Source organism: Emys orbicularis, chromosome 7, assembly GCF_028017835.1.
Source record: "Emys orbicularis isolate rEmyOrb1 chromosome 7, rEmyOrb1.hap1, whole genome shotgun sequence".
NCBI classification, from domain to species: Eukaryota; Metazoa; Chordata; order Testudines; family Emydidae; genus Emys; species Emys orbicularis.
The window spans coordinates 97580043-97711443 of NC_088689.1; the positions used below are offsets into that span (position 1 = coordinate 97580043).

A 131401-nucleotide genomic window follows, 5' to 3' on the forward strand; every position below is an offset into this window, starting at 1 on the left:
AGTGGGTGGGTGAGTGTGTGTGTGTGTGTGTGTGTGTGTGTGTGTGTGTGTGTGTCCTGCCCTCCCTTCCCCTCCCCATGGCTTGAAAACAATAGGGTTTTGACTTTGATATACTCTTTAGCTGTGAAGTCTAGTCCCACAAGAGGGGAGGGGGGTTCCTGAGGACACTGTGTGAAGGAGGATCCCTTCAGTGCTTAGAGCGTGCTTCAGTATAAAATTTGGGTTGTCCTCAGTCTTCAGAATTTCTGTAAGATTGGGTGGGAGGAGGGGGCATAATTTCAGAAATTACTCCTTTCCCAGGCAAATAGTTATATGTGTTGGGGGGAGGAAAGGGGGCAGCTACTTCTGTAGGGTGTAGGGAGTGCATTCATGGCAGAAGTGAATGTGGCTGGCTTGTATTTTTTGGGCGGGGGTGGGGGATTTATTTTCCCATTATGAAATTTAGCATTGATCTTTACTTTTGTTTCATTCTCATCAGTTTGTCTCCCGCCCTGCGATTCTTCCCCCATCCTTCTTTCCCAGTGAGGACAGGATACCCTCTTAGGAAGTGAATTGTAAATACTCTTGGTTCTGGTCCTATAGCCTTGGATTTGGCTAGGGAGCTAATTATGTCCAGTCCCCCTGTTCCTTTCCTTCCCCGCTTGAAGATTATCTTCTACTCTCTGTGATTTGCTGTTTGAAATACAAACATTTTAATTTGTTTTAAAAATTGAATTTTTTTATTCTCTGCCTACCATTGCAAGCTGCCCTGTCTCCAATGCCCATTGTCACATCCCAGCCCAGACTAAACCCCTCCATCCAGACCAGGACATGGTGAGACATGGCTCTGCCAGCACCAGAGAACACAGGTAACAGGTCGCTGGGATCTCCCAGCCCTGTGCCACTTCCCAATGCAAGAACTAGTGAGAAGCAGAGTTCTACTGTCTCCAACTGCGGTGCCGCATGTGTGTATCTGAACGTGTGACTGTGTGACGACCGTTTTTATAACAAAGCAACTGGTATTTTAAATGATGCTTCAGGCCACTAGAAAATACTCTTGGGACAGGGGTAAAGGGGAGAAAGCAGGAGCCTGCAGTAGCTGTGTGCTGGCAAGGGTGTTCGATGCTTTGGTATTTTTAAAAAGTTCCTTCTTGGGGTGTGCTTTCCAAGCGGTGGGGCACAGGCAGCCTCCAGTGTGCAGATCCTCCACAGCTTCATTGAGTTTGGGGGACATGGAGTAACTGGCACTGGAGCCAGGAAAGCTTAAATCACTTCAGGAGGCACTGTCATCGTTAACAGAATAACTTTTGAAGCTATAGTCCTTTTTAAATAAAACCTGTTTTTCTGGGGATGACTAGAACTGCCACATCCTTGTCCGTAAGACCAAGAGATCTTAGCGACTTCAGTAGATGTCTTTTTCTGCACATTTTTGTTAAAAAAAAGAGAAAAAAAAGAAAAATTAAATGGTAAACAAGGAAATGCAGCCTGTTTTAGATCTGTTAGTGTTTCATGATTGTACGTCTTAGTTGCTGTAGATGGAAAGCTTGAGAGAACATGAAGGCTGTAAATGTTTTTACAAACTGTAAAACGTTTTGAAGTGGCCAGTAAAAGGGTTTTACCATTGAACATGTAACTGTGTGGTTGTTTACATCTGTAACTTTCCTTCAGATTCTGGCAAATGTAGGCAATAGCTTCCATTTTTAGAATAAATAACCATTGGCTTGACTTAACATCCTTATGTTGCTGCACTGACTTCGTAGGTGTCTCTATACTTCGGCTCTTCTTCCCCTCTCCAATAAAAAGAAAACTCAAAAGACCAGACTAATTTTGCTCTTTTCATAAGGCTCCTTTATTCAGATCCCCTGCATTCACCCTGCCTGCTCTATGCTGTATAATGGAAGTCTTAGTGCCCATGCAGCTCGCTGTGGGCCCTAGCATGGAGCAGCCTAGCACTTGGTGGTGATGCCCAGTGTCAGCGCACTGTTAATATGGACTCCAGTACTTTCCCTCTAGCTGTGCAAGGGATACCCCTTCTTCCCAAGAGCAGGCCCTGTGAGAGTGGCTGCTGCGGTTTGGTCCCTGGGAACCGTGTGCTGGGGTGTAATCTGAGCCTAACGGGGGGAGGGGCTTGTGCTCCATGTGGGAAAGGGTCTCCTAGACCCTAAAAGCCCCTTTGCGACTGTCTGATCAGCCCTATTTGGCGCCGTACCTCCCTGCTTCGCTTCCCTCCACACCTGTCACCGCTGCAGCGTGCACACGCCCTAATGTGCTCTTTTTTTGGGAGGGGGGGGTAGTGGCCCAGGCGGAGGCTGGGTCGGGGAATGGAGGCTCGGCACCTCCTTCGCCCCCAGCGGTTCTGGGGGCAGGCCTAGCCCCAGAGCCGGAGGGACCGTGGGCTGCTTCTTAGGAGGCTGGGCTGCCCCCCGCAACCCCAAGTGGGCGTTTCCAGACACGTGAGGCGACGCTGCCCGCGCTCCCTGTCTGGACATGGAGGCGGCGGCTCCGCTCCCGGGTGGGGCTCGGCGCAGCCGGAGCTCTGGGCTGCTGCTGGCCGGGTCGGGTCGGGCGCGGAGTGATGCCCAGGTGCTGGACGATGCGCTCGGCCGGCTGAGCGGGGCCACTGCGGCTATCACGGCCAACGTGCGGCGGATCAATGGGGCGCTGGAGAGGTAATGAGCCGGGGGACGCCGCCTGGGGCGGACCCCTCTTCCCCAGGGCGCTGGAGAGAGGGCAAGCCCTGACCCGCCTGGATCCTCTGCGGGGCTGGAGATGGAGCAACCGATATCCCCCGCGGGTCCCACTTCCCTTCTTGGGATCCTTCCCTTGGAGACGTGTGTGGGGACTGCTCGTAGCGTCGGACAGGGACCGCCTCTGAAGTGGGCAATACCCCCACCCCAAATTGTCCCAGCCTCAGACCCGTTAATTCCCCGAGTCGCTGTATCTGAGGCAGCTTCCCCTGGGGTCGGTAGAGTTTATATTGTTGCTAATTCTTGGGAGGGGTGGCCATAGGGTGCTGGATACTGTATAGGGGGGGTAGTACAGGCGTGGGTGAAGGAAGGATACAAGACATGGAGAGCAAGGGCAGTAGTTGCGGACGTCAGGTAGTGGCAGTGGGATGGGCACAGGCAGCATCTATCTTCCCCATCTCAGCATTGCTCCTTTGCCAGGTGCATTATCCATCTAGCCTTAGTGACCCCCTGTGCTGGGCAGGGAGGACTTCTGGGTGTGGGGATGCGGGGGTCAAGGGCCACATCAGTAATGGAAGCTCTTCTCCCCTTTGCTCAGGATTCTGGAGGATAAAGCGACTGTGGAGGAGCTGAACCAAATGCTGGTGTGTCAGGGGAGGGGGACCTGGGCTTTCTGTGCAGCACCAGATGAGTGCTAACACCCCTAACTGCCCCAGGGAATGGGTGAGAGCAGGAGTCGGTGCCCCATGCTGGGGCTCCCTCTCCCAGGGTGCTCCCAGGTACCACAACACAATGAGATCCCAGGCTCCCTGTTGCATTGGCAGAGCGTCCATTCCCGGTGGGGTTGCAGTCTGTGTGGTGCATGGTTCCATGAGGGTGGGTCGGGGAGCCATGTCCTATCTGCTGCAGACGTAGGCTGGGGTGGGATGATGATGGGACGGTGGGGGTGTGGGAAGAGACTTCTGGAAGGAGCCCCACCAGGTGCTTGGCTCTGTCCTTCACTTACCCTCAGCCCTCTCTTCCAGAAGAGCTTTGAATCAAAGTAGCTATGGGATCATCCCAGAGAGAACCACAACCACAGCCTTCCGCTTCCAAGAGACGTGCTGGGGCCCCATATCAGAGAGTGGGACCCAAGCTGCTCAAGGACATCCTGGCTTGTTGCCAGCTGGAAATGCTGCCTTCTTGAGGACACTAGGAACACCTTTGGATACTGGGTGGCAGTTTTGCCCCATGACACTTGGACATTTTCCAGTCACTCTTTGTTCTCACAGATAATAAACATGAGACATGATCCCTGACATCCAGCTTGTCTTTGAATGTGTGACTCCCACCGGACCATCTGCCTCCCCTGGGTGCTGCCATGTTGGCTGTGGGATGGTCAAAACACAGGTGCCATCACATTGGTCCAGAGCAGTGTGGGCATCCTCATCTTGTTTCCTATTGTGGTATTGGGAGCAAGGAAATAATGCCTCTCCCATCACCACTAACACCCCTTTCCCTTGGGGTGGAGGGGTCATCTTCCTGGTTACTAGAACCAAAGCCACTGGGTGTGCAAGGGCCCTGCCATGAGCTCATGGGATCAGAAGGGGAATGGAGGCCTTGGAGAGTGGATTCCAGAGCTGGGAGAGGTGGTGAGTGTTGTGGGTGGAGCAGAGGGTAGGCCCCATTTCTGGGTGCTGGAGTCACTGGTATTTTGTCTGTGTATTTTGACTAGTTGGTGTGTTACATGTCCCCAACCCCCACAGCCTGTGAGTCTGTTACAGGCTCAGCTACGGAGCCTGCCTCTTTAGCTCAAGCAGTAGCAGTTTATGCTTTAAACTGTGGATGCCCTGATTCAATCCCTGCTGGGTCAGCCTCATGTATGCCCATGTGTTCAGATACCAGTGGCTTGGGGAGGAGGTTCAGAGAGAGGGTAATGTGGGGTTGGGACTGGGATTGTGTAACATGTGGCCTAGACTGTGCATGGTTCTGTCTAGTTAGAGCCTGAGCTATGGCAGACAGAGAGGATTAGTCTGAGGCCTGCAGTGCCCCCACTCCTTCCACTGGAGCCTCTGGGTGCTGCCATAACACAACTACTGCCATGGGGTTGAAGCTTCCCTGGGTACAGCTATTTTAGTTTGTGGAACTGAAGTTGGCTGAAGACCACCATGTTATTCGCTGCCAGGCATTGATGCAGGATGCTGCCATCTTAGTTTCTGGGACAGAACCTGTTCTGGATGCTGCGATCTTGGTTACCGGAACGGAAGCTGCCCATGCGGCCGCCATTTTAGAACGTGTAATAGAAGCTACCTAAGGAGTCGCCACCTTGGATTCTGGATTGGAAGCTATCCAAGGAGCCGCCATCTTGAGTCCTGGAATGGAGGATGCTTGAAGTGCAGCTTGCAGGGTAGGAATACATGCGTGCATGCGCGCGCACCCATCCTCCGTGCCGCGTCATGTTGCTTCCCGCAAGTGATACAACCCTGTGCGTCGCCATGTTGGCTGCGGGCGCTGAAGCCGGCCTGGGCGCCGCCACGTTCCCCTGCGTCTGGCAGGCTAGAGGTTGCACATGGCTGGGGCAGAGGGCGCGGGGTCGGGCCGGGGCCAGCAGAATGGGGATGGAGCAGGGGGGAAGCGGCCCCGGCTGGCGGCGGAGCCGGACCGGGGGAACCGGGTGACCGTGGTGCTGGGGGCACAGTGGGGGGACGAGGGGAAGGGGAAGGTGGTGGATCTGCTGACCATGGACGCCGACCTGGTGTGCAGGTGCCAGGTGAGAGCGGGGAGTGCTCTGCGGTACCGGGTGAGCCGGGGGCGGGGAAGGAGCTCACCAGCAGGGCGAGATTAGGGTGGGGGTAGCTCCTGAGACCCCAACGCGCCGTCCTCCTGACCGGCCTGTCCCCACAGGGGGGGAACAACGCGGGCCACACCGTGGTGGTGGGGCTGGTCGAGTACAATTTCCACCTGCTGCCCAGCGGGGTCTTGAACCGCCATGCCACCTCCTTCCTGGGTGAGTGACCCCCGTGCACCCCAATATCCCCCTGCCTCCCCACACCGACACTGTACCTTCTTCCTGGGTGAGTGACCCCCGTGCATCCCAATATCCCCCTGCATCCCCACCCTGACACCCCACCTTCCTGGGTGAGTGACCCCCGTGCACCCCAATATCCCCCTGCATCCCCACCCTGACACCCCACCTCCTTCCTGGGTGAGTGACCCCCCCGTGCACCCCAATATCCCCCTGCATCCCCACCCTGACACCCCACCTCCTTCCTGGGTGAGTGATCCCTGTGTACCCCAATATCCCCCTGCATCCCCACCTTGACACCCCACCTCCTTCCTCGGTGAGTGACCCCTGTACACCCCAATATCGCCCTACATCCCCACCCTGACCACCCCCCCATGTACTCCAGTATCTTCCTGCCTCCCCACCCCCAGTGCTCAGCTGCCTCGTGAGCCACCATGCCACCTCTTTCATCAGTGAGAGCCCTCCCTCCACCCCATGTACCCCACTATCCCAACCCCAATATTCCCCACCTGGCACCCAGCTAGGGTGACCAGACAGCTAGTGTGAAAAATCAGGACAGGGGGTGGGGGGTAATAGGAGCCCATAGAAGAAAAAGACCCAAAAATCGGGACTGTCCCTATAAAATCGGGACATCTGGTCACCCTACACCCAGCAGGGGCCCGAACCGCCATGCCGCCTCCCTTATCCGTGGAAGACCTCCCTACACCCCCAGCTTCCCCATTGTCCTATGGGGGCCTGAATTGCCATGCCACCTCCTTATCGCTGAGTGACATCCCCCACCTGCATATACCCCATCTCCCAGTACCCCTCTGCATCCCCGTCCTGACCCCCAACACCCCTCCACCCCCAACAGTCGGCAGAGTCTTGACCTGCAGTACCACCTCCGCACTCCACATCTCTGCTAGGCCCTTTGCCCCTCACTCAGCCCCTTGCACTCCAGCCTGTGACCCTGCTGCTGGGTGTCTTTCCAGGAAACGGAGTGGTCATCCATCTGCCGGGACTCTTTGAAGAAGCTGAGAAGAACCTTAAGAAAGGGCCTGGTGAGTGACCGACCCCAGCCACCCTGCTGCTCCCTCCCTCAGAGAGAGGGTCTAGTGGTTGGGAGGGGAGCGGAAGGGCAGGACTCCTGGGTTCGCTGCCCAACTCTGGGAGGGCAGTGGGGGTCTAGTGAGTTAGAGCAGGGGTGGGAGTCAGGACTCCTGGGTTCTATTCTTTCCCCCAGTTACATAAAGGCACAGTAAATAAATCCCAGTTCCCACTCTTTATAGCAGGGCTGTCACCGGCCCCCTGCATGGGGATGGGAGGCTCAGGCCTGGCATATAGGGTAGGCTAGGCTCTGGGGGGGTCCCATGGGTGACCTTCTCACAGTGATGTGTTTTCCTTCCCCACAGGTCTGGAGGGCTGGGAGTCCCGCACGGTGATCTCAGATAGAGCTCACATTGGTAAGTCCAGAGCAGCCAGCAGGGGGCGCTGTCTGCAGCCTCTGGGACCTCTCCTCCGTCTCCTATCAAGACCCCGGGGCACTGGGCTCACTGGAAGAGGATGACCAGGCAGCTGAACAGCGGGGGGGGGGGGGGGAAGTTGAGCGGGCTGTGTCAGCAGATGGGGAGGGGGCTGGTGGGGGCAGTGGTAGCAGAGGGTAGGAGTGTCCCTTCCCTCTCACCTCATCTCCCATTCTCTCTTGCCACAGTGTTCGATTTCCACCAGGCCGTGGATAGGATCCAGGAGCAGCAGCGGCAGCAGCAAGATGGCAAGAAGTGAGGGGCTTAACAGCTGGGTCCCCATTTGGGAGGGGCAGGAGGGATGGGCCTGGGCCTGGGCCTGGGGAGGATTATAGCTGGGTCCCCTGGAGCTGGGCATTTTCTTAGGGGTTCCCCTTGGTCACCAATGGCAGGGCTGGGCTGGGGTTGAGGGGAGAGGAGGTTGTTTCTGTGGGATTCCCATCCTCTGGTGACAGGGCATCTCCCTGCATCCTGGGCCAGTGTGGGGAGCATCCAGTCTGGCTGCAGCCTGGCGGGTAGGAGGAGCTCCCACCACCACCCAGCTTTGACTCTGCTTCCCTGGCAGTCTGGGCACCACCAAGAAGGGCATCGGCCCCGTCTATGCCTGCAAGGCTTCCCGCACCGGCCTGCGCATCTGTGACCTGCTGGCCGACTTCCATGAGTTCTCCAAGAAGTGAGTTGAGGGGGAGGGAAAGGAGGGGAGGAATCCTTTCACAAAGATGTCCAGGGGCCCCCGGGGATCCATTCATGCCCCCCAGCCCTGGGGCCTTCTCAGGATGCCCTGCCCATGGAATCTGTTCACACATCACACCCCACGTGGCAGTGCAGAGCTTGGGCGTCTGTGACCCCGGGCAGTGCAGCGGTGTTCAGGGGTGCCCTTGTGGGATCACTGGTCCCTATCTCTCTCTCAGGTTCAGGGTGCTAGCCCAGCAGTACAAGGCCATGTACCCGGCTCTCACCATCAACACAGAGGCCGAGCTGCAACAGCTGAAGGTGGGTGAGGGCCCCAGTGATGCCCCCCAGCTGTGAACCACCCTCCCCTCTGCCCCAGGAATAACCCTTCCCCCCAGGAGTCCCCAACCTGCCCCCCAGAAACACCTCCTTCCCCTCTGGGGATCCCTACCTCCCTGAGAACCACCCACAATTTCTCCTTGCCTCCAGGGTCCCCCACCTGGGTATGAACCAGCCTCCCAGGAACTGCCCTCCCCTTCCCCTGGAAATACACCCTGATCCCCCAGCTGGCTGAGAACACCCAGTGTCCCTGAGTAGCCCCAGAGACTGAGTGGTTGCACCTCCCCCATCTGATCCCAGCATCTCTCCCCAGGTCTATGCTGAAAGGATCCGGCCCCTGGTGAAGGATGGTGTCTATTTCATGCACCAGGCCCTGCACGGGCCCCCCAAGAAGATCCTGGTGGAAGGAGCCAATGCTGCACTGCTGGATATCGACTTCGGTAAGTGCGGCGCACTGCCCTCGTGCCCAGTGTATGGCAGCTGAGGCCCCCCTGCCTCTGTGCAGTCTCTAGGGAGCACCAGGCCCTGGGCTTAGCTTTTCCCAGGGCAGCTGCAAGGCTTCAAGACTTGGGTTAGCCGTGAAAGCAGGACTTAAATCTGAGCCAGTATTGGCAGAAGCAAATGCCCCACTTTCTCCATGGCCTCCTGGAGCCTGTGTCTGTCTGACCCTGTGTGTGCTCTGCCTGGGGCTGCCAAGATTGCCCTCTCTCCTCACTACTCCTGCTCCTTTGTTCCTAACTCCAGCCCTGCTGCTTTCGCTGTCGTGCTTTGCTTTGGGTTTCCATTGTCTCTGCAGGGCCCTCCGTTCATCTGGGCTGACTGCGCTCAGCTCTGGATAAGCTATCTGGGCTGGAACCAATATGGTTGTGTGGCACCCAGCCATCCCTTCTCACCCTTCTCAGAGGAGAAATTAACCCTCACCCCCAGCAGGGAGCAACACAAAGTGAGTAGGGAAACTGAGTCACACACATTGTTAATAAAAATAGCACCAAAATTCCCACATTTTGCACCACTCCCTGCTCCACGGGGCTCCGCACAGCAAAAGCAGTGAGAGCCAAAGAGAACACGTTCTGATTACCGCAGTGCAGGCTGGGAAGAGAGAGTCCTCATCACAACTGGAGTCTGGGGCTGGGATAGTGGTGTGTGGGCTGGGAATGGGGGGACCTGAGTCCCATTTCTGAAGGCCCCATTTGCTGCCACCCCCTGCGTAGCTCACTCTGGTCTCTCATCTCTCCCCAGGGACATACCCGTTCGTGACATCCTCGAACTGCACAGTGGGGGGCGTCTGCACAGGCCTGGGCGTCCCACCTTGCTACATCGGGAAGGTGTATGGGGTGGTGAAGGCTTACGCCACCCGGGTGGGTGTTGGAACCTTCCCCACCGAGCAGGACAACGTGAGTGTGGGGGGTGGGTCTGAATGGCCAGTTGCGGAGTGGGGGGACATGTCCCCTGATGCTTATGGGCAGTCCCAGAGAGAGGGAAGTGGGATTCATAGGCTTTCCCTCTGAAGGGACAGGGAGGACCCTGGTCCCCCCGCCCCAGGGAGCAGGGAAGCTCCTGGCCCTCTGGGAGCCCTGGGATCCCAGGAGTAACGGCCTGTCCCTTCCCCTCTGGCCCCACAGGAGATTGGGGAACTACTGCAGTCACGGGGCCAAGAATTCGGTGTCACCACAGGCCGCAAACGCCGCTGCGGGTGGCTGGACCTGATGCTGGTGAGATACGCCCATATGATCAACGGATTCAGCGCGTAAGGACTACATCCCCTCCCCCATTGCCCCCACCTCACAGCCTCAGTAACCCCCTCTACACCCACCCTGCCATCTCCTCCCCCATTACCCACAGCCTCACTAACCCCCCCCTCCAATCTTCGCCCCCCCCATTGTCCCTCCCTTCCTACAGTCTCACTAACCTTTCTCACCTCATGCACTCCCCTACTGTCAGTCACTGGCTCCCACACACTCTGGTCTCAACCCTCTTCCCCTCTCCGCCCCCAGCATAACCTGCCCCCTGCTCTCCCTGCAGCCTGGCGCTCACCAAGCTGGATATCCTGGACACCTTCCCGGAGATTAAGGTGGGCGTGGAATACCGGCTGGAGGGGAAACCCATCGCCTACTTCCCAGGTGAGCCAGTGGCTGGGTTACCCTGTGAAGGGGAGGTATTGCCTTTCTTCTGCCTTTCCCACAATGAGAGGGCAGTGGCCTCTGGGCCTGAGGCCTTGTATCCCCTGAGCTTGGGGGCGGGAGAGGCTTCTGTGCGGGGAGTGGTGCAGGGCTCCAGGAGAGAGAGGGGAGGGACTGAGCCATCCCTGGGTGGGGACAGGCATCCCTCAGGGAGTGCAGGGGGCAGAGCTGTCCGAGGAGTGTGTATGTGGGGGGGGGGGGGGGGCTTCCTGGGAGGGGGGATAGGGGTTCCGTGGGTAGTAGGGGCTGAACCACCTTGGGGTTGGGGGGATAGGGGCTCTCTTGAGCCCTGCAGCAGCCAGTAAGCCTCTCTGCTCCCCGCAGCGAACCAGGAGCTGCTGAACAAGGTGTCGGTGGGCTATGAGACGCTGCCAGGCTGGCAGTGCAGCACAGAGCAGGCCCGCAGCTTTGCTGACTTGCCTCCGCAGGCCCAGAGCTATGTCCACTTCATCGAGCGCTACCTCGGGGTGCCAGGTACGTCCACAGCCCTACCGAGCTGCCTGCTGGCCTGGCTCACAGCCCCAGCATCAGGGCCTGGGGATGGGCATGCTGGGCGCCCTCTTTGGGGTGCTGCGTAGTTCCCTGGACTGGGAATGCCATGGGGCATGGGATCTGCCTCGCTCCTCCCACGGTGAAGTGGGTCTGTGTCAGGAAGTTCCACAAATCCTTCATCAAGGTTTTTGGAGCCTCCCCCTCCACCCAGGCTGTCACTTGGGTTCTGTCTGGGGGGTGGAGGAGATCGGCCTTGCATGTGTGGGGGGGGAGAGAGGAGGGGGAATCTGCTCTGTGTGGGGGAGGGATCTGCCCCACAGGGCTGGGAGTTCCCAGTTCTCACCCCCCTTTCTCCTCTCACAGTGAAGTGGGTCGGTGTCGGGAAGTTCCGCGAATCCATCATCAAGATTTTCTGAGCCTCCCTGGCCGTCTGTCAGTCGCAGGGGCTCTGCCCCAGGACAACCCCTGACACACAGACCCTCAGCAAAGGATCACAGGGACCACGTGCCTCTCACTCTGCCCTGCACCCCCCTGCGCTGTGGGGGGCTCCACCCCTCCTGGGAGAGAGTGAATTGTAATTTCACTCTGCCCCCCCCTTTGCCCCCCGCCCCCAGTGCTGCCCATGCTGGGGAGTCCTGGCCTGCGGTTTACAGGCTGCCTGCCACACTCTGCTCCCCCATGCTGGAGGCTGGACTGTGCGGCTCCCCTCCCCCTCACTCCAGGACTGTGCCAGGCGGGCTGTGCTCGCTCCACGTGGGGGGCCCCAGCCCAAACCTGGCTCCTGTTCTACCTGTCACTCCTGCCCCCCATGGGGGCAAAGATCACCCTGCCCTTCCCCACTGGGCACCCCTGTCTCCTCTCCCCCCATGCCTGGATCTCCCTGCTGTGCCCCCCACTGTGGGCAGTCTCACAGCTGCTTTTTCACTGTATAGAAATAGCTATAAAGAGCCATGATTTATTTTCCCCATGAACCCAGTGATGTGTCAGTGGGGGGTGCGATAGGACTGGGGTGGGTGCTGTCTGGCCCTGTCAGTTGAGAGGGGCCATGTGTGCCCCAGCACTGGGGCGGGAGGGGAGGGGAGGGGTGCCAGGTGCTGTTTTTGGGGGTGGGTGGATTATTGTGTGTGTAGGAAGCCACTGAGCTTCCCCAAGGGCTGGGAATTGGGCAGGAGGGGAGTAGGGGGTGTCTGGGCTGCTCCCTTCCCTCCTGGGGTCCCTGAGCCAATCTCCACTGGGATGGTGACTGGCTCTGGGGACTATATCCTGGGCATCGCTCCCACCATCGGGCCCCATTGCTGGAGGCTGCCCACTCCCCATACATGTCAGCAAAGCTCCTGGCACTGCCCCTGGCCCCCACTCACTGCTCAAGCTAGGCCCCTAGTCCCAAAAGTGCCCCCTGCCCACCCCACAAACAAGCCCCAGCCAGTGTTCCTATCCACCCCCAGCCAACCTCTTCTAATGGCACTGCCCATGCCCATCCCATCCCCCCAACCCAGGCCCTCTAGTGCCAGCATCACCTCCAGCACTGCTCCTGGTGCCGCAATAACACTGATGCCACCCCAGGCGCTGTGCCTCCTGTTACTTTATTCTCAAGGTCTCAGTTTATATTGTGTGGGGCAGCTGAGCCCTGCAATCTGGGCGCTGCCCCTCCAGCCCTGGGGGAAGGGGATGAGCCTTTCCCCCCCTTTGGCACCCAGGAGCAGCAGGCTGGGAGCTAACACCCTCCCCCCTAATGGAAATGGGATGATGCGGGGTCAGTGTGACGCTGCTGGGGATGGGCCTGCAGCTTCAGCTGCCCCAGGCCTGGAGAGGGGAGCAGGACTTGTTGTGACTCCTGCCTGGGTGAGGTGCGATACCCCCTCCTGCTTTGATGTGTGTGGGGTAGGGGTGGGATGGGTTCCCCCTGAAGGGGAGGGGCTTTGGGGGCTTGTGCTCCGGGCAGGTGCCCTGTCTGTGGAAGTTTGGGTGGGTGGAGAGGCCTGAGACTTTGGCGGTGGGTCAGGCCCTACCTGGGAAGTCCTGCCCAATCACCCGGGCAGGGTGGGAGGAGAGGCTAAGAGTGGGCATTACACGGTGGCTGTAGCTGAGGGGTGGGGCAGGCAAGGCTCAGAGCAGGGCACAGAAGAACTTCTTCTCACGGAACGGGTTCTCGGAGGTGGGCACCGGGGTGATGAGTGGGTCTTCGCAGGCGTGGGCATCACAGTATGTCATCAGATCAGCTGCTGCCTTGGATACCTGCAGGGAGGGGAGGGGTGAGAACTCTGCAGGGTGGGCCCAGCAGGAGGCGCTGTAAAGAGCAGGGGGAGCTCCCAGCTACTCCAGCCTTGGCCTCTCCTAACCGAACACTGCAGGGAGTGGGGGAGGAGCACTGGCTGTGGGAGGGGGGTGGAGTTCCTGGCTACTCCAGCTCTGGCCTCCCCACAGAGGATGCTGCAGGGAGTGGGGCAGGAGCATTGGCTGTGGGGGGAACTCCTCGCTAATCCAGTTCTGGAGGTGGGTGAGTGAGTGGGGCCCTTTTCTGCCACAGTAGCGGTCAAGATGCCACCCCAGTCCCCACCTTTATCCGGCACATGCTGGCCTCAATCTTGAGCTGCTCCACCATCTTGCGGGCCTGCCCGATGCTCATGGTACTGTTGACGGGGGTTTCGCCCTTCATGGGGACCCTGTAGAAGGAGAGCATAGGTTGGGCTCAGCATGGACAAGGGTCATGGGGCACCTGGGGGCCTGTATCTTGGAGCCTCCTGACCACTGGGGTGGGCACAGAGCCCTGGACAACTGCCCCTGCCCTCAGCTTTGTGTCACTCCTAGCCCCTCAGCACTGTCCCCAGCTGTCTGTGGGTTAGACAGGGCTCCAATCCTGACTGGGCTCAGCTCCTCCCCACCAGCTTCCCCGTCTGCCCCACTCTCTCCTGGCCTGGGCTTTATATCCCTGACCCTGGCTGTCCAGTGTTTCCCCTATAACCCAGACCTCCCAGCTGCTGGGGCACCTGTATCCCCAATCTTGGCTGCCCAGGACCACCTGGCCCATGGTTAGAGGGTGTCCTGACAGTCCCTGCACCCCTCGTTGGAGCCCAATCCCCTTGGGGAGGGGATTGTGGGGGAGGGCATGGCAGGGGTTTGCTCCAGAATGACAGTCCCAATTTGCTCCAGTATGGCTACTCCTGCCCTGGAGAGATTCGGGGGGGGAGTCATTGCCCATGCGTGGGGGGGGGGGGTCATTGCCCATGGGTAGCAAGGTACCATCCGATGGCCAGGAGTGCTTTATGGCTAGGAGCATCGTTCTACGTACATTAACTGCTCCTCTTGAGATTGTGGGAGGCAGTAGATGCAGAATGGACTGTCATGCCCCTATGGTCACTCAACGCTGGCGGCCGCCTATCCAGGCTGAAGGGGGGATTGTGCCTGCCCAGGGCTCAGTCCCAGGGAGAGGGGAGCTGAGGGGACCATCCCTGAGCCCCCCATCCCCCTTCTATCCCCAGCCTCTGGCACAGTGGGCCCTGTGCTGCCCAGCAGGATTGTCTCCTGGTGGGACTAAGACCCCTGGGCCCCAAAATCCTAGACTGGCCTGAGCACCAGGCTGGGAGGCAGGAGCTGAGTGCCCCCTCCCAGCTCTAGCCTGTCTTTGAGCCCCTTTTTACCCAGCTGAGTCGCAGCCTCCAGCCCCTAACTGCTGTCTCTGGAGCAGCACCCGCGTCCCCCGGCACAGTGCTGGGCACGGATACAGGATGACTAGCCCAGCCCTGTGTGCAGACAAAGGGACTGCTGCTTGCTCTGCTCTGCTTCTAACAGCTTCAGCAGCCCCCAGTGCATCTGCCCGAGCCCCAACATGCAGCGTCTTTTCGATCCTGCCCCCTCTCTCTGCAATATGCTTTGGGTGCAGATGGGGGAGAACCTTGCCTCCATCCCCCCTTTCCCGAAGCAGTGGCATGGCTGGGGCCTCATCCACCATCCAGCCCCACATTGGCCATGACGGTACAGAGATGATACCAGCTGCCCCCCCCCCCTCCATCAAGGCTGGCTGCCCCTCTGGGTACCCAGGCACGCCCCAGTGGCCAGTCAGGGCACCCCTGGGCACTGACCTTCGACGGTCGCTGCCAGAGCTGGAGAGACTCTGGGATGGGCTCCCCTGTGTGCCCAGGTGCCCCGGGCGTCCTGCAGACGGCTCCGCTCCCTGTGCCTCCTCCGGGATGCAGCTAATTCAATGCGCCGGTGGTTCCTTGAGGATGCTCCGAGCCGCTTGATGCTGGGAGCGGACCATGCCCGCTCCGGGGGGAGGAGCGCACGCCCAGCGGAGCCCGGCTGAGCTCTGGCTCCTTGCCCAGGCCCCAGGGCTCCCTGGTGCACAGCCCCTGGCAAGGCAGGAGAAAGGGAGCGGGCGCTGGGGAGGCAGAGCGCCCCAGGAGGGGGCCAAGGCAGGGGCTGGGCTCCGGGCACCCCTGCACAGCTGCTGGTGGTACAGGCCCGCAGTAGCTGCAGTGAGGATGCTGTCTCCCCACCATACTCATTTGGAAATCTGACATCAGGGGCTACGCCGGGCATGGGGGCTGCTACCCTGCCTGGTTCTGAGCCCCTCCCCAGGGGGCCTGGGGCTGGGCGAGTGCCTGGACTGTGAGGGGGTGGGGAACAGGCAGCGGCGTTCAGCCCTGCTGGGAACTGGCTGGTTTCACACCTGAGAGCCCAAGGATAGCCCCAGTCCAGAGAGAGGGAAACTGAGGAACGGAGAGGGGAACAGGCACATCTGGAGCAACCCAGCATGTCTCGGCCAGGGCCAGGGATAGAACCCAGGAGTCCTGGCTCCCAGCCCCCCAGTTCTCACCGCCAGACACCACTCCATTCCCCCAGAGCTGGGAACAGAACCCAGGAGTCCTGACTCCCAGCTACCTGCCATGTACCTGGGGTGTCAAGCAGACACCTAGGACTGGCCCAGCTCTGTGTGGCTGGGCCCCAGTACAAGTCCTGCTGCCCTCTCCCCTGCTCCCCCTTACTTTAGAGCATTGTCTGGGGGGAGGCCTTGAGGAGGGGGTCTCTCTGAGGGAGGTCCCCAGAGTTGGAGGGGTCCCTGTGGGGAAGAGCAAATATACTCGGTGAAGAAGGGGGGCAGGCTCCCGGGGCGGATCTTGCTGTGGAGGACATGGCATGGACGTGAGGGGGGGGGCCTCTCTCCGGGCTGGGGGCAGAGTTGGCTGGGAGCCCATCAGCCCTGGGGGGGTGGGTCTGTCTGGGGTGGGTCTGGTCTTGCTGTCTCTCAGGGGGGCTGGAAAAGGCAGGACCCTGGGGGCTGCTCTGGGGGGACGGGGACAGGGACACTGGACTGGGGGATCCCTCTGAGAGGGGCTGTCCCTGGAGTGGGAGGGGTCTCTCGGTGGGAGGTGGAGGGGACTGGGGACTGGAGCGGCAGGGTGTCACGGGGCAAGGGAGCTTTGGGGGGGTCTGTTCGGGCTCGCTCGGGGATCGTGTCACCATGGAAACAGGGAGAGGCGCGTCTTGAATGATGTGACGGACGGTGCCTGCAGTGGGAGGAGCTTTTCCCGGCCCCGCCCCGCCGTCTTTGTCGGTTCCCGCTCGCTCCCGGAAGAGGCGGAGCAGGAGCAGCTGATCCGGGACGGAGCTGGACCGGTCAGTAAGAGACGTGCCGGGACCCTGGGACCGGCTCCTGGTGCACCCTGCCCAGGCCTAGAACTCGGGGCTCCGTGGTTCCTGCACTTACCTCCGGGCCCCACCCCGGTCTAGGACAGAACCTAGGAGTCCTAGCTCCCCCGGCCCCCTCTAACCATTAGACCCCCCACCCAGGGCTGGGATAGAACCCACGAGTCCTGGCTCCTAGCGCCCTCCCGGAGCTGGTGAGTCCAGGCTGTAAGTGCCCCCTGCTCTAACCACTAGACCTCCCCCGAGTTCTTGGATAGCATTTCTCACAGGTAGAACCGGGAGTCTAAACTCCCAGCTCCACTCCCAAGCCCTCCTGTCTAGCTGAGACTAGTACCCAGACATCTAGTCCTGATCCCCTCCCCCTTTCCAAGCTACTAATAGGCCCAAGCATCCAGACTCCTAACACATCCCTTTCCCCCTAGGCTGGCACAGAACCCAGGAGTCCTGGCTTCTAGTCATGCAATCCTAGTCTAGACTCACCCATGTGGTTTCCATGCTGATCCTGGTTTTTGTGTCCTTTCTTCCTCAGATTGGCTCCAGTCTTTGGCCCCTGAGGCAAGACTCCAGCGTGTGACCAATCCCAGGGCAGGCCTGTGCCAAGCCTGTTGGCATGGCCCTGCTCACCATGTCCTGGTGCCAGTGACTCCCGTGGTACCTTCTTCCATGGCTAGAGACAATTACTGGAAGGCCAAGCGGCGCAGACGGGCCAGCCAGCCTGCCCTAAGCCAGAGCCCTTTCCCTATAAAGGAACCACTGAGCCTGGGCCCTTTCCAGTTTGGCCAAGAGACCGCTCCAACAGCCTGAGCCGTTTCGCAAGCACTCGAGTAGGCACTGCCGCTCCATTCTCCCTTCCTCAATACAGAAGCTGGGGGCTCGGCTCCCCCCAGACACCAGTGTGTGGCCTCTCAAGGCCCCTGTGCCATGATGAGTAGTACGGGGCCTTTTCTGCAATGGGCCCAGGAGGTGGCCGCACTGCTGCTGCTGCGGGTGCGGCGCACGGTGCTGCAGACAGCTATCCTGCTCTGCGTGCTGTTGCTGCTGCTCTGGATCGCTGTCTTCCTCTATGGCAGCTTCTACTACTCCTACATGCCCACCGTCAGCTATGTCAGCCCTGTGCAATACGGCTTCAGGTGAGTGGGGCACCCCTGGGATGGCCAGACCCCCCCTGCTTCCTGGGATGGGACAGACTGCTTAGGAAGGCTGTAGAAGCTCCTTCGCTGGCGGTTTTCAAAAAGAGGCTGGAAAACCATCTGTCTTGGATGGGTTAGAACCAACAAATGCTGTATCTTGGCAGGGAGTTAGACAAGATGACCCTTGCAGTCCCTTCTAACCTGTGGTTCTAGGATTCTGTGCACCACCTGACCACTGCTCTGGGCCAGATCTCCTAAGACAGGGCTCTCCTGGGCACCTCCCCAGCCCACACACACTTTTTGGGGTTGTGGGTGCCTCTGAGCTGAGACTTGTTCCCAAGTGTAAGGGTCTGAACTCCTACAGTAGCAGTGGAAGCGGGAGGGGGGGAGGTTGAAGAGGTCTGGGGGAGCTGGTGGCCCCTGAACATGACCCACTGCCTTGTGTCTCACAGGACAGACTGTGGCTTGCCAGGCCCTGATCTCTGCTCCTTCCCCATTGCCAACATCTCGCTGGTCAAAAACAACCGGGACAGGGTAAGTGCCAGTGGGCGTGAAGCAGACCACTGGCTGTCAGCTCATTGGGGTTCTGCCCCCCTGGGCACCCAATGGGTGTGATGCTTTTATCTGGGGCCAGCTGGCAGCAGCACTGGGGGGGTGACAGCTTTCCCTGCAGTGGTGAGGTTAGGGAGCTGGCTCCCTGCTCTATTTCTGATGCACTCTCCCTGCAGCGGGGGGCTCTGGGAGGGTTACATGAGAATGGCCATACTGGGTCAGACCAAAGGTCCATCTAGCCCAGTATCCTGTCTTCCGACAGTGGCCAATGCCAGGTGCCCCAGAGGGAATGAACAGAACAGGTAATCATCAAGTGATCCATCCCGTGTCGCACATTCCCAGCTTCTGGCAAACAGATGCTAGGGACACCATCTCTGGCCATCCTGGCTAATAGCCGTTGATGGACCTATCCTCCATGAACTTATCTAGTTCTTTTTTTAACCCTGTTATAGTCTCGGCCTTCACAACATCCTCTGGCAAAGAGTTCCAGAGACTGACATTGCGTCGTGTGAAAAAATACTCCCTTTTGTTTGTTTTAAACTTGCTGCCTATTAATTTCATTTGGTGCCCCCTAGTTCTTGTGTTATGAGAAGAAGTAAATAACACTTCTTTATTTACTTTCTCCACACCAGTCATGATTTTATAGACCTCAATCCTATTCCCCCCCCCCTTAGCTGTCTCTTTTCCAAGCTGAAAAGTCCCATCATTATTAATTTCTCCTCATACGACAGCCATTCCATACCCCTAATAATTTTTGTTGCCCTTTTCTGAACCTTTTCCAATTCCAATATATCTCTCTTGAGATGGGGTGATTGACCATATCTGCACGCAGTATTCAAGCTATGGGCGTACCATGGATTTATATAGACTTGGGCAATATGCTATTTTCTGTCTTATTATCTATCCCTTTCCTAATGATTCCCAACATTCTGTTCGCTTTTTTGACTGCCACTGCACATTGAGCGGATGTTTTCAGAGAACTATCCACACTGACTCCAAGGTCTTTTTCTTGAGTGGTAACAGCTAATTTAGACCCCATCATTTTGTATGTATAGTTGGGATTGTGTTTTGCAATGTGCATTACTTTGCATTTATCAACACTGAATTTCATCTGCCATTCTGTTGCCCAGTCACCCAGTTTTGAGGGATCCTTTTGTAGCTCTTCACAGTCTTCCTGGGATTTAACTGTCTGCAGATGATACAAAACTACTCAAAATTTTGCCACCTCCCTGTTTACCCCTTTTTCCAGATCATTTATGAATGTGTTGAATAAGACTGGGCCCAGTACAGACCCCTGGTGGATAGCACTATTTACCTCTCTCCATTCTGAAAACTGACCATTTATTCCTACCCTTTGTTTCCTATCTTTTAACCAGTTACCGATCCATGAGAGGACCTTCCCCCTTATCCCATGACAGCTCACTTTGCTTAAGAGCCTTTGTTGAGGGACCTTGTCACAGGCTTTCTGAAAAGTGTGACGGGATCCCCAGGGTACAGCCTGGGACTGCTGTGCCCCCTTAACTCTCCAGCCTGGGTTGTCTGTCACTAGCAAAGCATTGTGAGAGACAACAAGCAGCAAACCCCTCCAGGAGCTGTTCTCACTCAGCCCAACTGCATGTGGAGCCCCACACCCAGCCAGATTGCATGAATGCTCCCAGAGCCACTCATGAATCACAGAAAAAGGCACCAGCCCAATCCCCCCAGCTCCCAGCCTGGCATCTCAGGAATATACCGTCTTCCACTGCTCAAGATAAGCAGCGCAGGTTTATTACTTGGTTCACCACTTCATCAATGGAAAGTGGATACACACCAGCCTTTGCAAAACCTGAGCAGATCTACCAAACATTTCAGGCAAACTCACTGATAAAGATAAACAGTAAAACAAGTTTATTGACTACAAAAGATAGATTTTTAAGTGATAGACAAAAAGTCAGAGTTAGTTACCGAAATAAAATGTAAGCACGCAGTGTAAACTCTCAACCCTATTAGATTGGGTAACATCTAGACTAAGCAGTTTTTCTCACCCCACTGGATACTGCAGTTCATAATATACAGGTTTGTCCCTTAAACTTTGGGCCAGTCTCATGTTAGACTGAAGCCTTCGAGTGCCCTTGTTGCTTGCAGCATAGGTGGGGGCAGGAGAAAGGCCCAGCATGTGGCCACTGTGTTCTGTTCTATACCCTTAGTCCATGATGTGCTTGGAGAACACCAGTCCAGGCACATCTGGTGGGCATTGTTGAATCCCCAGGCAAGGTTGATCAATTCCCCTGGTGTGACCTTATGCGGGTGAGTCATTGCATTGTAGCTCCCTTGCTGGACAATGGCTGTTGATTGTTGTTTGACACCTGCCTGGGTGTTGGTTACTTTCCTTGCTGTTGTCTCTGGGGACCTAATATCTGGCCGATTCCCCAATTTACAGCATGTTTTACTGACAACCATAAAACACAATCTCATAACTTCATATGCACTAATGATATACATATTTAGATAGAACAGTGACGTTCAGCAGATCATAACCTTTACCCTGATACCTTACATGGCATGCTCTATATGCAATATCAAAATTATATATAAATGAGGAATATGGGGATTACCAGGATTCTCCCCCAAGGTATAGGATGTCACACTAAGTAACTATATCCACTGGATCCTCCTTGTCCACATACTTGTTGACCCCCCTCAAAGAATTCTAGTAGATTGGTGAGGCATGATTTCCCTTCACAAAAACCATGTTGACTCTTCCCCAACAAATTATGTTAATCTATGTGTCTGTCAATTTTGTTCTTTACTATCGTTTCAACCAGTTTGCCTGGTACTGAAGTCAGGTGGCCTGTAATTGCCAGGATCACCTCTGGAGCCCTTTTTAAAAATTGGTATCACATTAGATATCCTCCAGTCATTTGGTACAGAAGCTGATTTAAATGATAGGTTACAGATTACAGTTAGTAGTCTCTCCGCTCCATCTCTGATGCACTTTCCCCATAGCAGGGGGCTCTGGAAGGCTGTGGGGAGAGGCTGCCCACTCCATCTCTGATGCTCTCTCCCTGCAGCAGGGGGCTCTGGAAGGGTTTGGGGGCAGGTTCCCTACTCTATCTGATGTACTCTTCCCACAGCAAGAAACTCTATGAGAGTTGGGGGGGCAGGCTCCCCCCCGCTCCATCTCTGATGCACTTTCCCCCCAGCTGTAGGGTCTTGGGAGGCTGTGGGGCCTCTAGGGTGGTTCAGGAGGGGCAAGCAGCACCCCCTCTCTCTGATGCCCCCTGCTGTCCTGTAGGTGCTGATGTATGGGCAGCCTTACCGCATCTCCCTGGAACTGGAGCTGCCTGAGTCGCCTGTGAACCAGGAGCTGGGCATGTTCATGGTGGTGATGTCCTGCTACACCAAGGGTGGGCGCATCGTCTCCTCCACAGCCAGATCGGTGAGTCTGGGGCCCATCTCAGCCCCCTCTCTGAGCCATCCACTCCACCATTTCAGCACCACACACACCTACATTTCTGGCCTTGCTGCCTCAGGTAGAGGCTCCAGGGAGGCTGAGGCAGGGCTCCCCATGGCAGCTATTCCACCCTTAGCCAGGGGCTACAGTGACTCTTGGGGTAGTAGAGCAAAGAGAGCTGGCAGTCAGGACTCCTGGGTTCTATCCCCGGCTCTAGGAGGGAGTGGGGGTCTCGTGGATTAGGCAGGGAGGGCTGGGAGCCAGGACACTGGGGTTCTATTCTGTGCTCTGCCCCTGCACTCTCTTGGTAATTCCCTTCCTCTCTCTGCAGTGGGACTGAAGCCCTGGACTCCTCTCGGAAACCCTGGGAGATCCTTGGGCAAGAAGCAGCTCCCTGCTGGCAGTGCCCCTAATGGCCCCGGGGAGATGGTGGGAGATGGTGGGGGCTGGGCTGGGTTCAATGCTAACATTGGCTCTTCTCCCCCCAGACCATGCTACATTACCGCTCAGGCCTGCTCCAGACCCTGGATACCCTGGTCTTTGCTGGGCTCTTCTTCTTGGGCTTTGCTGAGCAGAAGCAGATGGTCGAGGTGGAGCTGTACTCGGACTATAGGGAGGACTCGGTGAGGAGGGGGGGGCGGGCTCTTCTGCATTAGCTGCCTGGATTGCTGTGCCTGGGCTGGCTGGCCGGGCCTGAGCTGGCCAGAGCCTCTGCTCCCCACCCCCAGCACGGGAGCTGATTGCCAGGAGTGCACTGGGCGCCTGGCGCAGAGACCCTCCCTTTTCCCCCGCAAGTAATGGCTCCCCTTCCTGTGTGGGTTGGGAGCATGGAGGGGGCACATGTGCCCCACTGCCTGGGTTGGGCTGAGGGAGAGCAGGGGGCAGGCATATGCTCGGCTATCTGAGTTTGGTGGCTGGGGGTGTGGGTGACTACAGCTCTGTCTGGGTTGGTGGGGAGGGTCACGTACCCTGGCTGTCTGAGTTGGGCAGCGGGGCTTGAGGCAGGTGCATGCCCTGCTGTCAGGGTTGGGGATCTTGCGATGGCCCCACCTGCAGCTCTGAGCCTGCCTGGTGTGTGTGTGTGTGTACGTGTGTCCCAGTATGTCCCGACTGTTGGAGCCGTGATAGAAATCCAGACCAAGCGGATCCAGATCTATGGGGCACAGCTGCGGATCCATGCCCACTTCACGGGCCTGCGGTGAGGATTGGGGGGTACCACTGGTGGGGAGAGAGGGCGGGAGGGATGGGACTGTGCAGCACTGGGGGCAGTTCCTAGTGCTAGGAGACTGCAGTGCACTCAATTCAGCAGCCCCACAAAGCTGATCCCTGTAATCTGCCCCCCCCCCCCCCCCACGGATGATGCTGGGGGGCCTGTGGGTTAGGGGGAGGGCCCATGGACTGGGGGAGGGGCCTGTGTCTGAGAGGGGGAAGACTGGATCCAGGCTGCAGCACCCTAATGCTCAGGCTCCACCCCCTCTTGCCCCAGGTACCTGCTCTATAATTTCCCAGTGACCTCGGCCATCCTGGGCGTGGCCAGTAACTTCACCTTCCTCAGCGTCATCGTCCTCTTCAGCTACCTGCAGTGGATCTGGGGCAGCGTGTGGCCCCGGGAGCCCCTCTCGGTACAGGTGAGAGGGTGGCTCTATGGGGCTCCATGGCTAGAGGAGCAGAAGTATGGGGTGGGGCATTGAGCGTGGGGCAGAGGGGTGAGGAAATTGGGGGGGGGGAGGGAAGGTGCAGTGTGGAGCAGGGGATGTACCCCATGCGAATAAGAGGGCAAGTAGTGGGGGTCTGTGCAGCAGGGTGAGGGGATAGTGCCTGGGGGAGTTGGGGCAGGAGGCTATGCCCAACTATACTGTAGGGGGTATGGGGCCCTGGTGGGGCGGGGGCAGCATTAATGGGGACTGGTGTTGCCTGGTTCCCCCCACTGTCCGGTCTTCCCCACTAGGTGAACACGCGGGACGGGGCCAGCCTGCAGCAACGGCGAGAGGAGGCACGACGGCGCCTGGCTACCCCCAGGCCAGGTAAAGCAGGTTTGGGGGGTGGGGGCTCTCCCTTTAGTGTGTGGGGTTGGGGGGGCGGTTCCCATTTATCTGTGGCTGGGTGTGGGGGGGGTCCTATTACTCTCACCTGGGAGGGGTGGCGCTGACCAGGTCCAGTCTTCGTCCCACCCCTGCCCTGATGCTCTCTGTCCTGAAGCAGAAGACCAAGAGGAGCTGACAACACTGCAGCCTGAGGCCACGGGGCTGGGCAAGAATGACCAGGAGAGGGTTCCCCAGGGCACAGGTACTGATGATTCCCTTCCAGCTGGGGCGGGGCAGGAACCTGAGGCTGGACTGTTCCCTTCCCACTGAGGTGGGGCTGGGACAGGGAGGCAGGGCTGTTGTATTAATTTAGATGGACCCTAGAGGCGAAGGTGTTAACGTGGCCCTATTGCTGCTTGCCACTGAATAGTGTTAACCAAGACTTGGGGGCTGGAGTACAGAGCCCTCAGCCTGCTTAGCCCCAAACACCATTACAGTCCCCTGGGAACCCTTCGTTAACCATACAGAGCAAGGGAAAGGATTTGGAATGTGAAGGGTTAAGTCAGGCTTGCGTTGTAACAACATCCCTTGTTCTCCTTCTCCTCTTCCCCCCCCCCCCCCCCCCCCACACACACACACACACACACACACTTCTCAATCTTTGCACCAGTGATAAATGGCAGTAACTGTCCTCCAGGAACAGAGAGAACATTAGTTGAGATGGGCTGGAGCTGCTGTTGCTGTTTAAAGTCCAATCCTGTTTCCTAGAAGAAAAACCAATGGGGAAAGAAAGGGACAGCAAATGCAGCTTCTGCCTCTGGTGCTGCTCCTCACCTGCATCTACTGCTGGTAAACAGCCACAGCCACCCACACCTGGCAAACTCGTACCAGGGTTGGGCTGTTCGGGGCAGTGCTTGTAGCTGCCTCGCTAGTCACAGGCTTACAGCAGTGTTGCAAAATATGCAGTCTTGGCCAACTAAGGCAAAAGGAGAGGGATAGGAGAGAGAAGGGAGGAAAAGGACCTGTGAAGGGGGTAGGGGTTCGGATTCAGTCAAAGCCAGCTGAGGTGGTGACGTTGTCTAGATCCCTCTGTCTGGCCCAGGCTGATAAGGGTGTCTCAGGATCAGGAGGTCAAAGGCCCAGCAATGGATCTGGGGGTCCCAGCAAACAGTGGGGGTGGCAGCCATGGTGAAGCTCCCTCCTTCCTGCTCTTCTGTCTCTTAGTCAGCCAGCGTCCCTCTCCACCCGTTTTCCCTCTAGAGTCTCTTCCTGAGGACCCTGAAAGGCAGTGGGGGGTGGCCCATCCCATCCCCTTACGTTTTGTTTACCCATTAGCCCTAATTTCTGCCACACCAATTTGGATTGGTTAATTCTTGTTCCCACACTTTGGTTTCAGGCATGATTTTCATGCTGATCTTGAGTCACATCAGTAGGTCTCTGAGACTCATTGAGTCTTATTGCTGGTGCCCCTTTCCCATGCCTGGTTACTGCTACTGATTAGGGGGACAGTTTCTATTTACTTTTCCAATGAGTGTATGTTTGAAGGCCCAGTCATTACTGCGGGACCCCATGAGCCCATCAGGGAGGGAATCGAGCCTTGAGCAGTGTGGCCTGTTGGCTACACTAGGAGTGGAGGAGGGGACAAGGCCCTGTGACCTGGCCTATCTTGGTGCTTCATCCCAGTTGCCATGCAAGGGGGCAGGACCTGGCCCTGCCTCTGACCTGTGCTTCTCCCCTTCCCCCGCAGCTTCCCCCCCACAGCTACCAGGTGAGGTTCTGGAGACAATTGGCCCGATAGGGGACACAGCCCAGGCTAAGGAGCTGGATCTGAGTGAAGGTGGGTAACGCAGTTCCCCAGCTCCTCCCCCTAGGGGCTCCAGGCGCCTCATAACCCAACCCCTGTGCACCAGCGCAGGGGATAGAACCCAGGTGTCCTGACTCGCTGCCCCCCCCTCCTCCCCCAACCCATTAGCTTCCACTCCTTACCCACCAAGCTGTGATCCAAGGCTCCAGCATCCATCGGGGCACCTGGAGCCCCTCTGTACCCAAGCAGGAACCTAGAACTGCACTGTGCAGTAGGGCTGAGGGTGAGGTGTGCAGCTGGGAACAGCTTTGTAGGGGGGAGTGGGCTGTCCCCTGCCCCTTGCCTTTATGGGGGATGGGCTTTGTCTCCTGTGGGCTGTCCATGTGCCCCTTGGGGGTAGACAGATGGTCCAGCCCCTGAAGGAAGGGATGTGTCTGCAGGACCCCTGCAGCTTCCTCCTGCTGGAGCCTATGAGAGCCCCTCCCCCAGGTCTCTACCTATCACTCTGCTTCCCCCCCCCCCCATCTTGTTGCTCTTCTGTAGTCACTAACTGTCTCTCCCCCCTCCTCCTGCAGAGACTGAGTTCGAGTCGGTGGAGTCCTCCCTGTTCACAGATGCCAACTACCCGCCCCCTGCAGGGACACTCCTAACACTACCACAGCTGGGAGAGGGGGCTGAGCCCATCCCAGGGGCTGAGATCCGTCAGAGACACGTCTGCTCCAGCTCCTGAGGGCACCATGGCATCTTCCCCCCCACCCCCAAAAAAACCCAAAACGCTGGCCTTGTTCCCCGGGCTCCCAGCTCATGTTTACATTCCAGCCTCCTGGCCCCTCACTTGGAACTGTTGTAATTTTAATAAACCACCTGCTAACGGAGCCAGGCTGCTGGCCTGGGGGTGGGGTGTGGGCAAATGCAGATAGTGGGGGTCTAGGTCCCAGCAAGACTGGGGGGCTCTCCATGGAGGTGAGGGACTAAGTCCCTGTGGTGAAGGGCTGAGATGAGTTGTGCTCAGTCTCCTACCCCCTCAACAGAAGAGGGATCCCTCCCTTCAGGATGAGCTGGGCTGGGGTCCCCCAGGCATCTCTGCTCCCAAGAAGGGCATCCATGGCAGCATAATGGGGGTCCCCCAGCTCCCCCATTCTATCGCCACAGATGCACCCCTTCCTGTCTGCTGGGCTGGAGCCTGGGCCGGACCTCACTGAAGCTGGATGGGAAGGGTATCTCCACACCCTCCTGAACTGATCTCACTGCAGCCAGGAAGCCAGCGTGAGCTCTCCCGCCTGGCTTGTGTGATGTCTACATTCCAGAGGGCTCAGTAATGGGGGGGCTGGATTCCAGAGAGGGCTGTAAGCCTGGCAGGGGAGGTGTCTCTGCTCCTGGCAGGCAGCTGCCTTCACTTGTCACCCACCCTGTGGGCACTTGGCAGCTGCAATGAGTGATACATGGTTCAGGGCCAGGCTTCTGAGCCCAGCCCATGCATCCTGCCACCCCACCCACAAATTCCCTGCAGCCTTTGCCCTCGTGCTGGGGTGGTGGAAGAACAACATTGTAGCTGCCAGACTGCCTCTTCCAGCAGAGGGCGCTGTAGGGAGTGGTGCAGGGGTGCTGGCTGTACAGGAACTCCCCTTTATTGGACTCCAGCTTCGCAGGGCTTGGGCTGGGAGCTAAGTAGGTGGGGAGGGGGGACTGCAATGGTGCTTTCGCAGCATGGGAGCTGCACTTGTTTGTGCCCTGTTTGCAGGGCTTGGGGGGTGGGCTTGCCACCCATGGGGGCACATCCACCTGCAGCTCCTCAAGGCAGCTCAAGCTGCACCCCCCCCCCCCCTTCCACCAAGCTGTACGTTGGGGGCAATGCAGGGAGCTGGTTCCTACCCCACTTCCTATCTCTGGACCAGCTATGAGCTTCTGGCTGCCCTCCTGTATGCCCCACCTGAGACTGCTCTGCCTGCCAGCCTAGGTAAGTAGCCCCACGCACCAGGGCAGGGATCTGCTCTCCCTGTGCCCCTCACCTACCCCCTTTGGGCCTGGGGGCTTCGTGGGGAAGGTTCTGCCCCTGCAGAGAGTTGGGTTGCAGGTGGCAGAGCTGGAGGGGGATGGAGTGGCAGGGGACAGGGGGGCAAGAAGAGCTCTGGGTCCCTGCCCTGGAGGTAGCCCATCCTCTCCACAAAGACTGTAGAGGAGCCCCCACTGCCCTGCAGTCAAGTTGAACATGGCCTGGTGCCATCAGCCCAGCCCAGTTCAAGCCTAGCAGAAGGGGGCTGAAGGCTGCTGTGGCCATGGCTTCCCCTTGCACCCTGTGCTCTCCCTCATCGTTGTCCTTGCTGCTCCAGTCTGTCACTTTGATGGCAAGAACTTCCCTGCCCAGCCCCAGCCAAAGCCCCTAGACTGCCAGCCAGTGCATGGCCCGGCCCTCCTTGCTGTCTCTGGGCTGGCCCAGCCTGTGGGTGGCCCAGGCATGGGTGCTGCTGGTTGGCCAGTTGTGGAGGGAGTGGGAGGCACAGTCCCTGTCCTGCTGTGGGGCGTTCACCCCTCTAGCTCTTGCGTGACGTAAGAGCCTGAAGCCCTTTCCCTTTCAATGAGTTGGTGGGAGCGTAAGGCCCCTTTGTAAATGCAACGTGGGCTGCAAAGCCTGTGAGGCACTTCTGGGAATATTCCCCCGTCCAGCTGAGTCATCGATGGGACTGGGCAGTCACCACTGGCCCCACTGGCTGCTCTTGATGAGTCGGTGCAGAATAACGCGCTTTGGTACAGCCAGCTCAGCCCGTTAACAGCAGGGACCTAGGGGAAGGAGCAGGCTGGTTCTGTCCCCAGTGCCCACCTAGCCACTGGCTGCCAGCCCCAGCTGCTTCTGAGGAAGGTGCAAGAACCCCCCAGTAGCAGAGGTAGAGTAACCTCCCCACAGGTTAGGTCACGTCCTCTGAGATCAGCTTGAGCCCTGACACAGGAGCGTTTCCCTCCATTCCCAAATCTTTGCTAGGATTAAGTACCCAACTCTGGCTTATCCTTGGGTGGGCACATAGAGCTCCTGGCATGGGGGGGGGGGGGAAATGGCAGGGGGCAGTGTGTAGGCACACAGCTCCTGGCATGGATGTTGGGGGGTTGCAGAGTCCTGTAATGGAGGGGGATGGGAAGGTGACAACCAGGCAGCTTGTAGGGGGAAAGGAGGAATCTAAGGATGTCCTGGGGGTGCAGTGGGAGTGAACTGCTCTCCTGCCCCACCACAGAGGTTTTTGTATCTCAGCACTTGCAGTCCCTCTGCTTCAGGTTGGTTGGAAACATAGGCCTTATCTCTGCACCAATGAAGTTCGGCTTTGACTCTGCTAGTGTCATTGAGTGGGGCTGCTCCCTACCATGGGGCAGGTGCTCATCCCTGTCCAGGCAAGGTTAGGGCTGAGCACTGCACTGGCACGCGGGAGCCCTGGGTTCTGCTCCCACCTTGGCCACAGTCCCCTTGGGCAAGTTAGTGGCCCTCTCTGTGCCTCAGTTTCCCATAAAGCACTCTGAGCTGTGCTGGATTAGAGCTAGAGATGGTTGGATTGGGCTAGTCACAGCCATAGGAGCGCTTGTAGTGGTATAATGATAGTAGTGTAAAACCTCCTCCCCCCCCCCGCCCCCCCGTTATACCAGGACACCCCCCAGGGGCTAAGCCTCCTTACTCAGAAACACCAGTGGACCGTGCAGCAGCAAGCCACCACTAACAGCACCAGCATGTGTTTTAAACAAGTGCCTTTTTGTCTTGTCTGCCCCCCCACCCTTGCTGGGTTCATCCAGCACCTATCACAGTGGTTGTGGTATTAGGGCCTGTGCCTTTTAAGAGCTTCCCAAACTGTGTGGGCGGGCCGCTGGGAAGCTCTCCTTGTTTTGCACTGGCAGTTGGGGCTGGACACAGATCTTTTACAAACATCTTCAGCAGTGAGTGATCCCTGACCAGCACAGTGGGGTCCTGGTCCAGGATCGGGACCTGCTGCATCAGCTTAAACCAAGAAACTAATTACCCTAAACAATGTAAAGACCAAAGCAGCCTGGTTTTACATTAAAACTCACCAGACAGTTCTAATGATGCTTCTCCCAGCCCACAGCAGGTGAATACAAAGCTCTGGAGAGACCTCAGTTAATGAACTCCCTTAGGTGCAAAATTTGCTTCTCTCAGCACTGAGCTGCAGCTGTCTCTGGAGTGGAGTGAGGGGGGTGTTTATAGAGGGATCCAGATCCCTTGCCCAGCATGGAGACACAACTGTCTCTAGCATGGCCCAAGGGGATTGTTTATGCAAGGCTGCTTTGCCTGGTGCTGAGATGCAGCTAGCTGCCTCTGGGCTGAGGCGTGCAGGGCTCCTACCTTGCACCACTTAGTGTGCTTTTTAAATCTTGTGATTTGGGAAGCCTGACTCATGAGTCTGTCACAGTTTGGAGTTTCCAGCATCTCACTCAATCTGTGTTAAACAACAGTTGGCTGGTGCTGGCTGACTTGGCAGAGTCCTAGACCCAAGCCAAGCTGTAGTAACCTGGGTTTAATTAGATTCGGAGCATCCATGCAGGGCAGTGTGTCACTTTTAAGCCAGTGCAAGTTGCAGGTATAGATGAGGCCCCTGGCTGGGAGGAGCCAGGACTCTGACATTGGCATCACTGCTCCCTTCCCATCCATGGCATTTCAGATACTAATAACCCCCCTCTTAGGCTGTGTTCCCCTGAGAACCAGTGGGGAAGCCCCCAGCTCTGCTACAAGCCAGGCCTCTCCTGGAGCAGCCATGGCTCTGAGCAGGATCCAGGCTTTCCCCAGGAGCTGAGAAGCTGCCCTTGGCAGCTCTGTCCTAGCAGTGATGAGCCATGTGTGTCTGTCTGAGCAGAGCCCCCCATCCACCCCAGCTGCTCCTGCTCCCTTTACTCCACATGAGTCACCCATGCCTCCAATGCGGGGCTGGCTCCCACCAGGGCTACTGTGCACAGTGCAGTTAGGGGCTGAGATCCAGGGAACAGACTGTCACTTCCTGCCCTTCCCCTGAACATGCTGATGGGGTCAGCATTGTCTGTAAGGGGTGGCTGGCTCCACCAGCCTCTTGTCATATACCTTGGCTGGTGTCTGTTTTAGAAACAGGGATGAATGGAGCCTTTCCGGATGCTTGTCCCCATTGTAAAGAGGGTGAATGTCAGTCCCTGAGACAAGATCACAGAGTAAGTCAGTGGCAGAGAATAAAACCTATCCTACTGCCCAGCCCCTTCTCCCTGCTCTAACCCATTGGTCCCCACCAGAGTCAGGGATAGAATCCAGGAGTCCTGGATAGAATCCAGGAGTCCTGGCTCCAAGCGTCTAGGACTCTTCCCTCCTAGACTGCCACTACTGGGGACAGCACCCAGGTCACGACTGCCAGGTTGTCTGCCCTAAGCATTAGCCCCCACTCCCCTACTAGAACCAAGGCTAGAGCGCCGGGGTCCTGGCTTCCAGCCCTCCCCATGCTTTGCCCTGGCTGCAGGCTTCGTCCCTGGGGTCTGTCTGGTTCCTGACTGTCAGGGCTGGGCCAGGGCAGGAAGAGTCTGTCTGGAACAGATACATGTGGCCGGGCAGCTTCCCATTGTCCATCCCGCCCGGGGCCGGCCCTGACAGTGCCCGTGACTCCGAGGGCTGGGCTGGGACGGGGGAGGCAGGAGGGCCGAGCTCCCTGCCCCATCTCTGCGGCCTCCGGGCGGGGGGGATCATCCGGGAGGAACCGAAATGTCCTTATAAGGCAGAGTTTTATGTTCCTTATGGCCACCTGCGTCTCCCCCCCCATTCAGGAGCCCCCGGGCTGCTCCGCCCCCTGGCAGCCCCAGCTAGGCTGGGGGCGGGGGATGAGCTCAGCTCCCCGACGGGATAAAACTTGCTGCAGCTGCTGGAGCGAAGCAGACGAAACGCGAGAGCAGAGTCGAGCGGTGCCAGCCCCGATCCCCCAGCGCCCCGGAGAGGAGAACCCCGATCCCCAGCGCTGAGCCCTGTCTCGCTGGAGACCAGAGTCCTGTGGCCCCAGTGACCTGACGCCGGTCCCCATCCAGCTACAGGCAGCGGCGGGTGAGTGAGACCGGGGCTGCAGGGAACCCCCATCCTCAGAGTCCTGGGACACCTGCCTGCAGGCCATTGGCCCACCCAAAGCCCCAGGGGTGTCTCCTTGTGAGGGTTGCTGCGTGGGGACAGCCAGCCCCCCCTTCCCCTGCGGAAGAACCTGTGGGATGGAGCCCCCAAGGAGCACATGGACAGTATTATCCTATTGATAGTTGTGGTTTCAGTTCCAGACCCCAATAGGGACAAACGGACTCCTGGGAGTCAGGACCCCTGGGTTCTGTCCCCAGCTCTGGGAGAGAGTGGGGTCTAGTGCGTGGGAGTGTGGATTGGGAATCAGGACCCCTGGGTTCTGTCCCCAGCTCTGGGAGGGGAATGGGGTCTAGTGCGTGTGAGTGCGGGTTGGGAATCAGGACCCCTGGGTTCTGTCCCCAGCTCTGGGAGGGAGTGGGGTCTAGTGCGTGTGAGTGCGGGTTGGGAATCAGGACCCCTGGGTTCTGTCCCCAGCTCTGGGAGGGAGTGGGGTCTAGTGCGTGGGAGTGCGGGTTGGGAATCAGGACCCCTGGGTTCTGTCCCCAGCTCTGGGAGGGGAGTGGGGTCTAGTGCGCGGGGGCACAGGTTGGGAATCAGGACCCCTGAGTTCTGTCCCCAGCTCTGCCACTGACTGGCAGTTTGTGTGAGTTCCTTCCCATCCGTGCCTCAGTTTCCTCTTTTGTGAAGTGGGGCAATGACCTTGCCCTGGCTCCCAAGGGCTGTATAGCTCCCTGGGATCTTGTAAGGAGGCAGGACTGGGGCAGAGTGCTCTGATGGAGGAATCATACCTACCCCAGTATCCTGTAGCATCATCTCATCTCAGACACTCACACTGTCCTCTCTCTTCCAGGAACCATGACCATCCTCCTGGGACTCTCGGCTCCAGTCCTCATGGCTGCTTGCCTCCTGATCCTGTGCCCAGAGGGGGCTCCGACGAGCATGGGAGGCTCCCTACCCCTTCCCCCGAAGGGCCAGAGCCACTGGCCCTGGCTCCAGGCCCAGGAGAGCAGCCCCCTTGCCTCCTCCACCCCCCAGCACGACTTGGGGACAGACTATTACAGCTATGAGGACTTCTCCACCCCGGATACCCCAGAGATGCCTGGCTTCCAGAACCCATCCCATCAGCCTTGTGTCTACCACCATTGCCGCCACCTACAGACAGCCTGTGCAGAGTTGAGCAAGGATACTGGTTGCCTGTGCCCTGGGGTGACTGGCCCAGATGTGACCCCGGAGCCGCCCCAGCTGGGGGCAGTGCATGTCACTGAGTCTGGGGCCAGCCTGCATTGGTGTGCCCCCTCCTCCACAGTGTGGGAGTACCGACTGATGTACCAGGCTGATGGGGGCCACACCATTGCTGGCCCCATCTTCAACAGCACTTTCCGGATGGCAGTGCTTGGGGGGCTGCACCCCAGCACCTCCTACCTGGTGTGTGTCATGGCAGCCAACCAGGCTGGTGCCAGCCCCACTGATGATGGGAGTCGGGCCCATGGACCGTGCCGCATCATCCGCACCCTGGCACCCCAGCTTCCCTACGCATATGTGGCGGCAGGACTGGCGGCCATGTTCGGCCTGGTGGTGGTGTCCGCGCTGACCTGGCACTTTGCCCTGCGCTCAAGGAGACGGCAGTTCCATGGCTCCCAGGACAACATCCTAGATGGGGAGGTGGGGCCAAGTGGGGTGGCCAATGGCTTATACAGGGGCGAGGAGCAGCTGTAGGGGCACCTGAACCCTCCAGCCCCCAGACACATACACTGCTGGCCTGGATCGGAGTCAGCCCCCATGGACTGTCCAGTGCAGTGGGGACCAGGGCTGGCGGAGAAGTGGAGTTAGCGGGGGACACCACCTGACCCAGCCAGAGCATGATGCCCTCCCCCACTCCACATGGGGTGAGGCCACTCAGGTCCTGATGCCCCCCCCATTTATTTATTTATTTATTTATTTATATAGTGAAAGGTGGGGGGTCCTGAAGCATCAAGGGCTGTGGGGAAGCCCCATGGCGGGGGAGGGGCAGAGGGACCTATAGGCAGAGGCCCTTGACAACCAGTATGAATCATTCTGAGTAAGGAGCCCATCCCGCACCAGACCACCTGTGCTGGCTCCAGTGGGTGGGGGAGTTGCCTGGGGCTCCCCCTGCTTGTTATGGGGGGAGGTCACCCCAGTTGCTGTTGCATGTCTGGCCTCGGGGCTGCACCCCGGGACCACCTTCCCCCCGCATAGCTGGGATGGCGTGGTGGGGGGAGGAGCCATGGCAGAGGGCTGGTCGCCGAGGTGGGGAGGCTGGGGGTGTTCTGTGCTGCTGGCAATGTGAACTTGTTTGTGTTGAATAAAGCCCAGAAGCAATGTCCTGGCCGCAGGTTTGTCCCTCGTCTCCTTCAGCTCCTCTCGGTTGCATGGAACAGTGAATCATCATGGTACCCCCCAGCGGGGCTCTTCCCCCCACTTCCTGGACAGTCTGTCTGGACCCAGCTCTGCTGGGGTTTCCGCTCACAGCCGCACCCAGCAGTGTCACCCTTGAACCACTGCCTGGAAAACATGATCCATCCCAGATGTGTGTGAGAGGGCCCCAGCTCAGAAGGCAATGGGAATGAGGAGCAGCCCCCGCCCTCCTCGCTCTGGGGGTTCTTGAGGAACGGCCCAGCTCTGTACCCTGACTGCTGGGGAAGCCATGGTGCCCAGGTATGTGAGGGGCAGCCCAGGACAGATGGTGCGTGTTGGGGGATGTTCTGCAGGTCCCAGGTAGGGTGACCATACAGCAAATGAGAAAAATCGGGACAGGAGGTGGGGGGTAATAGGAGCCTATATAAGAAAAGGACCCAAAAATGGGGACTGTCCCTATAAAATCGGGACAACTGGTCACCCTAGTCCCAGGCACAGGCGGGAAGGAGGTGTTGGGGCAGAGCTCACCCTCACTGCGCCGGCCAGCAGGGCTGAATGCATGGATTTGATACCGTCCGCATTCAGGGCTGGGCACCCAGTGCTAAGGGGCCTGGCTGGGCATGGAGGTGGGGAGATGCCTCTGTCTAGTCCAGCCCTCCTATGTGTGTGTCCTGACCCCAGCTGTGCTGAAGCCAGAGGGACCCCTGAGAGTGGATTGACACTGAGATGGGTCAGTAGGGGAAGGCGTTGCTCCTGTATTGTTGTGACGCAGCCATTCATGCTGCAAGTTGTGTAATCTGGGGAGACATCACCGTCCCCTGGCACAGGAACCCACTGGTATGGGATGCAGTGTAATAACGGGCCAAATTGCAGCCACTTCCCTTCCGGGCACTTGCTCACACAGACATGCAGGCACGTGGAGTAACATGTGTGCACAGAGAATGGCACGCACAGAGAAACATGCAGATACTTGTAATGACATCCAGACGCAGGCACTGCGAATGCCACACGCACAGACATGCACACACAGCATGTGCTAAGGGGGCCAAAGCCCAGCCCCTTCCCGTCCAGCCCCTCGCCGACAGACGGTGTCACACACACACACACACACACACACACACTCTCTCTCACACGCTCGCTGCCAGGCCAGGTTTTCCGTGCTCTCACCACGCTGGCTGCAGTGCTATGGAAGCCGGGTGTCAATGGTGGGCACTTTCAGAAGCTGGTCCTGAGTCACTCGCATGCCAGACGCTGAGCACCCCCCGAGCTGGCATGGCTTCCCAGCACCGCCCTGACACTCGCCCACAGACACTGAGCCCAGCACTCCCCTGCCATGGGGGTGTGAATGCTCAGGCTGGGGCGTGAGCCCAGGACCTGCCTCTCTGAATTAGGGCACTCTGGGGGAAGGGTCAGGTAGGACTGTGTGTGTCTGGGGCTCTCGCTGCTGGGCACTCAGACGCTTTGAGGGTGCAGTGATTTCCCAGGCGGCGCCTGATTACAAAGAGCTTAGAGTTTTGGGACAATCATCTGCCTTGAAAGCTGTGAACACCTTGGGTCTGATGCTCACACATGCACCAACACACATACACTGCAGCACATAATACACTCACTGACACACTCACTGTAACACACACTTGTTGACACTCACTGTAACATAAATGCACACCACACACCAACATATGCTCACTATAACACCCCCACACATACACTGAAACATGCTCATTGACACACACACACTCACTCACTGGAACACTCTCACACTCATTGACACTCGCTGTAACACACAATCACTATAACACACACATTTACACACACTTACTGTACCACACACACACTCCATGTAACACACATACCAAACACACACAACACACTCACTGGAACAGGCTCACTGTACCACACACTCACACTGACATATCACACACCGACCCACATGGTCACAGAAAAACACACACACCATGTTACACACATGTCACCCACACTCACTGTCAGACACTCACACAGACACATATATTCACTGTAACACACACCCCGCCCCTCCACACAAACACCACGTCACACACAAAGACACACTCTTTGTAACCACTTCCCCCTCCATGCATGTGCATTTGCCCCTGGCCTGTCTGGACACATGCTGTGTGCTTCTTGGTGCCACGCAATGCTGGCTGCAGCCCAGTGCACAGAGGGTTAAGGGTGGCACCAGTGATTGGGGCTGGAGAGGGGAGGACGGGACAAAGCCTCTTTCATTCCCTGCTTGGAGAGTTTCCTGTCTGACCTACATACCTCCCCACGCTGCCCTGGGCCAAGGCCACTGGCTCTGTCCCAGCAGGCATGGGAGGGGGCAGTTTAGCTGAGCCAGGAGGTAGTGGGGGGAGTAGTGTCAGGAGGGGCCGTGGGAAGGGAAGGAAAAGAAAGGGTCCAGCTGAAGCAGAGCAGAGGATGGGACAGGAAAAGCCATGATGGGGAGGGAGGGGGAAGCATGAGCCCCAGCCCGTTCCCATGACGGGCCTGCCCTGGGGAAGGTGCTTCATGGCATTCAGGGCAACAATCCCCCCTGCCCCCACAATACAGATCAGTTCCCCCACCCCTGGGTAGTTGTGTCCCATGCTGAGATGGGAACCCCCAACCGCTTGGCCCTGAAGCCTGGTTAAAGGGGCTGCCCGTCCCGAGGCCCCAGACACTGAGCCTCAGGTACCCCACTCCTTGGCCATGGGACCCCCAGCCTGGCCCACTCTCCAGGGCAGGGACTATGGGTGTGGGGAGAGAACTTGGCACTACACACACACACACACACACCTTCCTTTGCCTGGAGAGCTCAGAGAATATTACAGTCATGAAAGACAGACACAAAACAGGGGCACAGCTGGGAAAAGACTGATCACACTCGCTAGACCCAACTCCTCTCTCAGAGCTGGGGATACAACCCAGGAGTCCTGGCTCCCATCTCAGCCCTAGGTGTAAATTCATGATACTTCCTGTGGCAGATTGGGAGAAATGTCTATATCCCGGTGTGACCTCCTCCTGGGTCTGTGAATGCACCATTGTGTATCGGGACCTTCCCGGAGGAGTGTGACTTTCATGTTATGTTTCATGTCCATAGTTAATTGGCGCATCCACTGTGCAGTGGGGGCTGGACACCTAATGGAAAGACTATGGCATGTGTCTTGATCACTTGATGGCAACAAGACAGACTGGCTTTCCCCTGCTGGGAGTGCCTTTGCTACCCTAGGGCCATTACCTCGGACTGACCCTCTCCACAGAAGCAGCTGGAGCCTGCATCTCCCCCAACAGAAGCACATGGGAAAAGGAGGGTCCAAGATGATTTTAAAAGGGGGGGGCTTCCCTAAGTGAGGCCAGTCCATCGTTCCGTGCCTGGCGGTAAGGCTAGGAGGAGGCAGGGTGGTATGGCTTAAGGATGCTGGACATCCTTAGGCCTCCCAGGATAGGTGAGATCAGCCTGGGGCCGGGAGCTGCAGTCAGGGCTCTGTGTTGTGTCATTGACTCAGTGTGGATCTCTAGGTAGTTTGGTTAAGAGCAATGTGCCTGTGGTTCAGAAATGCCTTGGCCAAGCCCCTGTTCTGTTGCGGGCTGGGTTAAATCTCCTTAAACTGTTGTGACTGCCACTCCTCATTGATGAGTGCTGTAAGAGACAGCTAGGCAGCCCCACCTTAGCCAAGGGGTATGCCAGCCCGCCTGGGAATTTGGCCTATGGGCAGAGGGCTCTCCAGGGTATTTGGGTAAGAGCGAAGCAGGTCAAAACAAGAGTCAGACACAGTCTGAAGAAGCAGCTGGCAGCGCAAGCCAGTAGCAAACCTAGAGTGCTTTGGGGGGTGGGGGGGAAGGAGGCTCTGTCTGGGGCTGTGAGCAAGGACACTGCCTCCTGTTGTTTGGTGCCGCCTGTGTTGGGGGGAACAGGACTTTGTACATTCCATGTAAATACACAGGATTGTACCAAAGGGCCCAGACTCCGTCGTCCAGGCTCCTCCCAGCTAGAATCACCTCCAGGGCCCTGGGCTTTGACCAACCACTCAGGTCAAAAGTGGGGAGATGTGTCCGAGCACCTGTGGCCCAGAGGACTCCGAGGAGATGTGTCTGGAGCACCTGCGGCCCAGGGACCTCTGGGGAGATGTGTCTGGAGAACATGTGGCCTGGGAGACTGTCCAAGCACAAGGGGCTTTGGCAGGCTGGGGTGCTGGCTCCAAGGTGTAAGGCAGCCAGACTGTGGGGTCTCCATAGCCCTAGGAAGAGCTCAGACCTGGGGGCTGCACCTGGGAGGCCACTTAGAGATCCAGGGCTGGGAACAGTGACCTGGCTCAACCCAGACGGCTTGGCAGCTGGGTCCCCTCACAATGGTCAGGTGTCCATTCAGAGGAGGGGCAGGGGGAAGAACAGGCTGTGACAACCCCTACCCTCTCCCTCCACTCCCCTGCACATGGAGTCACTCAGGATCCCCACAAGATATTCTGCAAGAGTTGCGGGGTTAGCCCCGCGCAGATGCTAGAGCCAGGGAAATGGAGCAGGGTCTGGGCGGGGCAGTGGGAGCAGGATCCAGGGGAAATAGCTGGCAAAGGGGGAGCAGAAGGGGAAGAGGGAGCATGGGAGGGGGGCAGGTTGTGGGGAGGGATGCTGGGGGTGGGACCTGAGGGGAGGGGTGCAATCTGGCATGGAGGGCAGGGGTAAAGGGCAGGGTTGTGAGAGGTACAGGGGACAGGGCCTATGGGCATTGCCCCCACACAGAATTTTCAGGAGGTTGCCTAGCAACTGGGACGCCCCACAGACCTGGCCCAGACCAATCCAGACGGGGTGGGTAGGGGCTTTCACCTGAGACCCCCCCCTCCCAATTCCCCTGGCCCCAAGCCCTGGCGAAGGCTGCTGGGAGGCTGGGGGGAGGAGTCGGTTCCTGGTGGGGAAGCTGCCCTTGGGGTCACATTTCCCCCGTGGCAGGATGAATGGGCTGCTCTGGTCCAGGCTGGTTCCGAGCTGTTATCCCCCCTTCTCCTGCTGGGTCCGGCATCACCATGGCTGCCCCATGCCTCCCAGTGCGGATCATCTTCTGGTGAGTGGCAGAGATAACCCACTGGTACCCCCTACCCAGGGCACCCCCCACCCAGCACCGCCCCATGGGCATTTCTCACCCAGCACTGCCGCCCGAGGGCACCCCTCACCCAGCTCTGCCCCCCATGGGCACCCCTCACCCAGCTCCACTCCCATGGGCACCCCTCACCCAGTTACACTCCCCATGGGCACCTCTCACTCAGCACCACCCCCAGGGGCACTCCTCACCCAGCATTGCCCCCCAGGGAACCCCTCACCCAGCTACACCCCCCATTGGCATACCCCATATAGCTCCACCCCCATGGGCACACCCCATATAGCTCCACCCCCCATGGGCACCGCTCACCCAGCAATGCCCCCAATGGCACACCCCATACAGCTGCACCCCCCATGGGCACCCCTCACCCAGCAATGCCCCCATGGGCACACCCCATACAGCTCCACCCCCCCATGGGTACTCCTCACCCAGCACTGCCCCCAATGGCACACCCCATACAGCTCTGCACCCCCATGGGCACCCCTTACCTAGGACTGCCCCTTCCCTGGGCACCTCCTACCCACAACTGCCCCCCTAAGGGTACAGCCCACCCTAGGCACTGGGTCCCTGCCTCAACCTCCCTTCTCACCCCCACAATTCTGACACACCTGGCACTGGGCCTCTGCCCAAACTCCAACCTTCCTGCCCACACTGATTCCCTTTCAGCATGGGGCCGCTCCACACTGATGCTGGGCTCTGTTTCCCTTGTAGTGGCAGCTGAGGATACAGAAGCCGGGTGAGTAAAGAGCCTCCCCCCACATGTTTCCCCCACCCCCACTGTGAGAGACACAGCTTGTGTGCCCCCCATTCCACCTGTGTGCCCTCCCAGTGCCCCCATGTGCCCCTGGCTTTCACTGTGCCTTCACGCCTTCATATGTGGGGGATGGTTCCTTGGGGTTCCCAGCCCTTCCCCCTAGGGACGCGCCCCCAGGGTCCCTCCTGCAGAAGGAGCTGGGCCCAATGGCTGGTGGTGTCTCCCTCTCTGAGGAGTGGGGTGCCCTGGGTGATGCCAAAGGGTAGGACGCAGGGGGGATTTGTGGGCCTAACAGGCTCCCTGGGGCTGGGAAAAGGGGAGCAGTGGTGGGGCCCTCCCCCACTCCAAGTCATTGACCTTCCCCTCCATCTCTCCTTCTGCTCCCCCTAGTTCCTGCAGCTGCAGGAGTTCCTAGAGAAACGCTTCCCAAATCAGTTGGAGATTGTGAGTGACTGGGGTCAGGCTGGGGCTTGGGGACCAGGTGCAGGAGGGGCGGGGGGCCTGGGTTTGGTGGGACAGGGAATCAGGGTTGGGAGCTGTTCCAGCACCAGCAGGGCAGGGTTAGAGCAGGGAGCCCCACTCCGCTCACCTGAGCCCCCAAGGGCATCCCCCAGATTTGTGTGGGGATCACATGCCCCATGGCTCCTCAAGGTTTCACCCCCACTCTGGGACAGCTCTCCATAGGGCCCATGCTTCCCCCAACCGGCTAACCCCACACTCGCTCTCTCTCCAGACAGGGGAAATGGCCCCCGGCTCTGGGGCCTTCGAGATTCTTCTCCCTGACAGTGGCCAGGTCCTGCATTCCAAGATCGTGAGTACCCAGCAGGCACTGTGTGTTGGTACCTCCCGGCTGGGGCTGCTGAGGGGCACTGTGCTGGGGGCACATCCCCGGCTCTGGGGGGCACTCTGCAAGGGGGACATCATTGGCTTTGAGGGCTCTGGGGGGCAGTCTGCGGGGGGCACATCCTTGGCTTTGAGAGTTCTGGGGGGCACATCCTCGGCACTGGGGGGCAGTGTGCTGGGGGCACATCCTCAGCTGGGGGGGCTGGACAGGGGCACTGTGCGGGGGGGCACATCCTCAGTTTTGGAGGGGCTGGTCAGGGGCACTGTGCTGGAGGCACATCCCCAGCTCTGGGAGTGCTGGGGGGCACTGTGATGGGGGCACATCCTTGGCTTTGGGGGGCTGGGCAGGGGCACTGTGCTGGGAGCACATCCCCAGCTCTGGGGGTGCTGGGGGGGCACTGTGCTGGGGGCACATCCCTGTTTTGGGAGGTGGAGTAGGGGTACACATCCCCAGCTTTAGGGGGGCCTGGGCAGAAGGGCAGGGTATCATGGGCAGCACAGACTGACCCGTCCCCTGGTCCCATAGAACGGTGATGGCTACGTGGACAGTAACGCCAAGGTGCAGCGCATCTGTGAAGGCATCAGCAAGGTCCTGAAACAGTAGCAAGCAGGGATTGGGTAAGAGAACCCTGGCTGAGGGGTTGTTGGAGGGGTTAGGAGCCCAGTGGGTTAGGGGGTCATGTCCCAGCGCGGGTGGGGTCAGCGCTCTGTTGGAGGTTGAGGGATATGGTCCAGCCCACGTGGGGTCACAGGAGATTGGGATAGCTCAGTGGTTTGAGCATTGGCCTGCTAAACCCAGGGTTGTGAGTTCAATCCTTGAGGGGGCCACTTAGGGATCTGGGGCAAAATCAGTACTTGGTCCTGCTAATGAAGGCAGGGGGCTGGACTTGATGACCTTTCAAGGTCCCTTCCAGCTCTAAGAGAGAGGATATCTCTAGGACACGCCCCTGGCTGTCAGGGGAGGAACTGACACTGCCCATCTCCCCTTTCTCTGCACAGGGTGCTGTGGTTTCCAGGGCAGCACATGATGGGATCAGCCGAAAGGGAGTCACAGCCCAGGCCAGTCCCTGACCTCCCCCCGATGCTCCAACCCCTGTGGCTGTCGCCAAGCAATAAAGAGCAACATCCTGGCAGGCAACTCCATGCCCTTTATTTACAGGGAATGCAGCGCTCTGAAAGGAGAGGCCCCCCGTCCTGCGGCACATCCTGTCCTGAGCCCTGTGGGGAGCCCCCATCCTGTGCCATGGCCTGTCCTGAGTGCTGAGTCCAGGGGCAGCCCTGTCCCGCAGCACGGTAGGTTCCAAATCTCCATAGTGCCGCTGATCCTTGGAGGCGGGTTTCTGCTCCTCACTTCATTCTCAGTCTTCAGGGCTGCCAACACCCCTACACGCCCCGGCTCCTCCCTCCAGGAATCTCACATGGGCCTGGGGCAGGCAAAGAGCAGCGGCATGGCGGAGGGGTGGGGGAGCTGGCACAGTTCTCTACTCCCCAAGCTGCCTGAGGAGTGTGGGGAGCAGACGCTGCTCATGGGGAGTGGCTGCCATGGCCCCCGCTCACTCCAGGACATGTCCCTTTTAAGTGCTGGTTCAGAGGTGGCTCCCATGGCTCACACTGTGGTCTCGTACTCCAGGATCACCGTGGGGCTGGAGAATGGGAGTGACGGGTGCCTCTTCCTGGGGGCCTCACCCCCCTCCATGCAGCCATCACCCCCACCTGCTGCCATGCAGCACGGTCCCTGAAGTGCACCGAACTCGGGCTGCACCGTGGCTGTGTGGATCCCATGTTCCCAGAACACCTGCTGGATCCTCCTGGCCACAGCCTTGTAGGAGGCAGTGTCGAGGCACCAGACATGGGCCGTGGCCACCAGGCTGTAGGCACTGTCCAGCTGCCAGACATGGAGCTCATGCAGGGCTGCCACCCCCTCCGTGCTCCTCAGATGCGACTCAAGTCGCCCTAGGTCCAGATGGTCGGGCACAGCCTGCAGCAGCACCAGGGCAGAGCCCCGCAGGGAAGGGGCACCCAAAAGGATCAAAGCCAGCACCACAACCACACAGAGCCCAGGGTCCAGGTACAGCAGCCAGCAGGGCCCCAGCTCTGCCAGGGCTGGCGCAGGGCTGCCCAGGGGCCAGCATGGCATCCCAGTGCAGGGGGGCAGGCAGGCCACTTGCTCCACACATGGGGGCCACAGCAGGTGGAAGGCAAGTGAATATAGCAGCACGGTGGCAGGGCCCAGGGAGGCAGCCAGGAGGTGAAGGCAGAGAGCCAGCCAGGCACCAGACTCCTCTGCAGGCAAGCACCCGTCCTCTAGCCAAGGCTGCCTGTTCCCCAGCAGGTCTGTGCAGGGGGGAAGGAAGAGGTGTGAAAATGGTATGGGGGCAGCATGTCATGCTACAGCTTGGGGGCAAGAGTCACAGGGCAAGGTGGGGGGGGGGCAAAGGAGCAAAGACTATGGGAGTCATAGGGCAGGCTCAATTCTTACTTAAGCAAACTCCGACACCCAAAGCTGAAGGAGTGGCCCAGTACCCCTTCCCCCTACACCGCTCCCCAAACATCTCAATCCATGCTGACACAGCAGGCCTGGCCTGGTACCACTCCCCAGCTCAGCCCTCCCCTCTAGCTGAGAGACAGGCCTGGCCCGGTACGCCCCCTCCCCCCCAGCAGGACTCACCTTGTGTCTCCTGGGCAGATCTGCCTGTGGCTGCGCCCTCTCTGCTGGTGCTGGCATGGCCGCAGTGGGGACTCTTTGCTCGAGCGGGATGGTGCTGCCCATCCAGCCTCACCCTGGCAAGATGAATGAGGAGCCCAGCAGCCCCGACTCCCACCAGTGCCAGGGGCCGCTCTGTCACCTGGGGGTGCCCTGCCCGGTGCAGTGCCCTGGGCAGCAGGGCCAGGCACAGTGCTGTCAGGAACACGCCACACACCAGGGTCCCTGCCACCCGGGCCCGCACCCATCCGAAGGTGTTCCTGCAATCGGGGTGTGCTCCGCAGGCCAGCTGGCCATCCAGCAGAGCCACCCCCAGTGCTAGCACCATCCCCAGCGTCTGGAGTGAGCAGGAGAGAGCCAGCAGGGAGCCTGTGACCCGGCTGGCCACCACCTCTGCCAGGAACAGGCCGATGGCAAGACAGAGCTGGGCAGTTAGCCAGCCCTGGTGCCCCCGCAGCCCTCGCCCTGCCAGCCAGCCCTGGTGCCCTGTCCGCATCGGCAGCCTGGGCAGTCCCATCCCTACCCCAACAGTGCCTGCCCCCATATGGGCTCTTGTCCCCGTCTAGCCTCTGGACTCCTGTCCCTACCCCAACCCACTCTCCTGGCAGCCTTGTCCCTGCCCCAGCAGCCTTCTCCCTACCTGGGCTCTGGGCTCCAGTCCCTGCCCCCACTGCTCTGCACTTGTCGCCAGGAGTTTGCACTCGGAGTGACCGGTGCACACAGTCCCGTTGTCCCTGGGGGTTCCTTAAAGGGACAGCACTCTCTCCCTCCCCCTGTGGCTGCCTGCCCAGCCCACCACCAGCTGGCAAGCACAGCACACAGGCTGCTCCCAGTCTCACAGCCCTCGACTCAGCAGGAAGATGTTTCCTCTTCTCTCTGCAAGCTGGGGTGGGAGTGAGCAGGTACCCCCATTCCTGGGGTCCGCATGGGGCAGCTCAGACATGGGAACCCCAAGGGCCGATGTACTGGGGAAACTGGGAATCCCAGCTCTACCCAGGGAGTCAGCACTGCAGAAAACTGGGACTCCCAGCACCAGCAGAGGCTTCATAGATTTCAAGGCCAGAAGGGATCAATCACTATGATCATCTAGTCTGACTTCCTGTATAATGCAGGCCTCCCTGCATTAATTCCTGATTGAACTAGAGGAGATGTGTTAGAAAAATATCCTATCTAGAATTAAAAATTGTCAGTGATGGAGAATCCACCAGGACCCTTGGTAAATTGTTCCAATGGTTAATTACCCTCACTGTCAAAACTTTACGCCTTATTTTCAGTCTGAATGTGTCTAGCTTCAATTTCCAGCCATTGGATTGCGTTCTACCTTTCTCTTGTAGATCAAAGAGCCCATTATTAAATATTTGTTCCCCATGTAGGTACTTACAAACTATTATCAAGTCACACCTTAACCTTCTCTTTGTTAAACTAAATAGATTGTGCTCTTTGATTCTACCACTATAAGGCATGTTTTCTAATTCTTTAATCATTCTCATTGCTCATATCTGAATCCTCCAATTTATCAACATCATTCTTGAATTGTGGGCACCAGAACGGGGGACAGTATTCCAGCAGCAGTCACACCAGTGCTAAATACAGAAATCTTCTGTACCTAGTTGAGATTCCTGTTTATGCATTCCAGGATTGGATTAGCCTTTTGGGCCACAGAGGTGCACTGTGGACTCATGTTCAGCTGATTATCCATCACAACCCACAAATCTTTTTTCAGAGTCACTACTTCCCAGGATAGTCCCCCATTGTTTGTATGGCCTACTTTCTTTATTCCTAGCTGTATACCTTTACATTTAGTTATATGAAAAGATATATTCTTTGCTTGCACCCAGCTTACCAAGAGATCTAGATTTGCTCTGCATCAGAGACCTGTCCTCTTCACTACTTACCACTCCCCCAATTTTTGTGTCATCTGCAAATTTTATCATTGACGATTTTATGTTTCTTCCATGTACACCTCTATCCCGATACAACGCGACCCGATATAACATGAATTCGGATATAAAGCGGTAAAGCAGCGCTCCGGGGGGGTGGGGCTGCGCACTCTGGCGGATCAAAGCAAGTTCGATATAACGCGGTTTCACCTATAACGCGGTAAGATTTTTTGGCTCCCGAGGACAGCGTTATATTGGGGTAGAGGTATAATTAATGAGGAAGTTCAATAGCATATAGGGTCCAGAACTGATCCTTGGGGGACCCACTGGAAACACATGTTGTCAGATGCTACCGGTGTGGTGCTCAGCTTTCTCCTATGTTGATATCACTCGGCTGCGTGCGTGTGTTCCCTCTGTGTGCTGCCCCAGCTCTGCGCAGACAGCTGACCCAGCAGACCCGAAGAAAACCCCCAATAACCACAGAGTCTAGTAAGATGCAAAGTCACGTCGACTAGGTTTATTGCGACCTTGGACACAATTGCAGTTCCCCATAGATTACTTAGTCTAACGGGCATACTACTAATAGATGCCTCTTGGCAATGGACCCGGCTCAGTGGCGGGACTTTCCACTGCCCCCGTGGCCGGACAAAGACACCCACTCAGGGATACATTCTTATACACAGGTAGAAACAAGTTACACATCACTCCTGACGTATTGAGGTGCAACCCCTCTACGTAGCAAGGTGCTGCCTCTCACCTTGTACAGATTGGTTCGATCAAAACAACTCTATCCATCATTTTATCCTTTTGCCCCTGTCATTGGGATGAGTCGGCCTGTTCCATGTTATCTGTGGAATGTTCCAGTATAGTGTGTCTTGGTACCATGTTTGTACTTTAACTTTGCTAGGAGAATATATATTTATGCAACATCAGCCCTTTCCTTGCCAGCTTCTGTGAGCAGGGCCTGCCTCTGGCTCACAGCTTAACTTTGCTTTATGTTAGCAAAGTCTTGACCATTTCTTTAGTTCAGGCCTCAGGAATCATACTGGGCCTTTATTAGGGCCTTCACTTACTACAACACACATGCTTGATGATGATTCCCTGTTTACAGTTACATTTTGAGACCTATCAGTTAAGCCAGTTTTTAAATCCATTTAATGTGGGACATGTTAATTTTATATCAGTCTAGTTTTTTAATCAAAATGTTGGGCAGTACCAAGTCGAACACTTTACAGAAGTCTGAGTATATTACGTCAACTCTGAAATACGTCAACACTATTACCTTTATCAACCAAACTTGTAATTTCATCAAAAAAGATATCAAGTTAGTTTGCCAAGATCTATTTTCCATAAAACCCTGCTGATTTGCATACATTACCCTCGTTTAATTCTTAAATGAGCCCTGAATCAACTGCTCTGTTATCTTGCCTGGGATCAATGTCAGGCTGACAGGACTATAATTACCCAGGTCATCCCGTTTACCCTTTCAAAAAATGGCCCAATGTTAGCTTTTTCCAGTCTTCCAGAACTTCCCTAATGCTCCAAGACTTATTGAAAACCAACAGTAACAGTCCAGAAACCTTGTCAGCCAGCTCTTTTCAAACTTGTGGATGCAAGACATCTGGACCTGCTGATTTTAAAATGTCCCACTTCAGTAGTTGCCGTTTAACATCCTCCAGAGATACTAGCTGAATGGAAAGATATGAGTGGAATGGTTATTATTACCATATGATGAGACTATATCATGTTTTTCCCCCAAATACAAAACAGAAATATTGATTTAATGCTTCTGCCTTTTCTGCATTATTATTGATTGTTCTACCATTTCCATCTAGTAATGGACCAATACCATTGTCAGGATTCTATTTGTGCCTAATATATTTTAAAAACTCCTTATTGTCCTTAACTCTGCTGGTCATAGATTTTTCCTTGTTTCTGTTTGCTTCCCTTATCAATTTTCTGCAATGCCTAACTTCTGATATATATTCATTACTATCAACGTCCCCTTTTTTCCATGTGTTTCTCTCTCTATATATATATTTAATCTCTGCCCTCTCTTCCCCTCTAAACCAGGTCAGTTTTTTAACCAGCACAGTCTTCTTCCTCAGTTCTCAGATTGAAGCTTTTTGTGCATTAGTAAGGTGTTCTTAAATGGTTTTAACTGGGGTAACTGGTAATCCCAGCTCCACTCAAGGGAGTCTGTACTGGGGTAACTGGGAATCCCAGCCCCATTGACGGGGGGGCTCTCTACTAGGATATCTATGTGACACAGTGGGATATGTCTATATCAAACTGTGAAGTCCATTTTGTATGATGTAACCCTGATGAAGGTGAACCTATTTAAATGCCTCCAGCCAGTTTCCCTACCCAGCCCAGGGGCGTGGCAGCTTGCTAAAGGCCCAGCACGGAGAATCCACCAGGACTCATAATCTGCAGCTGTTGCGGTCAAATGACTCTTGAGCGGTGAGCTACCCACCTGGACCTCTTCTGCACAGGTGCCTGGCTGGGGGGAGGGTATGGGAGCTATCCAGCTAACCACCCAGCCAAAGAAGGAAGAGAGTGGGGTGCTACACTGAGTGGGCGGCAGCCATTGCCACATGGAAGCAGAAGAGCAAGGACAGGAGGAAGCTGAACAGCCTGAAACACCAGCAGGGGCCTTGGATGCACAGGATGGGGGAGATCCAGCAGCGTGGGGGTTTTGGACTTTTGTTATTTTCCAGAGATCCGTTACTCTTGAGTGCTTTTGAAGAATAAAGTGACTGTGGTTCAGAGCTGCCTTTGTTAACTCTGTGTTCCCTGCGTTCCTGCCGTATTGTCCCTCAAGAGGTTAAACTAGAAGCCCAGAGCACCCACAGCCAGTGGGATGTGTGTGTAAGCAACTAGGGGTTCAGGAGGCCTGGGGCATCAGTTCTGGGGTTGAGGGCAGCTGGACTGCGGAGCCCCATGGGTAGGGTTACCATATTTTAATTTTAAAAAAGGAGGACACTCCACAGGGCCCCGGCCCCGCCCCAACTCTGCCCCTTCCCTGCCCCCTGACCCGCCCCAATTCCGCCCCTTCCCCGCCCCTTCCCCAAAGTCCCCGTCCCAACTCTGCCCCCTCCCCTGAACGCTCCGCCTCCCTGCTCCTCCCCCTCCCCTGCTTCCCGCGAATCAAATGTTCGCGGGAAGCCTGAAACAGGGAGGCAGCAGGTAAGCTGGGACTGGGGCGGGGCACGGCGGGGCCCCCCCGGCCGAGCGGCTCCCTCTGGCAGCCGGCCGGCCCAGGCCAAGAGGCTCTGGCCCCGGCGTCTCCTGCCCAGCTCGGCTCGGGCCCTGGGGCGCCGGCCCTGGTTCCGGCCGAGTGGCTCCAGCCCGCCCTGGCCCCGGCGGCCCTGGCCGAGCACCGCCGGCTCCAGCGGCCCCGGCCCCCGGCCGAGCACCGCCAGCCCCCGGCCGAGCACTGCCGGCCCCAGCGGCTCCGGCCCCCGGCCGAGCACCACGACCCCTCCCTCCCTATTTTCCCGGACATGTCTGGCTTTTTGGGATTTCCTCCTGGATGGGGATTTGAGGCCCAAAAAGCCGGACATGTCCGGGAAAATCCGGACGTATGGTAACCCTACCCATGGGGTCCATGCCTGGGAGGGCAATCAAGAAACCCAGGGCTGGGAACAATTACCTGGCTTGACCCAGACTCAGCTCCACCTCGGTCCCTTCACAACAGACAGGACATAGATCACACGCTGCCACGTTCACAGTGTAATTGACAGAGGTTTGCCTGCGTGTGGCTGGGCCCAGCTGGCCTCTGCAGGATTGGCCTCTTAGGGTGGGGCTGGTGCCTCCTCGGTGCCAGGTGGCTCCTCATCCCCAGTGTCGATGTCATAGTGGGGTGGGGCCTGCCTGTGCCCAGTGCGGTGCGCATACTCCACCACCCGGACATGCCCGTCGGGGCCCACCAGCTGCCGGTAGCGGGGGCAGCCCACAGCGTAGAACAGCTGCTCTTTGATCCTGCGGCCCCATTCTAGCCCATGGCCTGGGGTCTCTGCTGGACCCAGCTCCCGTTCCACCAGTGAGCGGAACAGCTGCTGATACTGGCCCCGGGATAGGCCATGGATCTGGAGTGGCTGAACAGCCTGGGCCTTTGCCCTCCTCCTCACCCTGAGGGGCTGGCGGCTGCAGAAGACGCTGGCTGTTGTGGGTCCGGAGGGCATAGAGGCCCAGGGTCCCTGTGAGAAAGGGCAGAGCTAGAGTGAGAGGCCAAACTAGAACTCAGAGCTGCTCTCCCCACCCCGCCAGCAATCCCCTGTCACTGCCTTGTACAAGACCTGCTGGCTGGGGGTGTGGGGCCCTCCACCTCACATAAGTCAGCCATATAATAACGCCCATGCTGCACCCTCTGGAGGCCCCCCTTCATCTGAGCGTCTCAGCACTTTTTACCCAGTAATTCACTAACCCCACCAGGAAGGAATCATGGGGAGCACTGAGATGGAGATGCCTCTGGTGAGGGGCGGGGGCTGTTTGTACATGGGTCCTTCACCTGGCACTGAGATGCAGCCACCTCTGGGGTGGTGCACAAGGGCTCTTCATACAGGGAACCCTCGTCAATGCTGAGATGCAGGTGCCTCATGGGTGGTGTTCAGGGACTGTTTATACAGGGATCCCCTGGTAGGGTTAGATAAGATGCCTTGTTCGTTCTTGTAGGATCTCTAAGGATCACTGATCTGCATGGGGGTCCTGGCCTGGGCTGTGGCTCTGAGCCAGTCCCCCAGATCCCTGGCCCACAATTGTTATCCAGCTGTACCAGCATTGTTGCCCCCCAACTCACCTGACTAGCTTTGTACCCTGGGCCCTGATGTGTTTGCCGTCTCCTTCTGACTGAGGCCGGCCCCACTCTCTCCGAGCTGGGGGCTCTTCGCACGCTGCCCTCAGCGTCTGGCCAGCTGCAGTAGTTGTGCTCTTGTGCAACAATATTCCCAGATGCCCAAGGGGCTGGAGGGATGCTGAGAGCTGGCCATGCCGGGTAGAACAAGGCTGGGCCTGGCCCATGAGGCATGAGGCCTAGGTGTGATCCTGCATCTGGGGGCTGCTGCAAGGGGAGGATAGACAGACAGATGAGGGGGTGAAAGGGACTACAGTGCTCAATATGACAGTATCTGACATTTCGCTAGTGAGATCCCAACATGCACTGCAGGCAGTATATATACAGAGACTGCTGCCTCTGCTACTGAGATGCAGTTGCCTCTGGGATGGGGGCGTGACAGCTGTTTACACAAGGATCCCTCATCCAGCACTGAGATGTGGCTGGCTCTGGGGTGAGGTATGGCAACTGTTTATACAGGGATCCCTTGCCCAGAACTAAGATGCAGCCCCTTCTGGGGTGGGGCACAGGGGCTATTTACACAGGGATCCCTCATCCAGCGGGGAGATGCAGCTGCCTCTGGGGTGGGGCAAGATGAGGCAGCCATTTGACATACACACAACAAACGGGGGTAGCTCAGTGGTTTGAGCATTGGCCTGCTACACCCAGGGTTGTGAGTTCAATCCTTAAGGGGGGGCCATTTAGGGATCTGGGGCAAAAATCTGTCTGGGGATTGGCCCTGCTTTGAGCAGGGGGTTGGACTAGATGACCTCCTGAGGTCCCTTCCAATCCTGATATTCTATTCTATGAACTCCTCCCATCCACTGCCTCTCACCATCCTGACCAGCCCAGGTGCCTCCAGCCCCTCACTGGTGCTGGGCCAGGAAGGTCAAGGTTCTGCCCATGTGTGCAGGTTCCGGATGCAGGGCATCACCGAGGAAACATTTGTGGCCTCGGCTGGGATGTTCCAACCTGAGCGGTGTCATGCTGGGTTAGGGAGATGTCTCTTACAGCCCCATCTCACACCACATGTGCCCTCAAAGCAAAGTCATCTCCTCTTTCACCTGCCCCGTAGACCAAGAGAGGAGCAAAGAGACTCCACCCCTCACCCAAGACCTCACCCCCCAGGTTCAGATCAGGCTCCTTGTCTCAGCTCCCATCTCCCTGGGTAAAATCAGGCTGCCACCCCCACATCTGTCTTGGAGTAACAACAGCTGGGTCCCCTGAAATATCTCCTTTGCTCTGCATTTCCCTGACTGGGGAGCCACCTTACTGGGCTGGGTGTGGGGTGGATTTAGGGCACCAAAGGAGATCACGAGGAATCTAGGGGGGAGCTGAGTTTGTAGAGATCATGTCCTAGCACAGTGTCCATTCACGGCTGGGGCCCTGGGCAATGTGCATCCCACAGGGACTGGAGATGGAATGCAGACTATGGGCTGCAGCACAGTCTCCTCAGTAGCACATGGCCCTGGCACACAATGGTCTTGTCCTCATCATGACTGGGGAGATTGACCGGAACAGCTATTCCAGAGTAAAAGCAGCCACCTGGGAAACTGCTCCAGAATAGCCCTTGTGCTTTGAATTCACACCCTACCTTAGTCCAGAATAACTTCACTGTGCAGACAAGCCCTAAAAGAGTCGAAAGCTTTGGGATGGGCATCGGGGTCGTCACTCCTCTCCTCTGGCACCAGGGGGCTTGCTTCCACAAGAAAAGAAGGATGGTCTGTTGGTCAGGGCACTAGTCTGAAACTTGGGAGACCTGGGTTCACTTCCTGGCTCTGCCACAGACTTCCTGTGTGATCTTGGGCAAGTCACTTAGTCTTTCTGTGCCTCAGTTCCTGCTCTGTTCAATGGGGATAATAGCCTGGCTCTACTTCCCTGGGGTGTGTGAGGATAAATGCAGTAAAGATTGTGAGGCAGCCAGATGCTATGGTGATGGGGACCAGATTATGTTGGCATAGGCTCAGTGAGATAGACAGAGCCTGGAACCTGACAGCTCCTGCAGTGGGGAGGCCGAGATAAGTTCCACTGGATGAGGGGGGAAAGGGGTCACTCTAGAGAGGGCATGGCTGGATGTTTCTCTCTGTCCTGGTTATTCTGTGGACCCCCTGTCTGGAGTGTGGCTTGGGCAGCTATTAATGGGTAGGTTCTCACGTTGGATGTGGGGAAACTGAGGCAGAAAGTGGGGCTGTGACTCACCCCGAGTGACCCAGTGAATCAGTGGCAGAGCTAGGGATGTAACTCAGGCATCCTGATTCCCTCCCCCCCGCACTCTAACCACTAAGCACCACTCCGCTCCGGGTCTCTGCCCCTTTAAGGACGAGCGCGGAACGACGCCGTTTGTTCCTGGGCGGCTGCCGTCTGCCGCCCTCACATGACCAAACACAGCGGCCGCTCGAGTCTCGCTACTTCCGGCGCGGAGCCTCCGATAGTCGGACCCGGTGAGTCCCCAGGACACCATCCCCCGCCGGGACCTGCCCCCCCAAAATCCCGTAGCCCGGCCCCCGCGAGTGGAGACTCCGTGGGAAGATACAGGGGCTTGGGGGGGCTCTGCGGGGGGATGTGGGGGGCTCTGTGGGGAGATACAGGGGCTTGGGGGGCTCTGCAGGGGCATGTGGGGGGCTGTGGGGAGATACAGAGGCTTGGGGGGCTCTGCAGGGGGATACAGGGGCTTGGGGGAGGTGTGGGGGGCTCTGCCTGGGGGTGGGGGTTGTAAAGAAGGGATGAGATGGAGTCTCCGCCTGAGGGGGTGTCACTAGACATGCAGAGGTGGGGGGTGGAGGAGAGTGGACCCCGGTGCCAGGGCCTGAATGTAGCTGTGAGCTGGGTGCATCCAGTCATTGGTTGCAGGGTCTAAGGGGGCCTTTAACCCAGTGGGTAGAGGAGGGCTAAATGGCATCACACCCCATCCTCTCTGGCTCCTGGACACCTCTTCAGGGACAATGCTCTGCACCTGGGCACAGCCTGAGTGGCCCCTTTGCCCTTGTCTGCCATGGGTTTTGCCCCCTGGCCTACCTGTAACCCTCTTGTGTGATGCTGCTTAGTCCTGGGGTGAATCCCACTATAGCAGCATAAATTATGTGAGCCCAAGGGGTCTGTGGGATCTAGTAGGAGCTGGGAGCCAGGACTCCTGGGTTCTATTCCTGGCACTGGGAGGGGTGTGGGGTCCAGGCCCAAGGAACCTCTCAAGTAGTGGATGTGCCACATATTACATCCTGTTCTCCAGCTGTCCCACTCTGTCCTTGAGCAGCCACCGATCCTCTTGGAGCTGCCCTGTAACACATCTTCTCCCTCTCTTCCCTTTGCAGAGAGAGAGCTCGGTCCAGAGCAGCACATCATGGAGTGCACAGCACTGGAGAGTCTCATTGAGATGGGCTTCTCCCAGAACAGAGCGTATGTGTGCCCCTGCCTCCATCCCCTCATTCCCCTCCCAGCCGTCCACAGGCTACCTTAGCTGCCACTGCATCTTGACCAGGTCGGGATGCTCCCTACCAGTGACTGGGGGTCATGGCCTATGGCTGTAGAACGGCAGCACGGAGGGATCTGGTGCAATGTGGGAAAATCTAGTGCTGAGAGCAGGACTCCTGGATTCTAGCCCTAGTACTGGGAGGAGAGTGGGGTCTAGTGGGTTAGAGGATGGGGACTGGGAGTCCTGTCCCTTTGCCTCAATTTCCCCACCAGCACAGCAGGGATAATGCCGCTGCCCAGCCCCACCCCGGGTTCTTCAGACTAAACAAGGAATGGTTCCTGGGGGGGGGGATAGCTCAGTGGTTTGAGCATTGGCCTGCTAAACCCAGGGTTATGAGTTCAATCCTTGAGGGGGCCACTTAGGGATGTGGGGCAAAAATCAGTACTTGGTCCTGCTAGTGAAGGCAGGGGGCTGGACTCGATGACCTTTCACGGTCCCTTCCAGTTCTATGAGATAGGTATATCTCCATATATTTATTTTATTTATTTATACAATGCTCCCCTGGGACGAGGCTGGAGACTGGCTGTGTCACATGTCAGAGACACTGTGTAATGATGCCTGTGCTGCACCCCCTTGGTGATACCAAATCAAAGCAGGGGCTGGGGCCAGCTTGATGTTCTTTAGCTTGAATTCACAACCCCAGCAACTTGGGCACGCCCTCATGAACAGCACTGGGGGACCGGCCAGTGAACACAGCCAGTGAGTGTGAACAGCAGGATGTGTTTGAAATCAAATCTGCTACATGTATCAAAGCTGGATGTAGGGGCCAGCAGCGTCAGTTCCCTTGCAATGGACCAACTGGAGCAGAACCAGGGTCCTTCTAGCCCTGGCTCCCAGGGTGCTTCAGAGGATTACTAGAAGCTGTTATAGAGGGTAAGGCCAGAAGGGACCATTAGATCAACTAGTCTGCCCTGTGGTATAGCACAGGCCAGAGAATGTCTCCCAGTTCCCCCTGAATTGAGCCTGATCACTTGTGTTTCACTAACACATCTTCCAGAAGGGCAGCGAGCCTGGGCTGGAGATGGAGACTCCACCCCTGCACTGCGGAGCTTGTTCCAATGGTCAATCACCCTCCCTGGGAAAAAACGTGCATTGTTTCTCATTGGAATGTGTCTGGCACCAGCTTCCAGCCGTTGGTTCTTGTTCTCCCTGTCTCTGTTACATTAAAGAGTCCTTCAGTGCCTGCTCTTTTCCCCACTACATATGCTCTAGTCAGATCACCTCTGTCTTCTTTTTTGATGAACTAAACAGATTGAGCTCTTTCAATCTCTCACCGTCAGGCGTTTTCTTCAGCCCTCAAATTGTTTTTGAGGCTCTTCTCCTCACCCTCTTCAATGGCTCAACACCCAATTTCAGAGGTAGCACCCAGATCTCGGTGCAGGATTCCAGGCTTGATCTCACCAAGGCCATGAGCAGAAGGGAAATCACCTCCCTGCTCTTGGGTAGGCCTTCCTAGGCAGTAGGAGGGTTTTGAGGGGCCAGCGCTGGGGGGGGAAGGGGGGGGGAGAGAGAAGGGAGCTATTTGTGCCTCTGCACCCAAAGGAGTAAGCAGCTGTAGGACAACGTGCCCCATGAAGGCCTCATCTTAGCCCCCAATATCTAAGGATTGGCTCAGCCCTGAAGCAGACAGTATTCTAGTCCTTCCAGAGCATCCACCAGCATGAATTATTATCACTTCAGTTATACAGGCTGGCACGGGCCCCTCTGTGCTTCCTGCTGAGTCCCCCTCATCCCTGGCTCGCGGATTGATGTTACGCTGGTGGCTGTGGTGTCTATTCCAGGTTGGGGTAATGTTCTGTCAGTTGGCCAGAGAGGGGGAGACCCAGGTTTGTTCTCAGGGCCTGGACAGTGGCGGTTTGGGTCACCCCATTGAGCTGTCCATCTGTCTGTGGTCTATGAAGCATTTCATGGGTACGATGCTGCTGTGGGAATGGGGCAGTAATAGAGCTGTGCAGCTCCTGGGTGGAACTCAGCCATGGCTGTCTTTGTTTCTTTTAGAGAGAAGGCGCTGGCGCTGACGGGGAACCAAGGCATCGAGCAGGCCATGGACTGGTGTGTTGGAGCCCCCCTCCCCCTAGATCTGTCTGCATTTCCATCCTTTGTGACTCCGCCTTCTCCCTGCTGACACTTGTTCTTTCTCTCTCCTCAAAAGGCTCATGGAGCATGAGAATGACCCCGACGTGGATGAGCCATACGTGCCTCCCCAGGGCCATGTCTTGGGCACGGAGGAGCCACCCGAGGGAAGCACCCCCGAGACCGTGGAAGCCAGAGCAGGTTTGAACAGCCCTGGGGAGTTGCCTGCACTGGGTGGAGGGGGGGCAAGCTGCTCACCCTGACTTGTGGGATCTTGCCTGCTTCTTGGCTGTTCCTTCCTTGAGCGACCCCCTCCACCTGCGCTGGGATCCCACTGACTCGGGGGTGGGCTTTGCCTGAAGGAGGGGCGGGTTGGGAGCCCTGCTGCGGTCCAGGCTCACACACTTGTCCCCCCCCCCCCCCTCCAATCCATGTGGGGTAGGCCCTGGAGTGACGGGGGTTCTGAAGGATCCTGGTCCCACCCTGATGCCCCAGTGCTTTGTTCATTACCTGTGTACCCCGTGTGGGAAACAGGGGGTGCTCGCCTCTGAGCAGAGGATAATGGAGGCTTTTCCCTACAGATCTCATGGAGGAGGGCTCGGCGGAGGGAGATGACAAGCACCCCCTGACTGAGGAGGAGAAGAGGGAACAGACCAAGCGGTAGGAAGGCCCCCCTCAACCCCCCTGATTTCCTGGCTGTCAGGGAGAGACCTGTCCCCCTGGGATGCCAGCTGAATGGCATGCTGGGAAGCGTAGCTCTTGGAGCAAGGGGGATTTGGTCCCTGTGGGTTGTGGGTCCTGTGGGGAGCAGGGGCTGTGGAAGGTGGTGCCCACTCCTGTCCCTCCCGCAGGATGATGGAGCTGATCGCACAGAAGCAGCGGGAGAGGGAGGAGCGGGAGAAGCGGGAGACTATTGAGCGGGAGAAGCAGCGGCGCAAGCAGGGTCAGGAGCTCTCCATGATCCGCCAGAAGCTGCAGGACGACGAGATGAAGAAGATGGCAGAGGAGAGGCGCAGGGAGAAGATGGAGGAGAAGCTGGCCAAGTGAGAGCCCGGGGAGAGTGGGATGGGGATGCGTGGGGAGCAAGTGAAGACTGAGGGAGTAGGTGCATGGGTGGAGGGAGTGGTGGGCAGTGGGATGGGGTGCATTGGGGAAAGGGGGAGGAGTGGATGTAGAAATGGAACTTGCCCTTGCCGTGACATTGCAGCAGAAACACCCTCCGCCATGCTGCCACCTCTAACTGGGCCTGTTCTCCTTGCAGGCAGCGGGTGCGTGAGAAGATTGAGCGGGACAAGGCAGAGCGAGTCAAGAAGGTGGGTAAGCAGCAGTGGCTGGGTGGGATCTGGGCCCCCCATGGTGGCTCCTGCCACTGCTGTTCCTTAAGCTGGGGGAGGGGGGTGCAAGGAGGTTGTGGGGTGTGTGTGTGTGTGTGTGTGTGTGTGGAAGGAGGCTGTAGGGGGAAGAGCTGATGAGGGATGGGGCTGTGGTGGGTCCCATTCACCATGTGAGATCCCATGCTCGGTGCCCTATATGGAGGGAGGGAGATGCCCTGGGTGTGGCTTTGCCCTGTGCCTGCTGGGTATGGGTGTGTGTGGGGGGGCGCTGTGTGAGTGCTAGGGAGTGGGTGGGTGGGGTCCCTAGGGAAGCCTGGGCTGGAAGGGGAACCCATTTGCATCTTCGTGCCTGTCCCACTCCGTGTACCTTTCCCATCCAGTTTGGAGGTGGCAGCAGCTCCCAGGCCCCAGCCGAGTCAGCCCAGGAGACACCGGTGCCCTCATCCCCCAGCCAGGAACCGCCCACGAAGAGAGAGTATGACCAGTGCCGAATACAGGTACCCGGGTAGGGGGCAGCCCCACAGACTCTTGTGCTTCGTCCATCTGCTCGTTACACACATGCCAGTCTACCCCCCATCATCCCCTGCTGTGGGTTCTGGGTGGGTGCAGACAGCAGGCCTTGCTGGGAAGGGTGGTGGGGGTCCCAGGCAGTCACTGGGATATTGGCCTGATCTGGCTTGCTGCTGCAGCTCTGGAGGAAGCCCTCTATCTCTGAGATCACACCCAGAGTTGCAAGACAAGGAGAACACAGGCAGCTCTCCTCTTAACGCAGGGGGACTGGCCCTCCCAGCATGCTGCCCCACTGTGGCATGGGGCCTGCACTCAGCCCCTCTTGCCCTCCATCCAGGTGAGACTGCTGGACGGGACGTCGCTCACGCAGACCTTCAAGGCCAAGGAGCAGCTGGCAGCCGTGCGGCTGTACATAGAGCTGAACCGCAAGGATGGCGGGGAGCCCTTCCATCTCCTCACCAGTTTTCCCCGCCGCATCTTCACCGACGAGGACATGGAGAAGCCCTTGCAGGAGCTAGGTAAGCCTGGGGGGGAGGGGCAGGCGAAGCGACTGGTTTGAGGGCACGGTTAGCAGCAGAGCTGGGGAACAGAACCAAGAGTTCTGGCTCCCAGCTGCCCTGCTCTGACCCACTAGATCCCACTCCCGTCCCAGAGCTGGGGAACAAAACCAGGAGTCCTGACTCCCAGACCCCGCTACTCTAACCACTAAGCAACAGCGGGGAGTTCTTTGAGAACAGATCTGGGCTGGGGTCTCATGACTGCAGGACCACCAGCTGTTCCTTCAGGGCCCCCATCAGAGAAGGGAGGACATGGAGTCTGCTTGTGGGGTGGTGCTGCTGGCTGGTGCTGGGGACAGGAGCCCGAGCTGTAAGCAGAGAACCCACTGCAAGAGCCAGCTCTGTCCCTGTTGTCCTCACTTGGGCAGGGTAGGCTGCGGCCCTGTAGGCTCTCTGCGCAGTGGAAGCTGTCCCAGCTATTAGCACCAGCCACCGCAGGGTCTTGGGGGAGGATGCAAACCACAGAACACCCAGGGCCCTTCCAGCTCAGACCCCCGTGCTGAAATCGCTCCCACTCTCAGGGATCAAACCTGCTCCCCTCACAACCCATATGCACCCGGTTCCTGGCTTCAGCCTGTCTCCTGCCCCAACAGGTTTGGTGCCTTCGGCCGTTCTCATAGTGGCCAAGAAGTGTAACAGCTGAAGGACGCCCTGGCTCATGCGTGCTGTGACCGGAGCTCCCTCCCCACCCCGGCCCTGGATTCCTGTGGTTCCCTCTGCCACCCTCACACCGTGGTTCTGCCCCTCCCCCTGCCCGACTGAGCCCAGAGAAGTGACTGACCATTTCGCCTCCCCAGGACTGGAACCCAGCATAGCGGCTGCGGGGGGGTATGTGTCCAGCTTCCCTGGGGGAGTGCCACAGCGCGAGCCCCAGCACCAGGGACACTAATAAACATCATCTGTTCTGCCGCCGCCGCCACCCATTATTCCCCCATGCTATTGGTGGGCTGACGGGAAGGAGGCCCCATCTGAGCTGGAGGGGGCAGCCAGCAGGATGGGCGCTGAGCAGACCCCCACCAGCCGAGAGGGGACCCCACTACAGATTCATAGTCCAAGGGTCATAGATTTGTTGTGCCAGATGCTGCTGCCACTATCACCCTCCAGTAGCGGAGATGGGGACCCCATTGTCACACCGGGTGCTGCACAGATGCCCCGCAGCCAAGAGTGGGGTCTGTCATGGCAGGTGCTGCATAGACAGAGGCTGGGAGGAAAAACTGGAGAAGTCAGAGGGGAAAGGCCTGGCTCTGCCTGGGTAGGGAAGATGCCCTGCCCTAGGCAGTCTGTGGGGAGAGACTCCTCTGCTCTCTCCATTCCTACAGTGTGATCTTGTCCTACCCCACATGCTCAATGGGGGCACTATGGGGAGGGGATAGCACAAAGAAAAGTCCAAGCTCTGCAGGAGGTGCTCTCCCCTTACTCTCAGGGCTGGCCCCAGTGCAACATTAGGGTGTGGGGCAGGACTGGGAGGGCGGGGGGCACTTGCTGTGCAGGAGCATACCATCCTCCAGGTGAGATGTGACACCCAGGCCTGGCCCATGGTCAGTAAAGAGCCTGAGGTACAGCCCTGGGGTTTGAATGGGCTGTGACTCCCCTTCTCCTGCCCTGGTGCACGGTGCTGTGTGCTCCCCTCAGCGGGGGCAGTATTGCCACCAAGGGGGAGGGAGCTGCGTGGGTGAGGAGATGGAAAACAGCTGTGGCTAGGCAGTCCAGCTCCTACCCTCCCCACAAGCCTGAGGGAATGAGTGTGGGCTCCAGTGTGGAATTAGTGGGCATAGGCAGGAGCCAGGCTGCTGTTGATACCCCCGTGGGGGGCTTTGCCCCACTGGCCTGGATTTGGAATGGGGTTTCAAAGCTGCTGCTGAAGGTGATAATTTAACAGAGGGCAAGTGAGAAGGGGCCTGTGTCCCAGGACCCTCCCCAAGCACTCAGGGCTGGGAAGCCCATTCTAAGGCTCTGTTCCCTGAAGGAGCAGCAGCCTATGGGGCACTCTGGGCCTGGGGTTCCCACTTGCCCTCTCTGGGCAGCTTGAGTTATGGGAGCCCTTTTGGAGCAGATGTTCCTGCAGTTGGGCTGGGGGGAGCCTCTGTAATCCAAACCCTGTGGAAAGGGAATGACTGTGCCAGCCTCCCTGCAAGGAGCCTGGCTGGGAACGCGGGAGGGGGCAGGGAGCAGCCCAGTTCTTGCTGGGGGTGCTGGGCTGAGGATGCAATCAGTAGTTAAAGCAGTAGGTGCTGGTCCCAGGATGGAACCCTTACTCTCCACGTCCCATCTTCCCTCCCCAGTTTGCTGGCTCAGTGCCACTGCCTGAGGTCATGTGCTGGGTCAGCCATAAAACCCAGCAGGCCCTTTGCTTTAAGCACTAGGTGCTGCATGCTCTCAGCATTGAGGACAGAATTTGACCCTCTGTCCATTATCTGTTGTTAGCACCTTCCCAGCCATGCTGCCCAGCAGCTGCTGAATCCCAAACTCTTCCAGTACAACTGGAGAGGGAAAGCCTACTCAGCCCCTGGCTGGGTCCAGCATCTGTCTGGATTAGTAACAGGCCACTGTGCTCACTTGGTCTGACCTGACTGCAGGCCCTCGAGCATCCCTGAATGCATTCCTGTTTGAACTAAAGGGGATTTGAGAAAAGCATCCTGTCAGATTTAACGAGGGGGATGCCCACTTTGGAGCTTGTGTGGGCTGAGTTCCCCCAAAAGCTGCCTGGCTGCCACCTTCCCATCCCCCTCTGAAATTCCCCTAGACAGGGAGAATTCAGGGACTGCCCCCCCATTCTCACACCAGTGTCCTCCATTTCCCCTCCTATACCAATAGCTTTGTGTGCCCCCATTATTTCTGTCTGATAGAAATAATTCAGGCTCTCAACATTACACTATTGGATGAGCAGAGATGGGGTATTATATGAGAAGCATTAATAGGCGGGGGCTTCGTGTGTCCCCCTTTTTGGTTTTCTGGCCTTTGATGCTTACAACAACCCCAGAAATTTTGGAATTGACCAGATGTGGCATTTAAAAGTGATCATGTTCCACACAGAAATACTATCAAGTTGAGCCTAAGGCCTTTGCAAACTTGGCCAAAAATTTCCAGTGATGGAGAATCAGCATTTCTAGACTGACCAAGTCACCTCCTAACCACTTTGTTAAGCTGAAAACATTGAGCTCTGTGAGTCTGTCACTACAAGGCAGGCTTTCTAATCCTTTAATCATTCGTGTGGTTCTTCTCCAAACCCTCTCCAGCTTATTCACGTGCTTCTTGAATTGTGGACACCAGAACTGGACACAGTATTCCAGCAGTGGCTGCACCAGTGCCAGCTACAGAGGGAATAAAGCCTCTTTTCTGACATGAGAGTCCCCTCAGGAGCGCCGCCAGCTTTTCTGCCGCCCTAGGCGGTGGAAGGTCCCGCCCCGCAATGCTGCCCGCCACCGAAATACCACTGCGGTCGCCGCCCCCCAAATTGTAGCGCCCTAGGCGACTGCCTAGGTCACCTAATGGGTTGCGCCGGCCCTGATTCCCCTGATCATACAGCCAAGGATCACATTATCCCTTTTGGCTAACGCACTACACTAGGAGCTCCTAGTCAGCTGATTATCCCTGTCTTTCTGAGTCACTACTTCCTAGCATAGATTGAAATGCAATTCCTCCCCCCTGAGAGTCCAGGCCCCATGGGGCCAGTTCTTGTTGAGCAGAGCCTAGCTGGAGCCATGGGGGGGGTTCAAAGCAGCAGGAGGTTAAATTAGAACTGGATGCTGGAATGAACAGAGTGAGTCAAGACAGGGGGAGAAATACTGTCATAGCTCATCCCATAAACAGGAGCTAGTCTGGGGGATTACACCAGAGGGGCAGTCTGGGGAGCTGCCATGGCATAAGGCAAGCAGAGAGGGAAGGGTTGCAGGCAGCTGTAGCTTAGTGGAGAAGAAGATGGGGATTGTAGTAATGGGGGAGTTGGGGTGGGTCTCTTCTCTCCCAGGTACCACTGTGAGGCTACCATAGTAAGAAAAAGCAAACAGTTTTCTCTTAGATTCATGTTTTTGTCCCAAATACACAGTGTTTGACTTGGCCAGCGCTGATGGAGGCAGCAGCTACACTTTGTCCTGCCTTGTTTGTTCTACTTCTTCTGTTTCCCAAATGGATCAGCTAGGATGATTATGCCGCAGCAGAGGAGATCTGAAGGGGAGAAAGGAGGGAGACATCAGGGGGTGGCTGTATAGGACTGACTCTCCCCTTAAGGGCATGACCCCTAGGAACTTAAAGGGGATGGTTAACATGTTGGTTATAGTTTCCCTGGAGGTGGGGACTTGCTAGATCATGAGCCCATATGCTCCTTAAAGCCAGCATAGAAGTAGGAGTAGTGGGAGCCATGGAAGTTATCCTAACCCCTCTATGACCTATGATCTCCCTTGCCCCATACCTCAGTGACCCCCCCAGTCCCAGAGAGATGGGGTAATGCCACTGACCCTTCCCTACCCTAGAGGCTGGAATGCCCCTAATGGGGGTGATTTGTATGGCTGGTCCCACGTAGCTGGTGTGGCCCTTGAACCCTGGTCTTAAGGTGACCTATAACCCCCTGCCCCCGTCAATGACGTCACATGTCCCTGACCTCCAATACGACCTGTGACCCCAGCACTCACTGACGTGTGGGACGGTTCCCATGGAGATAGGGCACGCTCTGCCCACCCCTGACCCCTGACGCGCACTCACTGGCTGCGAAGAAGAGCTGGACGATGTTCCCTACGGAGGAGGCGATGCCCCGGCTTATGACCCTGCGCGAGCCTAGATAGACCCAGAACCCGGCCCCGATCAGCACCGAGCCGGACAGGATGCGGCAGCCCCAGCAGCTCTCGGACAGCGGCTTGAGGGGAGGCGCGGTCTCCTTGCCCTGCTCCAGGGCCTTAGACATGGCGGCGGGGACAGAAGCAGCAGGAAGAAGCCGATTCCGAAGATGGCGGCGCCCATTGGGGAACCGGAAATACGGGGAAAGTCCCTCAAGTAGCAAGGAAACCGGCAATAGAGACTTTTGTAACTCAGCGGAACCTGGCCACCGGAAGTACTGACCCAACCTATTGGGGTTCTAGGGAGCGGAAGAACGGAACAGGAAACGCTTCCCGTGAGGGTGCAGTGTCACAGCGTCTAGTGTCCGTGTGTCAATGTCGCCTACTCGCTGATAGTTCCGAGCTCTGAAGAACCTACTCCCTCCCCAAACCCCTCCGTCCCTGACGGCCTCTGTGCAAGGTCCCCCTTGGGCATATCCTGATGGAAACAGTCTCTCCTCCTGGGACAGCTGCCATTGTCCCCAGAGGAACTGGAGCCCAGGCTGCACCCCAGGGAGGATGAGGAAAGTTGAAGAGAGCCCTACAGCTGGGTCCCCATAGGGTGACCAGATGTCCCGATTTTATAGGGACAGTCCCGATATTTGGGGCTTTTTTTATATGGGCTCCTATTACCCCACACCCCCTGTCCCGATTTTTCACACTTGCTGTCTGGTCACCCTAGGTCCCCATGACAAGCCCTTTGTGGGGCTGAGGTAGAACCATTACACGTCTCCAGCTACATAAACATCTGGGACCAGGAGCGCTGGCTGTGGGGGTAGCTCCTGGCTACTCCAGTTCCAGCGTCTTCCAGCAGAGCGAGCTGGAGGGAGGGAGCTCCCAGATACTCTAGGTCTGGCTTCTCCCAGCAGGGGTAGTGTAGGAAGCAGGACAGGAATATTGACTGTGAGAGGAGCTCTCAGGTACTCCAGAGCCAGACTCTCCCAGCAGGGGTGCTGTAGGGAACACAGCATGAGCATAAGCTTGGGTTGGAAAACTTGGAATTCTCAGTAGCTGTTGCAAGGTTTTGTTTCACTTTGCCCTTTTTAATAGTGTACGTTATTGATACAGGTCTCACCCTTTACTGGGATTATCCTATAAATAATCAAACATAGTTCCTTCAGTACAGTCTGAATAGATACCAGAGCAAGGGGCACAGGCCAGGGCACAAAGCAACAGGAGGCTTAATTAGTTTAGTTTTTATTTATATCAAAAACTTTATTATCTGTATTAACTATTATTCAACATTACCATTATTCCTTTGTATTGCAGTAGCACCAACTCTGCTCCATTCTGGTTCTTATACAGCCCTATTCCCTGTGGTACCTGGCTTCTTTGTGAATGATGCATTAAATGATATGACTAACATTTGCCACAGCTGGTTCTTTCTACAAGGAGGAGCAAAGGAAGATTTTTGTTACTGCTAGCATTATGGCTGTTTTTTTTAGAGATGATATATTCTATGTGCGGATGTTCGCAACAGCAAGTTGGAGATGTTGCCCAGACCGTTGGAGTGGAAGATGGGGAAATTTGGGTTGATTCTTAGTTCCTGGGAGAGTTTATTACAACCTGGGACTAGCCCCCAGGGAAGCACTGTCTCCTGGACAGACAAACTGATGCCAGAGTTCTGTTGTGCCTGAGGGGCAGAGTGCTCTGCTCTTCTTGTCCTAAAGCTTTTGGCAACTTGGGCTTAGCCATGGAGCACACTGAAGATAAGAACCAAGGCCTTGAGTCTAACTTAGGGGAAGTCAGTATAGAGGGCAGGAGGCAGGTGTGCTACACTCATGATAGCCTGTGCTGCTGAGAATACGGACTGCAGCATTCTCTACATCTAGAAGCTCCCATCAGGGACCTATGGAGAAGAGCTGGTCCCTACCCCGAGTGCACAATCCCAGTATACCATGAGAAGTAGGTACACCAAACTGACAGAAGGAAGCATAAAGCTACAATTACTTAATGTTTCTGTTGCTGAAGGCCAGTCAAGCCAGGATCCCATTGTAGTGGGGGCTTTAAAGACCTAGAGCAAACAACAGACCCTACGCCAAAGATCTTGCAATAGAAAAGCCAAACCCTCACAGGGTGATAAGGCACAACAGCAGAGTGGGAAAGGTGGAGGAATAACAATATCAGCCTGTGCAGTTTTTAGCCTGCTGGGAGGGGCATCTACCCCCACCAGCTGCCTGGATATTATCAAAATTCAGTTCTGTGGGAGGCATGATGATTAGCAACCCCACTGCACCAGCTGCTTTAACCACAACAACAGACAGGTCTTTACAAGGGTAGTTTATTAAAGACCTGAAAATGCTGCTTCTTTACCCCATGCTGTAGTTTTCGTTCTGTCAGATCTGCATAACCCCCATACCCAGTGGGTGTGACCAGGGTCTGGGAATAAGAGACAGAGGCCCCCGGCAGCATAATGGTCACTGATCATTACAGCTGCTGACAGCCAGGGAGTGTCCATCCCATTCTGGACTGTGGGAGACCACAGATGGCTTCAGGGATGGAAAATGCAGCCTGCTCCATCTCAGGGGGGTCTCAGTACCAGTTGCCTTGGCTCCCATTTGGGAGGGTGATGGTCAGGTGTCACTTGCTCCAGTCCGATGAAGACCTCCGGGCCACATTCTCATTTGTTTCAGCTGCCTCTTTGATTGCTGCCATTACCAGCTCATTCTGGTGTCGCCTCTCTGCCCAGCGCAGGGGGTTTGTCTCCGGCAGCTCCTGAGGAGAGAAGGGAGTGGTCGGTAGGGGGGGCGAGGTGTTTGGTGATTTCTAGATCTCCCCCTTCTCCCTGAAAAGAGAGTGGAGCAACAATTTCTAGTTCCCTTCTCCTCCCAACCCAAGAAATGTTGGTTTCCAGGCCCCCCTGCTCTGTGACCCGCCCCAGGGGAGGTAGTTTCCAGGCCCCCTCACCTTGGCTATCTCCCGCCTGCGCTCCTCTCGCGGCGTTGCCAGCGCCCAGACCCCGACCCCCAGCCCCGTGGTCCCAGCAACCATCAGGCTCCCCAGCACCAGGCGTCGCAGGAGTTCCATTAGGGCGCGGTATGAAAAACCCTGAGTAGCCACAGAGTTCTGGCTTCCCGGGGGATGTAGCGGACAGAAGGTAACCAGATAGAGTGGGGGAGGGGTCCGGGCAGAGCGTCCTGTCATGCTACCATAGAGAGGCGGTATGAGCCAGGCACCACCATAGAGAGCATGCACTGTGGATAGAGCGCCCCCTTTTGCTACTATAGAGAGACAGCCGAGTGGGGCCAGAATGTTCGATTTTTGCTACCATAGAAAGGAGGGACTGGTAGGCCAGAGCGTCCCATTGCAACCATAGAGATCAGAGGACTTATGCCATAGAGAGGGTTGTGTAGCTGGCTGGGCCAGCCTATCCGCTCCCCCACTGCAGAGAGGGTGTGTGGCTGGGCCAGACGGCCCGATCTCCCACCATAGGGCAGGGGTGTGTGGGTGGGTCAGACGGCCCAGCATAAAGAGGGGTGGTGTGGGCCTGGGACGGGCCAGATGCCGGCTCCCCCATCATAGAAAGGGGTGGAGCTGTTTTGTGGCTAGGTCAGTGTGCTTGCTCTGGTCTCTGGGGTTTTCAGTCTGGTCCCCACTGGGCAGCCCCATCTGGAGAGGCACAGAGGAGTCAGTCCCTTGGTGTAGATGGGGGAGTGTATTTGTGCAGGTCTCGCTCTGCCCAGGCTGCTCCCATGCTCAGCACCTACAGATGCCTTAGTTAGTTCCATTGACCCCTCCCCCTGCCTCTTCCTGTGACTGGGCCTCCCCAGGCCAGGCTTCCCTCAGACAACCCCTAAACCTGTGTCAGGGCTCCGCTGACCCCCTTCTGCATTAGTCTTGGGCAGTGCACTAGGGAGACACGAATGAGCCAAATGGATTTCATCTGATCAATCCCAGGGCTGCACGTGGCCAGGGAACCTTCTGTCCTGAAGGCAGTTCTGTTGTGGTCCCTCTCCACCAGGCGGGGGGAGGGGGTGGGGATCTGTGCCATGGTCCTCCCTGGGAAGCAAGTAGGAGCAGGGGGCACCCAACCTTCTGTCTCCATCCCTCAGTGGGCAAATCATTGGTTCTGAGGCTCCCCATCTTGTGGTCTGTAATGATAAAATGGCCTGGGAAAGGGTGGGGGTATTTCTCCCACAGCCCATGATGCTGTGAATGTGCCTCATAGTGGCCTCTCTAATCTGTCCAGGGCTCATCACCCCAATCCCATTAAGACCCCTTTAAACTTTGGGAGTCATGTAATCAGGCTGTCTTAGACCTGGGTATGACAGGGAAATGGGGCCACGGGGGGGCCTGGAAACTGCACAAAGCTTGAGGTGGGGCCTTCCCAATCCCAGGGGCTCTGGGGCCCTGTTCATTGCTCCATGGCTGACAAATTAATCCAGTCCTGCCCTGACCCAGTTCATGGTGAAAGCCAGCCTGTATCAGTAGCATCTGCTGACTCAATCTCTCCCCCCATGACTGGAGCAGTCCCAGGGATCTAGCGGCCTTGCCCCTTAGCTGGGGTGTGCAAGCTTCATGCCAGAAGCTGAGATCTGGGTCCCCTATCTGGTCTTTAAAGAGCTCCCCCACCTCCAGGGCAGCCAGTTAGCTGCTTGGGCAGTTCCCATGAGGTCACTGGGTGATTAACTGAAGCCCTGATTCCAATCCTCCCCTCATGTTATTATCCCTGTCCTGGGACAACTCCCGCCCAGGGCAGCAGCTGCCCCCGCCCCTATCTGGTCTGGGCTCCCACCTTAGTCTGTAGGTGCAGGGGGTGGGAACATCTCCCTGGAGCAGGCAGCCCTCATAGTGTGGGGGATGGGGTTGAGAGTGAAGTCCAGGGAGGAGGGGATCCAAGAGGAGAGCACTCTCCCTTGGGTGGGGAGTATTGAATGCAGGGGGGATCCAAGGGCTGGGAGTACAGGGGGGCCCAGCAGGGATGCTCTTGTCAGGTTGGGGGGCACTGACAATGCAGAGGGTCCTAGCGGGGAGCACTGACTAGAGGAATCCAGCCCCCCATTCCTCTATCCCAGCCCCTCCCCCCAGCCCCCCCGGCACCATAGGGCTGTTGTGCCCAGAGGATTAGCTTGGTGTCAGGACAAAGCGCTTATGGCGCCTGGAGCATCTGTCAGCTCCTTGCCCTGGGGACTGCTGGGCCCTGTAATCCCCGCACATCCTGCGATGGCCCAGGGCAGTGCCTGATGGTGAGTGACCGACCGGGGTGCTGAGGGTGGGGGGGGGGTCAGCGCAGGCACAAACTCCCTCTGTCCCCATAATGGGGCTTCTCAGGGAGGAGGGGGGTGATAGTCTAGCTGAAAGGGGGAAGTAACCCCTGGCAAGGGTCGGGGGTGTCACAGTGAGGCTCTTTGGGGGCAGGGAAGTGCTCCCCCCCAGGGGAAGGGCTGGGAGCCCCAGTATGTGGGGTCTGTGGGGCTCGGGATCCCCCACAGGGGAAGGACCAGGAGTCCCAGTGTGTGTATATGGGATTCCGTGGTGAGGGGAATCCTCCCCCCCCCCCCCAAAAAAAATCTGGTGAAGGGCCTGAATTCCCAGTGCAGAGGTGTCTGAACTTTAGGGCTTGGATCCTGGGGAATAGACATGGGGCTTAACCCTGGCTGGGTGGAGGAAGGAGACGGGGCCATTCCCAGCTCTGACTCCTGTTGTTAGATGCTACCGGTGTGGTGCTCTGCTTTCTCCAATGTTGATATCACTCGGCTGCGTGCGTGTGTTCCCTCTGTGTGCTGCCCCAGCTCTGCGCAGATAGCTGACCCAGCAGACCCGAAGAGAACCCCCAATAACCACAGAGTCTAGTAAGATACAAAGTCACGTCGACTAGGTTTATTGCGACCTTGGACACAATGGCAGTTCCCCGTAGATTACTTAGTTTACCGGGCATACTACGAGAAAGTGCCTCTTGGCCATGGACCCGGCTCAGTCAGTGGCGGGACTTTCCACTGCCCCCTCGGCCGGACAAAGACACCACCCCAGGGGTACACTTTTATACACAGGTACAAACAAGTTACACATCACTCCTGACGTATTGAGGTGCAACCCCTCTATGTAGCAAGGTGCCGCCTCACACCTTGTACAGACTGGTTCGATAAAAACAACTCTATCCATCATTTTACCCTTTTGGCCCTGTCATTGGGATGGGTCAGCCTGTTCCTTGTTGTGTGTGGAATGTACAAGTATGCAAATGTTCTGATATCTGGTGTCCAGTACCTTTTAGGTATGTCTCTTTTTGTAGCATCAGCCCTTTCCTTGCCAGCTTCTGTGAGCAGGGCCTGCCTCTGGCTCACAGCTTAACTTTGCTTTATGTTAGCAAAGTCTTGACCATTACTTTAGTTCAGGCCTTAGGCCTCATACCAGGCCTCTGATACCAAGGTTTATATCTTAGGGCCTCCTCTTACTACAACTCCCAGTTTCTACCCCCAGCATCGCCATGGCTGAAGGAACTCGGGATTGTGGTGGTGCTCCATCCCAGGCAGTGCTGACCCCTGGTGAGGCCTGCACCCCCATCCAGCTACCTGTGGCAACCCCAGGGCAGAACAGCCTGGCCCGGCCCCACAGCACTGACCAGGAGATGCAGTGGCTATCAGAAGTGGGAAGGAGCCTCATCCAGACAGAGCCTCCCGCACAGAACCAGGTGAGACACCCCCTTCCTGGGACATCCCCCCACTGGGTCCCCTGGGATGAGGCCCCCATGGAGAGCTAGGTGAGCCCTCAGGACAGAGCCCCCTGCGCTGCTGTCCCCACCTCCTGTAGATCAGATCCAGACCCCCATTCTCATATCAGGGCCTTACTGCCCTGCCTTCCTCCCCGCCATTCCAGGTCTCTGGGTAGCTAGGCTCCCCCAGCGCCCAAACCAACCCCCTTATCCTCTGTGCCTAGTTCTTCCTGGAGCCGTGTGAGATGGGCAAAGGCACCCCTACGGGGCCGTGCGAGGGGTTGTGCAAAGGTCCCCCTGAGGAGCTGTGCGAGGCGATGTGCGAGGATCCCCCCAGGGAGCCCTGCGAGGTGGCATGCGTGGAGCTGTGTGAGGACATTCCTCCCTGGGAGCTGTGCAGGGATCCCCCCATGGAGCCATGTGAAGGGCTGTGCAAGGAGATGTGCAAAGATCCTCCCCCCAGGAAGCCATGCGAGGGCCCCCTTGGAAGTCCAGTGCAGGGGAAGGCCCGGCTGCCGTCCATCGTGGTGGAACCCACAGAGATGGGAGAGGTGGAGAGCGGGGAGCTGCGTTGGCCCCCAGATGACTTCCTGCTGCTGGAGGGCGAGGACGAGCTCTTCACAGATGAAGAGGAGCAAGCAGCAGGGCCGGGGCCCGGTGAGTCTGGGGGGCAGGGCTGGGGCCTGGAGAGTGGGGGGTGGGGCCGGGAGAGTCTGGGGGCCAGGGCCGGGGCCTGGAGAGTCTGGGGGGCGTGGCCATGCAAGGGGGAGAGGGGCCTCAACATGACCCTGGGATACAGACCAGAACCCTTTGTTTTGGAGGCACCTCAGGATCTGGGCTCCCCAGCCTCCATGGCGAGAGCCCCATTGGGAGGGGACTGTGGCCCCATAAAGCTCTGAGGGGTGGGATGGTGCTGCAGGAGCCCCTCCCCCATTCAGTGTATCTATGAGGCTATTGGGGGGTCGGGGCGTGGGGCTGGCCCTGCTCTCCATCTCCATTCAGTGCCTCAGCCATGGTCAAATTGTGAGGGGAGTGTGGAGGGGATCCAGCTGGCTGCCGAGGCCTGGGGGCCGCTGGGGCCTTGAGGGAAGCTGCTAGAGGAGGCAAAAAGGCGGGGAGGGGCTTGTCAGTGCCTGGAAATGTACCAGAATAGCTCCTTGGACATTCTGGAGTGAAAGGGCCGTGATCCTGCGTAGCTCAGTCCATGCCCAGTGTCCACATGGGGCTTATTCCGAAATAGCTAGTGAGTCAATTTGCAAGAGCAGACAAGCCCTAGGAGGGATTTTCCTCTGTACAGGGTATTGGTGAGCCTGATCCTGGGGCTCTGAGGGCCATATCGGAGAATTGGAGGGGATCTGGAGGGCAGGAGAAAACACCTGCCAGTGGGAGACTGAAATAACTTGGCCTGTTTAGCTCAGGTGTCTGAGGCCTTCGCGGGGAGAAAACAGCAGGTAGAGAAGGGCTCGAACTGCGCAGAGGCAGGCAGAACAAAAACAGTGGCTGAAAGCTGAAGTCAGAGTAACTCAAGTTAGAAACAAGGCCCAAATTTGTCCCAGGACAGGCGATTGACCATTGGAACAAGCTCCCCAGGGCAGGGGTGGAGTTTCCATCTCCAGTCCAGGCTGGCTTCCTCTCTGGAAGGCTCTTCAGTCAAATACGAATGATTAGGCTCAATGCAGGAGTGTCTGGGGGACATTCTCCAGCCTGTGCTACACAGGAGTGCAGACTACGTGATCTCAAGATCCCTTCTGGCCTTACATTCTCAGCCTCGGGGAATGATTCTGCCACTTATTCCCAGGGCCCACAACTTGGATGACTGAGTTGCTGTTTGACAGTCTTCTTAGAGCAGTGCCCTGCCAGATTTGATGCAGTGCCCTTTACCTTTTTCCACAATGCAATGAATAGGCAGTAGGTTTAAAACAAGCAAGAGGAGGTGTTCACGCCTGTGGAACCCATTGCCTGGGGATGTTGTGAAGGCCAAAAGTATAACTGGGTTCAGAAAATAATTAGATGAATGCACGGAGGATAGGTCCATCAGTGGCTATTAGCCAAGATGGTCAGGGACACAACCCCATGCTCTGGGTGTCCCTGAACCTCTGACTGCCAGAAGCTCGAGAATCAGACACTGGTGGATCTCTCCAGCATTGCCCTGTTCTGTACACTCGCCCTGAAGCTCTGGTACTGGTCACTGGTGGAGACGGGATACTGGGCTAGATGGACCTTTGCTCTGATCCCGTATGGTAGCTCCTGTGTTCGTATGACCTTTCCCTTGGGGTAGGCACCTTTCAGACGTTTTTCAGGCTATTGCAAGGTGCCCTCTGCGAGGACTGGCGCAGGATGCCACAGCTCGCTTACTGCCTGGGCGCCCAGCTGGTCAGAGCTTAAGGGGGTGTCTGTGACCCATAAAGTCCTGGGACCGTCCTGCCCAAGGGGCTGTTGCGTCTCTCCTTGGGCCATCCTGCTGTGACTGTGATCAGCAGGGATGTCTGAGCTGGGGCCCTCTCACTGAGGGTGCAGCTGGCAGGGTGTTCTCTGCCAGGGCTCTGGCCCCTTGGACTTTGCCCCCCACCTATAGTTTGAGTTAGCCAAAGCCACCAGGCCGCGAGGCGTTGGGGAGGGGTCTGTTAACGCTGCTGGCATGGAGCTGGATGGTTAATGGAGCTTGGGCTGGCAGCTTCTCCTGAGGGTAAGGGTGAGGCTGAGGGGAGGAGAGGGGCCTGGGGAGAGGGTTGGAGGAGCGTTCAGCTTGGGGGAGGGGCCTGGGGAGCACAGAGGGAGGGGCTTAGTATTTAAATAGCTATTATCCTAACAGGGCCCCACATTGCCTCCTGTGCTGCCCCACAGGCTCTGACCTCAGGCCTCTCCCTGCGCTTTGTTTCAGGGCCCCCTGCTCTGGAGAGCACCCTGGATGAAGTTCTGCTGTGAGGCTGCCAGGGGCAGAGGGGACCCCACTCCCCACCTGGCTCCAGACCCCCACTAGAAACCCAGCTGTAGCCTGGGGGTGGGGGGGGGACGTAGCTCAGGACACCCTCCCCAGGAGCTGGACAGCAGCAGGAGGGGATGGGCCCCCTGCCACCAGAACCTTAGGGGGCAGAATAAGACCAGCCTGGCTGCCTGGGGCACCCTCCTTGCCGGATCCAGTGCCCCTCATCTGTGAGCAAGAGTCAGCCTGACTTTAATCTGGGACAGCAGCACCATGGGACACGCACTGCCCCCACCACCTCCAGGAGCTGGGGCCCAGACGGGGCACCTGCTCTGTATGGACAGTGGGGACCCAAGGCTCAGGGGGGCCAACTGCCTGCAGGGTTTGTGCTGGTGGGTATAAGCTGCCCCCTCCTCCCCTGCTGAGCTCAGCAATAAAAGGTTCCTGTCCTAGCTGTGGTGTCTCACTGTGAAGTGACTGGCGAGGCCCAGGGAACAGGTGTAGTGTCCCAGTGGGGCTGGGCTCCCGGGGGCTGCGAGCTCCACACTCTCCAAGCCCCAGGTGGTGGCTGATCTGTGGGGATGGAGGGAGGCAGCAATACCTGGGCACCTGCATCTGGGGTGTGGGGCCCCCGGCTGATGCAGTAGGAGGGTGCTGCTGTTCAAGGGAGGAGTTGCCCACTATGGGGGTGACCACCCCTAGATGTAGGGGGATAGAGTACCGAGCCAGACTCCAGCAAGGTGCTAATTCCTTTATTAATGATTCTTCAGCTGGCTTGGGCACCCCCACCCTGAGCACATGCTGCTGTGGAAGTCCCCTGGCACACTAACTGGAGGCACCATCCCCTTAGTCCCTAATGCCCCCAACCCTGAGTCCTGAACTCCCTTTGGGCAGGGTCCCCAATTCCCCACCCCCATATCCATGGCCCCATAGCCCAGGGTCTCCTGTGCCCTCCTAGTTCAGTGCCCCAGTGGTTGGTGTCTCCAGGGCTGGCCGGCAGAGCGTGTAGACATAGTAGCACATGCCACCAATGTGCCCGACTTCCTGCACTGTCACACCAGGCCCCCCAGCTTGCTCCAGGAAAGGGACCCTGGCATCTGGGTCCTCGTCTGAAAACTGCAGCAAGCTGCCCCCAGGGCGCAGCACCCTCAAGCACTCAGCCACCAGCCGCCCAGCTTGGCCTGGCCCCTGGGGGCAGCGCAGCAGTGAATCACATGTGCCCTTGTCCAGCACCAGGTGGAAAGTACTATCCCCAAAGCCACCCCCCTCAAGGTCAGTGGCATCAGCCACATGGAGGTGAAGCTGGGAGAGGGGGTGTCGGGGTGGGGGGACCTCCTGGAGCAGGCGGTGAAGAGACCTGATGGCCACAGGGGACACATCCACACAGGAGATGTGGACAGGGTGTGGGGAGTCCCGGTATAGCCCCAGGCCCAGATCCGAAGTGCCACAGCCCACGTCGAGCACCCGAGTGGGGCTGGGATTAGGTTCAGGGGGGCCGCACCCCCGCAGGGTTGGGAGCAGGAGCCCGGAGATGGCCATGTAGTCGAAGAACCAGTTGAAATGGCTGGGGGTGCCAGCTGTGTCCTGCTGTGTGTAGAAGCGGTCCCATGTGCCAGGTTGGGCCATGCTGTGGAGCAGGCCATCTGGGGGGAGGAAAGAGGGGTCAGTCCATGGGCTGGGGAGTCGGTGGGGGGAGGGGGGAAGATCCCAGCAGGGCCCACAGGGAGGGGTCTGAAGCTCTATAGAGCCTGGATTGCCCAGTCTCACCTCAGGCCTAGGCTGGATCCCAGCCCTGTGGAGTTATGATGGAGGGGTATGGGAGAGTCCCTGCCGCCCATGCTGACTCCCCTTGGGTGGCTGGGTGATGCAGATGGTGCAACCCCACCCTGGAGCCAGCAGCCGGAGACAAAGGATCCTGGAGCAACCCTACACGGAGCCCACATATGCTGCGGAGCTGGGGATGAGGTAAGTGAGACTGAATGCTCCATTTCTGGGGCTGTGATCCCCCTGCCAACTGGCCCCATAGTGCTAGGACCACCCCTCCCCCCAGTCTGATCCCCTCTCCCCCATCATAACCCAGCCTGACTCCATATGACCAGGATCCTCACCTCTCCCCCAAATAACCCCATAGGGCAAGGACCCTTCCCACCCCTGTCCCCCAATCTGATCCCATCTCCCCCTCCCCCATAGGGCTGAGATCCCCATCTCCCCCACCCCTAGGCTAACCTCATAGGGCTGGACCCCAACTGTGTCAGGCCAGGACTCCCATCTTCCCCCCAACCTATCTCCCCTATACGTCCCAGCCTTACCCCATAGGCCCACCTCATCTCCTCTGCCCCCAGTATGATGGTCTAACCCAATGGGACTACGACCCCCGTCTTCTGCCCTTACAACTAATCCAATGGGACTGGGAACCCCCATCCCTCACTCCCCCTGAACCTGCCTGTGCCTTTCCCGGTGTCGTCCCCCCGGTACGTGGGAGACCCCTGGCAGCGGCACCCACTGCGGGGACCGGACACACCCCAGCCCATCCTGCCTAGACCACCCCGCCAGGGAGCCGGCACCCACCTGCCCAGGAGCAGAGCGGCCGGAGCAGGGTCCGCCGGGCCGGGCCGCCCCGCGGGGGGAGCATGAGCGCTGCCATGCGGCGGCGGCTGCCTAACCCCAGACTCCTGCTCCTTGGGGTGCGGCGGGGCCTCGCTGCCCAGCCCCGCCCACTTCCTGCGGCCCTGTGCTCGGGGAGGCAGGGCCTGGAGATTAGTCCCCACTCAGGGACCCAGCCCTGAGCCCCGCCCCCGCCCCCCCGCAGCTGTAACTCGAGCCTGCCCGCGGGCCTGAGAGCAGGTTCCCCTCCCCCCCTCGATGAAGCTACGTGGCTTTGGTCACAGTAAGCAGCAGCGGGGGGGGGGGGGGGGAGATTAGCCTCTTGCTGGCCCCCCTCTACTCTGTGGCTGGGCAGCACCCGCCCTAGGAGCTGCGCAGCCTAACGAGCCCCAGGGGGCCCCTGCCGCCCATTAGCGAGTGGCTGGTTCATGGCCAGAGAGGAGGGTTCAGCTTCACAGGGATATTTTCCTCGCTCAGGCAGCTTGGTCTCCACCACGTCCCCTCGCAGAAACAGCTGAGGCCAGCCAGCGCTTTAACATGAGCGTCCCGCAAACAGAATCAACCAACAAGAGGGTTTGAACGCCATTCAAAACTTTATTAGCACAAAGAACATGTTCATTGAGTTTTAGTGCAAGGCGTTCACGCGACCTCTTCCCCAGCACTTCTGATCAGAGGCAGCTGCTTTGCCAAGGTCAGGATCTCTTCAAGCCCCATGCTACAGAGGCGTTAATGGAGGCGAGAACGAGACTTACCAAGATCACCCAGCAACAGAGAAAAGAATAGAACCAAGGCCACCTGATTCCCACTACAGGAGTCTATCCAGTAGGCTGCACTGCCCCCTCCAGGCAGAACCCCGGCTCAGCCCCCCCCCCCCCCCCCGCCCGCCTACGCAAAAACTTGCACTACTTCAAACTAGAACACCTCACCCCTGTTTAAAAGCAACTTCACTTAACACTCTACTCTGCCCAACAGATGTAAGCCAAATAGAAACAAAGTTGGTTAAATCCAAGTTGAGTCCCCAGGACCTCTTTGCTAAATTGTGCAAACAGACAAGTCTGAACAGTCATCTGCCCCATATCGGTGTCATCTTGGACCCGGAGCATTAGCTCTTCCACAGAGGGACTGGGGGCACATTTTCAAAAGGGCTACGTGACACAGAAGCCTAATATCCCATTTTCAAAGTATTTGGGTACTTAAGAACCAGTCCCATTAATTCATGTGGGCTCAGCACCCCTAGGCCCACCACTATCAGCCCCCTGAAAGGGGTATTAATTCCACCCCTCCATTGAGCTCAAGTCTGAGCCCAAGCCGCATGGGGCTAGTTGTAAACCAAGCTAGATGCTATTGTTTGCATGAGGGGTCCCTGCCCTAGGAGCGGACAGCCCCAGGCAAAGGAGGAGGAAGAGTACAGACATTCACACCCGCAGAATCAGTCTCAGCCCCTCGTTAGGCAACAGGTCTCCTAGAGGCATCAGAGCAGATCTGGAGAGGAGGTTGCAATAACGTCGTGTCTGGTTCCAAGCCCCAGCATCGGTGCGCTCTAGCGAGAGGAGTAGAGCTGAGTCCTCCCGGCCTTGTGGGAGCCTGAGAAAGAAAAAAGATTCGTAAGAAACCCCCTCCCCACGATCTGTCACCAGGGCCAGCCACCCGCGACCCCTACCACGGAGCCTTACCCCCACCCCCCAGGAGAGCCCCCTAGTCGGGCAAGCAGCCTCCCCGCGGGGTCGCAGCTGCGTGTCCCGGTGCTTGAGGATAGAACCAGCAGATGGGGAAGCCGCTGGCACCGAAGACAGAACACCGGGGGGGATGGGATCCCCTTCCTCTGCCTCCGGAGCATTACAGAGCCGGGCACCGCACCGCCCGGGCCTGCCAAGAAAAGGAGGCGCCGTCCTAGGACCCCCAGAACGCTGTTCCCCGATGTCCAGCCACCGCTGGTCGTCCCCGTTCGGACCCCAACCAATCACCGCTCTCACCTTAGATCCCCAGACCGGCCGAAAAATTCTCACTAGAAATGTACCGCGTGAGCGCCGAGCCTTATCCCGGCTGCTTATAAGGCAGGCCAGGGAGGGACTCCACGTGCCGGGGCAGGGGCGTGGTCTAGTGCACCTTCGTTGTGACTGGCCAGCCGGCCTCCCAATCAGAGAGCTGCATCCGGCTCTACCCAATCAGAGAACGCGTTGCGAATTCAAATCCCCAGCGCGGCCGGACGAAGGTAGGACACGTGTATGGGGGAGGCGGGAGGAATGAACCGGAAGACAAGTGTGATGACCACATCACGTGGCTTAACCTTCCAGAACCTGGAAGTGCTTGCGTCGGGGGCTGCGAGACCAGGCTCACGTGGGTGCAGCATGGGGACCCCAGGAGGGAAAATCAACCGGCCCCGAACGGTGACTGAGAGCCGCCCCAGCCCTGCCCCCGGGGCTCTCCCCAGGGTACCCCACCCTGTGCCCTCCCAGTCCCCATAAACATCCAGTCCCTCATGGGTCTTGTACGGGATCCCCCTCGTGGTCTCAAACCATCTCCTGGGGGTCCTCTATTGCCCCTCTATTGCCCCCATAACTCAGCCCTGCCTCTCCCTTTGCGTCACGTCCAGTCGCTCCTCAGATCCCCTTTGGCGGGTTCCCCCTTCCCATTATCTTGTCTTGGAACCCCCCCAACCCCCCCCCGGAAATCGTACACCCTGATCCCCAGTTCTGAAACGTATTGTCTCCTTGGGACACCAGCCCCATCACCCTTTTTCCCCACATGTAGCTCTGATCTATGGTATTTCTGCAGTGCTGAGCCCCAGGCCCTTGCTCCCTGCCTCCCCCAACCCTGGGTTGAAAACAGGGGTGGGGGGGATTTTATTTCTCTCTAACCCCCAAATTCTCTCTGGCTCCGAACAAGCTGGGGACCATCAGACCCTCCCTCCTCTGGCATTGTCATTTGCTAAGTGTATTGTGATCTGGATTCTATACTGTTTTGCTGGGTCTGTGGCTTTGTGTCCTGTGCCCTCCCTGCCTTCCATCTGGGGTTTCCTAGCCCCATGGCTGCTCCAGAGGTGCTACTGGTGCCAGGTGGTGAGTTAAGAGCCTTGTGCTTTTCCTCCCTTAGGAGCTGAAGAAAAACCTCTTCAAAAGACGCCGGGTTTTAAGCAAAGAGAAAAGAAGGAAGCACCAGATCACAGGAGCTGTGGTGGATGAGGGACTGATCACCATCCACCACCTGAAGAAGCGTGTGTGAGTCCCCCTTCCAGATGCTGCTCTGAGACGGAGGGAAGGGCATTTAACTATCCCAGCTCAGAATAACAACAAGGAGTCTGGTGGCACCTTAAAGACTAACAGACTAAAGTAACTTTCACTCTATGCATCTGAAGAAGTGAGGTTTTTACCTACGAAAGCTTATGCCCAAATAAATCTGTTAGTCTTTAAGGTGCCACCAGACTCCTTGTTGTTTTTGTAGATACAGACTAACACGGCTACCCCCTGATACTTGACACCAGCTCAGAATAAGCTCAGCGGCCCCTAGAAACATTCAGGCCTCACCATCTCTTCAGACACCTGGGCTCTATCCCCAGCTTTGGGAGGGCTGTGGGGTCTAGTGGTTAGAGCAGGGGGCCCTGGGATCCAAGGCTCTTGGGTTCTGTTCCCAGCTCTGGGAAGGGGGTGGGGTCTATGGTTTTAACATGCAGCTCTCCCTGTTACCATTGGACTCCAGTGAGCACCTGCAGCTGGGAGGTAGTAGACACTGCTGATTCAACTGCTTCTCCTGGCTCCTACCCCGTCTCTGGGTGTAATATGGCTTTGTGTATCTCCCCCCACAGTTCCAGCTCGCGAGCCAACATCACCCTCTCAGGGAAGAAGCGGAGGAAGCTGATGAAGCAGATCCGGCATGCTGCCAAGGAGAAAGCCACCATGCAGGGTAACCCCTTCTTGGCTGTGACCCATGGGGCTTGGGGGAGGGCGTGTGTGGTCAGGGTCCTGAAATGGGTGAGTAACCCAAAGGGGGCCAATGAAGCTAAGAGCAGGGATGGACGGACTCTGCTCTGAAAAGGGGGCAGGGCTCAGGGTCTTCCGGCTCCTAGAATCTCATGATACTCACAATCCCCAGAACCTTCTGGGGCTTCCTGGCTAGTCCAGCGTCCATAATGCTGGACTAGGCCACGGATGGGATCAAATTCCTGCCTCCACCACAGATTCTCTGTATGACTTTGGAGGAGTCACTTCATCTCTTTGAGCCTCAGTTCTTAGTCTGTCCAGTGGGGATAATGATGCTTCCTTTCTCCCACCCTATTTAAATGGGAAGCAGGAACTATCTCTTCTCTGTGACGGGGGCCCCCCTGCATCTTGGTCGGGCGTGACAGAGATTACACTACTGTTATCTGCGCACAAATGATTTTCCTTTTCTCTTGGGCAAAGTTGAAGCTGTGAACCTGGCCCAGACAAAAAAAATCACCGGCAGTGGGAGGAGGAAGAAACTTGCAGCCTCCCAAGACGTGGAGATGAAGGAAGCAGAGGCTGGGCCAGGACTGGACAGCTGAACCACCGACTCCAAAACTTGGAATCTGCCCCACCCTTGCTTGCTGCGTTAATGCCTGCAGCTCTGTGACTTTCCAGCTTCCTTTCCAGGATTCTTGGGGCAGAGAGTATCTTGTTCTCATTCTCCTGGCTCTATTCTATGCCGGACCCTGGGTGAATGGTCAGCTCCCAGCGTCTCTGGCCTCTACCTGCTTTTCTAGAGCTGAAGCAATGCCAATCCCATCTATGTGGGAAGTGACTGGCTGAACTGGAGCTTTGACGTGTGACTCAATGGTATCCTGTGAAAGAAATAAAATCATGGCTGGTCCCTCCGTGGGGCCAGAGGCACTTGGTATCTCAGCTTGTTTGTGCTGCTGCCTTTGGGGCTCTTCCATTGCGCCCCTCATCCCAGCAGTCTGTGCTGAGCATGGCGGCTGTAAGTCAGGGTCGAGAAGGGGCTTTGTGGGAGGGAAGGGGACAGTGGCCGTGTGTGAAATGAACCATCTTTGGAGCTTACCATCTCCCTCTGGCCTGACCCCTAGAGGGACAAGCAAGGGTGGGAGGGGCTTTTTTGGTAATGAATAGTCTCCTTCTGCTTGGCCTTTAGGAGATAGGAACTGAGCTGGGCTAGGTGGGTCTCAGGGCAGTGGTTGTGGTGGGTCATTCCCCTTCAGGTGGAGCATCGGGAGGGCTCCTTCTGGGGCAGGGGCTGACTGTGCTGCGAGTGTCTGTAGGGAAGCTCACAGTTGTCTTAGTACAGCCATGACCAGGTGCAGCAGGGAGCCTGTTCCCTTTATTGGCTGAACACCCAGGGAACCTTCTCCAGCCCCGGTTAGCAATAAGCAGACTCAGGGAACATGCTGAATTTCATGCTGGCATGATGGTTTCCTTGGCAGGAGGGAATGCTGCCCAGATGCAGAGGGATCCCTTCAGAGCATACACTAAGGGGTGAGGGGTCAGGAGGAACTGTGGGAAGAGGTCAAGGAAGCTCCTACCTTACAGCTACTGCTGGACTGCACAGTCTGTATGAGGTGGTAGGGGTGCGTGACTGAAGCTGGATATCACACCTGGGGTAAAGAGGGGCCAGATGTATTATTATTGCCACTAACAGCATCAAACTGGGTCAGGGCAGTGCCAAGATGTTCCCCTCTAAGCCTACAGGCAGGATTGCCCAGTGGGCGCAACATGCTATGCATTATCTAAATCAACAGGGATCTTGCTGCTGGAGACAAGAGACTGGGGGATCACTACTGGTGCATGAATGAGGCAGGACGCTGGCCTGAAGGGGCCACATCAGCCAGCTCAGAACCCCAGCCCTGCTCCTGCTTTCATTAGTCACTGACAAGGCTTCTATGGGTGGCAGGGGGATAGGTAGAGCCCTGTGCAGATACAAAAATTTGGATCCACAAAGATGGCAAACAATACAACCACATCCATGGATGCAGATATCTCTGGATCTAAAGCAGATATCTGCAGATTTGCCGGGCTCTAGGGATAGGCATGTGCTTTATTGTCCCAATTGGGAGGGCAGGTCCTTTAGCAATGCTGTCCTGAGGGGACTTGGGGTGGGAGAGACCTACAGTGGCTGTCCCAGCACTGGGGGTTTGCAGTGGCTGGAGGGAGGTAGTGCTATCTTGGGGATCCAGGCTGTCCCTCAGTTCTAGCCTTGCTGCCAGACCTAGCACTAGTGTTTGGTACAAACCGTAACAAACCCTCCTGTGCTAGGGAATGGGGGAAGACACCCAAAAGTGAAACCTTTTCGCATGGGAACCCAACAAGGCTTAGATGCCCCCAGCCTAGATTTCTGCTCAGTCTCCATCCCAGATCAAATCCACCTGCCCCAGGTAAGATATCTCTCTCTCTTTCTCTCCAGACCAGACCCTCAACTCACCACCAACCTCACAGCCTCCCCACAATTCAGAAGGTGGCAAATCTCCAGTGCAGGACCCACCATCCAAGCCCCCAAATCCCCCCAGCTGAGCATCTCCCCGTAGCCTGGCCCTCAGCTCAGCACCCAACCCGTCAGCCAGATTCCCAAATCCATTCTCTAGTGAGACACCCCATCTAGCCCATTTCCACCAACCTTGCGCCCTCCCTGGCCTGATCATCATCTCCCCAACGTACCGGGGCAGGAACCTTCATATCGGGCACCGGGTGCGGGAGGGGCCGTTTCGCTGTGACACCGTCCCTCAGTGCGCAGGCGCGGAGCGAGCCTGAGTGCTGGCACCGGGACCCCCCCGGCCCGGGATGTCAGCGCTGTGCGATCCCCCGGGGGCGGCGCCGCCAGGGCCGCCCCAGAACCCGGCCCACGGGGCCCACCCGCCGCTCAGGTACCGGGAGCCCCCAAGCAGACCTCCGCTGGGAACCCCCGAGGCCTTGAGCCCCACAGCCCCTCCCCCCGGGCAGGGACCTCTCACTGGGAACCCCAGGAACAGGGATGCCCCATAGGGAAACCTCCAGAGCTACAACCCCTCCCACAGGGACCCTGCCTTCCCTGGCAAAGCCCCCCACAGGGAACTCTCGTCTGGGGTCTTGAACCTATCAACCTTCCTCCTTCCCCACACCCCTCCCTGACCAGATCCCACCTCCCAGGAACAGGAACCCTTTCCCTCCAGCTGCCCAGCAGGAAATCCCCACTGCCCCCTTCACCTGGAGCCCCATAATCCCCACCTCTACCCTGGGAATTTGATCCCCAGCCAGAGTCCCCAGGACCCCTCTGCTGTTTGGCAGGGACCTCCCAAGCAGGAAATTCCCCTTTCTCCAGGTTTTGTAGGCCCACAACCCATCTGACCAGGCTATCCAACTGCCCCAGCTAGGTACCTCCCTACCAGGTAGGGACTGATCACAGTCCCTTCCTGAAATCCCCTTCTTCTCTAAGTCCTGGAGCCCCATGACAGCTTTATAGGTCTGCTCTCTCCTGAGTCATCAGGTGCTGCTTGATGTTGGGGGAGCAAGGTTTAAAGCCCAGCCCCAGTGCGTTGTAGGATACCATCCATGTTATAATAGACTTCCTAATGCATGAGAAAGGGAACTGCAGGCTGGCGACCCCTTCATAGGATGAATGACTGGCGGCCACTCCAGAATCCTTGGGCCTGCTCTCCCTCTTCCCCTCCCCCCCCCCCAGTGCAGTGGACCCCCCCCCCCCATCTCTCCAGGTGCTAAAACCACGTGGGAGTGAATTTTGTGGTCCCGCATCTTGTGCTCCAGAGCTCAGAATCCTTCTGGGATGTCAGGCTGCTGTCTAGATACGTATATATTCTCCATCTCTGCAATATTTCGGTGCCTCACGCTCACTCATCCCTATGGCACCCTTTCCATCCCCACTGTAGCCAGGAACAGAATCCAGGTGCCCTGGTTCTGAGTCAAGTGCCCTACCCACTAGATAGCCCCCCCACACGCCCCCCGATAGCATGAGAGCTGGTGATGAGGATGATGGTGAGGAGACTTGGGATCCAGGCTTCAGGGGAGGTTGGAACATACATCCCTGCTTGCAGCCTGATGCTATCTGTGCTTCCCCCTCTTGTTCACAGTTCCCAGGAGCTGGCCCAGGAGATCAAAGCCTTCCTGAGCGGTGTGGACCCTGTGCATGGTAACAAGCTGACCATCAAGGAACATGCCCGCTGTGCCATCCTGCTGCTGCGCAGCCTGCCACCTGCGCGCAGCGCCGTGCTGGACCATCTGCGCAATGTCTTCGATGAGTATGTCTGCACCTACCTGTTGGAGCTGGAGAGCAGTGAGGGAGGGCTGGGTGCCAGGCGGGCTCAGGGGCCCAACCTGGACGACGTTGTGCAAGAGATCCAGAATGTGCTGTCTGAGTTTGTCCGCATGAACCCCAAGGCCTGGGCACCTGTGGTCTCAGCCTGGTCCATAGACCTGATGGGGCAGCTGAGCAGCAAGTACGCAGGGCGGCATGGTGTGCCCCACGCCTCCAGCCTCAATGAGCTGCTGCAGCTGTGGATGTCGTGCAAGGCCACTCGGACGCTGATGGACATCTACACCCAGTGCCTGTCCTCCATGATCAGCACCTGCCCCGATGCCTGTGTGGATGCCCTGCTGGACACCTCAGTGCAGCATTCTCCGCACTTCGACTGGGTGGTGGCTCACATTGGCTCCTCTTTCCCCAACACCATCATCAGCCGCGTCCTCTCCTGCGGCCTCAAGGACTTCTGCGTCCACGGGGCAGCCCCTGTCGACCTGCTCTTCCCCACTGCCGCTGACAAGCGGGTGCCCAAGATTGCCTCGGTGGTGGGCATCCTGGGCCACCTGGCCTCGCGCCACTCAGACAGCATCAAGCAGGAGCTGCTGCGGATGTTCCACGAGAGCCTGGGCCCCATGCGTGACCAGCAGCAGAAAGCTACAGTGCCCTTCCTGCTGCAGCTGGCCGTCATGTCGCCCATGCTGCTGGGGACTATCTCCTCTGAACTGGTGGACTCTCTCAAGCCGAGCGTACTGAGCCAGCTGCACCAGCACTTCGCTGCACTGCCCCGCGAGGACTTGGAGAACATGGTGAGCATTGTAGTGCATCTCATCTGCCAGACGTCAGCAGGGGCCTACCGTATCCTGCAGTTCCTGGTCAACACGGCCATGCCGGCCTCGGTCATCACCACACCAGGGCTGGCCGTCCATGACAGCGTGCGCGAGGCCTGTGACCGCATCATCCAGCTGTTGCTGCTCAACCTGCAGAAGCTGGTGTACAACCGGGGCTCGGCCAGCCTGGGGGACGCCCCGCCCCGGGCTGTGCCCTTCCTGGATGAGCTGAAGGGCCATGTGCGGGAGCTGTGCGTGGAGACGCTGCGGCTAGAGCGCAAGCGCTTCCTGTGGCAGCATCAGCTGCTGGGGCTCCTCTCAGTCTACTGCACCCCCAGCTGCACCACTGACGCCCTCTTCTACTTGCTGACGCTGTCCCGGAGCCAGGAGGAACTGGGCCTGGCCACGCAGCTCTATGCTGTGCTGAGCTCCTGCATGAGCGACCTGCTGCCAGCCACTGTCAAGAAGTGCGTGTGCCAGATCCACATGGGGGGGCTGTCGGAGCAGCACATGGTGCAGCTGTTCCACAACCTGGCCCTGATTGTGCAGTGGGAGGGGGAGGGCCCTGCCTCCATGAGCGCCCAGCTAGGGGCTGTCCTCTCTCTGCACCTCTACGACCTCGGGCAGCTGCTGCTGCATCGCAATCCTGAAGTGGCTGAGGCTGCCTCCCTGCTGCTTTCCGTCTGTCCCTTGCCCCGGGCCATCCGGCCGGCTCACTTGCTTGTCATCATCCGTTCAGCTGTGCACCAATTCTTCCTGGTGCTGCACCGCCAGTGCCCCACGGGCATCAGCTACAGCACCCGGCTGCTCTCCCGTCTTAGTGGGGCCTCTCCAGCTGCCATGAAGGCCATCCTGCAGCAACTGGTGGAGGGATCCCTGCACCCAGGGAATGCTGAGCTCTTTGGAGGCCTGGCCGAGCTGCCTGCTGGGGATGATGCCAGCCTGGAAGGCACCAGGATCTCCCTGTTGGACATCAACCGGCGCTTCACGACTGCCGTCAACTTCTCTGGCAGTGTGTGGTCAGTATTCCATGCCGGGGTGATTGGGCGCGGGCTGAAGCCACCCCAGCCCGCCCGGCGGCAGGAGCCTGAAGAGATTGTGCACAATGTCCAGAACTTCCTGAGCCTGCTGCTGCGCTGCTGCCGGGGCGGGCGCTACGGTGCGCCTGAACCCCCGGCCCACACAGCGGCTGTCAACCCCGAGGCAGCCAAGGCAGTGGCTGTGGTGCTGGTGGAGAGCGTCTGCCCCGATGTCACCAACAGCGAGCTGGGCTGGCCGCCCGAGGAGCACACCCGCAGCACGGTGGAGCGCGACATCCAGATCTGCCGGCGCTTCCGTGACAACCCGCTGCTCTTCCAGCTGCTGCGGCTGGTGGCAGCCGGCCCCCCAGCCCTGTGCTACTGCTCCGTGCTGTTGCGTGGCCTGCTAGCCACCCTCATGGCCCACTGGGAGGCCTCACGTCACGGTGACACCACCAGCTCACCGTGGCACCTGCACGCCTCCTGCGCCCTGGTGGCCTGCATGGCCGAGGGCTCCCTGCTGCCGCCAGTGCTTGGCAACATGCACGAGATCTTCCACCAGCTGGCACCCTTCGAGGTGCATCTGCTGCTGCTGAGCGTCTGGGACTACGTGCGGGACAACAGCCCCCTGCCCCAGAAGTTCACCTTCCAGGCCGATAAGGGGCTCTTCTTCCGCGACTTCTCCCGTGACTGTGACGTTGGGAAGTACCTCTGCGTGCTGCACAGTGTGCTGCACAAGAATATCGACCGCCTGGGGCTGCTGTCAGGGCGCTTCCAGACCTAGCGCTGCCCCCCATCCTAGGACAGTCCTGGACTCCTCCCACGGCACAGCCACCCCTGCCATCTCAGGACAGTCCCAGACTTAGCTCCTGCCTCACTCCTAAGACACTGCAGTGGCTGCTTGAGTGGGGGGGGATGGGACATTTGACTCTCTCTTTTTTTTTTTTTTTTAATCAATTAAGAGTAACTGTAAAATTCTCCCAGGGGTCAGTGAGGGGGTCACGGCACCTCCCACACAGTCCTTGGAGCTGCAGGCAGGAGCTGGTGCAGCTGGCACTGGGGAAACTCCACCCCCTTGTCAGTTTCTCTCAGGGACTGGGAGCTTTAGTTTCTGGTTCCAAGGGGCTTGATGGCCCAGGTTTCGGCTGCCCTGGGGTAGTGAAGGGCCCTGGGCCACCCACAGTGAGGCACTGAGCATGCTCAGCAGGTCCCAAGGCCCCATCAGCTCACTGCAAGTGCTCCCAGGCTCCTGGGCTCTTGTCTCCCCACCCCTTGTGGGGGAATTACAGCAGGGCCACAAGGTCATGTCTCTGCCCTGGGACCCAGCTAGAGAAACTGGCTGGGGGTGGGAAGTGGGGGATGCAGATGTGTTCAGTACTTCTGTTCCAGCCCACCTTCTCTCCCCACTCCCTGGTGCTGCTGAGCTGGGCCTGAGTGGATTCTGCTGTGGACAAGGGGGTCTCAACAGAGGGTAGTCACCCAGGGGCCAAAACCAGCCTCCACCTCCATCTACCACTGTTGGATTGGCTCTGCTGTGGTTAGCAGGGGCAGCCTGGCTCAATCATCCTCCGGGCCACCATCTCTCTATTGTCATGGCCGGCAACCACATCCTGCTTTGGGATCAATGGAACAGGAATTGTCTGAAGACTCCAGCTATTCAGGGGGACAAAGGGGTGCCACATCCCACACAGCTCAATCTGCTGTCGCCTTTTCCAATTCCTTCTCCTTTTCAAAATAAAGACTGAGAAGGGACTGTTGCCCCTGCAGTTGGTGTTGGGGGGTGGGGGTAAGGCCCCAGGACCTGCAGCTTGGGGGTTGAGGAAGTTATAGCAGAGGAGTGGAGGCATGTTGGGGGCCTTTGTGTTTGAGAGAGGTGTGCACATGGACTTGGTGTGAGTGGGTTGGGGTTGTGAGTGGATGTGTTGCCAGCAGAAGATGGGGTGGGGTGGGGGGCAGGATGCCTGGGTTCCATTCCCAGCTCTGCCTCGCACTGGCTGTGTGATCGCAGGGGTGAGGGGGGGTAGGTATGTGGTGGGGGACTGTGTGCGCGTGTGGCAGCGGAAGCCCCCTCCTCCCGCGATGATTGAGCCAGATCTGTTTCCTGCCTCTGAGCTGAGCCCCCGTGTGTCTGGGTCACGGGGGAGCGGTAACTTCTGCCCCAGCTGCCTGTTCGGTCCCCCTCAGCATTGCTGGGCCCCCTGGAGCTGGAGGCTCTGTCTCCACGAGGGTGACCCTGCGGAAGTGTCAGCACCCCCAGTTGGCCACGCGCTGCCCGAGCTCAGGAGCCGGGCCGGCGCTGCGCGGCCCCACAGCGCTCAGGCAGGACTGAGCAGAGCCGGGATCCTTCGCCAGGGCAGGGGACCCCTGGGCGTGGGCAGCAGCCGCTGGGCGTCACCTTGGCCTGGGGCCTGGAACATCCGGGCTGTAGCACAGGGACCTCCCGGAACAGAACGGGACCCGGGCGTCCGGGACCGACGCCATTAATATTCATGACTGGGGCGGGGCCTGTACAAATAATTCAGCAACGAGGCTGGCGGGCGGGCGGGGGAGGGGCTCAGGCCGCGCCGGGCCAATGGGGAACCGAGCCGTGCTGGCGGGGGCGGTGTGCGGGGTCAGGCTCGATCCAAGATGGCGTCGGAGAGGTGAGAGTGGGGGCCGGCGGGGGAACCGGTACCCAGAACCCCCCGGGGCAGGAACCCGCCCCCGCTAGGGCCCCGAATCCCAATCGAGTCCGGCCCCGGCCCTGGGCCCCCCGAGACCATCCCCGACCCAGGCCCCCCAAATACCAGCCCCTTCCCCGGCCCAGGGCCCCCAAATACCAGCCCCTTCCCCGGCCCAGGGCCCCCCGCCAGATACCAGCCTCTTCCCCAGCACCCCCTGTTCCGCCCCCACCCTAGAGCCCCCAATACCAGCCCCTTCCCCTCCCTAAGCACCCTCCTCTCGGTTCCTGTCCCAGCCCAACTACCCTCTACTTGGCCACCCCCAGAGACCCCCAAATACCAGCCCCTTCCCACACGTGCTCTGTGCTCAGCCCCCAGAAACCCTCCCTCAGATATTAGCTCTCCCCCCCCCAGCTCCCCCCAATACCAGCACCCCCAACCAAAGCTCAGGCTGCCCCGTAGACTCCAGCTCTGGTCCATCCACTGGGGTCCAGCCAGAACCTGCTAACTGCACCCAGGGCAGCTGGTTCAGAGCCTGGGCTGGCAGTGCCCTGGGGCTGTCCGCTACCTTCTGCTCCCTTGTCTCCTGGGGGGGGGGGGGTGAGGGGCTTTCAAGCTCCTGAAAATCCCCCTCCTCTCCCCCCCCCCCCCCGAGCCACTTCTGCCTTTTGCACCGACAGCTGCCCTAAAATCCCCTGTCCCAGTGGATGCTGGGGGCCAGCTCTGGCAGGGAGGGACTGTAGGGGGAGCAGCCCTGGGAGTGGAGGTCTGGGGGCGTTGTTCCCCTCCCCAGGATAATGGGAGGCATTGGCCCTGGTGGCAGGGGGCTTGATATTAGGACTCCAGGGGTGTAGTGGGGCCAGGTAGGAAGGAACGGGTAGGCTCGTGTGGCCAGAGCCCTTCCCTGAGCCCTACCTGTGCCAGTGCCCCTCAGTCCTGTCCTGCCCTGCAGCCCCTGCTGTCCCAGCACTGGGCTCCCCATGCACAGTTCTGCTGGGGCCCTTTAGTCCAGACCCGCAGCTCTGGGATTTGCCCTGGTGCAGGGGGGAAGAGTTCATGCTCTAACAGGGTGGCTGGCTGGCACCGAGTAGCAAGCCCCATTCACATGGTGCTGCATGGCCCTGCGGCCTGTGTCGCAAGCGCTTCCTGCAGGAAGGTGCCCTTTGCTCCGTGCCAGCATGAAGGGACCCTGTCCTTCGCCTCCTACCCCTGCTGCATCAGGAGCTGCCCCTGCGAGGGTGACTGCCAGGTAGAACCTCTCCCAGTGCCCCTTGCCTGCATCTCGGAGGGGCCCGTGGGGCAGAGGGACCCAATAGCAGGTCCTTTAATGAGTCCCATGGCTCATCTGGCTCACCTGAGGCTTCTGCCCTGGGAAGTAGGGAAATGGGCTTCTCACAAGAGTCTGGCAGGATGAGGGGGTCTGCCAGCTATATTTGCCCTGTCCTGAGTGCAAGTGCTGGAGGTGGATGCCCCTAGGGCAGGACCTGTGCTGAACTGCCCCCTGCGACCCATGTTGCCCATGTAAGGGGGGCAGTGCTGTCTCTCCTCTCCTGGCACTGGAGTTAACTCTGATGCTGATGCATTAATTCCCCCCCAAGTCCCATCCCCCTCCACACACACACTGGCATTAACCCTAGCAAGGGGCCAATGCTGTCCCTGACGCAGGGCAGGTGCTGGGTACCCTGAAACCAGTGCTGCCCCCTCTGGGAAACCATGTGCTGGGCTGGGCATTCCCCAGAGCTCGCCTCTTCTGACCCCGGCTCTCTTCCAGGCTAGGGATGGCAGCTCTCGCCTGGATGGCCTTTTGCCTCGCTGCTGCCTTTGCTGTGGACAGGAGCAACTTCAAGACATGTGAGCAGAGCTCCTTCTGCAAGTGAGTAGCAGGGCAGGGGCTTAGGGCTGAACAAAGCAAAGGGGGAACAGCGAGGGCAGGCAGCAGGAGTGGAGGGGACCGGCTGGGAGGATCATGGCCCCCAGATGGGACCAGGAGCTGCTGCTCTCTCTGGCCACTCCCCCTTGCACTGGTAGTGGGTTTCCGTGGGGGGTGGGCTGTTGTGCAGCTCCCAGCCTGGATTTTCCTCCCAGCTCTCCCCAGGGCAGGGAGCAGAGATACAAACAAGCTGCGCTGCTGTTGGGATCTGGAGAGCAGGGAGCCAGGCTGAGCTGCTCCCCTGGAGGCTGCACCTGGCGCTGGCTGCTCTAACCCTCCCCCTGTCCCCAGGCGTCAGAGGAGCGTGAAGCCCGGGAGCTCCCCTTACCGGGCACTGCTGGAGTCGCTCCAATTCAGCCAGGACTCCATGAAACTGCAGCTTGTCAACGAAGTGAATAAGGTGAGGGGGGCCCAGTTCGGGGTGGGGGCTCAAAAGGCCTGTGGCTAAGCTAGGGCCCAGCCCTGAGATGCAGGTCCTGGGTCTGATGAGAGCAGAGGCTGGGTGGGAGTCAGGATTTCTTGGCGGTGGTGGCGGCGTCGCACTGGAAGCTGTTCTGGTACTGTTCAGCAGCAGTGGCAATATTGTAGTCGAGCCGTAAGGGGGCCTGGTCCCTGAGCCTCCATGCTGCTGGGGGACCCGCTCACCCACGATGAGCGGCATGTTGCGTGCATAGTCCTGCTGGACTTCGCAAAGCTCCAGAGCGAGTGGCAGCGTCTAGTGCAGCCAGCAGAGGTACATGACCCTCACCCTCCGGGGCAGGGGCTCGACAGCTCCTTCTCTGGCCAGGTCACATGAGCCACTGCATCTGGGCAGCTCAGCTCTGGGGCCAGGGTGTGTGTGTGGGGGGGGTGTCTGTGTGCCCTGGAGTGAGCAGGACGCAATGTGGGTGAGTCCTGGGGGGATGGCATTAGAGCTGGAGACTAAAGGCTGCCGAGGCCACAACTGGTTACTGAGCAGGGACTGGGGTGGCCGGATGAGCTGCGGTGGAGAGGTTGGCAGGAACCTTGTTGGAAAGGACTCAAGCAGGGTAACCCTAGAGCAGCCCAGGGCACGCAGCCAGACCTCTCTGGAGTCGCTGGTATGTCCCTCAATTCAGTTCCCTCCGATCCGCATGGGTTTGGCACCCCCCCCCCCACACACACACACATAAATGTGTGTGTGTCTGGGTAGGTTGTTTTTAATCTGGACACATCACTTCGGATAACCTGCCAGTCCTCAGCCAGGCCTGGTTTAGCCATTCAGAATACAACTAAAATGTGAATTCATTTAATAATTCTTGTGTAAGAAAATCAGTATTTTATTGGCGTTACAGCACCTTCAGATTTAGGACTAACTACTGCTCCTGGGTTCTGTCTCCAGCTCTGGGAGAGATGTGGGGCCTAATGAGGCAAGGGGACTGGGAACTAGGACTCCTGGGTTCTATTCCCAGTGCTGGGAGGGGAGTGGGAGCCAGTGGGTTGGAGCAGGAGGGCTGGGGCCAGGATGATGCACGACTCCCCAGCTCTTCAAAGCGATTCCTAGGGTTCCCTCTGGCCAGGGAGACTGGCGTGTCCCCTGGTGGAGGATGCTGGGGGAGGGGAGGCCTTGGGACTGGTGTGAGGCTGACACTAATTCTCCCCAGGTCCCACTCCTGCTGGAGCTGTACGGGCTGCAGGGGAACATGACGCGCATCAAGATTAATGAGCTGAGCCCGTTGCGCCCACGCTATGAGGTGCCTGATGTGCTGGTGCACGACCCACCCACCACCTGGTAAGAGGCCTTGCAGGGAGCGGGACCCCCTTTGCTGTGCTTGGGGGAGTTGTGGGGCTAACAGCGGGGGACCCTTGGGCCTGCTCTTCCAGCTGTGCTCCCTGAGTAAGCAGATGAGGGGGGATGGGCAGGGGGTCCCCCATGGCTCTGGCCCTGCAGGCTAGCTGTGTCCCCCGTCCATATCTCTGCCCTCCATCCCCTCTCTGCTGCCCCCCAGGCTGGCGGTGACGGGCCGGGACGAGAACAGTGTGGAGCTCTCATTGGGCGACTCTGGACACAAGCTGATCCTGACAGGGAAGCCGTTCCGCATGGACCTGCTGCAGGGGCGGGAGCTGGTGCTGAGCGTCAACCCCCGAGGGCTGCTGCACTTTGAGCACCTGCGGCATCGGAAGGACTCGTGAGTACCGGGGGGAGGGGAGCTCTGGGCCTGTCCAGCCCGTAGCCCTGGCAGCTGTGAGTGCCTCCCTGCAGGTGGGGCTGTGTCCCTGAGAGCCACCAGGGTTCTGATCCCTGAGGGGGGACCAGCTTCCATTCAGCTTAGTGCACTCAGTCCAAGCCTCTCCCGGCAGGGGGCATATAGGGGGCTGGGCCAGTGCGGTGGCTGCAGGGAGAGCTCCCAGCTACTCCAGCCCTGGCCTCTCCCAGCAGGGGAGCGCTGTAGTGAGGCAGCATCCATGTTCAAGCTGTTGATGAACAGCCCAAACCCCTCGATTTCTTCTCTGTGGAGTCCATGGTTGGGGGCTGGTTCCAAGGCTGGTCGCTGGGGGGCTGCAGGGGGCAGGGGCTGGGACCCAGCCCCTTGCTGTGACTCTGTTAGGAGGCACAGCTGGGAGGGGGAGCAGTCCCTGCTGCATCTATTGTGCTCCTGGGGGCGCAGGGCCTGGTGAGGGGCAGGTGAAGGGGGGGCGGGGATCTCTCTGTCTGGAATTCCATGCACTGACTCTCGCTGTTTCTGTTTTGTTGGTTGTGCCTCCCCCGGCCCCAGTTTCTCGGATAAAGTTAGTAGCTCGGTCGGTAGCTTGTGGGATAAGATCAAGAGCCTTTTCTATAGGTAAATCCACAGCTTCTGCTACTGTCTCTGACCCCCACAACCCGCCCGTAGCCGGGGGCTGTAGTAGTACAGCTGGGGAGCCCTGGGACCAATCCCTTCTTCCTCCCCCCGTGTCCAGATTTGGGGAGCCCTGGGGCTGATCCTCCCCCCTCCTCTAGTCCCAGGGGGATGGTGTTCACCCCCTGCCTCATTGTCGGGGGGGGGGGGGGGTTGCTCCCTCTGAGCACTCCCCAGACCCTCAGTGACTTAATCCCTGCCCCAGTGGCAGGCTGTGCCAGGCAGGCAGGACACACACAGGGAGGGAGCCGGCAGGTGCATGGGACCCCCTAGCTGCTCAGGGCAGGGGCCTGCCTGGGCAGCCACCTGCAGGAGCTAGGGGAGGGTAACATGGGGGCTCTGTGGACTTGGACAGGTAGAATCTGTTTGTGGATTGTTTCCTCCCAGGGGGGTAGGTTGGGGAGGGGCTTTGTCCCCCTGGGGGCCAGGCAGGGCAGGGGGGTGAGCCAGGGAGGGGCTGTGTCTCCTGGGGAAGGAAGGAATGGGGATCAGGTGGGGAGAGGGGCCGTGCCCTGCCCCAGGGGCCATGCAGGGGGAGTGGCTGTATCCGGGGGGTGGTGGTGGCAGGGACAGGTGAGCCCAGCCCTGCCCCCCTCAGACTGAATCCAATCTTCCAATGAATGCTGTCAGGGAAGGAGCTGCCCTGGGGCTGGGAGACACCTGGCACTGTCCCCTCCCTCACAGTGGTATTGTAGCCCCAATCTGAGACTCTCTGAACCCCCTTTACACCGGTCTCCGCCCCAGCCCTCTAGCTCCATAGGACCCTGCTGGTGGCGGGATGCTTGCTCTCCCTTTGGGCGATGAGACCTGCCCCCGAGTATGTTAGCATGGGGGACCCAGCCCCCTGGACTGTGGAGCGTTGGGGTGGGGGCAGCACCCTCCCTGGCATAGAGGGAAGGCTCTGCCCAGAGGGAGAGAGTCAGGTCAGGGCACTCCCTGCAGAGTCTGGGTGCATCTGGGCTGGGCTGTCCCCTCTCGCCCCCCGTCCCCGCTAACCTGGTGCCAGCCTGTGCGTGAGTGATTCCTGCTTTTAGAGACTAACGGTGCCTGCCTGCCCTGGAGATGCAGCTGTGCCCAGCTTGGGGCGTCATCCCTGGCGCTGCCGTGCCCTGGTGGTGCCCAGGGCAGGTGCTGAGCCGGCTCTTCTTCCCTCTGCCTCTTTCAGGGAGGAGCCAAAGGAGTCAGCCCCGGAGGGCGGGGCAGCCGAGGAGGAGACCAAGCCAGCTCTGCCTGGGGACCAGGAGTCCAGTGAGAAGAGCACAAAGGTGTGTGAGAGAGAAGGGGACTCGTGTGGAGCAGGGGGTGGGGGCCCTGTGCAGAGACTCAGGTGGCTGTGGTTGGGAGGACTTGTATGGCGGAGGGGGTAGAGCCTCTGTGGGAGGGGGTAGCTGAGCAGTAACTGGGTGCAAAGGCACGTAGAGGACTTGCCTACCGTGCCCCGTGCATGTGGAGGCTGGCCTGCTCCTCCAGAAGGGTGCCCCGTGGGTGTGAATGGGAGCTTGGGGGAACCCATACTCATCCCTGCAGCTCCTCTGTCTAACTTCCATCCCTCTCAGTCAGAGGAGGTGTCGGACGGGCCGGACCGGGCTGACGATGAGCTGGGTTCCTGGGAAGAGACGTTCAAGACCCACACGGACAGCAAGCCCAATGGTGAGAGCCATCCTGACCCCACCGTGTGGGGCTAGATGGGCCAATTACTCTGATCTGGAGTGTGGGGGTTACTGAGCTAGACGGGCCAATTGCTCTGATCGGGGGGTGGGGGGTATTACTGGGCTAGATGGGCCCATTGGTCTGACCAAGGGGGGTGGGGGGGAGGGGGTTACTGGGTTAGACGGGCCCATTGCTCTGACCCGGAGCCAGGGGTTACTGGGCTGGACAGGCTCATTGGTTGGAGGAGACCAGTGCCCATGCCTACCTTGCCCCATAGAGCCTTTTGCTGTGGTGGCGCTGGCAGTGGGAGTGACGCTGGGCCCCAGCCTGTACAGCCAGCCTGGGGGCATCGTGCTGGGGCGAGGAGGTCCCTTTCTGGGCAGGGCCTGGCGGTGCCATGCTACCCCAGACCCCACGGGCTGCTGAGAGCTGCAGCGTTATCACGACCCCCTCATTCCAGGGCCGACCTCAGTGGGGCTGGATTTCTCGCTGCCTGGCTTTGAGCACGTCTATGGGATCCCGGAGCACGCCGACAACCTGCGCCTGCGCACCACTGAGTGAGGAGGGGGCCCGTTGGCGCTGCGGGGGGTTCTGTGCCTGTCTGGGCCCATGGGCGATGCAGGGGTGCTGCTCCTGTTGGGGCTGGGGGGAGGGGAGGCTGAGGGACTGTTGTGGGACGGGGTGCTGTTCCTCTCAGGGTTGGGGATGGGAGGGGCAGGGCAGTGACCTGATGTGTCCCCGCAGGGGGGGTGACCCGTACCGCCTCTACAACCTGGATGTATTCCAATATGAGCTGTACAACCCCATGGCACTGTATGGCTCCGTGCCGCTCCTGCTGGCCCACAACACCCAGCGCACCCTGGGCATCTTCTGGCTCAATGCCGCCGAGACCTGGGTGGACATCAGCTCCAACACAGCTGGCAAGGTATGGGGGCACTGGCTCCTGCTGGGCTGGCAGGGTGGGATTCAGAAATTGTCTCCTGGGGGGATAGTGTGTGTGTGGGTAGTTCCAAGCGGGGGGAAGGAAGCTGGTTCCAGTGGGGTACTGTGTGGGGGTGGGGGCTGGCTCTGGGTGGAGGGGTTGGAGGGGGACAGTGGGGGAGCGGGTACTCCCCTACCCCCCATTGCTGACGACTCCCCCTGCAGACACTGTTTGGGAAGATGCTGGATTACATGCAGGGAGGCGGCGAGACCCCCCAGACCGATGTGCGCTGGATGTCGGAGAGCGGCATCATCGATGTCTTTCTGCTGCTGGGGCCTGCGCCTACCGATGTCTTCAGGCAGTACACAGCCCTGACTGGTACAGGCCAGGTTGGGGGAGTTACCCAGCCCTGACGGGTATGGGTGGTGGGGAGAGGGGGATACAAGGCCCTGGTGGGTACAGGCCAGTGGGCGGGGGTATGTGGCCCTGATGGGTATAGGCCAGGGGGAGGGTTATGCGGCCCTGACTGGTACAGGAGGAGGGAAGAGTTTACGCGGCCCTGATGGGCCCAGAGAAGTGGGGATGGGGTTACGTGGCCCTGACGGGTCCGGGGGGGGGGGGGGGGAGGAGCTGCGTCAGGCCAGGCTGGGGGGTCTCTACACAGCCCTGTCAGGGGAGCTGGGTGCGAGGGAAAGGTGGCTCCATGGGGTGGGTGGGGCGCCCCATGTATTGGTTCCTATTTCCCCCAGGCACACAGGCCCTGCCCCCGCTCTTTGCCATGGCCTATCACCAGAGCCGCTGGAACTACAACGATGAGGAGGACGTGGCTGCCGTGGACGATGGCTTCGACACGCACGACATCCCCTGCGATGTCATCTGGCTGGACATTGAGCACACCGACGGCAAGCGCTACTTCACCTGGGACCCCAACAAGTTCTCCCAGCCCCGCAATATGCTGGGGCGCCTGGCCGCCAAGAGACGCAAAGTGAGAACCCCACCGGCGCCCGCCCCGACTTCTCTGGCACCCACCCACTGATCCCTCCCAAACCTGACTTCTCCGGCGCCTACTCCCCAACGCGCTCCCCCCTGACCCGACCCGACTTCTCTGGCGGCTGCCCACCAATGCCCCCCACACACCCGACTTCTCCGGCACCTGCCCACCAACGTCCCCCTGACCCTACCCTGCCGGCGCCTGCCCAGCAATGGCCCCTCCAACCCGACCCCACCGGCGCTCCCCCAACCCAACTTCCCTGTGCCCACCCAGCAAGGCGCCCGCCCCAACCCAACTTCTCTGGTGCCCACTCGCCAGCGCCCACCTGCACTCCCCGGTGCTACTTCACTGGGGACCTCAGTCGGTTCCCCCAGCCCTGCAGCGTCCTGGGCCAAGAGATAGAAGGGGAGATGTCCCCACCACCTCAAGCCACTGGGGTGGCTGCTGGCAGGAGGCCCTCTGTGAGGTCCCTGCAGGGGTACATGGCCATGAGCCCAGCCTGAATGGCAAGGAATGCCCTGCCCCGCCTGACCCCCCTTGGACTGTGGGGGTGCCCGGTTCAAGTCTCTGGCCCCTCCCCCCAGATGGTGTCCATTGTGGACCCGCACATCAAGGTGGACAGCGGGTACCGGGTCCACAACGAGATCCGCTCCCGTGGCTTCTATGTCAAGACCAAGGACGGCAGCGACTATGAAGGCTGGTGCTGGCCAGGTGAGCTGGGGATGCTGTTAGGATGGGGGACAGGGCTGTGGCCCGGGACAGGGTGGGGGTGGGGCTGGCCAGGAGGGGGTGCCTGGCAGAGTGCTAGGCATGGAGCCCCTAGGGTGTCACTAATCCTCCCAATTCTTCCCCCCCCCCCCCCAGGCTCGTCTGGCTACCCCGACTTCACCAACCCTGAGATGCGTGCCTGGTGGGCCAGCATGTTCTCCTATGACCAATACGAGGTAGGATGGAAGTGGGGCCATGGGCAGGGAGTGGAGCCATGGGGTGAGCTGTCCCCACACTCAAGTTGGGGGTCCAGCATTGGGCTGTCCCTTGACTCAGCAGTTTTTCCCAGGTGGGGCAGGAGGACTGGGGTGCTGCCTGTGTCTTATTGCCCCCCCGTCCCCCAGGCCTCCATGGAGAACTTGTACATTTGGAACGACATGAATGAACCATCCGTGTTCAACGGCCCCGAGGTGACCATGTACAAAGACGCCCTGCACGAGGGCGGCTGGGAGCACCGCGACCTGCACAACCTCTACGGCTTCTACGTGGTGAGGGGGCGGGGAGCACTTGGGGGGCACTGCCACCTGCACAACCTTCTACGTGGTGAGGGGGTGGGAGACCCGGGGGGGACACTGCCACCTGCACGACCTTCTGTGTGGCGAGGGGGTCCTGGGGGGGCACTGCCACCTGCACAACTTTCTACATGGTGTGGGGAGGCACCAGGAGTGTTGGGAGCTCAAGAGCCTGTGTGGGGAGGGTTGGCCCATGGCTCAGGGGGATGGGGAAGTCACCCCCATGGTGAGATCCCAATGAGGGGGGTTCCCAGTGCGGGAAGAGTGTCACTCACCTGGGGTTGGGGATTGCAAGCCCATGGTAGGCTCCCAGGGGGATGGGGTTTCCCTAAGGAGGGGGGAGGTCCCAGTTGGGGAAAGGTGTTGGCAGACTCTGCCCGTCACCCTCACAGGGTCTCTTTTCCCTCCGGCAGCAAATGGCGACAGCACAGGGACTGGAGCGGCGCTCGGGGGGCCTTGAGCGCCCCTTCGTGCTGAGCCGTGCCTTCTTTGCCGGCTCCCAGCGCTACGGTGAGTGGGTGGGGGGCACTCTGACCCCCGGCGCCCTTGCGGGGGTGGGTAGTGAAGAGGTTGTGATGGTTTTCAGGGGACCCAGGACTGAGACTGTGAGGTAGGATAACGGAGACAAAAGGGTCCCACACAAACCAGAAGCAGCACCCACTTTCTTGAGACACGTCGCAGGCTGATCTCCTGGCGAAAGCCCTTTCGCTCACCCTGAATATCCTTTGCAGCCTTTCAGCCAAGGCTGGTTGTGATCATTTTCATGAATGTGATTGCACTGCCCAATTGCTTCCTACATGCAGGAGAAAGGGGGGGCTTCTTGCCACCTTTTATCCCCAAATTTCCTTGTCTGTCCCCAGGGTCACTCCATGGCAGTGTGCCACCTCCCTGTTGATTTCACATCCCTCCCCCCTCTTGACTTCATATGCAATTGGGGCTTCTGCAGCGTTGGTTTACAGTGCTCCATTTACATGCTGCCCAAGAGCGAGGTGAATGCACACCTGGTATGGTGGAAAGCTGTTGGGCAGCTCTGCCTGGGTACCGCCTGGCAGACGGCGTGGTCAGTATCCACAGGTACCTCACGTCGTATCTCCATACGTTTCACACCAATAGCAATGACCAGTCTGAGCCTGGCTTTCATTTAAGACCTGGCACGAGTGTTTTTGGTGCACCAGACTGCACATCCCAGGGTCAGGGGAGTCTTGTAACCCCCTTGAGCACAGGGGACTGCTCTGTCCTTATTCCTTTCTCTGGCGCCCACCCCCTCACAGGCGCGGTGTGGACGGGAGACAACGCGGCCGAGTGGGACCACTTGAAGATCTCCATCCCCATGTGCCTGAGCCTGGCCCTGGCAGGCATCTCCTTCTGCGGTGGTGAGTGTGTGCATGGGGCAGGGCTGGCCTTGGCTGCTGGCCTTGGCTGCTCTCCTTCTAGGCTGTGGCTGAGGGCTAGGGGTTGGCAGGACAGGGAGGTGGGGGGCAGTTGGGGGGCAGACTGGTCACTCCTACCTTGGCATTGTCTCTCAGTGGATTGGGGGCCTGAGGGGCTTAGGGTCAGGCTTTCACCTCTGGTGCTGGGCGGAGCAGGGGGGGTGTTGGGGTCAGACTGGGCTCTTTCCACAGCCCCATCTCTTAGGGGGCAGGAGGAAGGTTGGTGGGGGACATTGGGGACTGGGGTCAGAGCAGGCACTCAACTTGGCCCTGTCTGTCCTGCTGCAGCTGATGTGGGTGGCTTTTTCAAGAGCCCGGATGCAGAGCTGCTGGTGCGCTGGTACCAGGTTGGCGCCTACCAGCCCTTCTACCGAGCCCATGCCCACCTGGACACTGTGCGGCGTGAGCCCTGGCTGTTTGGGGAGGAGAACAAGGCCCTGATCCGTGCTGCCGTCCGCCAGCGCTATGCCCTGCTGCCCTACTGGTACACAACCTTCTACCACAGCTACCGCTCTGGCCAGCCTGTCATGAGGTGAGCAGAGGTTGGAGGATAGAGATCTTGGGGCACAGGCATCGCTGGATAGTGCGGGAGCTCTTGGGCTGGGTAGTTGGGGGGCTCTAGGGGCAGGGACATGGCTGGGGGTGGAGTGGGAGCACCGCTGGAGAGGGCACCATTGGGGACAGTGTGGGACCTCTTGGGGTAAGGGCATGGCTGGGGATGGAGTTGGGGGATGCGTTGCTGGGTAATGGGGGTGGCTCGGGGCAGGGGCACTGCTCGTCACAGAGTGCAGGAGCTTGAGGGGTTCATGGGGGTCAGTGTCTGGTCCCCCCCCCCTCATGCCCTGCTCTGTTCCAGGCCGCTCTGGGTGGAGTACCCTGATGATGTCACCACCTTCAGCATTGATGACCAGTTCCTGATTGGTGAGTGCCCAGCCCATGGGGATCCCTGGCTGGGGGTAGGTACTGCCCTCCCCTTCTCTCCCCCTCCCACCCCATGTCCTAGCTGCTGCTGACCTTGCTGTGTCCTCCTCCCAGGTAATGCATTGCTGGTCCACCCGGTGACGGAGCAGGGAGCCCGTGGCGTGCAGGTCTACCTGCCTGGCAAAGGAGAGGTGAGGAGGGAGGTGGCTTGTGGTGGAAGGGCAGCGGGATGCTGAGAGCTATGGGGCACTGGCTGTTGGCATCCCCTGTAACTTCTCCTCTCTTGGCAGGTTTGGTATGATGTCCACTCGCACCAGAAGCACCATGCCCCCCAGACGCTTTATGTGCCTGTCATCATGAGCAGTGTGAGTCATGGAGGGGCATCCCCACTGGGGAATGGGACAGGGGGCCTTCATTTCTAGGGGGCTCTGGCTCTGATACAGCTCCAGGGTAGAGGGGTTGGCTGGCTCAGTGGGTGCGCAATGGGACACGGGGCCTTTCCCCTCCAGGGGCATGGCTTCGATCCAGCCCTGAGGGGCAGCCCTGGCTAGGGCCACTGACCACTCCTATCCCTGCAGATCCCTGCGTACCAGCGGGGCGGGAGCATTGTGCCACGGAAGGAGCGGGTACGCCGCTCATCAGACTGCATGTACCGTGACCCCTACACACTCTACGTGGCGCTCAGCCCCCAGGTGAGTGATGCAGGGCCCCAAGGTGTGGGTTTTCTGGTAACCCTGCCACTATTTACCAGCTTCTGTCTCCACACAGGGTACAGCAGAAGGAGATCTCTTCATTGATGATGGGCACACGTACAACTTCGAGAGCAAGGCCCAGTACCTGCACCGCCACTTCAGCTTTGCCAGCAACACTCTGACAGCCAGGTACCCACATGGTGCCGGCCTGTTACTGGTGCCGCGCCTCTCCTCCTCCTCTCCCCTCCAGCGCTGGGCTGCCACCCCACCCTGTCCCACCTTGATGCTGGTACCCATGCTGCACCAGCACAATGCTGACACCCCTCTTCCCAAATGGCACCAGCCCACAATTCCTCCCAGACTGCCAGGTAGCCTCCCTTCCCCCCCACATACAGTGCTGGCCTAGCAGTGCTGCCCACCCTGGACAGCCTGGCTCTGCCCCCTATCTGGCAGCTTCTGACCCCCAGGCTCTGTCCCCTTTTCTAGATCGGCAGATTCCAAAGGCGTCTTCGAGAGCCCAGCCTGGATTGAGCGGGTGGTGATCCTGGGAGCAGGGAAGCCAGCCGCCGTCTTCCTCAGACAGCCTGGTGAGTGGGGGCACAGGGCCAAGGGGCCTCTGGACTTCCTGGTCCAGTCATGGGGGATGGCAGTAAATGTCCTGTGGGGGTTGGGTCCAAGTTGTGGGGTGGGGGAGAGTGCTCCAGGGAACTCTCCTTTCTAATGGCCGCCCCTCCTGCAGGTATGGCCGATACACGCCTGGATTTCCAGCATGAGCCGGAGACCTCTGTCCTGACTCTCCGCAAACCTGGCGTCAACATCGGAGCCAATTGGAGCATCTCCCTGCGATAATGCCGTACCGCGGGGGTGGAGGGGGGGGCTTGGAGTGAAGGATGATGCTCCCCCACCCTCCCCCCAGCCTTCACAGGCAGGGTTGGGGCCTTGAGCCAGCAGTACCCCACTCCTCTCCCTGTATCTCAGGGCTGGTCTCCTCTGAGAAGGGCAGACAGGGGAGTTCTGACACCACCACCACCCCCAGCCCTCCAGTGTAGGGGTGGCAGGGAGGTGGGAGTGCCCAGCCCCTACCACCCTTATCTTTCTCTGAGCTGCTTCATAGACTAATTTCTAGCAATATTTGCTCCTGGTTCTGAATGACAAATCTTTGGGCTGGGAGCCAGGTTGGTGTGTTACTGTCCCACACCCCTTGCTGATCAGAGGCCCCTCCTAGTAGGGGTGGGAGCGGGAGCAGCTGCCCAGTCACCAAGTTCTCCAGAAACATTTAGGTGCCCCGGCACAAAAGTGGGACCAAACACTTTGGCTGGCCTGATCCTTTGACACCCCCCTTCCTGCCCTAGAAGGACTCACTACTTCTCTCTCACACACTTCTGGCTGCCCTTCCTCTATGGGTGGTGCCCCATCTAACTCAGCCTGTCCCCTAAGCAATGCTGCTGGACCAGAAGCAAATTTTGGAATGTGCAGGTGCAGGGAGCCTCCCTGTATCCCACCACTGGTGTGGGAGGGCACCCCCACCTTCCTGCAGCCCCTGCCCCCATCCCATGGTGGGGGGGAGGGGCAGGTGGTGTACTGCCCCTGCGCCTGGGAAGGGGAGGGTTCTGCTGTTTCAGGTATGGATGACAGCGACTCACTGTCGCTTGTATTTATAGTGGTGAGGGAGCAGATGGATCATGTGGGATTGGGGATCAGAATCCAGACTGTGGGCAAGGGGAAAAACTAGCTGCATCTTGGCTCACAGTGAGACCTAACGGTGCCTCTCAAGCTGCTAGGACTGGGCCCAAATGCAGCCTCGTCCCCTCTCCTGGCAGGAGAAGAGTGAGAGTGAGGGGTAATGGCGGGAGTATTCGTCCCTACGCCCTCCCTCGGCTCTTGCAATGTTGCTGCCTCTGTCCTGCCACTGTCCAGGTGTCTGTGGGGTAGCATTCCTCGCACAGAGGGGCAGAGCTGGCACTGGCATGTCTTTTTATTCCCACACTGCCTCCTCCCCCCAGATGGATGGACAGACAGAACCACAGGCGGCCTGGCCCTGCAGGGGGCGAAGCAATCATTGACTTCATGTTTTGATAAAAGATGAACAATAAAAAGAAAAAAAAGTGATGTTCTGGGCGTCTCTGCTGTGGCTGGGTGTGGTGGCTCAGAAACTGCAATTGTCCCAACTCTAGTTGGCCCTGGGCCTGATGGCTCTATCCCCCGCCACCCGTACCTCAGGGACCCTTCCTCCCCCTATCACCCCAGCTCTATCCCTCCTCCCCTGCCTCTGGCTGGTGCCTCAGGAACCCTTCCTCCCCCCATCACCCCAGCTCTATCCCCCCTCCCCTGCCTCTGGCTGGTGCCTCAGGAACCCTTCCTCCCCCCATCACCCCAGCTCTACCCCCCCTCCCCTGCCTCCGGCTGGAGCCTCAGGAACCCTTCCTCCCCCCCATCACCCCAGCTCTGCCCCCTGCTGGTGCCTCAGGAACCCCTCCCCCGCTATCATTCTGGCTCTGGCTACTCCTGGGATTGACAGCTCAGGACCCTTCTGTCACTGCTCCGGGGCTGGCAAAGGCCAGAGCCGCTGGCCATTCTCGCTGGCTGGGCGGTGCCTGTTCCCCTCCCGCGTGGGGCTCGGTCCACTCGGTGGAGAGGGACGCGGAGCCGCTTCTCTGTGGGGGCCGGTGATTGGCCGGGACTTAGAACCCAGGAGTCCGGGCTCCTGCAATAAGGACAGGAAGTGGGGGAGCTGCTGAAGAGATCGGACCGGAAGTGAGTTGCAGGGGGCGGAGGACGAAGGAGATCTACGGGACCCGGACCAGAGAGGGGGCCGGACCGGAAATGCCGGTGCCGGGTGCGGAGGAGGCTGCAGGGCGCTGAGACCCGCCTGCCGACCCGCTCCCCACCCCCCGGGGCCGGCGCGGTGAGTAACCAGCCGCGGTCTCCGTGGCAACGGCAGCACGTTCCCTCCCCCGCGGCGCGGTCTCCATAGCAACGATGGGACGTTCCTGCTCCAGTGGTGCGATCTCCCCGGGACGGTGCCGTGTCCCCTGTCCCCTCCCCACCCCTCTGGTGCGATCTCCCCGGGACGCCCCCCCCCATCCCCCTGGTGCGATCTCCCCAGGATGGTGCCGTGTCCCCTCCCCACCCCTCTGGTGCGATCTCCCCGGGACAGTGCGGTGTCCCCTGCCCCCCCCCCACCTCGTGCGATCTCCCCGGGACAGTGCCGTGTCCCCTGCCCCCTCCCTATCCCCCTGGTGCGATCTCCCCGGGACGGTCCGTGTCCCCTGCCCCCTGCCCATCCCCCTGGTGCGATCTCCCCGGGACGGTGCCGTGTCCCCTGCCCTCCCCCCTATCCCCCTGGTGCGATCTCCCCATGACAGTCCGTGTTCCCTGCCCCCTCCCCATCCCCCTGGTGCGATCTCCCCGGGACGGTGCCGTGTCCCCTGCCCCCCCCCCCCCATCCCTCTGGTGCTCTCTCCCCGGGACGGTGCCATGTTCCCTGTCCCCCTCCGTCCCCGTGGTGTGATCTCCCCGCGACAGTGCCATATCCCATGTCCAACCCCACGTCTCCATGGTGCCATCTCCCAGGGACAGTGCCACATCTCCACCTCCCTGTCCCATAGTTCAGACTTCCCAGGGATGGGGCCACACAGGGCCGGCTCCAGCCACCAGGCAACCAAGCACATGCTTGGGGCGGCACCTGGTAAGGGGCGGCGGGGGGAGCGCGGCGCAGCATTCCGCGGGGGGGCGCTCCGGCGGGGGGGCGGGCTCCGGCGGTTCGGCGCTCGGTGGGGGGGGGGGCGGCGCGGGCGCGGCGCTGGGGGGGGGGGTTCTGGTGGCGCTCGGCGGGGGGCGGGGGCGGGCTCCGGCGGCGCGGCGCTCGGCGGGGGGGGCGGCGCGGGGCTGGGGGGGGTTCCAGCGGCGCTCGGCGGGGGGGCGGTGCGGGGCGCGGCACTCGGGGGGGGGGGTTCCGGCGGCGCTCGGCGGGGGGGGGCGGGCTCCGGCAGCGCGGCGCTCGGCGGGGGGGCTCGGGGGGCGGCACTTTTTTTTGCTGCTTGGGGCAGCAAAAAAGTTAGAGCCGGCCCTGGGGCCACAGCCTCCTGGCCTGGATCCACAGGTCTGGTTCTATGGCCCAAGCTTTGGAACTGCCTCTGTGAGGAAACCCCTGCAGCATGCCAGACCCAACTCTTCTTCCAGGATAAGCCACTTGGCTTCACCACCTCCTAGGCTGGACCTCTGGTCCATCAGCACCTTGCTTCACACCGTGAGCTCCGTTCAGCCAGTCCAACTGGGATGGACCTCCTGAAGGAGACTTGTACAATCTTAGGGAGCAATGCCCCACCTCAGACATCTGCGGGGGCACTCAGCCAGCATTGTAAAATAGAAGGGTTTGTTAGTTCTTAGCTTAGCACAGAGAACAGAAAGTTACCACATGGTCCATCTTGGGCAGCCCAGAGCCTTATTCTGACCCCTCTTTTGACCCAGTTCAGGAGAGTCTCCAGCTTCCATCCACCTGGCCCCTCCTCAGTCCTATGTTCCTGTTCCCCCACAAGCATGGCTAGCTTCCTGCGGAGGGGAGGGCCATCCGTGGTCCTTAGTTGCTAAGTACCAAATGTCTGGGCAATGGAGTGGCCATTGTCATCTTGGACCCTCCAGGGACATGGGTCCCACCCCCCTGACAGCATCAGTAACACCTGGCTCTCTGCAGAGAGTAGACAACCTTTTCCCAGCACCTACTTAATGCAGCATGCAGGGGAAACTGAGGCATGCACACACTATTCATACAAAATATTACAGAAAATTCCCACTCCATCACACCCCTGTCCACTCCATCCCTGTGGCGTGATCTCCCCAGGGACAGTGCCACGTCCCTTCCCCCCATCCCCGTGGCGTGATCTCCCCAGGGATGGTGGCACGTCCCTCCCATTCCCATAGCGCAATCTCCCCAGGAATGGTGCCATATCCCCCCCACCACATCCCCGTGGTGTGATCTCCCCAGGGATGATGCCACGTCCCCCGCATCCCTGTGGTGCAATCTCCCAGGGACAATGCCACGTTTCCCCCCCATCCCTGTGGTGCAATCTCCCTGGGGATGGTGTCACGCCCTCCCCATCCCCGGGGACGGTGGCACATCCCCCATCCTCCTCCCCATTCCCGGGGTGTGATTTCCCCAGGGATGGTGCCATGTCCCCCTTTCCCCCCAGTGGGCACAGTGGCCATGGTGGGGCTGAGATTTACATGGCTCCAAATCCTTATCCACTTCCAGCTGCATTGCCCAGCCTGAATTGAAGGCTCTTGTGAGGGCTGGGGGCCCAGTCGTGCCAGGGGCTACCAAGAGACATGGTAAGCCCCGCCCGGAGACACTCCCAGTGGTGGCGGGTGCAGGAGGTCCAGGGTGGCCATGGTACAGAGATGGGGACTGCAGTGCTAGAGGTGCGTGTCCATGTGCCCAGCATGTCCTGGATGTGCTCACCGTAGCAGTTTGGGGGGTGGGGGGGAGTGCTGCAGCAGGATACCCCCATAACCAGCCACTCCCTCCCCATCTCCCCAGGGGCCAGAGTGGCACCATGAAGGTGAAGCTGAAGAATGTGTTTGTCATTTACTTCCTAGTGTCGGTGATTGGGCTCATGTACGCGTTGCTGCAGCTGGGTGAGTGCTGGGCTGAGTGCAGCAGCTGCGGTGCTGGGGCTGAACTCAGAGCAGGTTCGTGGGCCCAGACAGCGCTGTTGGGCCAGGAGCTGTTCTCGATCCCCACCAGAGCATGGTGCCAGCAGTCACTGCCCCCTGAACATCCTCTCTCCCCCTAGTGAGACAGACAGACAGAGAGGGGAGCCTGTCTGGGTACCAGTGCCAGCCCCTGTCCTACTGGATGCTAGCCCCTGCCCCAGCTCCACTGGATATCTGCGTAAAGAGCCAGGAGTTCAGCCAGAGGTGCGGAGTGAGGGATTGGACTGGAGGGAAGAGCACAGATCCTGTCTCAGGAAACTCGGGGAGTCACAGGAATACTCGAGGGTCAGACGGTGGGGTAGGAGGGAGCATGCTGGTTTGGAAGAAGGGATGGGAGCCTGGTTGCTCCCTGACTATGGCTGGGTCCAGCTGGGGAATCGTCCCCAGGGGAGAGGCTGGGAGCCACGCAGCTCCCTGATGGGAATGGGTCTGGCTGGGAGCCCCGCTGCTCCCCAGTAGGGAGATGAGGAAGGGCTGGGAACACCGTTACTCAACGGATTTCAAGTCAGGCAGGGAACACTCTGGGGACCAGGCTGTTGGGCCCAGTCTTCCCCTAGGGAGGGGTGGGCTAGCTGCAACCCAGAGGGTCTCCCGTCTCTGACCTGTCTGCCTCCTCTGCCTGGCTCCAGGGCAGCCCTGCGACTGCTCCCAGCACCTGAGATCAGCCAGTGACCTCATGCATGGCAAGGACAAGAAGATCTCCCAGCTGCTGAGTGAGGTGAAACGGCTGCAGGCACGAGGAAAGGGCCCAGAGCTGGAGGGACAGGCACTGCCCATCATCTACGCCATCACACCCACCTATGCCAGGTGGGAGCTCCTGCTGGGGGGAGCTGAAGGGGGCTTGGCCATGCTGGGAATAGGCTGGGCTTGGGGAGATGGGAGGCTCTGCTGGGGATGGGAAGAGTCTCCATGTGCTAGGAACAGAAATTACTCCAGGGCTGGATTCAGCAGCCTGAAACCCAGCCGCAAGGAGAGCAGGCACCTGCAGGTAGCAGGTTAGGGCCCTGTGGCTCCCATGGAACCCGCCAGCTGGCTCTGCTGCAGTGTTAGCAGTCAGGGGGCTGAAAGGGGCCCTGCTCCCCCTGCCCAGCACCAGTCAGTGTTTATGGAAACACTCCAGTCACTCCCAAGCACCCAGGGAAGCAACCTCTGCAGAAGCTACTAAGCCATATTTCCCAGGATCTAACTGGCCTGCCTCTTCCCATCCTTGTCAGATGAGATCATGAGTGTGGGTTACCACACCCCCAGTTACTGTTGCCTTGCTGGGGTAAGACATGGCTGAGGGGAAGAATATCCCTCCAGCAGACAGAGCTGGTATTAAACCCATTTGTGTGGGAGGAGCTGAGATTTCTCTAATGCCAAGCACTGGCAACTCCAGAAATGGATATTTCAATACCCAAGAGGTGCTCTTTGGAACCTGACTGCTTCATCTCCGTTGGGAGGAACAGTCTAACTCCACTGCGTGCTCCCCCTTGCCCACCTCAGTCTGCCTCATCACCACCCCTTTCCCTGAAGGCTGCTGCATGTCCCTGGTTTCTCTCCCACTACCACCTTCTCCAGCTGGTGTGCTTCTCTCTGGCTTCTCCCCCTTTATTGTTCTCCAGGCCAAGTTGGTACGTTCCTCTATTGTTTCCCCCTTCCCCCTAGGCTGAGCTGCCCCATCTCTATTGTTTCCCCCTCCTCCCGAGGCTGAGCTGGTGCATTTCTCTATTGTTTCCCCCTTCCTCCCCAGCTGGCATATTTCTCTATTGTCTCCCCCCCCGCCCGCCAAGCTGAGATGGTGCATCTCTCTGTTGTTTCTCCTCTCCCGCAGGCTGGTGCAGAAGGCTGAGCTGGTGCGCATCTCACAGACCTTCCTGCATGTGAAGAACTTCCACTGGATTGTGGTAGAGGACTCCCCAGTGAAGACCCAGCTGGTGTCGGAGCTGCTGGCCCAGAGCGGCCTGCGCTTCACCCATCTGCACACGGAGACACCCAAGGAGCACAAGCGCAAGGAGAGCGACCCCAACTGGCTGAAGCCCCGTGGCGTGGAGCAGCGTAACCTGGCCCTGCAGTGGCTGCGGGAGAACCGGGAGCTCAGTGAGGAGGGTGTGGTCTACTTCGCCGACGACGACAACACCTACAGCCTGCGCCTCTTCGATGAGGTGGGTGCTGTGTGCTTCGGGGGGAAGGAGTGGGGCACTGGGACAGCGTAGATGTAATGTGTGGGGGGGTGGCAGGTCACTGGAGGCAGGCTGGGGGTGCTGGGGAAGTGGGGGAGGCAGGTGTCACAGATCCACGTGATCGGTGCTATGGGCCCAGCTCTGGAACAGTCTCTAGGAGGAACCCCTTCAGTGTGCCAGTCCCCTTAGGGTCTCACCCTGGAGGAAGCGTGAGCCATACGGCTTCACTGCCTCCTGAACCTGTTCCTCAGGGCCTCCAGCACTCCTGCTTCACACCATGAGCTTCATTCAGCGAGTCCAACTGAGACACCCCGATGGAGACTGGTACACTCCCCAGGGATCAATGCACCTCGCCAAGCATTTCAGTGACACTCACACAGTGTTCTCCTCTGGAACACACCATAGGCAGTCCTTAGGTTAGCACAGAGAACACATCAAAGCACAGTCCAATCTGGTTAGCCCAGAGCCCAGCCGAGCTATAGTGAGCCCCTTGGTTCAAGCTGTCTCTGACCCTCTGTCTGATTCCTCGGACTCTCCAACTGACTCCTGCTCTTCTCCCTCCTCTCTCATCTCTTCAGTCTGGATCTGAGACCAGCCCCCATGTTGGGAGGCAGGGAAGTCTATAGTTTTCTGGGCCACTTGGTTGCCAGGTATCAATGTCCGGGCAATTGGATTTGCCATTGTCTTTTTACAGGCTCCACTTCTATGGGGATTAAGGCCCAGACAGTTAGGTGACACCCACACCTCTGTCTCCTAGCCAGCCCCAAGACCAAACAGTCCTGCCCTGCCCCCCTCCCCACACCACCACTGGGTAACAATGTAGCATATAGGGGAAACTGAGGCACACATAAGCTTCATAAAAATATTACCCAAAATTCCCACTTTGTCACATCTCTTCCCTCTTTGAGACCAAGCTGAGCAGGGTCACTTAAACCAGTCACCTGGGGAAGTTCGAACCCACAAATGTTATCCAGAGATACTACATCTTCCCCTTCTCCTTAGTAGCTGTCCCACCCGGCACTCTCGAGATTCTTATAGCACAGTTGCCATTCAGTCCAACTTATAGTTTGAATACGCCGTTCCGAGCACTTTCCCATCCTCCCTTAGGTCTGGTCTGTTAGATGGCACCAGCAGGGTGCAGCCCCACGCCCCTTTATACCCCAAAACCTTGAGTTTGAAACTGGGCTGGGATCCAGCCACTCCCTCGACCCCCTCATTGGCTGGGGAGTGAGGAGGGCAATGAGCCCTGGTCCTCCAAGTGTCAGCTTGGCTGCAGCCGGGGGTGTCCTTAGCCTAGGTTGGGGTAGGAAGTTACTCCTGGATCATTTGGTCTTCGCCTAGCCATATCCCTGGGGCTGTGGTGTCCCAGGGTCTGGTGAGGCAGGCATGCAAGGGGCTCCTTCACATTGGTGTGTCTCAACCCCAGCGCTGTGTGATGCAAGGAACCCATCTCCCCACTTGGGGTCAGTCTGTTGCCTTCACCCCCAGGACAATCCTCTCATCCCCTGCTCCTGGTGGGCTCTCTTGGCTAAGAGAATGCATGTGGTCAGGGCCACCCTCTGATCAGGTGTCTGTTACCAGAAGCGGCCTCTTCACTGGGGCTTCTCTCCCCCTGGCCAGGGCAAACCTGTTTGGCCATCCCCCTGCCCTGCCTGTGTCTGCCCACACTCAGCTGGGGTTTCAGATACCACAGGGCTCGGCTCTGCCTCTACTTTCCCAGCGAGGGCAGGCCGGGAGCTTGCTCCCTTGGTCACAGCATCAGGCGTCAGGGAAGTTTCGCCTGAGCCAGTGTGACTCACATCTCCCGTGTGCAGCTGGCTGAGGCCATTCTCCTGCCCCACTCAGATCTGGCTGTATGGTTACAGACTGAAAGGTGCCCTGAGCTAACAGCCATTCCTTTCTGTTGCAAGCAAGGGGGGAAAACCCTCCTGCTCCCTGCCAGCCAAGCTATTTGCATTTTCACTGACACCTCCAGTCTGAGCCTGTCGGCTCGCGTGGTTCAAATCCTGGGCAGGTACAGAAACGGGCGGAATTTTGTCTTAAGGTGATACAGTCAGTCCCCAAAAGGATGTCAGAGCTGATATCCTGGAGACCAGCCACCCCAAGCCCTCCTGGGTCTGCACAGAGCTAGACAAAAGGAACCTTAACCCAGCTGACACAGCCTTTCAGCATGTGATGGGTTGTACCACATGTGCTCTGACAAGGGCTCTCTGTCCCAGAATCTCTCTACCCCAGGAACGTCTTCCCAGTAACCAGCACCTTCTGCTCCCACTGGGGATCCCATGAGTCTGAGCCCAGCAGAGTACCACAGGACATGTGTACAGTGCCTGGATCAGGAGCCCATCTTTCACCACCCCCGGTGCCCCCGAGGAGCTGGCTGTGTGACTCACACTCAGCGCCTGAGCTACAATGCGGCCTTCTTGGTTGGGCAGAGTGAAGTAGCAAACCTTATTTCATCAAGCCTTGGCCATAGTGCCCACTTCTGTCCTGTTTTCCTACAGATATTACATCTCGCGTTTCAGAGGTCCCTTGGAAGAAGCCTGCCCGCATGGGTTTACCTGGGGTGCCTCCACTGGTTCCCTTTTCCAGGACCCATGCTTAGCCCAGTTCCCTTTGGGTCTCTCTTCATACCCACACCTACTGTCCACAAAATCATTGGCCAACTGACTTGTGCTATGCAGATCCTTCAGTTCCCTGTGCACTAGCCACATTTTAAGTTCGTGAGGACTGATCTCATAGAGTTCCTCCAACCCACCCAGGTTATACCAATCCTCCCGTGTAGTGTCCCTGCACTCTTACCCCACTTGTGGAGATATTCTCCCATCAGGGTGGTGGTTTCCATGTAGGTCACACCCTGGGTCTTTTGCGCACCCCGAAACCTCCCTATAAGCCCCAGATGTCAATTCAGACGTAAGCCATAGAGTCTTTCTGAACTGTTCATAGTCCCCAGTGTCAGCTCCATCCATGTGGCTGAACGCCTCTATAGCGGTGGGCCTGAGTAAGGGGTGAAACAGCGGAACCAGTCTGCAGGGTCAACCTGGTTCAAATCACAAGCCTTTTCAAAGGCAGTGAGACAGGCATCAATATCCCCGCTTCGTAAACTGGGATCTACGTTCCCTGCGGAATCAGCATCTTTCCCCACTTGTCCCTCTGCTTCTCCATATCTGGTTCCTGCTTTCACTCCTTCTCCGGGTTCTTCCGCTGTTCTTCCTCCTTGGAAGCCGAGAGGGAACAATCTACTAGCATCTTCACTCTCAGCGCCAAATCCCACCACTTCAGATCTATCAATGGGGAACCAAGTCGCAAAGACCACTGCTGTACGGGGAGCCGGGTCTCAAGGATGTCCTATTGCTGTCTCTGTCACTCTCACACCCTCTTGGAACCCCGCCTGGATCTGGAACCTGCTTCTTGGACCGGTCATCCTTCTTCAGCCGTACATCTGCACCTTGTTGAGCTTCCCAACGCTTAACCCTCTTTGCCTGCACATGTTTGCATTGCCTGTCTTAGGGACCTGGCTACAGACCATTTTTTTGCTGTTTCCTTTAACTATCCTTGTTTTACTGCTGCAAGTCATTTATTACAAAATGCTACCGGTGCAGTCAGCATCCCACCGCTACCACCACCTGTCATGGATCCACAAGATCGGTGATACGGTGTCAGTTTGGGAAGAGTCTCTAGCAGGAACCCCTTCAGTGTGTCAGACCCCCTGGAGGCCGTGTAAGACACATGGCTTCACCGCCTCGTGAAACTGGACCTCTAGGCCTCCGGCACGCCTGCTTCACATTGTGAGCTCCATTCAGCGAGTCCAACTGAGACAGACCCCCAGTGGAGACTGGTGCACTCCCCAGGGATTAGTGCACCTCGCCAAGCATTGGCAGTGACACTCACACAGTGTTGTCAAAACACTTGGGTTTATTAGTCCTCTGGAACACACCATACGGAGTCCTTAGGTTAGCACAGAGAACAGACGTTAAAGCGCAGTCCAGTCTGGTTCGCCCAGGGCCCAGCCGAGCTGTAGTGAGCTCCTTGGTTCAAGCTCTCACTGACCATCCGTCTGATCTCCTCTGTCAGACTCCAGGTGAGAGCCCCGGCTGCCTCCAGCCACCCACTCTTGCCCCTCCACCCCTGCTCACATCTCTCCAGTCCTTGGATCTCAACCTGGGGGAATGTTGCTCAGCCCCCCTCCCCCCTGCTGAGGGGCGGGGAAGTCTATAGCTTTCTGGGTCATTGATTGCTAGGGAGACAATTGGATTTGTCTGGTGTCTTTTGAGGTGTTCCACTAGTATGGGGATTGAGACCCAGACAGGCGACACCCTCACCTCTGTCTCCAGCCTGCCCCAAAAGCAAACAGTGTGTCGTGTGTCCGTTCCCCCCCCCCCACACACACACACACACTGGGTAACAATGCACCGTACAGGGGAAATGGAGACAGTTAGACGTGTCATAAAAATATTACAAAGAATTCCCACTTTGTCACAGCAGGGCGCTGGAGGCAGGGGGTGGGGTGACGGGAGTGGGCGGCAGGGCGCTGGAGGCAGGGGGTGGGGTGATGGGGAAGTGGGGGCGGCAGGGCGCTGGAGGCATGGTGGTAGGGTGACGGAGAAGGGGGTGGGCCGCAGGGTGCTGGATGCTGGGGAGGGTGGCAGCACGCTGGAGGCAGGGGGTGGGGTGACGGGGAAGGGAGTGGGCGGCAGGGTGCTGGAGGCAGGGGGTGGGGTGACGGGGAAGGGAGTGGGCAGCAGGGTGCTGGAGGCAAGGGGTGGGGTGACGGGGAAGGGAGTGGGCGGCAGGGTGCTGGAGGCAGGGGGTGGGGTGACGGGGAAGGGAGTGGGCGGCAGGGCGCTGGAGGCAGGGGGTGGGGTGACAGGGAAGGGAGTGGGTGGCAGGGTGCTGGAGGCGGGGATTGGGGTGGGGGGCGCAGGGAGGCATTTGTGTCACCTCCCCAACGTGGGGGTCTCTTTCTGCTGCTGACACCCCTCTCTCTCTCTCCCACAGATCCGCTCCACCAAGCGTGTCTCAGTTTGGCCTGTGGGGCTCGTGGGTGGCCTGCGCTTCGAGCGCCCCCTGGTGGAGAAGGGCAGGGTGGTGGGCTTCTACACAGCCTGGAAGCCCAACCGGCCCTTCCCCATGGACATGGCCGGCTTCGCTATTGCTCTGCAGCTGCTGCTGGCCAATCGTGAGGCCCGGTTCGACTTGCTGGCTGAGCGTGGCTACCTGGAGAGCAGCCTGCTGCAGTCACTGGTCTCCATCGAAGAGCTGGAGCCTCGAGCTGACAACTGCACCAAGGTGAGGAGGGGGACTGGGAGCCAGGACTCCTGGGTTTTATCCGTGGTGCTGGGAGCGCAGTGGGTTGAGTGGGTTAGGGCAGGGGGTCAGGACTCCTGGGTTCTATCCATGGTGCTGGGAGTGGGGAATGTGAAATTTTGCCTCTAAGCAGGATGGTCCCAGGTGTCTTCAGTCCCCCAGCTGTGCTGACTGGCTGGGGGTGCTGGTTGGGGGAGGGGCACGGTCTGGGGGGATCTCTCTGGACCCCACCTCTGTCCTGCACTCCTCCATTGCAGGTTCTGGTCTGGCACACACGGTCGGAGAAGCCCAAAATGAAGCAGGAGGAGCTGCTGCAGAAGCAGGGCCTGGGCTCTGACCCAAGCATCGAGGTGTGAGTGGCACCTGGAGAACCAGTACATGGAGGCCCGTGTGGGGAGCTGGCCCAGAGCCCAGGACAGGATCAGGGCTGCTCCCAGAGCAATGGACTTGGGGACTGAACGCCCCAGACTGCTTTATTTATTGTGACGTGCAGGGGCCCTGCCCCCAGCCCCCACCCCACTGGTGGAGCAGCCTCTATCCCAGCATCTCCAGTGCTGCTGCTCCCTGCTGAGGGAGTCCCCCCCAGCCCGACATCCTCAGTTGCTACTGCCTGGAAGTCAGACCCTGCCCCCAGAGAGGCAGCTGCTCCAGGATTTGTTCCCAGTGAGCCCCTCCAGGACCCGTTCCCCCTGCCCAGCAGCTCCTAGGGGGCCCTAGCCCCTCTGCATGGCGCCTGAGGATGGCGGCTCTGATCCTGCCCTGCTGGGCAGGGCTCCTAAGGGCGGTGGAGCTGTGAGAGAGTGCGACACAATGTTCCTCCCCCCACCCACCCCACTCACCAGTGGGCTGGGATCCCCCTCCCCAGCTCCAGGGAGCCCTGTGTGTCCCTGTTGTGTGCGTGGCTGTTGCATGAACATGGTGGCTGTTACAGCAATAAGCATGTTATATCCTCAATAAAGCGCCTACCCCCCACTACCCCTGCTGTCTTTCTGCTCCTCAGCCCGCTGCCCCTGCCCCACATGCCCCAGTGGTTATGCCCTACAGGCAGCTGCCCAGGCATAGGGGGCAGTGCAGGGGCCAGGCTGAGCCTGGATGGAGTCTCTTGTAGGGGCAGGTCCTGCCCTCATGGCAGAGGGCTCCTGTAACCTTGTGCTCCCCATGAGGAGACCACAGCCCCTTGGCCCCCAGTGGGGCAAACTCTTGGAAGGTGGAGCTCTCCATGCCAGGCCAAGGGAGGGGTCCTGCCCCCCATCACATGAAGAGCTGCTCCATGTCCCTCCCATAGAGCAGCCCCAGCCCGGGGCAGGCCAGGGCTTCAGCAACGGGCTCGGCTGGCTCTGTGTTGGCCCAGGGGGGGCACCCCGCATGAGGGGCAGGGAGAGCGCCAGGTCCCAGCATTCCCCCCTGCCCACCCCAGTCGTCCTGCTGCCGATGGATCTTCATGTGGGCATTTCGGCTCTTGATCTTGTAGAACGTCCTGGGGACAGAGTGGGGGGCAGGGGTTAGTGAGGCGTCTGCGGGGGCCCTTCAGCCTCCGAGCTGCTTCTCCCCCAGCAAGCAGGAGGCCTGGGGAACACTCCCACTTGGAGCCTGCCCCCTGCCCCCCATTCTGGTGGGTGTGGAGCCCAAAGAGTTAAAGCCACTTACTTGCCACAACGTTTGCAGGGGAAGCTGGAGCCGGGGGGTGAGTCCTGAGGGAGCTCTGGGGTAGGTGGGGGCTGAGAGAGAGAGAAAGAGGGGGACATCACAGACCTCCCCCAGGCTGCTTCCTTGTCTGGGCAGGGGCTCCCCCCATCCCTGTCCCTGAGGTCTCACATACCTGCCCGGGGCCGGCCCTGCCTACGATGGCGCCCGTCTCTGACCCGGCACCACTTCGTTTGTGACTGCGCCGCAGCCGGCTCTTGTGCAGGTAATAGAACTCCACGCACTGGGCCAGCCGCTTGGAGGGCACCTGGGGGGCAGGGAGAACTCGGTCAGCCAGCATCCCCCAGCCCTGCTGGGAGAGGCCGGGCCTGGAGTAGCCGGAAATCCATCCCCCTGCAGCCAGCGCTCCCACCCCACTCCTACAGCTCCCCCTGCTGGAAGAGGCCGGGGCTGGAGTAGACGGGTGTCCGTTCCCCCCGCAGAAGGTGGTTGGAAGTGAGGGGTGGGGAGGGGGCTAGTGCTGCTCTCACCGCACGTTGGATCTGGGCAAAGTCCTTCCTGTGCAGGGCGAAGGCTTTGGAGAAGAGGCGGCGCTCGTGGGTACTCCACACATCACTGCCTGGGGGAGGGAGAGGAACCTGAGACAGGGTATCCTGCCCCACACCCCTCATAGCCCTTCCACACCCTCCTTCCCGCCACAGCCTGGCCCCATCCCACCCCCCGCATAGACCCTGCCCCACCCAATGTTCCTGTCCCCCCCTCCCTGCTGCTCACAGCCCCAGGGGCTGGAACTGGGGGTGCGGCTGGCTTGAAGTGGTTTCCATCATATACAGGGTTTAGCGTTTGCTTCAATGGCTCTCAGCACCTCCACTATGCAAATTGTTCCACCACCCCACCGCCCCCTCACAGCCCCGCCCCCAACCTCCTGTCCCCTACAGCCCTACCCCCTCACAGCCCTGCCCCCATCCTCCTGTCCCCCACTGCCCTACTCCCTCACAGCCTTGCCCCCAACCTCCTGTCCCCCACAGCCCTACCCCCTCATCCTGCCATGGCTCCCAATCCTGCCCCCACTCCTCTTCCCCCTGTCCTGCCCAGCTGCTGCTACCCCTGTTCCCCTTCTTCCCCTGGCCCTGCCCCCACTGGCCCCCAGCCTCTGCTAGCTACCCTGGCCATGCCACTTGCCTGCCCCCCCCCCTTTACCTGTGTAATGGTAACTGGCCAGAGGGTGACATTTGGGCCACACTGGGGTTCGCAGCAACAGAGTCTCCAAGGCAACCTGAGGGGGGAGTAAAGCTGAGAGGGGGGAGCTGCCCCAGACCCTTTCCCTCCCCAGGGGGCTCCCCTGCCAGAACCATCCTGGCCTCGGGTCAGACACTGCTACTTACCAAGGGCCAGGCCATGGGGTGAGGGTGGTCTCTTACCATGACATTCCCACCAGCCTGGCACAGGCAGTGCAGTGCCAGCTCCTGATTGGTGCCACCCCCGGGGAGGGCGCTGGAGCAAGCCACGTCCAGCAGTGTCTCCACTGCAACCAGAGAGCAGCCATCAGATGGGCCCAGTGGGATCCCTCCACCCCCCTCAGTGCACCCAGACAGCAGCAATCAGATGGGCCCTGGGGACCCCCACCCCATGGGACCTCTCCACTCCCCACACTGCACCCAGACAGCAGGCATCAGATGGGCCTTGGGAACCCCCACCCCATGGGACCCCTCCACTTCCCCCAAGAGGCTGGGGACTGACTGGACCATGCAGACTGAGCCACTGGGGGTGGGCTTGTCCTGCTGCTCCTCCCCTCCCCCTACTGTAAGGGACATATGGGCCTGCCCCACCTCTCCCTGCCCCCGCCTGTGGGTGCCCCAGCTCCTCCCCGTGATAATCCCCAGTGCTACCCCTCACCTTGGCGCTGGGTCTCTGCATCCTGCTCCAGCCCTGGCCAGGGCCTCCAGGCCAGTTCAGCCTGTGGGGGGTCCAGCTGGGCCAGATGTGGGTCCCGCAGCACTGGCAGTGCCGGCTGGAATGCGGGGCCCACGTTTATCTGTCTGCAGGGGAAGGGGCAGGTGAGGGAGCCTCAACCGCAGGCACATGCCCGCCCTGCTACTGCCCCTCCCAGACCAGCCATTCCCCACCACTCATGCTCCCCAGCCTGGGGATTCCCCCCGCCGCCAGGAGATCCCTGGCCCAAAGTTCCCTCCCTGGGGCCCATCTTTGCCACACCTGCCCGAGGGGCTGTAGCCTAGTTTCCCTCCACCCCAAAAGACAGGACTTACGGGGTGTCCAGGTGCTGGAGGGGGTCAGGGCTGCCACCTGTGGAGGGGAGAGTCCAGCAATGAAGGCCCCTGGCACAGACACAGTTCCCCAGCTTGCCCTGAGACAGAACTCCCGACCCCCTCCCCATCTTCCAGGGCCCTGCAGGACCCCCCCATGTGGCTCTGTACCCACCCGACAAACCTTCATGGACTCCACACCCAGGGACCCAGTTCATGTGGCTCAGTGGAGGGAGAGACCCTCCCTCGCACCCCTGCCCCTTGGCCACACTCAGCCACATTTGGGAGTAGAACCCGGGAGTACTGGCTCCCAAGCGACCAATCAAGCCCCCCAGCCTGCGTTGGTGGCCAAGGTGGGCACTTACCGCCCAGCGAGGCGCTCAGCTCAGCAAACAGCCCAGTGCCTCGGCGCAGCGGGTTGAGCATGGGTGGTGGTGTGTAGTGCGGGGGGGCCCTGGCCCAGTGCATCCGGCTCCAATAAGGAGTGCCTCGATAACTGGAGGCCAAGGAGCTCCCAGAAACCTGGGGAGGAGAGGGGGTCAGAGGCTGCAGGGGCCTATCCCGTGGGGGAGCAATGAGGGGAATGGGGCATTGTGGCCTCCCCAGTGCTGGCACCCCTGCTGGGTCCGGGGGGGGGGCAGGACTCTAGCAACTCCCCCCTCTCCCCCATGCTGGGAAACACCCAGATAACCACCAAGACATCCCCCCAACCACTCCTTCCCTGGCTATCCCCTTCCCCAGTGTCCTCAGCCCTCCCTCCCCTCCAATGAGTGATCAGGAGCCCAGCTGGGTGCAAGGTTGCGGACTGTGATGGGGACGAGTGGCTGGGTATTGGGGGGTGGGAGGGCTCCCTGGGGTGGTGGGGGGGCTTCCCTGACTCCATTGCCCCACCCATGCTCCCCTGAGGGCTCAGGTGAGGCAGGCCCCAATCCCCCAGCCCCAGCGTCCCACTCTCACCTGGGGGGTGGCAGTGCGGCCTGCCAGTGGGGGGCTCTGCTCATGCCCCAGCCTGGCAGCAGCGACCTCTGAATCCGGCTCCCCAGGGGAGACCCCCGGCCATGGGGCAAAACCAGCAGGGAGAAACTCCAGCCCCTTGCAGTAGCGCTCAGTGTCCTGCAGGGGATGACAGGCTCAGTGCAGGGAGTCAGAACCCACAGCCAGGGAGAGAACCCCCGAGTCCTGGCTCTCAGCACCAGCCCCGCTCTAACCACTAGACTCCACTGCCCCTGCCATTAATCTTGGGGGAATCTCCCCACCCCCGCCCCTACTCGGCAGCATGGTCCTGGGACTGGGCACCGCCCATTTTCCCACCACCCTCCTCATGCGAACCCACCTGGTAGCAGCAGAGGCTAGGGGCGGCATCAGGGAGCCAGTCAGGGGGGCCCAGGAGCCCAGCGTACGTCTCAGGGCCTGCAAGCCCCTGGGGAGCTGACACACAGGGAGAGGAGGTTAGGCTGTGACAGCAAAGAGCCAGAGTTCCCCCCTCCCATCCCAGCAGCCTCCCCCCAAAGCTGGGGGCCCTCCCTAGTATATCTCGTAACCCTCAGGGTTGGCCCCATAACCCCCCTGAGATGAGTTCCCCCTTCTGCCCCATAACCCACACGGAGCCAGGCGTCCCCCTTCCACCCCCCACAGGCACGTATCTGCCTGTGTCCATACCGCCGCATCCTCCTGGACCCACACATCCCAGTGGTGCCTCCCAACCCCATGACTCTCCAAGCTGGAGTCCTCCCTCCATGCTCCTCTGTCCGGATACCACAGTCCACCCCCCCAAGTTGTCTCTTCCCCCCACCACAGCGCCTGAGAGCATCACCTAGTTCCATAACCTTCCCAAAACTGGGGGCCCCCTCAGTTGGCCTCCTCCATCTTGGCCTCACCATCCCCTGAGAGCACCCGTAACCACCCCTCCTTTCCCCCCTGTCACTCACCGGGCCCCGGGTAGCCTTCTGGGGGGCTGTAGTTAGCAGACTGGTTCTCTTGGTATAGACACGAAAGCGGGGGCTCCTTGCGCTGCTGCCCGTATCCACCTCCGCCCTGCCCCTGCCTCTCTGGGAGGCTGCAGTAGGACAGAGGAGGCCCTGACCCCTCCAGCTGGCCTCCAGGGAGTTGCAGCAGCAGGGGGCTGCCAGGGGGGTATCCCTCCTGTGGGGCAATAGGGGGTGGCTGGGCCATTATCTCCTGCAGGCTGCAGCCCTGGCTCCTGGATGCCTGAGTCCCCAGCACCCACGGCTTCCCGAAAGGCAGGTTGGGGAAGGCTTGGGCAAAGGGGTCCAGCCTGCGGTGGGCTGGCTCAATCCTCTGAGGCCAGAGCCCATAGGGGCCCCCCGCTGCCCTGGGCTGCTGGCCCTGCTGGGCTGGGTTCCCCTCAGGGCCCCAGCAGGGCTGGCCCAGGGCAGCATATGGCCCCTGCGTGCTGACAGGGTCCCCGGCCTCCATGCTGCAAGGGGGATAGAAGGGGCCGTAGGTGCTCATCTCAGGCTCCATCTCTGTGGTGTCGAGTCCCATACGGAGCTGAAAGAGACCCAGAGAAATGAAGGGGCAACACACCCCCACAGAGCAGGTTCTAAGCGAAGGGGTCCTGACTCTGAGCCTCCCACCCTGTTTTAGCCAGCTGGAGACACAGCTTTTCTGGAGCTGGGAATAGAGCCCAGGAGTCCTGGCTTCCAACCCTCCTGCTTTAACCATTAGACCCCATTCCTCTCCCAGAGCTGGGAAGAGAACCCAGCCCTCATTGTCCCCATTTTACAGAGGGGGAAACTGTGGCAAAGAGCAGTGAAGTGCCTTGCCCAGGGTCACCCAGCCAGCCAATAGCTGAACCGGGAATAGAATCCCGGTCTCGTGTTTCCATTCCAGTGCTCTGTCCTGCCCCTCCAGCTCTAACCCACTAGACCCCACTCCCCTCCCAGAGCTGAGGATGGAACCCTGGAGTCCGGGCTCCCAGTAACTCCCCCGCCCCATTCTAATCATTAGACCCCAGTCACTCCTGGTGACGGGGATAGAACCCATGAGTCCAGGCTTCCCCCCTCCCCCCACAGTACCCACAGACTCTCGGCTGACGCCCGCCCGGGTCCCTGGCTGTTTGCAGAGGGTTCAGTGCAGCGTTGTGGCACATCGTGCTGGTCCCGCAGAGACCCCCCCTCCCGCTTCCTGTCAGCGCGGCGGCTCCGACGGCTGCTTATCTCCCAGCGCGAGCGAACGAACAAACGGAAAACAGGTGCCTTCGCCGCGCGCCTTCCCAGCCCAATATCCTGTGTGAGAGCGGGGAGGGGGGGGCGGCTGGGGGGGGCAGACACAGACAAACACATGTGGGGCAATGCGCATCGCGGGGTGGGGAAGGGACCTGCCCTCCAGCTTGTGCAGTTGGACAGGAATAGAACCCATAAGTCCTGGCTCCCAGCACCCCTGCTCTAACCACTAGACCCCAGTCCTCTCCCAGTCAGGGATGAACCCAGGAGTCCTGGCTGCCAGTCTCATCTGTGGGCCAAAGGGGCGTCTCCCTTCCCTGTGTCTTGCGGGAGCAGCTCCCTGCAGAGGAGGGAAGGTGGGGGAGCCCAGCAGGGCTACAGAACTGGGCCCGACTCCCCTCCCTTCAGCACAACCCCACAACTCCGGGGGGAGGGGCTGCACCCCGCTTGCCCCACATCTCCCTGCCCTGCTCCAGAACAAATTATAACACTGCAGGTCAGGGTCCCACAGGGCACCTGGGATTGCCAGGGCCCCCTCCCCCTCCAGCATGACACAGAGACCCAAGCACCAGAGACCCCTGGCAGACAACACAGGGGATGGGGGCCCAGAAGGCACCAGACAGAGAAACCTTAGCCCTGACCTTGAGCTGAGCCGTGACCTTGACCCCAGCTCTGCTGCGCCTGGCTCATCGACATCACGGCCCCAGGCGCAGTTCTGGGTCTGAGTGTGAAGGGGTGTCACTGAGCCCCCTGCCCTGGTGACCTCTGTGGATGGTGACCTGGGCAGGATAACGGGGCTGGGAACTTTGGCACCCTGAGCCTGTGGCGCCAGGCTCATCTTGCCCCGTCACCGCCCCAGAGCAATTAGTGCCACAGGCTCCTGTGCTCATGCCCTGGCCACTTGGTTCCTTTTTGGGAAGGGCTGGGACCAGGGTGAGTTCTAAACATGTAACCCCACCCTGACTGGGAAGGGGGTCTCCCTGCATGGAGAGTCTGCAGTAGGCAGGATCTGGGCTGCAAAGCTGGAGTCCCCCCAGTGCTGGGAAATTTAGCCGTTACCAGGCAGGAGCCATGTGTCCATCGCTGCAATCTGTCCTGTGTGACACGTATCCCCTTGGAGAATCTGCCGCACCCCAGCTGCCCTGGTCCCTGCGAGCGCCCCCCACCCGCTGCCCTGCCTCAGCCATGATGTTCACTGGCGACACAGTCGGCTCTGAGCTAGGCCCAGCACTTCCCGGGCCTGCCAAGCCCACAGATGCCTCAGTTCTAGACCAGAGGGGGCCACAGTGCTCATCTAGTCTGACCTCCTGTGTGACACATTCCAGAGAAAAGACCAGGAGTCCTTGGGGCACCTTAGAGACTAACACATTTATTTGAGCATAAGCTTTCGTGGGCTGTAGCCCTGTAGCCCACAAAAGCTTATGCTCAAATAAATGTGTTGGTCTCGAAGGTGCCACAAGTACTCCTGTTCTTTTTGCGGATACAGACTAACACGGCTGCTACTCTGAAACATTCCAGAGAATCTCCCTGCATGAAATCCTGGCTGAACTAGGGCAGATCTGCTAGAAAAACAGCCCCTGGAGATGGAAAACCGGCCAGCAATGGCAACTCCCCGTCTAACGGGCTGTCCCCCTCGCCGGGAACATTTACACCGTATTTCCACTCTGAATTTGTCTAGCTACTTCTCGAGTTAGGCCTTCATCTGCAAGACTGTTACCCCAGGTCTGTTCCCAGTGTGGTTCTTAGATCAGGTCACTGTTCATCTTCTTTTTGTTCAATTACTCAGATTGAGAGCCTGGAGCCCTGCCCGATCTAGTGCCTCCCCGCCCAGCACTGTGCCCATGCGGGGGAGCTGGGAGCCTGGTCAGAGCCTGGGGCAGAGCAGCTGGCGGGACAGGGACAGAGAGTGCAGGGAGTGCGGGGGGAGAGAGTCCCCCAACATCTGGACCCTGACACAAAGGTGAAGGGGAGAAGCTGCCTCCGCCCCTGGAGAGACAGAGACATCCACACACACCCCGGTGCCATGGAGCCACCACACACGGAGCATGGGACCCCATTTGGGGGGGCTGTACCCCCAACACAGCCCCGGGGGTCCAGCTGCGCCTCGCACTTCATCGGCTTGGTAACATCTTCTCAAAATGATCCCAAGGGCCTTGGCACTGCCCTGCCCGCCCTCCCCAGCTCACTGCCCCCTGGTCGCTGCAGCCCCAGCCCACCCCCCACCCCCCCACCCCCACATCTGGCTGGTCCTGCTCTGCCCTTGGGGATGATCTAGGCCAGGCCCAGCGGGGCCAAATGGCACAAAAGCTCCCTCCCCCACCCCCTTCCACCAGCCCTTCATGCATGCGGTGAATTGCAGAGAGCACAGACCAGGTGGCCAGGGCCTGGGCCGCAGTCCCCAGCTGAGCTGCCTGGTTCTGGGGCCAATTTCCATGGGGCTCAGACTCCTGCTAGGCACTGGGACCTCCAGCTTCCAGGGGGCTGAGCTGGTCGAAATGGGGTTGGGACTCTTTGAGGTACATGGGTCTGAGCCCTCTGTCCCCTGCGGAGTGGGGTCCCAATAGTGGGGTTGGGGGGTCTGCAACGCTGAGTGCCTGTTGCAAGGGAAAGCCCTGTGCGTGGGGTGATACCTCGGGGCAGCAGCCAAGGATACAGGGGGCAAATGAGAGCTGGGCTTGGGGAGCTGGGGGCCCTGTCTGGGTAAGAGTTTGTTTTCTGCTGGGGTGGGGGGGCTGGATGTCCTCTGCTCCTCCTTGTGCTGCTGGGGTGGCAGGGACTCTCTGTGCTGGTCGCCTCCCCCCTGTGCTAGGCCATGCAGCTCTCCAGAGCCTGCAGCTGGCCCAGCTCGGGTGATGGCGGGGTCCCTGGGCAGGGGGACGGGTGACGGGGACAGGACAGGCGGGCGGAATGTCCAAATTGCCCTGGGTTATGGCAGGTTGCTCTGCCCCCAGCTGAAAGGGGTTTCTGTGTCTCCATTTGACCCCTGCCCCCGAGCTGGTGCTGCCTTGGGGCCCAACCCCTCCCATTGGCCATGGGGCCAGGACACTGGGGTGATGGGCTCTTGGGAGAGATCAGACACTGCCAGCGCACCAGGCCCCAGAAGCCCCGTCTGTTGAAGCTATTGGGAGAGTGCTCCACCCCCGGTGTCCTGCTCTCCTGGCTCTGCTGGACCCTGGCTCCCGGTGAGAGCTCCCTGCCAGGCAGTTGGGGTCGGAGGTGCCCTCGCTGGGTCTGGGCAGAGCTTGGCCTGGATGGAGACACCCCACCTGGGGGAGCCGGCCAGCCAGCAACACCTGGAGCCCTGGGAGTGCTGGGTTCCCAGTGAGGGTGGGGAACCCGGCCGGGTGGGGCAGCTGGGTCTAGAGTCTGGGGCAAGGGTGCGGGCTGGAGCCAGCTCCCTCCCCATCCCCCACCCCTGTGACCGTAAACCCTGACCCTAACCTGACTCCTGACCGGTAAGCCCCTAACCCAAATCCTGATCCCGTGAGGCCTCACCCTGCCCCTTGAGTCCCTGAACCCCGCACTCCAGGAAAAGGCCATGTTGAGCAGCTAAGGCTTCTGGCTTGGTCCAATACCCTCTCCCCTTACCAGGTGGCTGCGGGACAGGGGGCCAGGCACTGGGGGCAGCTGTGGGCGGAGGCTCTGGATGGCAGGAGACCAGCCCAAAGGGACAGAGGCATCAGCAAAGCAGGGCACCCTCCGCCCCACCATGGTACCCACAGCAGCTGGGGTCAGCGCAGGGAACTCACCCAGGGCCCGAGCCTGAGATCTGGGGGCAAGGACCCAGACCAGCAAACGCAGCAATTAACTTAGAGAGAGCTACGGGTTCGGGGGGGGGCTGGGCACAGCCCCGACCCCAGCTGCCAGCTTAGCCGCCCCCGGGTGGGGGCTGAATGCTCCCCATCTCCTGCTTGCTGCCCTTGGGCCCAAGGTCATTTCTCTCCCAGCGCCTCCCCCACAGTGGGGGACCTACCCCAGCGCTCTGAACCCAGGGCCCAACACCCGCTAGGAAGGCTGGGCCTCTCAGTGTGAAACATCCTCCGGACGATGCCCCCTGGAGCTGCTCCCCACCCTGCTCCCTGTCCCTCCAGTCCCACTCCTCACCCCGCTCCCTGTCCCCCCTCGGTCCCACTCCTCACCCCCCACCCCGCTCCCTGTCCCCCTCTGGTCCCACTCCTCACCCCGCTCCCTGTCCCGCCCCGGTCCCACTCCTCACCCCCCACCCCGCTCCCTGTCCCGCCCCGGTCCCACTCCTCACCCCCCACCCCGCTCCCTGTCCCCCTCCTGTCCCACTCCTCACCCCCCCCAGTCCCACTCCTCACCACCCACCCCGCTCCCTGCCCCCCTCTGGTCCCACTCCTCACCCCCCACCCTGCTCCCTGTCCCCCTCCGGTCCCACTCCTCACCCCCCACCCCGCTCCCTGTCCCGCCCCGGTCCCACTCCTCACCCCCCACCCCGCTCCCTGTCCCCCTCCTGTCCAACTCCTCACCCCCCCCAGTCCCACTCCTCACCACCCACCCCGCTCCCTGCCCCCCTCTGGTCCCACTCCTCACCCCCCACCCTGCTCCCTGTCCCCCTCCGGTCCCACTCCTCACCCCCCACCCCGCTCCCTGTCCCCCCCGCAGTCCCACTCCTCAACCCCCCTCCTGCCTCACCCCTCCCTGTCATTCCCTGCAGCAGGACAGCGGCTCCAGGGGGGTAAGTTTGCCGATGAGCCTGGGGTGCAGTGGAGGGGGGTCCCTCACCTTAAAGCTCCCCCTGCTGAGAATGCCTGAGCCTGCGAGTGGGAAAGGGAGGCAGAGACAGCAGGGTCCCCACTTCCCCGGCGGGTTCTGCTCCTGATGCAGCCCTGTGTGCCAGGAAGGGAGGATCCCCACACCAGGGCTCCAGTGCAGACCCCAGCGCAGGCGCCAGCGCCAGAGCCCCATGCCCGGAGACTCTGGACAGACACCCAGCCTCAGGGAGACATGGCCTGCAGGGATCCAAACCCAAAGAGTCCTGCCCCCTCCCGCTGCCAGGACCCTACCTGCAGTGCCGCCTGTGCTCCGTGGTCCCGGCCGAGTGGCTGTGTGGGAGCCCTGGTCTCACTTGAGCAGGGAGGCTGCCACCCAATGAGGTGCGAGTGGGGCTGGGCCCTCGCACTATGACTGTGCAGGATCCGGCTCAGCGCCAGCTGGGTTCACACCTTCCACTGGGGGAGCAGTGGGGGGCTCAGATTTGCCCCCAGAAAGGGGCAGCCTTGAGGGAGCAGGGGGCTCAAAGATGGGACTATTTAAATTGTGAGCACTCTGGGGCTGAGACTGGGTGTGAGCTCCCATCATGATGGGGACCCGCATCTCAGTCGGGGTCTGTGCAGCGCCTGACACAGTGGGTGCCCTGATCTCGCTTGGGGTCTGTGCAGCACCTGATGCAATGGGGGCCCTGATCTCACTCGGGGTCTGTACAGAGCCGGGTGTGACAAGGTCCCTGATCTCGCTCCCGTCCCGTGCAGCGCCTGACACAATGGGGGCCCTGATCTACCTCGGGGTCTGAGCAGCATCTGACGCGATGGGGGCCCTGATCTCGGTCGGGGTCTGTGCAGCGCCTGGCCCTGATCTCAGTCAGTAAGAGATAAATTAGAGTAATGCCTCCCAGCCACACAGTGAATTCCAGTCGATCAGTTGGGGGGCGGCTCCCGCAAAGCCCGTGGGGAGTTTCACTTTCAGGATGAATCGGGGCCAGCGTCGCTCTTTGTTGTGGGTTCGGGGCGCTGGGACTGACGGTCTCTATTCATTGTGAAACCGGGGCGTGTGGGCGCCATTATTACAGCCTGGCCTAGACAGCAGCTTTCCTCTGACCGCACCTCCCTCAGCCCCGGTTCAGGGCCCTGTCTGTCCCCACTGTGCAGGGAGCGGCCATGTCTCCAGCTCCCTGGGGAGCAGGCGGGGATTCTAGGCCGGGTTCCTTACAGGGCTCAGTACATCAGAGGCACATCAGGGACACCCCCCCCCCCCCCGGATCAGTGTGAACCTGTTGTGAGAGGTGGGCCATTTCTGAAACCCCCATCTCACCCAGTCCAGGGGCAGCTCCCCCTCCCAGGCTGCTGGTTGGAACTAAGGGGCACTGGCAGAGCTGAGTGGGGAGCCCAGGGCTGGGCTAGCAGGGTCTGCGGATCAGGACTGAGGGGCACCAGCAGAGCTTGTGGGGAGCCCAGGGCTGGGCTAGCAGGGTCTGTGGATCAGGACTGAGCGGCACCGGCAGGGCTGCGTGGGATTCAGGTTCAGCGTCTCCTACACACGTTTGAAATGAGGCTGCTGGATTCTCCACTGTGTCTACAACAGGCCCCGTCCCCGATCCTGGCTGGGAGGGTGTAGGGGCTGAATGGGGGGGCAGCAGGGGCTCCCAGTCTCACACTGAGCACCCCCTTGGGCTGGGAGAGTTAACCCTTCGTGTACCAGTGCTGTGGCTCTGACCTACATCATGGGGCGTCCCAGCTTCCTGTACTGTAACCACAGCTTACAGTGCAGCCGCAGCCTCTCCCCACCTCCCAGTGCCTGCCTGGGGCTCTGCTAGAGATGCCTGTCCCACTCCCCATTGGCAAGCCTCCATCCTGCACTAATCCACCCCCTTCCCCAGTCTTGATCCTGTGCCTATCCCCATCTCTCCCACCTTACAGGGAGAGCTGGGCCTTTAAGGGGGTGGGAGGGCTCAGCTCAGCTCCCCAGGTGAAGGGAAGGAGGCTCAGGTTAGGAGCCTGGGATGCAGGACTGGCCTGCTGGGTGAGGAAGGGTCTGATGGTGGGATCAGAGCCCTGCCATGCCCCACCTAACCCCGATCCTCTTCCCCTGCTCCCAGCCCTGCTTCCACCCCCACCCGCCCATGGCAGGCAGGCAGGCAGGCACACTCTGACTGGCTCAGCAGGGCGCTGGGTTTCCAGTTGAATCACCCCTGCCGGAGAGCGGCCTGGTCCTGACGGTGACACTGGTGGGGGGGCAGGAAGTGGGAGAAGCCACAGCGGGAGCAGCCACCCACGGGGCCCATAGCGTGGTTTGGGGCCCGCCGGGGGAAATTTGCCCTGACTCAGAGGGAGAGCGGGGCTGGGGGAATGGGATGCCGGGCCCAGGTGAGATCGTGAGCTCTGGGCCTTCCGGGCCCAAATCACAGACACCGCCCCCATTTCCCACTCCCACCCCTCGACTCCCTGCTCATCACCACACAAAGATCCACGATCTCCCCCATATCACACACACAGACCCCCCACATCACATGCACAGACCCCCATCTTTCCCACATCACACGCACAGACCCCCTGTATCATACACACAGACCCCCCACATCACATGCACAGACCCCCTGTATCATACACACAGACCCCCCACATCACACACAGACCCCCATATCACACAAACAGACCCCCATGTCCCCCATATCACACAGACAGACCCCATCTCCCCCACATCACACACACAGACTCCCCCATCACAGACACAGACCCCCCATCTCCCACCACATCACACGCACAGACCCCCATCTTTCCCACATCACACACAGACCCCCTGTATCATACACACAGACCCCCATGTCCCCCATATCACACAGATAGACCCCATCTCCCCCACATCACACACACAGACCCCCCCATCACAGACACAGACCCGCCATCTCCCTCACATCACTCACACAGACTTGCCATCTCCCTCATATCACACAGACAGACCCCCATCTCCCCCCACATCACACACACAGATTCTCCCCATCTCCCCCTCATCACACACACAGACTCCCCATCTCCCTCATATCACACACACAGACCCCCATCTCCCCCCACATCACACACACAGACTCCCCATCTCCCCCACATCAAACACACAGACCCCCTGTATCACACACATAGACACCCCCCACATCACACACACAGACCCCCATCTCCCCCCACATCACACACAGACCCCCCCCATCACACACACAGACCCCCATCTCCCCCACATCACACACACAGACCCCCATCTCCCCCACATCACACACAGACCCCCCATCACACACAGACCCCATCTCCCCCATATTACACACACAGACCCCCCATATCACAGACACAGATCCGCCATCTCCCCCACATCACACACAGACCCCCCCATTTCCCCCACATCAAACACACAGACCCCCTGTATCACACACATAGACCCTCCATCTCCCCCCACATCACACACAGACCCCCCCCATCTCCCCCACATCACACACACAGACCCCCCATCTCCCTCATATCACACATACAGACCCCCATCTCCCGCACATCACACACAGACCCCCCATCTCCCTCATATCACACACACAGACCCCACATCTCCCCCCATATCACAGACACATGGGTGCCCATCCACCCCCCCCCCCCCCGCATATAGACTCCATGTCACACACACTCATCTCCCCTATCTCTCCCCAGTATGAGATTTCCCCTCCCTCCACAAGCTGTATGTGTCAGGAGTTAGGCACCCCTGGGCCAGGTGCCAGGGTCATATGTACTATGGTGTGGATGGGCAGTGCTGTCCCAAGCACCCATGCCCAGTTCTGTCCCATGCCTGGAACCAGGGGCCTGTCTGTCTGTCCAGCTCAGCCTGGCATCCAGCCCTGTTCTGGCCAGTCTCCCTGGGACCCCCAGGATGTCAGGGTGTGAGGACTGCAGCGCGGTGCCTGCCTCGTGCCATACAGGGGAGCTAGACACACTGAAATAGAAGCCAACAGGGGGATGTCAACAGGGTGTCTCTGTCCCTTCTCACCCCATTGTGCTGGGTGGGGTGCTGGGAGTGTGAATCCTGGCACTAGTGCCCTGGGGTGTGGATCCCGGGGGGGGGGAGACTGGGGGTGTGAATCCTATTGCTAGTGCCCTGGGGCATGGATCCCAGTTGGGGGGGGGGTTGGGGTGTGTGTGTGAATCCTATTGCTAGTGCCCTGGGGCATGGATCCCAGTTGGGGGGGGGGGGGGTTGGTGTGTGTGTGTGAATCCTGGCACTAGTGTCCTGGGCGTGGATCCCAGTGGAGGGGTCTGGGGGTTGCTAGTGCCCTGGGGCAGTGGTTCTCAACCAGGGGTACACATACCCCTGGGGGTACATAGAGGTCATCCAGGGGGTACATCAACTCATCTAGATTTGTGTTCTCAATAGGGTGACCAGACAGCAAGTGTGAAAAATTGGGACGGGGGTGGGGGGTAATAGGATCCTATATAAGAAAAAGACCCAAAAATCGGGACTGTCCCTATAAAATCGGGACATCTGGTCACCCTAGTTCTCAACCTGGGGATGGTGACCCTCAGGAGGGCTGCGAGTCAGGTTCAGTGGGTAACAAGTGCAGGACTGGTGTTAGGGGATAACAAACAGGGCAATTACTTGGGGCCCCGCAAAGGTACGTTCCATGCTTCAGCCCTGGGCGGTGGGGCTCAGGCTTCAGACAAGGCTGGCAAGTGAAAACCAGGCTCAAGTATCCCACTGAAATGTAAGTACAATATTTATATTCCAATCAGTTTATTTTATACTTATACGGTAAAAATGGGAAAGTAACAGTGAGCTGTGACACTTCTGTATTTTTATGTCTGATTGTGTAAGCAAGTAGTTTTGAACTGAGGCGAAACTTGGGGTACGCGAGACAAATCAGACTCCTGCAGGGGGTACAGTAGGAAAGGTTGAGAGCCACTGCCCTGGGGCACAGATCCCATAGAAGGAAGCTAAGGGTGGGAATCCTGGTGCTAGTGGATCCCCAGTTGGGGGTGGGAGCGGGGGTTGGGATTGTGAATCCCTGGTGCTAGGGTCCTGGGGTGCAGATCCCACTGAGAGTGCGAATCTGGCCACTAGTGCCCTGGGTGGAGCTGGAGGTTGAATCCTGGCACTGGATCCTGGGTGCTGGGGGTGGCTGGGACTGTGCATCCTGGTTGTAGTGCCCCGGATCCCACTGGGGGTAGCTGGCTGACTCTTCTACCCAGTGTTGCCCATGGCCCCTGGACGAGGCTGGGAGACGGTGTCCTGGCAACCAGGCCCTGGCAACGCAACGTCAGCACTGTGGGGGCCAAGGAAAACAGGAGCCACTCACTCCAGCCCGGGATTTTCCACCTCCCAGGGCTGCCTGCCCAGCCTGGATACAAACCAGCCAGCTCCAGATACTGGCTGCAGAGCCCCCCTGCCAGGACCCTGCCCCCAGCCCCACCACAAACCAGCCACCCCAGATTCTGGCTGCAGAGACCCTCCACACAGACCCTGCCCCCCAGCCAGAGCCAGCGCTAGGCGTAAGCAGACTAAGCAATTGCTTAGGGCCCAGCTCAAGCCCCCCCCCCCCCCTCTTCGGTTTTTATTATAAGAACTTGCCTGTTTTAGTATTGGGGGGGGGGTATTCCTGCCTAGGGCCCCCAGTGGGCTAGCACTGCCACTGCCCCCGGCCCTTGGCTCCTCCAGTCCAGAGGTGGATGGGACACTACTAGCCGTGCCAAGGTGATCCAGGTGATCCAGTGCATCCCATATATGGGGGTCTCCCTCCCATTCAGTGTCACCCCTCACTCTGTTAAGAGGGCTGGGAGTCAGGGTCCCTGGATTCTATCCCAGGCTCGGGGAGGGGAGTAGGGTCTAGTGGTTAGAGCAGGAGGCTGAGAGCCTGGACTCTTGGGTTAATTTTCCAGCGGGGGGAGGGGAGTGGTCTGTGTCTAGTAGTTACCTTGTGTGTGGTGGTGGTGGGCTTGGAAGCCAGGAGCCTAAATTTAATCCCAGCCTCTAGGAGGGGAGTGGGGTCTAGTGGTTGGAGGTGGTGAATGCTGGGAGCCAGAACACCTGGTTTCTGTCCTCTGGTTCTGAGAGGGGAATGGGGTCTAGTTTGTGTGTGAGTAG

The 131401-nt window shown here is 59.2% G+C and overlaps 13 protein-coding genes and 1 non-coding gene across 15 annotated transcripts in view; 8 read left to right on the forward strand and 6 right to left on the reverse strand.

Moving 5' to 3' along the window:
- The window catches only part of HNRNPUL2 (heterogeneous nuclear ribonucleoprotein U like 2), a 15170-nt gene extending 13465 nt beyond the window's left edge, over window positions 1-1705 (forward strand). Inside the window, exon 15 of the mRNA XM_065408549.1 lies at window positions 1-1705. This exon is cut by the window's left edge and continues 714 nt beyond it. The gene's annotated coding sequence lies outside the window, so the exon portion shown is untranslated.
- Window positions 1706-7767: 6062 nt separating this feature from the next.
- Window positions 7768-11818, forward strand: LOC135880887 (adenylosuccinate synthetase isozyme 1-like). The gene is made up of 8 exons (XM_065407270.1): window positions 7768-7845; window positions 8084-8165; window positions 8497-8623; window positions 9423-9577; window positions 9806-9930; window positions 10206-10303; window positions 10688-10837; window positions 11219-11818. The coding sequence occupies exons 2-8, from the start codon at window positions 8115-8117 to the stop codon at window positions 11269-11271; spliced, it is 759 nt and encodes a 252-aa protein (XP_065263342.1). The 5' UTR covers window positions 7768-7845; window positions 8084-8114; the 3' UTR covers window positions 11272-11818.
- A 1143-nt stretch (window positions 11819-12961) lies between these two features.
- GNG3 (G protein subunit gamma 3) lies at window positions 12962-13511 on the reverse strand. Its single transcript, XM_065408185.1, has 2 exons — window positions 13413-13511; window positions 12962-13090 (listed from the first exon to the last, which is right to left on the reverse strand). The coding sequence occupies exons 1-2, from the start codon at window positions 13509-13511 to the stop codon at window positions 12962-12964; spliced, it is 228 nt and encodes a 75-aa protein (XP_065264257.1).
- Window positions 13512-17352: 3841 nt separating this feature from the next.
- Window positions 17353-26317, forward strand: BSCL2 (BSCL2 lipid droplet biogenesis associated, seipin). The gene is made up of 10 exons (XM_065407845.1): window positions 17353-17631; window positions 18084-18165; window positions 21458-21601; window positions 22105-22239; window positions 22717-22814; window positions 23103-23244; window positions 23565-23640; window positions 23819-23902; window positions 25388-25477; window positions 26020-26317. Exons 1-10 carry the CDS (start codon window positions 17423-17425, stop codon window positions 26172-26174), a joined length of 1215 nt encoding a protein of 404 aa, XP_065263917.1. The 5' UTR covers window positions 17353-17422; the 3' UTR covers window positions 26175-26317.
- A 15856-nt stretch (window positions 26318-42173) lies between these two features.
- On the reverse strand, window positions 42174-45205 carry LOC135881568 (proton-coupled zinc antiporter SLC30A1-like). Its single transcript, XM_065408229.1, has 3 exons — window positions 45167-45205; window positions 43236-43833; window positions 42174-42901 (listed from the first exon to the last, which is right to left on the reverse strand). The coding sequence occupies exons 1-3, from the start codon at window positions 45203-45205 to the stop codon at window positions 42174-42176; spliced, it is 1365 nt and encodes a 454-aa protein (XP_065264301.1).
- A 7154-nt stretch (window positions 45206-52359) lies between these two features.
- On the forward strand, window positions 52360-58837 carry UBXN1 (UBX domain protein 1). The gene is made up of 10 exons (XM_065407757.1): window positions 52360-52426; window positions 53294-53378; window positions 55453-55506; window positions 55607-55728; window positions 56109-56187; window positions 56379-56570; window positions 56789-56840; window positions 57242-57358; window positions 57709-57889; window positions 58522-58837. The coding sequence occupies exons 1-10, from the start codon at window positions 52360-52362 to the stop codon at window positions 58569-58571; spliced, it is 999 nt and encodes a 332-aa protein (XP_065263829.1). The 3' UTR covers window positions 58572-58837.
- A 3097-nt stretch (window positions 58838-61934) lies between these two features.
- Window positions 61935-62974, reverse strand: DMAC1 (distal membrane arm assembly component 1). Its single transcript, XM_065408010.1, has 2 exons — window positions 62627-62974; window positions 61935-62092 (listed from the first exon to the last, which is right to left on the reverse strand). The coding sequence occupies exons 1-2, from the start codon at window positions 62823-62825 to the stop codon at window positions 62034-62036; spliced, it is 258 nt and encodes an 85-aa protein (XP_065264082.1). The 5' UTR covers window positions 62826-62974; the 3' UTR covers window positions 61935-62033.
- A 2028-nt stretch (window positions 62975-65002) lies between these two features.
- LOC135881489 (ubiquinol-cytochrome-c reductase complex assembly factor 3-like) lies at window positions 65003-65880 on the reverse strand. Its single transcript, XM_065408151.1, has 2 exons — window positions 65644-65880; window positions 65003-65451 (listed from the first exon to the last, which is right to left on the reverse strand). Exons 1-2 carry the CDS (start codon window positions 65878-65880, stop codon window positions 65317-65319), a joined length of 372 nt encoding a protein of 123 aa, XP_065264223.1. The 3' UTR covers window positions 65003-65316.
- A 7382-nt stretch (window positions 65881-73262) lies between these two features.
- Window positions 73263-74952, reverse strand: CSKMT (citrate synthase lysine methyltransferase). Its single transcript, XM_065407138.1, has 2 exons — window positions 74877-74952; window positions 73263-73951 (listed from the first exon to the last, which is right to left on the reverse strand). The coding sequence occupies exons 1-2, from the start codon at window positions 74950-74952 to the stop codon at window positions 73263-73265; spliced, it is 765 nt and encodes a 254-aa protein (XP_065263210.1).
- Window positions 74953-76644: 1692 nt separating this feature from the next.
- Window positions 76645-76795, reverse strand: LOC135882012 (small nucleolar RNA SNORA57). The gene has a single exon (XR_010561570.1). It is a non-coding gene; the product is annotated as a small nucleolar RNA SNORA57 (small nucleolar RNA).
- A 360-nt stretch (window positions 76796-77155) lies between these two features.
- Window positions 77156-79756, forward strand: C7H11orf98 (chromosome 7 C11orf98 homolog). Its single transcript, XM_065408028.1, has 4 exons — window positions 77156-77299; window positions 78006-78130; window positions 78715-78812; window positions 79310-79756. Exons 1-4 carry the CDS (start codon window positions 77156-77158, stop codon window positions 79429-79431), a joined length of 489 nt encoding a protein of 162 aa, XP_065264100.1. The 3' UTR covers window positions 79432-79756.
- A 1899-nt stretch (window positions 79757-81655) lies between these two features.
- Window positions 81656-85738, forward strand: INTS5 (integrator complex subunit 5). The gene is made up of 2 exons (XM_065408490.1): window positions 81656-81738; window positions 82939-85738. The coding sequence occupies exons 1-2, from the start codon at window positions 81656-81658 to the stop codon at window positions 85736-85738; spliced, it is 2883 nt and encodes a 960-aa protein (XP_065264562.1).
- Window positions 85739-87574: 1836 nt separating this feature from the next.
- GANAB (glucosidase II alpha subunit) lies at window positions 87575-102376 on the forward strand. The gene is made up of 25 exons (XM_065407103.1): window positions 87575-87596; window positions 89386-89487; window positions 89836-89944; window positions 91167-91294; window positions 91512-91691; window positions 92280-92345; window positions 93568-93667; window positions 93959-94052; window positions 94513-94609; window positions 94797-94977; window positions 95199-95352; window positions 95724-95959; window positions 96550-96676; window positions 96830-96909; window positions 97078-97221; window positions 97659-97755; window positions 98517-98618; window positions 98964-99207; window positions 99532-99596; window positions 99711-99787; window positions 99887-99961; window positions 100175-100288; window positions 100365-100477; window positions 100775-100875; window positions 101028-102376. The coding sequence occupies exons 1-25, from the start codon at window positions 87583-87585 to the stop codon at window positions 101135-101137; spliced, it is 2910 nt and encodes a 969-aa protein (XP_065263175.1). The 5' UTR covers window positions 87575-87582; the 3' UTR covers window positions 101138-102376.
- Window positions 102377-105840: 3464 nt separating this feature from the next.
- On the forward strand, window positions 105841-114431 carry B3GAT3 (beta-1,3-glucuronyltransferase 3). 2 transcript variants are annotated; one of them, XM_065407617.1, is made up of 5 exons: window positions 105841-105976; window positions 106630-106807; window positions 107814-108144; window positions 113158-113448; window positions 113724-114431. In XM_065407617.1, the coding sequence occupies exons 1-5, from the start codon at window positions 105841-105843 to the stop codon at window positions 113820-113822; spliced, it is 1035 nt and encodes a 344-aa protein (XP_065263689.1). In that variant the 3' UTR covers window positions 113823-114431. The 2 variants fall into 2 exon arrangements, with proteins under 2 accessions (XP_065263689.1, XP_065263690.1); XM_065407618.1 differs by having other exon boundaries at window positions 105841-105922.
- Window positions 114432-131401: the final 16970 nt, after the last annotated feature.

Coding starts and splice junctions, on each gene's coding strand:
- GANAB (XM_065407103.1), top strand. Junction 89,488..89,835: donor GAGCAGAGCTCCTTCTGCAA/GTGAGTAGCAGG, acceptor CCCTGTCCCCAG/GCGTCAGAGGAGCGTGAAGC. Junction 100,478..100,774: donor AGCAACACTCTGACAGCCAG/GTACCCACATGG, acceptor CCCCTTTTCTAG/ATCGGCAGATTCCAAAGGCG.
- LOC135881568 (XM_065408229.1), bottom strand. CDS start 45,205: ATGATAAAATTTGCAGATGACACAAAAATTGGGGGAGTG. Junction 43,834..45,166: donor ACACAAAAATTGGGGGAGTG/GTAAGTAGTGAA, acceptor TCCAGAGGCTAG/ACGGGGACAAGAGCCCATAT. Junction 42,902..43,235: donor ATCTGCCCAGGAGACACAAG/GTGAGTCCTGCT, acceptor CCCCCTGCACAG/ACCTGCTGGGGAACAGGCAG.
- BSCL2 (XM_065407845.1), top strand. CDS start 17,423: ATGATGAGTAGTACGGGGCCTTTTCTGCAATGGGCCCAGGAGGTGGCC. Junction 17,632..18,083: donor CCTGTGCAATACGGCTTCAG/GTGAGTGGGGCA, acceptor TGTGTCTCACAG/GACAGACTGTGGCTTGCCAG. Junction 21,602..22,104: donor TCTCCTCCACAGCCAGATCG/GTGAGTCTGGGG, acceptor TTCTCCCCCCAG/ACCATGCTACATTACCGCTC.
- UBXN1 (XM_065407757.1), top strand. CDS start 52,360: ATGACCAAACACAGCGGCCGCTCGAGTCTCGCTACTTCCGGCGCGGAG. Junction 56,188..56,378: donor AAGAGGGAACAGACCAAGCG/GTAGGAAGGCCC, acceptor TCCCTCCCGCAG/GATGATGGAGCTGATCGCAC. Junction 57,890..58,521: donor GAAGCCCTTGCAGGAGCTAG/GTAAGCCTGGGG, acceptor CTGCCCCAACAG/GTTTGGTGCCTTCGGCCGTT.
- LOC135881489 (XM_065408151.1), bottom strand. CDS start 65,880: ATGACAGGACGCTCTGCCCGGACCCCTCCCCCACTCTATCTGGTTACC. Junction 65,452..65,643: donor GCAGGCGGGAGATAGCCAAG/GTGAGGGGGCCT, acceptor TTCTCTCCTCAG/GAGCTGCCGGAGACAAACCC.
- CSKMT (XM_065407138.1), bottom strand. CDS start 74,952: ATGGCAGCGCTCATGCTCCCCCCGCGGGGCGGCCCGGCCCGGCGGACC. Junction 73,952..74,876: donor GCCGCTCTGCTCCTGGGCAG/GTGGGTGCCGGC, acceptor TCCTCCCCCCAG/ATGGCCTGCTCCACAGCATG.
- INTS5 (XM_065408490.1), top strand. CDS start 81,656: ATGTCAGCGCTGTGCGATCCCCCGGGGGCGGCGCCGCCAGGGCCGCCC. Junction 81,739..82,938: donor GGGGCCCACCCGCCGCTCAG/GTACCGGGAGCC, acceptor TCTTGTTCACAG/TTCCCAGGAGCTGGCCCAGG.
- LOC135880887 (XM_065407270.1), top strand. CDS start 8,115: ATGTACCCGGCTCTCACCATCAACACAGAGGCCGAGCTGCAACAGCTG. Junction 9,578..9,805: donor TCCCCACCGAGCAGGACAAC/GTGAGTGTGGGG, acceptor CTGGCCCCACAG/GAGATTGGGGAACTACTGCA. Junction 9,931..10,205: donor ATGATCAACGGATTCAGCGC/GTAAGGACTACA, acceptor CTCTCCCTGCAG/CCTGGCGCTCACCAAGCTGG.
- C7H11orf98 (XM_065408028.1), top strand. CDS start 77,156: ATGAACCGGAAGACAAGTGTGATGACCACATCACGTGGCTTAACCTTC. Junction 77,300..78,005: donor AAATCAACCGGCCCCGAACG/GTGACTGAGAGC, acceptor TTCCTCCCTTAG/GAGCTGAAGAAAAACCTCTT. Junction 78,813..79,309: donor GGAGAAAGCCACCATGCAGG/GTAACCCCTTCT, acceptor TCTTGGGCAAAG/TTGAAGCTGTGAACCTGGCC.
- DMAC1 (XM_065408010.1), bottom strand. CDS start 62,825: ATGTCTAAGGCCCTGGAGCAGGGCAAGGAGACCGCGCCTCCCCTCAAG. Junction 62,093..62,626: donor CCAGCTCTTCTTCGCAGCCA/GTGAGTGCGCGT, acceptor TCTCCCCTTCAG/ATCTCCTCTGCTGCGGCATA.
- GNG3 (XM_065408185.1), bottom strand. CDS start 13,511: ATGAAGGGCGAAACCCCCGTCAACAGTACCATGAGCATCGGGCAGGCC. Junction 13,091..13,412: donor CCAGCATGTGCCGGATAAAG/GTGGGGACTGGG, acceptor CCCTCCCTGCAG/GTATCCAAGGCAGCAGCTGA.
- B3GAT3 (XM_065407617.1), top strand. CDS start 105,841: ATGAAGGTGAAGCTGAAGAATGTGTTTGTCATTTACTTCCTAGTGTCG. Junction 106,808..107,813: donor ATCACACCCACCTATGCCAG/GTGGGAGCTCCT, acceptor CCTCTCCCGCAG/GCTGGTGCAGAAGGCTGAGC. Junction 113,449..113,723: donor GAGCTGACAACTGCACCAAG/GTGAGGAGGGGG, acceptor CCTCCATTGCAG/GTTCTGGTCTGGCACACACG.